At 45.1% G+C, this 144,179-nt stretch overlaps 5 protein-coding genes across 5 annotated transcripts in view; 2 read left to right on the forward strand and 3 right to left on the reverse strand.

Moving 5' to 3' along the window:
* Nucleotides 1-8,457: 8,457 nt before the first annotated feature.
* LOC149460726 (uncharacterized) lies at nt 8,458-10,710 on the forward strand. The gene has a single exon (XM_089679278.1). The coding sequence runs from the start codon at nt 8,515-8,517 to the stop codon at nt 10,165-10,167; it is 1,653 nt and encodes a 550-aa protein (XP_089535404.1). The 5' UTR covers nt 8,458-8,514; the 3' UTR covers nt 10,168-10,710.
* A 17,731-nt stretch (nt 10,711-28,441) lies between these two features.
* On the reverse strand, nt 28,442-77,832 carry LOC149460727 (uncharacterized). Its single transcript, XM_089679222.1, has 6 exons — nt 76,925-77,832; nt 64,914-66,125; nt 59,015-59,204; nt 50,824-50,945; nt 50,335-50,460; nt 28,442-30,906 (listed from the first exon to the last, which is right to left on the reverse strand). The coding sequence occupies exons 1-6, from the start codon at nt 77,807-77,809 to the stop codon at nt 29,533-29,535; spliced, it is 3,909 nt and encodes a 1,302-aa protein (XP_089535348.1). The 5' UTR covers nt 77,810-77,832; the 3' UTR covers nt 28,442-29,532.
* An 879-nt stretch (nt 77,833-78,711) lies between these two features.
* LOC149460728 (uncharacterized) lies at nt 78,712-85,723 on the reverse strand. The gene is made up of 3 exons (XM_089679223.1): nt 85,559-85,723; nt 79,023-79,226; nt 78,712-78,911 (listed from the first exon to the last, which is right to left on the reverse strand). The coding sequence occupies exons 1-3, from the start codon at nt 85,721-85,723 to the stop codon at nt 78,759-78,761; spliced, it is 522 nt and encodes a 173-aa protein (XP_089535349.1). The 3' UTR covers nt 78,712-78,758.
* A 13,482-nt stretch (nt 85,724-99,205) lies between these two features.
* Nucleotides 99,206-144,179, reverse strand: part of LOC149460729 (uncharacterized) — a 106,581-nt gene continuing 61,607 nt past the window's right edge. The window contains 1 exon segment of the mRNA XM_089679224.1: nt 99,206-101,391. Coding sequence (XP_089535350.1) covers nt 100,183-101,391 — 1,209 coding nt within the window. The 3' untranslated portion in view covers nt 99,206-100,182.
* Nucleotides 138,164-140,527, forward strand: LOC149460730 (uncharacterized). The gene has a single exon (XM_089679306.1). The coding sequence runs from the start codon at nt 138,232-138,234 to the stop codon at nt 139,123-139,125; it is 894 nt and encodes a 297-aa protein (XP_089535432.1). The 5' UTR covers nt 138,164-138,231; the 3' UTR covers nt 139,126-140,527.

Below are 144,179 nucleotides of genomic sequence, written 5' to 3' on the forward strand. Positions count from 1 at the left end.
ACGGAGATCATATCCCCCTTACGTATTATACATGGAGATCATATCCCCCCCTTATGTATTATACATGGAGATCATATCCCCCTTATGTATTATACATGGAGATCATATCCCCCCTTATGTATTATACATGGAGATCATATCCCCCCCCCTTATGTATTATACATGGAGATCATATCCCCCCCCTTATGTGTTATACATGGAGATCATATCCCCCCTTATGTATTATACATGTAGATCATATCACCCTTATGTATTATACATGGAGATCATATCCCCCCTTATGTATTATACATGGAGATCATATCCCCCCTTATGTATTATACATGGAGATCATATCCCCCCTTATGTATTATACATGGATATCATATCCCCCCCCTTATATATTATACATGGAGATCATATCCCCCTTATGTATTATACATGGAGATCATATCCCCCTTATGTATTATACATGGAGATCATATCCCCCCTTATGTATTATACATGGAGATCATATCCTCCTTATGTATTATACATGGAGATCATATCCCCCCTTATGTATTATACATGGAGATCATATCCTCCTTATGTATTATACATGGAGATCATATCCCCCCCTTATGTATTATACATGGAGATCATATCCCCCTTATGTATTATACATGGAGATCATATCCTCCTTATGTATTATACATGGAGATCATATCCCCCCTTATGTATTATACATGGAGATCATATCCCCCCTTATGTATTATACATGGAGATCATATCCCCCTTATGTATTATACATGGAGATCATATCCCTCCTTATGTATTATACATGGAGATCATATCCCCCCCTTATGTATTATACATGGAGATCATATCCCCCTTATGTATTATACATGGAGATCATATCCCCCTTATGTATTATACATGGAGATCATATCCCCCTTATGTATTATACATGGAGATCATATCCCCCTTATGTATTATACATGGAGATCATATCCCCCCTTATGTATTATACATGGAGATCATATCCCTCCTTATGTATTATACATGGAGATCATATCCTCCTTATGTATTATACATGGAGATCATATCCCCCCTTATGTATTATACATGGAGATCATATCCCTCCTTATGTATTATACATGGAGATCATATCCCCCCCTTATGTATTATACATGGAGATCATATCCCCCTTATGTATTATACATGGAGATCATATCCCCCTTATGTATTATACATGGAGATCATATCCCCCCTTATGTATTATACATGGAGATCATATCCCCCCTTATGTATTATACATGGAGATCATATCCCCCCTTATGTATTATACAGGGAGATCATATCCCCCTTATGTATTATACATGGAGATCATATCCCCCCCTTATGTATTATACATGGAGATCATATCCCCCCTTAATCTCCTCTTCTCAGTAAAGAATACATTCAGTTCCCCTAATCTTTCCTCATAGCTGATCTCCTCAATGTCTCGTATCAGTTTGGTTGCCTTTCTCTGTACTTCCTCCAGTTCCCCAATGTTCTTTTTCTGAATTGGTGTCGAAAACTGAACTGCATATTCCAGATAAGATCTTACTAATGATTTGTACAGGGGGGATGGTAATGATATCTCTCTCTCTGGAGTCTATACCTCTCCTAATACAAGAGAGGATTTTGCTCACTTTGGAACCTGCAGCTTTGCATTGCATGTCATTATTAAGCTTGTGATCTTCTAGAACCCCCAGATCCTTCTCCGCCATTGACCCCCCCAGATCCTTCTCCACCATTGACCCCCCCAGATCCTTCTCCACCATTGACCCCTACCCCTCCAGATCCTTCTCCACCATTGACCCCTACCCCTCCAGATCCTTCTCCATAATTGCCCCTCAGATCCTTTTCCACCATTGTCCGCCCCATATCCTTCTCCACCATTGACCACCCAGATTCTTTTCCACCACTGACCACTACCCCTCCAGATCCTTCTCCACAATTGCCCCCCAGATCCTTCTCCACAATTGCCCCCCAGATTCTTCTCCACCATTGACCCTCAGATCCTTTTCCACCATTGACACCCCCCAGATCCTTCTCCACCATTGACCCCTCCAGATCTTTCTCCACCATTGACCCCTCCAGATCTTTCTCCACCATTGACCCCTACCCCTCCAGATCCTTCTCCACCATTGAACCCTACCCCTCCAGATCCTTCTCCACCATTGACCCCCCTTCAGATCCTTCTCCACCATTGACCCCCCCTAGTTGTACCCCCTAGTATGTATGATGCATGCATATTCTTAGCCCCCCCCCAAGTGCAGAACCTTACATTTATCACCATTAGCCCTCATTGGCCCCATAGTCCCCCAATTACACAGAGCATTGAGGTCGGCTTGTAAGTTGGAGACATCCTGTAAGGACGTTATTCCCCGGCACAGCTTGGTGTCATCTGCAAAGACTGGAATGGGGTTTATAATCTCACACCCCATATTGTTTATATATATATTAATAAGTAAGGGTCCCAACACTGAGCCTTGGGGTACCCCACTAATAACACTGAACCTTGGGGTACCCCACTAATAATACTGAACCTTGGGGTACACCACTAATAACACTGAACCCTGGGGTACCCCACTAATAACACTGAGCCTTGGGGTACCCCACTAATAACACTGAACCTTGGGGTACCCCACTAATAACACTGAGCCTTGGGGTACCCCACTAATAACACTGAACTTTGGGGTACTCCACTAATAACACTGAACCTTGGGGTACACCACTAATAACACTGAACCCTGGGGTACCCCACTAATAATACTGACCCTTGGGGTACCCCACTAATAACACTGACCCTTGGGGTACCCCACTAATAACACTGAACCCTGGGGTACACCACTAATAACACTGACCCTTGGGGTACCCCACTAATAACACTGAACCCTCGGGTACACCACTAATAACACTGAACCATGGTTTACACCACTAATAACACTGAACCTCGGGGTACCCCACTAATAACACTGAACCTTGGGGTACCCCACTAATAACACTGAACCTTGGGGTACACCACTAACACTTAACCTTGGGGTACACCACTAATAACACTGAACCTTGGGGTACCCCACTAAAAACACTGAACCTTGGGGTACCCCACTAATAACACTGAACCTTGGGGTACCCCACTAATAACACTGAACCTCGGGGTACACCACCAATAACACTGAACCTTGGGGTACACCACTAACACTTAACCTTGGGGTACACCACTAATAACACTGAACCATGGTTTACACCACTAATAACACTGAACCTCGGGGTACCCCACTAATAACACTGAACCTTGGGGTACACCACTAATAACACTGAACCTTGGGGTACACCACTAACACTTAACCTTGGGGTACACCACTAATAACACTGAACCTTGGGGTACCCCACTAATAACACTGAACCTTTGGATACCCCACTAATAACACTGAACCTCGGGGTACCCCACTAATAACACTGAACCTCGGGGTACACCACCAATAACACTGAACCTTGGGGTACACCACTAACACTTAACCTTGGGGTACCCCACTAATAACACTGAACCTTGGGATACCCCACTAATAACACTGAACCTTGGGGTACCCCACTAATAACACTGAACCTTGGGGTACCCCACTGATTACACTGAGCCTTAGGGTACCCCACTAATAACACTGAACCTTGGGGTACCCCACTAACCCCTTCCATATCCGGCACTTTTACCCCCTTCCTGCCCAGGCCATTTTTCAGGTCTCAGCGCTCACACTTTGAATGACAATTGTGCGGTCATACAACATTGTACCCAAACTTAAATTTTATCATTTTCTTCACACAACTAGAGCTTTCTTTTGGTGGTATTTAATCACCGCTGGGGTTTTTATTTTTTGCTAAATTAACAAAAAAAAGACCAACATTTTTGAAAAAAAAACTTTTTTTTCTTTGTTTCTGTTATAAAAGTTTGCAAATAAATAATTGTTCTTCATAAATTTAGGCCGAGATGTATTCTGCTACATGTCTTTGGTGAAAATAACCCAAATTAGGATGTATTATTTAGTTTGTAGGAAAGTTATAGAGTTCACAAACTATGGTATAGATCTGAATATTGATCAATCCTGAAGTACTGACAGCCAATCTAATTTCTTGAGGTCCAAAAATGTCAGAACAGTACAGATATCCCCCAAATGTCAGGACAGTACAAATATCCCCCAAATGTCAGAACAGTACAGATATCCTCCAAATGTCAGAACAGTACAGATATCCCCCAAATGTCAGGACGGTACAGATATCCCCCAAATGTCAGGACAGTACAGATATCCCCCAAATGTCAGGACAGGACAGATATCCCCCAAATGTCAGAACAGTACAGATATCCCCCAAATGTCAGGACGGTACAGATATCCCCCAAATGTCAGGACGGTACAGATATCCCCCAAGTGTCAGGACGGTACAGATATTCCCCAAATGTCAGGACAGTACAGATATCCCCCAAATGTCAGAACAGTACAGATATCCCCCAAATGTCAGGACGGTACAGATATCCCCCAAATGTCAGGACAGTACAGATATCCCCCAAATGTCAGAACGGTACAGATATCCCCCAAATGTCAGGACGGTACAGATATCCTCCAAATGTCAGAACAGTACAGATATCCCCCAAATGTCAGAACAGTACAGATATCCCCCAAATGTCAGGACAGTACAGATATCCCCCAAATGTCAGAACAGTACAGATATCCCCCAAATGTCAGAACAGTACAGATATCCCCCAAATGTCAGGACGGTACAGATATCCCTCAAATGTCAGGACGGTACAGATATCCCTCAAATGTCAGGACGGTACAGATATCCCCCAAATGTCAGGACGGTACAGATATCCCTCAAATGTCAGGACGGTACAGATATCCCTCAAATGTCAGAATAGTACAGATATCCCCCAAATGTCAGGACGGTACAGATATCCCTCAAATGTCAGGACAGTACAGATATCCCCCAAATGTCAGGACAGTACAGATATCCCCCAAATGTCAGGACAGTACAGATATCCCCCAAATGTCAGGACGGTACAGATATCCCTCAAATGTCAGGACGGTACAGATATCCCCCAAATGACCCCTTTTTGTGAAGTAGACAATCCGACGTATTTTATAACAGTCATGGTGAGTTTTTTGAAGTTGTAATTTTTTTGTCATAATTTTTCAGAAATGAAGAAATAAAAAAAATGATTTTCACTATTTTTTTTACATCCTGTCACCAGTGCAGTACAGCATCATCATATAACTGGCATGGCGGTGATCAGGGACACTGACTGGTGACAGTATGAAAAAAAGATAATTTTCTTATAATTTTTATTTTATTATTATTTTTAAGTTTTTATTACTTTTTTTTAAGATTTTTGTTCATATTTCACTATGACCAAAGTAGTATAATGTTACCATAGTAACATTGTACTACTTTGGAGAAGTGATCAGTATTTTTTTTTTTTTCCACACAATTTTCTTATAGCAAAGAGTGACTTTGCTATAAGCAAGCATTTACTTGAATGACATCGATTCATTCAGGGTCTTTTCTTTTGTGCTTAGCAGTGATTTGGTCACGTCTAATCACATGACACAGCTGTGCTGTGATTGGCCCAGCTTGTGCATGTGATCGCTGTGACCATTCACAGCTAGACACACAGCTAGACATACAAGTATACAATGGATGGCATGAAAGGAAGCCATCCATTGTATACAACTGTCATGTGACCTGCAATGATTGGTCACAGCAGGTCACATGGTACTGGCAACTGGTACATGGCCAATGACAGATCGTGCTGCTGCACGGCTCTGCGGGCATGTAAACTGCGCATGTCTGGAAGGACTCCATATGGGACGAGGTGCTCGCCCAACCACCATCTGGCCATAGGCTGGCCAGGAACCGGCTAACAGCACTGAACCTTGGGGTCCCTACTAATAACACTGAACCTTGGGGTACCCCACTGATTACACTGAGCCTTGGGGTACCCCACTAATAACACTGAGCCTTGGGGTACCCCACTAATAACACTGAGCCTTGGGGTACCCCACTGATTACACTGAGCCTTGGGGTACCCCACTGATTACACTGAGCCTTGGGGTACCCCAATAACACTGAACATTGGGGTACCCCACTAATAACACTGAACCTTGGGGTACCCCACTAACACTGAGCCTTGGGGTACCCCACTGATTACACTGAGCCTTGGGGTACCCCACTGATTACACTGAACCTTGGGGTACACCACTAATAACACTGAGCCTTGGGGTACCCCACTAATAACACTGACCCTTGGCATCCCCCACTAATAAGAATGAACCTTGGTGTACCCCACTAATAACACAACCTTGGGGTACCCCACTAATACTGAACCTTGGGGTACCCCACTAATAACACTGAACCTTGGGGTACACCACTGACACCCCTAGACCATTCAGAGTATGAATCATTAACCACTACTCTCTGAATACAATCTTTTAGTCAGTTTTCTATCCATTTACAGACTTTACCTTACACATTAGCCGTGTGTGGGGAACTGTGTCCAAGTATATCACGTCCACCGCCACCCCCCTGTCTAAGCATACCACGTCCACCGCCACCCCCCTGTCTAAGCATACCACGTCCACCGCCACCCCTCTGTCCAGGTATATCACGTCCACCGCCACCCCTCTGTCCAAGTATACCACGTCCACCGCCACCCCTCTGTCCAAGTATACCACGTCCACCGGCACCCCTCTGTCCAAGTATACCACGTCCACCGGCACCCCTCTGTCCAAGTATACCACGTCCAACGCCACCCCTCTGTCCAAGTATACCACGTCCACCGCCACCCCTCTGTCCAAGCATACCACGCCCACCGCCACCCCTCTGGCCAAGTATACCACGCCCACCGCCACCCCTCTGTCCAAGCATACCACGTCCACCGCCACCCCTCTGTCCAAGCATACCACGCCCACCGCCACCCCTCTGTCCAAGCATACCACGTCCACCGCCATCCCTCTGTCCAAGCATACCACGCCCACCGCCACTCCTCTGTCCAAGCATACCACGTCCACCGCCACCCCTCTGTCCAAGCATACCACGTCAACCGCCACCCCTCTGTCCAAGCATACCACGTCCACCACCACCCCTCTGTCCAAGTATACCACGTCCACGTCCACCCCTCTGTCCAAGCATACCACGTCAACCGCCACCCCTCTGTCCAAGCATACCACGTCCACCACCACCCCTCTGTCCAAGCATACCACGTCCACCACCACCCCTCTGTCCAAGTATACCACGTCCACCGCCACCCCTCTTTCCAAGTATACCATGTCCACGTCCACCCCTCTGTCCAAGTATACCACGTCCACCGCCAGCCCTCTGTCCAAGTATACCACGTCCCCCACTACGCCTCTGTCCAAGTATACCACGTCCACAGCCCCCCCTGTCCAAGGATTTTCTCACCTCCAATCTAACCTGTTTCATGATGGTTTAATCCCAGCTCACCTCTACATGTTGTCTACAGTAAACATTTAAGCTTCCACTGATTACAGAATACTAATACTGTGAGTCCTGACCCTTATACTATATACTCCATGTTGTACATTACATACTCCTGACCCCTGCACTATATACTCTATGTTGTACATTACATACTCCTGACCCCTGCACTATATACTCTATGTTGTACATTACATACTCCTGACCCCTGCACTATATACTCTATGTTGTACATTACATACTCCTGACCCCTGCACTATATACTCTATGTTGTACATTACATACTCCTGACCCCTGCACTATATACTCTATGTTGTACATTACATACTCCTGACCCCTGCACTATATACTCTATGTTGTACATTACATACTCCTGACTTCTGCTCTCCCCCCTCCCCCCACTGCTATATATACACATAATATGGATTCTCTTTTGTTACACCCATTTCCTCCCAGCTGGACATTTTATATCGGATGATGTGATTGGAGCACAGACTTTTACATGGTGATAATATTGTGATCACATCCTCCAACTTTGGACCCTTAAACAGAAAGTGATAATGAGGGAGGAGTCAATACCCCAATGATGGTGGTCTTCAGGATCAGTCCAGTCTTCATCTTGGTTGTTCTCCCCCATCCTCACTCTCTGACCTCTGGTGGGGCTCAGCCCCGCTGTTCTTCATGACTAAATAATGGACTAAATAAGGAAGTGCAGTACTTCTTGTGTTGGGAAGATGGCGATGAGTGATAGAGGGGGTGCGGACCCTCGTCCTATAATCCCCTCATCACTGTCCCTCCTATAAAAGACAGTTCTGGTTGTTTCCTCACTCTCTGACTAAGGTCCATGAATAAAGAAATGACCTGGTAGGAGATCAGAGGAGCCATTTCCTAGTTCCCTTGAGGGTGGAATTGTAAGCTCCTCAGAGACCAAGCTGCCTGATGTGGGTGGAGTCCTGGTTTGGGGGAACCAATCAGCTCCTGTCTAGTAATCCTCTTTGTCTTTGTATTTTAGTCCATGGCCGGGAGATGAGGAAAACCTCCGAGGATTGTCTCACTTTGTCTCCAGACTGGAAAGTAGAAGATGAGGACATCACACAGTATAGTCCAGGAGAAAACCCGGCTCCCTCCAATGTCCATCCGGCACCACCCAGTGTAGATGGACCATCGGATTCCTCGTATCCTGAGGAACCTCAGACTGTGCGGGACCGGGCCGGCCTTCCAACAGGGAAGAGCTTCTCCTGTACTGAGTGCGGGAAATGTTTTGCAAGGAAGTCTACCCTTTACAGACATCAGAGATCTCACACAGGAGAGAAGCCACATGCCTGTCCTGAGTGTGGGAAATGTTTCTCATACAAGTCCCATCTTTACACACATCAGAGATCTCACACAGGGGAAAAGCCATATTCCTGTCTAGAGTGTGGGAAATGTTTCTCAGACAAGTCCTATTTTTACTCACATCAGAGATTGCACACGGGGGAGAAACCGTATTCCTGTCCTGAGTGCGGGAAATGTTTTTCACAAACGTCCCATCTTTACAAACATCAGAGAACTCATACGGGGGAGAAGCCGTATTCCTGTCCTGAGTGCGGGAAACGTTTTGCACAGAAGTACCATCTTTACACACATCAGAGATTGCACACGGGGGAGAAGCCGTATTTCTGTCCTGAGTGCGGGAAATGTTTTGCACAGAAGAACCATCTTTACACACATCAGAGATATCACACAGGGGAGAAGCCGTATTCCTGTCCTGAGTGCGGGAAACGTTTTGCACAGAAGTACTATCTTTACAAACATCAGAGATTGCACATGGGGGAAAAGCCATATTCCTGTCCTGAGTACGGGAAATGTTTTGCCCAAAAAACAGATCTTGTCACACATGAAAGGTTTCACACGGGTGAGAAGCCGTATTCCTGTCCTGAGTGTGGGAAATGTTTTTCAGTGAAGTCCAATCTTTACAAACATCAGAGATCTCATACGGGGGAGAAGCCGTATTTCTGTCCTGAGTGTGGGAAATGTTTTTCAAACAAGTGTGAACTTTCCATACATCAGAGATCTCACACGGGGGAGAAGCCGTATTGCTGTCCTGAATGCGGGAAATGTTTTTCACAGAAGTCCAATCTTTCCAGACATCAGATATATCACACAGGGGAGAAGCCGTATTCCTGTCCTGAGTGTGGGAAACGTTTTGCACAGAAGTACTATCTTTACACACATCAGAGATTGCACACGGGGGAAAAGCCGTATTCCTGTCCTGAGTGCGGGAAACGTTTTGCACAGAAGTACCAACTTTACACACATCAGAGATTGCACATGGGGGAAAAGCCATATTCCTGTCCTGAGTGTGGGAAATGTTTTTCAATGAAGTCCAATCTTTTCAAACATCAGAGATCTCATACGGGGGAGAAGTCGTATTTCTGTCCTGAGTGTGGGAAATGTTTTTCAAAGAAGTGTCAACTTTCCATACATCAGAGATCTCACACGGGGGAGAAGCCGTATTCCTGTCCTGAGTGCGGGAAATGTTTTTCACAGAAGTCCAATCTTTCCAGACATCAGAGATATCACACAGGGGAGAAGCCGTATTCCTGTCCTGAGTGCGGGAAATGTTTTTCAAATAAGTCCAATCTTTCCAGACATCAGAGCTCTCACACGGGAGAGAAGCCACTTTCCTGTCCTGAGTGAGGGAAATGTTCCTCACTGAAGTCCTGTCTTCCTGTACATCAGGGGTCCCACACAACCCTGGAGGTGTATTAGTGCCTTGAGTGCGGGAAATGTCTCCTAGATGAATGTTGCTGGACATCTCAGCTCTCGTGGGGAAGAAGCACACCCTGATATACACCTCAGATATACTCCATGGCTGATCTTCATCATGGAAGAAACAGTTCATAAGGAGATCTGAGGTCCCCAAAGACATGGATGAAGTGTGGGACCGGGTTGTCCATTGATGGCAGGAGAAGAATAACAATGGAGTCCTGCTCTGTGATTGGCTGAGTACATTTTGTGGTGGGAGATTTCACAAACACTGGAGGTCTATTATTGATACTTTGTGGACAAATGTTCCAAGCACTCATTAGGCCCACAGTTGTAGGTGAGGACAATATTTGCATGGTGGGGGATCACTGAAGAGGTGGGTGGTAATAAAATGTCCCAATTCTAGAAGAGTGACTGATGGTGTACACATGGAATCAATGGAATTGTGTGTATACCGGGAATGAAGGAGTGATTGGTGAATGCACATATTGGGACTTTCCCCTGTCTTTCTCCATACATGTTTCTTGTATGTTTCCCGTGATACAAATGTCTGTGTATATGATCGGCACATGATGGTCTGTCTATGACAAACGTTTCATTGATCTGATCATTTCCATGGTGATTGTGGACACATTGTGATTGGTTGATGGGGGATGGAAAGCACAGAGAGCAGGAAGTAGAGCGCCATCCTTTCTACCTTTCTCTATTCCTAGTTCAGATTTGTAGCAGAAATCCCCAACATGTAGCAATACACGGACAATTGATATCAGACAATGAGGCAGAGGAAGGCCAATCAGGAAGCTGGGGGTGGTGCAGCATAGACTGGAACAGGGTCCTCCAGGAGTGCAGCTCACACTGCGGGCAGAACTCCTCCTACTGGGACATTCAGGCTTCACACAGCTACAGCTGCACTCCCGGGACTGCCACGCCTGGACTGTATATGGGGCGGGTGTGGAGGGAGGAAGAGCAGGGATTGGCTATACTTATGTCTCTATTTATCCCTCTAATCCCACACGGCAGAGATCGGGGGATTCCTTTTTATTCCCTTTCTAGCTCCCTTCTTTTCTTTCCGCCCTCCCTTCTCCCCCTCCCTCCCTTCTTCTCCCTTCTCCCCCTCCCTCCCTTCTTCTCCCTTCTCCCCCCCCTCCCCTCTCCCCCCCCTCCCCTCTTCTCCCCCTCCCTTCTCCCCCCCCCTCCTTTTCCCCCCCTTCCTCCCCCCTCCCCCTTCTTAAGCCCTCTGCTGTATTCCTTTTTCTTTGTCTTTCTTTTATGTCCCTTTTCTACATTTGTAGGATGTATTGTGGAGATGTATAGATGTTGATGTGATCCCCGGTCTCCTCACACCAACACACATTGGAGAGCGGAACCCAGCAATGCTCTATGTACATCATCTGCAATGTCTATCCAGTCATTAACCCCTTCCATATCGGGCACTTTTACCCCTTCCTGCCCATGCCAATTTTCAGGTCTCAGCGCTCTCACACTTTGAATGACAATTGCGCGGTCATACAACATTGTACCCAAACTAAAATTTTATAATTTTCTTCACACAACTAGAGCTTTCTTTTGGTGGTATTTAATCACCGCTGGAGTTTTTATTTTTTGCTAAATTAACAAAAAAAGACCAAAAATTTTGAAAAAACACGTTTTTCTTTGTTTCTGTTATAAAAGTTTACAAATAAATAATTGTTCTTCATAAATTTAGGCCGAGATGTATTCTGCTACATGTCTTTGGTGAAAAAAAAACAAATTAGGATGTATTATTTAGTTTGTAGGAAAGTTATAGAGTTCACAAACTATGGTATAGATCTGAATATTGATCAATCCTGAAGTACTGACGGCCAATCTAATTTCTTGAGGTCCAAGAATGTCAGGACGGTACAGATATCCCCCAAATGTCAGGACGGTACAGATATCCCCCAAATGTCAGGACGGTACAGATATCCCCCAAATGTCAGAACGGTACAGATATCCCCCAAATGTCAAAACGGTACAGATATCCCCCAAATGTCAGGACGGTACAGATATCCCCCAAATGTCAGGACAGTACAGATATCCCCCAAATGTCAGGATGGGACAGATATCCCCCAAATGTCAGGATGGGACAGATATCCTCCAAATGTCAGAACAGTACAGATAATCCCCAAATGTCAGGACGGTACAGATATCCCCCAAATGTCAGGACAGTACAGATATCCCCCAAATGTCAGGATGGGACAGATATCCCCCAAATGTCAGGATGGGACAGATATCCCCCAAATGTCAGGATGGGACAGATATCCCCCAAATGTCAGAACAGTACAGATAATCTCCAAATGTCAGGGCAGTACAGGTATCCTCCAAATGTCAGGACAGTACAGATATCCCCCAAATGTCAGAACGGTACAGATATCCCCCAAATGTCAGGACGGTACAGATATACCCCAATGTCAGGACAGTACAGATATCCCCCAAATGACCCCTTTTTGCAGAGTAGACAGTCCAACGTACTTCATAAGAGGTATGGAAAGTTTTTTGAAGTTGTATTTTTTTTTTTCATAATTTTTCGGAAAATGAAAAAATTAAAAAAATAATTTTTACTATTTTTTTTTATATCCTGTCACCAGTGCAGTACAGCATCATCATATAACTGGCATGGCGGTGATCAGGGACACTGACTGGTGACAGTATGAAAATATATATATTTATTTTTTATTACATTTTTTTTTTCATATTTTATTATGACCAAAGTATGGTAACATTGTACTACTTTGGGGAAGTGATCAATATTTTTTTTTTTTTTTTTTTTTTTTTTTTTTTACACAATTTGCTTATAGCAAAGAATTACTTTGCTATAAGCAAGCATTTACCTCAATGACATCGATTCATTCAGGGGTTTTTTTTTTGTGCTTAGCTGTGATTTGGTCACAGCTAATCACATGACATGTGCATGTGACCTGCTGTGACCATTCACAGCTAGGCACTAGTATACAAGGGCATGAATGAAGCCATCCATTGTATACAACTGTCATGTGACCTGCTGTGATTGGTCACAGCAGGTCACATGGCACCGGCAACGGGGCCGATACTCAGATCTGTCATCGGCCGTGTCCGAGGTACACGGCTGGTGACAGATCGCGCTGATGCGCGGCCTGCGCATGTGCGGGAGGACGCCAAATGGCGTGCACCCGGAAAGCTAGAGCATTTTTGCGGCTGCCAAACGGCTATAGGCCGGGCGGCTAATGGTTAATGTCATCTTTTCTCCCTGTTTGTAACACCTGGCAAACGACTTGATGTTTTCTTTTTTTTATTGACATAAAACCCAATAAATATTTCTTTAAAAAAAAAAAAAGTTCACAATGATGGTAAAAATTATTGTAGGCCTAAAATATCTATCATACTAGTAAAAAAATACAATTCCAGTACCATTTGTAGACACTGTAACTTTCACATAAACCGATTCATTTACACGGATTGGGATTTTATTTTTAGCAAAGACACAGAGCAGAATACATTCTGGCCGAAATTTATGACAAAATTTTATTTTTTTTTTGCTGGACATGATTAACCCCTTGCCCTCCAGAGGATTTACCCCCCTTCCTGACCACGCCTCTTTTTGATACTCAGCACTGCACTAATTCAACTGATAATTGCGCGGTCATGCAATGCTGCACCCAAACAAAATGTACGTCCTTTTTTCACACAAATAGAGCTTTCTTTTGGTGGTATTTGATCACCTGTGTGCTTTTTATTTTTCGCATTATAAATGAAAAAAGACTGAAAATTTTGAAGAAAAACAAAATTGTTTACTTTCGGCTATAAAAAATATATAGTAATCTCAAAGTTAGTCATAAATTTAGCCCAGAATGTATTCTGCTCCATGTTTTTGGTGAAAAATCCCAATAAGTGTATATTGATTGCTTTGTGTGGAAGTTATAGCGTCTACAAACTATGGTATAGATACTGCAATTTACGCCATTTTGTTGCCATACAGCGCTGCGCTAGTTTAACGGACAATTGCGCGGTCATGCAATACGGTACATAAATGAAATGTACGTCCTTTTGAGCTATCTTTCAGTGGTATTTGACCACCTGTGCGATTTTAATTTTTGGTGCTATAAACAAAAAAAGTTTTGAAAAAAAAAAATTTTCTCATTTCCATAATAAAAATATTCAAAAATACTAAAATATTCTGCTACATGTTATTGGTTGAAAATAGTTTGAAAAGTTATAGCGTCTACAAACTTTGGTATAGATAATGGAATTTACACAGCTTTTACTTTCTGACTGCTCATCATATTTCCTGAGGTGCTAAAATACCAGGATAGTGCAAACACCCCCAAATGACCCCTTTTCAGAAAGTAGACGCCCTAAGCTATCTGCTGAGAGGCATATTGAGTCCATGGAAGATTTATTTTTTTCCACAAGTTTTTGGAAAATGACAAAAACATTTTTTTTTAACCCAAAGTTGTCATTTAAATGATATATTTCTCACACAAGCTATGGGTATATGTGGAATTACACCCCAAAATACATTCTGCTACTTCTACTGAGTATGGGGATACCACATGTGTGAGACGTTTTGGGAGCCTAGCCACATACAGGAGGCTGAAATCCAATGACCACTTTGAAAGCCTGAAGGTGCATAACGTCCTCATTTCACTTTCTCACTACCTATCACAGTTTCGAAGGCTCTTAAATGCCAGGATAGCACCAGACCCCCCCATATGACCCATTTTTGGAAAGTAGACACCCCAAGGAATTTAAAAAGAGGCATGGTGAGTATTTTGCAGTTCTAATTTTTTTTCACAAGGTTTTGAAATATAAAAAAAGAAAAGACAAAATGTTTTTGTTTTTTTTTCTTCAATTTTCAAAAACTTGTGGCAACAAACGAGATCTGCAAAATACTCACCATGCTTCTTATCAAATTCCTTGGGGTGTCTACTTTCCAAAAATGGGTCATTTGGGGGGGGAGTTTGGTGCTATCCTGGCATTTCAGGGCCTCAGAAACTGTGATAGGTAGTCAGGATGTGTCAGGAAGTCTGCAACAAGCTCACCTCCATCCATGACCTCTTTGTCTCCCGCTCCCTTAACCTCCTAACGATCACCGAAACCTGGGTCCAAGCAACAGACTCTGCCTCCCCCGCAGCTCTCTCCTATGGAGGTCTCATCTGGACCCACTCACCCAGACCCAGTGGTCAGAAAGGTGGTGGGGTTGGTTTGCTCCTGTCACCACTGAGCACCTTCCAGGTCCTCCCTAACCCTCCCTCTCTTTCCTTCGAGAGCCACTGCATCCGACTATTCTCTCCAATCTCTCTGACGATCTATCAGCCTCCTGGACCCATGCCCCGCTTTCTTGACGACTTCGCTGCCTGGCTACCCTTCTTTCTCTCCTCTGAACTACCCACTATCATTCTTGGGGATTTCAACATCCCTATCAACATCAATAACCCGACCACATCCCAACTCTTCCACATTACCTCATCTTTTGCACTAGCACAGTGCATACAGTCCTCCACTCACTCTGATGGGAACACTCTTGACCTTGTTTTCTCCCATCTTTGCACTCCCTGCAACCTCACAAACACCCCCTTTCCTCTCTCTGATCACAACCTCATCACCTTCTATGTCTCCTCGTCCTCAAACACCTATCCCTCCAAGTGGCAAACAGTTACCAGCAGAAACCTCTGGAACTGGAAACCTGCTCCCTTCCACTCTGCAACTGACTAACTTTACGACAGCATCCATCCCGTCATGCCCTGACCTGGCCACTGCTGTCTATCTGTTAGGGATCCGGATATGACCAGAAATGTGTGGGAACACAGGTGTAGTCAGGGCTGGAGAGGTGGAATGGTCAGGCAGGCTGTTTGGTACTGTTAAGCACCACCTGGCGGCGTCTCTAGCAGCCCACAGCATGGGGTTCCTCATGGCATGGGGTCTAAGTCCCAATCTGCTTATTCACCAGGGCCCCTGATGGTGGGGATGGACTTGAAGCAGACTGAGACCAGGTCGCGACCCCTGAGTACGTCCGGCAATGGTAGAGAGCGTCGTCAGAGGTGTGCGGGGAAAGGAGCCTGACGTAAAGAGGCTGGCAGACCAGGTAACAGGGACAGATCTGTGCAGGATGGATGGATCATCTGGGTAACGTAAGGCGTAGTCAGGTAGGCCAGGACAGTAACGTGCGGGCAGCGAGGTACGGGAGGAGCAGGCAGAGAATGGTCAGGGTCACAAGCCCGGTTCAGTAACTCACGGGCAGCACGGTACAGAGGATCAGGCAGAAGGATGGTCAGGCAAGCCAGGGGTTAAACAGGAGACAGTCAGCAGGGTCAGGAACAATGCAAAGGTCGGCAACAAAAGATTCACAGGATACCAAGTACAGGGGCTCATGGGAAACAAACACCAAGGCACTGATTGCAGGCCTGGTCCTGCTTAAATAGACCTCCTGCAATCAGCCTCAGGTGATGGCTTGATTGCAGGAGTGAGACCTTGGCTGCTGAAAGCACCCTCAGGTAGGAGCTGGTACTGCAGCCCACAGAGCAAGTAAGCCACAGCACCACCAGTGGTGAGTCCATTCCTGGCACTACCACAACTCACTTTCAGACGCTCTAGACTTGCTCGCACCCCCAACAACACGCAGCATTAGGCTCCAACCGCTACAACCCTGGCAGACCGACCATACCAGAAACCTCAAATGACATAGTCGTGCGCTGGAGCGACTATGGCGTAAAACCAAATCCCAACAAGCGTTCACCCGATATAAATCTGCATTCTTAACGTACACTTCCTCCCTTCCCGCTGCCAAACAAGCCTACTTTATTACCCTCAATACCTTCTCTTCCAGTCCTCTCCGGCTCTTCTCCCCTTTTAACGCTATACTTTCTCCAGCTCCACCCAGTACCTCACTTACCACCCATGAGATTGCTAACAACTTCAAAAACAAGATTGACGCAATTCTTAAGGACTTCGCCACTGCTCAGACACCCACCCCACTTAGCACTCCTTACACAATAACCCCCTCAACACTTTGCTCCCTTGACCTCACTACTACCGAAGGGGTCACTAAGATTTTCTCTGAAGCCCGCCTCAGCACCTGCCCCCTGGAACCTGTCCCCTCACAACTACTACGGTCACCCTCCTCTTCCATCCTATGCTCCCTCACTCACATCTTCAATCTTTCCCTCTCCACCGGTACCTTCCCCTCCCCTCTAAAGCATGTGCACATCACTCCCATACTTAAGAAACCCTCCCTGGACCCCACCAACCTGAACAACTTAAGACCCATCTCCCTGCTGCCATTTACCTCTAAACTCCTAGAACGCTTAGTCTACAATTGCCTAAGCTCCCACTTCTCCGACAACAACCTTCTTGACCCTTTACAGTCCGGCTTCTGCCCCCTACACTCCACCAAAACTGCCCTACTCAAACTCACCAATGACCTACTAACCACCAAAACCAATGACCACTATACTATACTCCTACTACTTGACCTCTCTGCGGCTTTTGATACGGTTGACCATCCCCTCCTCCTCAAAAAACTGCACTCTCTTGGCCTCAGAGACTCTGCTCTCTCCTGGTTCTCCTCTTATCTATCGCAGCGCTCCTTCAGTGTTACCTATAACGCTGCCTCCTCCTCCTCACTCCCTCTTTCTGTAGGGGTCCCTCAAGGTTCTGTCCTCGGACCCCTTCTCTTCTCCATCTACACCTCCTCCCTTGGCCAATTAATAAACTCCCACGGCTTCAACTACCATCTCTATGCCGACGACACACAAATCTATCTGTCTACCCCTCACCTCACCCCCTCAGTCTCCAATCGCTTCACCAGCCTACTAAGCGACATATCGGCCTGGATGTCTCTCCACTTCCTCAAACTCAACCTTTCCAAAATTGAGCTCCTAGTATTCCCCCCAGCCCGTGCCTCCTCCCCTGACTGCTCCATCAAGAGCAACAACACTATCATTAGTCCCACCCCTCACGCCAGGGTACTAGGTGTCATCCTAGAATCCAATCTGTCCTTTCAGCCCCAGGTCCAATCGCTGACAAACTCATGTAGACTTCACCTCCGCAACATCTCCAACCTCCACAACATCTCCAAGATACGCCCGTTCCTAACCTTGGAAACCACTAAGCAACTTATTCCCTCCCTTGTTATATCTCACCTTGACTATTGTAACTCCCTCCTCACTGGCCGACCTTATCACAGGCTATCCCGTCTTCAGTCTATCATGAATGCTGCTGCCAGACTCATCCACCTTACTAACCTTTCTGTATCTGCCACCCCTCTCTGCCAATCCCTCCACTGGCTTCCAATTGCCCAGTGGATAAAATCCAAAACATTAACACTGACGTATAAAGCCGTTCATAACTCTGCCCCTAACTGCATCACCGACCTTGTCTCAAACCGTACTCTCAGCTCCTTGCAAGACCTCCTACTCTCTAGCTCCCTTGTCTCCTCCTCCCATGCTCATCTCCTGGATTTCTCAAGGGCTTCACCCATCCTCTGGAACTCCCTACCCCAAACTATCAGGCTATTGTCTACTCTGCTCACTTTTAGGTGCACTCTGAAAACCCATCTCTTCAGGGAAGCCTACGCCGACCCCAGCTAATATTGGAATCCACTACTCTTCCTACCACTCCATCCCCCTCAGTTAATTACCTCTTGTACCACTATCCCCTCCCTCCTAGATTGTAAGCTCCAAGGAGCAGGGCCCTCTAATCCCTCTTGTATTGAACTGTTTTCTTATTGTACTGTCTCCCTCCATTATGTAAAGTGCTGAGCAAACTGTTGGTGCTATATAAGTCCTGTATAATAATAATGAGGAAATAAAGCTCTTTAAAAGCCTGAAGGTGCTTATTGGATTTTTGGGTCCTGTACTTGGCTAGACTGCCAAAATGTCTCTCACATGTGGTACCCCCATACTCGGGAGAAGTAGCAGAATATATTTTGGGGAGTAATTCCACATATATCCATGGCATGTGTGAGCAATAAATCATTTAAGTGACAATTTTGTGTAAAGAAAAAAAAATGTTTTTTTGTCAAACACCCTAGTGAATAAAATGGTGGGTGCTGCAATTTTTTATGTCACAATGTACTCGCGCAGCGATTTTTCAAACACATTTTTTTAATTAGTTTTTTTTTACTTTTATTGCACAAAAACACAATATATTGTCTAATTATTTGGTAAAATATAAAAGATGATGATATGCCGAGTAAATAGATACCAAACATGACATGCTTTAAAACTGTGCATGCCCCGTGCAATGGCGACAAACTGCATACATTTTTAAGACATTTAAAGACCTTTACAAGCTACCATTTTAGATTTACAGAGGAGTTCTAGTGTTAGAATTACTGCCCTTGATCTGACGTTCGTGGTGATACCTCACATGCATGGTGCAACTGCTGTTTCCACACTGGCACAGGGTCAACGCTCACGAACGTAGGTGCGCGAGTGTGCGGGGGGGGGGGGGTACTTTTTTTTTGTAAGTTATTTTGTTTTTTTTTATTATTTTTACACTGTCCCTTTAATTTTTTGAAAACCCTTTTAATGCTATCACAGGGAATGCAAATATCCCCTATAACTTCAATGGGCATTGTCATAGATTCTTTTTTGAGAAATCTGGGGTCTATCAAACTCTGGATATCTCCTCTGTCCTTACATTATCTGATCAAACCAGGATCTGTGTGATCAGATGCTTTCCCAATTTACAAATGGCGCTGTTTATATCCTATGAAACTGAAGTGATGAAATGCTCGTAGCTTCCAAATTCTTAGACTATAGAGATGATTGGCACCACTCTGGTCTCCAATCAGCTCTATCGTCTGCTGGCAGAAACACCGGCTGCATTCTCAGGTTCCCCCGATGGCACGGGACTGCCCGAGAAGGCCGTGGAAGGCAGCGTGGGAGAGGGGGGCATCATCTCCTGCTGCTTGTTAAAGAAATCCTGCAGCTAATTAGACACTAGGATTGCTTTTACATGAAAGCCGATTGCTGGCTGAAAAAAACGATACCAGGATGATGCCTGCAGCTGTAGGCATCATTCTGGTATAACCATTCAAAGTCCAGTGATATACCAGTACATCACTGATCTTTGTTGTGTATATACTGTGTGTGTATGTATATACAGTTGCAAGAAAAAGTATGTGAACCCCTTGGGATTACGTGGAGTTTTGCATGAATTGGGCATAAAATGTACTCTGAATGTCATCTAAGTCACAACAATAGAAGAACACAGTCTGTTGAACATAATACTACACAAACATTAGATGTTGCCATGGTTTAACTGCACATAACATGTAAACATTCACAGTGCAGGGAGGAAAAAGTATGTGAACCTTTGGACTTAATAACTGGTTGACCCTCCTTTGGCAGCAATAACCTCAACCAAACTTTTCCTGTAGTTGCAGATCAGACCTGCACAACGATCTGGAGTAATTTTGGACCACTCCTCTTCACAAAACTGTTTCAGTGTAGCAATATTCTTGGGATGTCTGGTGTGAATCGCTCTCTTAAGGTCATGCCACAGCATTTCAATTGGGTTAAGGTCAGGACTCTGACTGGGCCACTCCAAAAGGCGTATTCTGTGCTGTTGCAGCCATTGTTTTGTTGAATTACTTGTATGCTTTGGGTCATTGTCCTGTTGCATCACCCATCCTCTGTGGAGCTTCAGTTGGCGGACAGATGGTCGTACGGTTTCCTGCAAAATGTCTTGATAAACTCTGGAATTCATTTTCCCATCAATGACAACAATCCGTCCAGGCCCTGAGGCAGCAAAGCAGCCCCAAACCATGATGCTCCCTCCGCCATGTTTTACAGTGGGGATGAGGTTTTGATGTTGGTGTGCTGTGCCTTTTTTTCTCCACACATAGTGTTGTGTGTTCTTCCCAAACAACTCAATCTTGGTTTCATCTGTCCACAGTAAATTTTGCCAGTAGTGCTGTGGAACATCCAGGTGCTCTCTTGCAAACTTCAAACGTGCTGCAATATTCTTTTTGGACAGCAATGGCTTCCTCCGTGGTGTCCTCCCATGTACTCCATTCTTGTTTAATGTTTTCCTTATTGTAGATGTGTCAACAAAAATGTTAGCATGTGCCAGAGATTTCTGTAGGTCTTTAGCTGACACTCTGGGATTCTTCTTTACCTCATGCAACATTCTGCGCTGTGCTCTTGCAGTCATTTTTACAGGACGACCACGCCTAGGGAGAGTAGCAACAGTGCTAAACTTTCTGCATTTGTAGACAGTCTGTCTTACCGTGGACACATGAACATCAAGGCTTTTGGAGATACTTTTGTAACCCTTTCCAGTTTCATGCAAGTCAACAATTCTTGATCGTAGGTCTTCTGAGAGCTCTTTTCTGCGAGGCATGGTTCACTTCAGACAGTGCTTCTTGAAACCAGTAAACCCAAAACAGGTGTGTGTTTTTTAAGGGCAGGACAGCTGTCAGCAACACATCCAATATCATCACACTGATTGGAGTCAAGGTTGGCTTACTCCTGGCTCTAATTAGCTCTGGAAGAAGTCATTAAGCTAGGGCCTCACATACTTTTTCCTCCCTGCACTGTGAATGTTTACATGTTATGTGCAAAGAAACCATGGCAACATCTAATGTTTGTGTAATATTATGTCCAGCAGACTGTGTTCTTCTATTGTTGTGACTTAGATGACGTTCAGAGCACATTTTATGCCCAATTCATGCAAAACTCCACATAATCCCAAGGGGTTCACATACTTTTTCTTGCAACTGTATATATATATATATATGTATATGTATATATATATATATATATATATACTGCTCAAAAAATGAAAGGAAGACTTTGTAATCAGAGTCTACCATCAAGCCAATGAACCTCCTGGGGTATTGATCTGGTCAGGTAAGTAGCAGAGGGGGTTGTTCATCAGTTTCAGCTGCTTTGGTGTTAATAAAATGAACAGGGACACTAGATGGGCAAAAATGAGACAACCCCCAAAACAGACATGGTTTTACAGGTGGAGGCCACTGACATTTTTTCCCTAATCTTTTCTGACTGTTTTTCACTAGTTTTGCATTTGGCTCGGGTCAGTGTCACTACTGGTATCATGAAGCCATACCTGGACCCTACAGAGGTGGCACAGGCAATCCAACTCCTCCAGGATGGCACATCAATACATGCCATTACCAGAAGGTTTGCTGTGTCTCCCAGCACAGTCTCAAGAGCATGGAGGAGATTCCAGGAGACCGTCAGTTTCTGTAGAGCTGGACAGGGCCGTAGAAGGTCCTTAACCCATCAGCAGGACCGGTATCTGCTCCTTTGTGCAAGGAGGAACAGGATGAGCACTGCCAGAGTCCTACAAAATGACCTCCAGCAGGCCACTGGTGTGAATGTCTCTGACCAAACAATCAGAAACAGACTTCATGAGGGTGGATTGAGGGCCCAACGTCCTCTTGTGGGTCCTATGCTCACTGCCAGGCACCATAGAGCTGGATTGGCATTTGCCATTGAACCCCAGAATTGGCAGGTCCACCACTGGCACCCTGTGCTTTTCACAGATGAGAGCAGGTTCACCCTGAGCACATGTGACAGACATGAAATGGTCTGGAGAAGCCGTGAAGAAAGTTATGCTGCCCATAACATTGTTCAGCATGACTGTTTTGGTGGTGGGTCAGTGATGGTCTGGGGAGGCATATCCATGGAGGAACGTACAGACCTCTACAAGCTAGACAATGGCACCCTGAATGCTATTAGGCCATTGTCAGACCCTACGCTGGTGCAGTGGGTCCTGTTTTCCTCCTGGTGCAGTGGGTCCTGGGTTCCTCCTGGTGCAGACAATGTCTGGCCTCATCTGGGGAGAGTATGCAGGCAGTTCCTGGAGGATGAAGGAATTGATACCATTGAATGGCCACCAAACCTAAATCCAATAGAACCCCTCTGGGATGTTATGTTTTGGTTCCCCCAACTCTGCCAGGTTGCACCTCAGACTGTCCAGGAGCTCAGTGGTGCCCTGGTCCAGATCTGGGAGGAAATCCCGCAGGACACCATCCGTGGTCTCATTAGGAGCCTCCCCCAACGTTGTCAGGCATGCATACAAGCACATGGGGGCCATACAAACTACTGAGTATCATTTTGAGTTGCAATTAAATTTCAGCACAATGGACTCACCTGCTGCATAATTTTTTCACTTTGATTTTCATGGTGTCTGAATTCAGTCCTCTGTAGATCAATCACTTTCATTTCCTTCAAACGATGAGGCATCCTTACATTGACCTGTCCATATCAGTATACATATTCAGCAAGAGAGTTTTCCCCATTGAGATCTAATGGGTTTTCAAAGTGTTCCTTTCATTTTTTGAGCAGTGTGTGTGTGTGTGTGTGTATATATATATAGCCAAAAGTATTGTATTGGCCCCGCCCTCCAAATCATGTGATTCAGGTGTTTCAATCACCTCCATGGCCACAGATGTATACAATAAAGCCCCCAGGCATGCAGACTGCTTCTACAAACATTTGTGAAAGAATGGGTCGCTGTCAGGAGCTCAGTGACTCCAAGCGTGGTCCCGTGATAGGTGGTCACCTGTGCAATAAGTCCATCCGTGACATTTCCTGGCTACTAAATATTCCACACTCACTATAACAAAGTGGAAGCAACTGGGAAAAACAGCAACTCAGCCACTAAGTGGTAGGCCACGTCACATGACAGAGTGGGGTCAGCGCATGCTGAAGCGCACAGTGCGCAGAAGTCACCAACTGTCTGCAGAGTCAATAGCTAAAGACCTCCAAACTTGGTGTGGCCTTCAGATGAGCCCAACAACAGTGCGTAGAGAGCTTCATGGAATGGGTTTCCATGGCCGAGGAGCTGCATCCAACCCTTCCATCACAAAGTGCTCCAGGCCCCAACAATGCACACCCCCATATTAATATGACACGTGTACTGGTGGTCCAATCAGAACACTACAGGCCCCAGCAGTGCACACTCCCAGATTAATACAACACATGTACTGGTGGTCCAATCAGAACACTCCAGGCCCCAGCAGTGCACACCCCCAGATTTATATGACACATGTACTGGTGGTCCAATCCGAACCCTCCAGGCCCCAGCAGTATACTTCAGCCCGGAATTCTCACCAATGGAACTCTCCAGTGAAATCTCTCATCAATTACTAGTCGGATTCTCTCTATTACCTCCTGTATGTACAAAACTCCCCCAAATATCTCCCCTCCTCACCATCCACTAGAAATTGGAGGAATTGTTTCTTCTTCCTGAAATCCAGACCTAGAGAGGAATATAAAAGAACCAACAAACCCCACAAAGTCTTTTTATAGAGATTTATTCCATCAAATCCAAACTATTCTACACATATTTATTCCATGGAATATGAAGAGATTTTTCTATCAATAATCCCATCAAATCTGCGTGTTTATTGGACTTTATTCCCAGCAATAATCAATCAGGAATCCATGCCAGCAATCATCAGATCAATAGGAATGTTTCCAATATCCAGTGATCACGGTTTGATCCTCCAACATAACCAGTGCACAGAATGATAAATCTATCCCATGAAATGGATCCTATTGATTGGTTGATGTCATTTATTGATCTATTGATTCCCTTCTATGATAGAATAGATTGATTTCTCCATGTATTGATCATCCTCTCCATATATCTCTTCACCTTGTCTAACATCATACAAATCCTGAATGCTATAAATCTCAGTCCTGTCCATGAATTGTATGTGACTCGGGTCTTTATAATACCATATACTGGACTGTTACTTCATTCCCTATTTTTATATCGTCTTCTTACACCTGTCCTGATGAAGTGACACTTTGAAGCCATGAAACGCGTTGATGGTGTATTTTACATTCACTTGTCCAGTAAACACCGACCTTCTGAAGAAAACATTTCAGAGTTTCCTCCTTTACTATGGGCTCCTCTGCTGACCTCACCCTCTATTTTTCTTGGGGTGAAAGTTCTCCACCGGGATCCAAATCCTGCTTAGTATATGATGATCCGGAATTCCCCGATGACCATGGAGGGTGACCACCCATTGACTTCAGTGAGGAGACAGACATATTCTCCACAAGTCCTCAGATAGGTTGTCTGATCCCTGGATGGGTTCCCACAACCTCCCAGATGTGAGTACATGCACCGTACTTCTCCCCATCTTCTAGAACCATCTCCCACCTTCTGGTATCCATCACTACACTCAGTCCCATCTCTTCCATGGTCTTTTATCCTCTTCTCCCATCTCCTGATGGTTTGGAGGATTTCTACATATTGCTCTCATGACAGGTCTACTTTAATTGTATGCAGATGGGAGGGGGAGGAGTATACAGACAGACTCCTCCCAGTGTTGGTTTATGAGGGGGACCTATAGGGTATTCTGCCCTGTCCAATCACAATATACCCTGAGGAGCCCCCACTGTGTACAGGTACCCCCCAGACATGAGACTGTCCTCCAACCTAGTCAATTCCAGATAGATCAGATGACAAAGTCGTATCTATGAGGGTCTCTGTCATGTCATGTCTATGGGCCCCTTATTGTACTATAACCCATCCCCCTCCCCCTCCTGACCTGTGCTGGGAAATATCTGGGCTGTGATGGGTGAGGACAATACTGCTGTTATCTCCAATATTGTTCTATGGGTGGGATTTGTAGGAAGATTCTGTACAGAGGCTCATATTCATTCACAAAACTGAAGCCCAATAAACACCCATTACTATGCTTCAGTGAATTAACACAGGAGTGATTGGTACCAATCACTCACTGTGTTCATTCAGGAAGGGCTGGTAAATATGACATGCCAACCTCCCCACTCTCCATCCTGAACACCGCACTGATCTCCAACCCCAGCAGCAGCTGCAGCCAGTGTGGGGGGCAGGAGGGGAAGTCAGACAGCAGCACTGCACAGAGGGGGGCTGGCGCATCGGTAGGAGGTCCCAGCACAGGGAGGGAGTTTTAGTGATGGGGAAGTATTTTGACATTTTGATCTCCTTGTGGCTCCCCTGCAGTAGCTGAAACCAGTGGGAGGGGAGAGAAGCCAGAAGTAGGGGAGCCACAGATGGATCAGTGCTGTGGGGGGAGGGGGAATCAGTGCTGTGGGGGATAGGTGCTGTGGGGGGATCTGTGCTGTAGGGGGATGTTAGAGCTGCGGGGAGCCATCTTAGAGGACAGGCAGATGGGCTGTGGAGTGGAGGGAAGCTCAGCAGACCAGGCACTCATAGCAGAAGGGGGAAGCCATGACAGTATGTTGTAGTCACCTGACCAGCTGGCGGCAGTTCTGTAGGTCAGTAGGACATCAGTACATCCATGGCAGGGAAAGGGTTCAAGTGCCACCTAGGGGCCATTGTTCAGTAACAACGTTTTTCATCATCTCAATGGCACACCCCATTTTAGGGCTGGACATGTTGGGTATCTATTGACTTGGCCTCATCTTTTATATTTTACAAACAAATTGGTAAAATAATGTATTTGTGTTCTCAAAAATTTTATTTAGTGTATTTTGTACTGATGGAGCTAATATCATGTGACATAAAAAATCAGAACTATCACCATTGTATTCTCCAGGGCCTCTGATGTCACAGAATAGATGTTTGGGGGTTTATCTCATCTTCAGGCCCAAAATCTGCATTTTCCCATGTGTGCAAAATCATGCAGAAACAGCTCTGGCAGTGAGAGGGTTAATGTGGGCTAGATGGGATCCCTCTGCTGGGGTGACATTAGAGCTCCCCCTAGCTGCAGCCTGGTAATAACATTGCTGGGAGGTCTATTCACTGCTACATACTTCCCACCTTTATAGAAACATATTCTGCAGCACAGTGGCTCAGTGGTTAGCACTTCCTCCTAGCAGCACTAATATCATTGATTTGAATCCCAACCACTTCCCTACCTGCCTGGAGTTTGCATGTTCTCCCTGTGCCTGCACGGGTTTCCTCCGGGTACTCTGGTTTCCTCCCACATTCCAAAGATATGCTGGAAGGTAATTGGCTCCTGTCTATATTGGCCCCTAGTATGTGTATGTATGAATGTTAGGGACCTTAGACTGTAGGCTCCTCAGGGGCGGGGACTGATGGGTAATATGTAAATTAATGTCCCTATATAAGTAGCTGTAATCATCTAGGAGTCTGTTCATAAAACAATTGCACAGCAATACACCCGGTGAATGTGCCTGTCATTCCCTCTGTGTGAATGGGATGGGGGGAGTAGAGGGAGTAGGCTCTGTGCTGAGCGGGGTGAATGGTTTCCATGGAGATAAAATGGAGAATACCACATTTGGCAATAAGATGGTTCTAATTTCTATGATACTTAGCGCCATCTAAAGGCCAGAAAAGTATGGCATTTATTTATTGACTTTGGAAAATCATCCTTGCCCCTAGGTGGGTGCTGCACCCATCCCCCTCCGGGTCCAAGTGTGAGAACTCAGCGATCACGTGATTGCTGACCATGCGTTCTCACAGCCGTTCTGAGCAGAGAGTGGTGACGGTCAGTCACCGCTCTCTGCCCTGCCCCCCCCACACTCACTGGGCTGTGGAGGGGGAGGGTGCAGCTGGTCCAGACTCTGATGTCAGGATCTTTCCCCAGACTGGACTGGCTGAGTGACGTCAGCTGACAGCGGGCTTCACCTGAAAACGGGTCACAGGAGATCAGAATGAACTGCACTCCTCTGATCCACAGGAGAAGTACAGACAAAAGAGCTTTGCCTGAACTTCTCCTTCAAAGAATATGTTCCTCCAACATGTCCTATTCCTGATCTGTGCCGGATGTCCCATGTCCTGGTATGAAGACGTCTCCTCTTCTCTCTGTATTGCTTCCTTTGTGTGAGATCCCCGGTGATCCTGCCAGTCCCTCTGATTTCCTAGAGAGCTCAGTGTGGTCAGTGCTCTAGCTGTTCTGGGAGCTCAGCCTGCTCTCCTCCAATCATCAGACTTTTCCTGCCATCCCCCCTCCCTGCGCAGCCATTCACTGGGAAGGCCAGTGAACTGAAGACAAGTGATCACATGAATAGTAGTATGGAGAATGTCACTTCCTGATATCATTGCTGACTACTAGTGAAATCTGTGAATGATCACCGAGGTCACATGGTACAGGGCTATTCCCAACAGACTTGTACCATGTGAGAAGCTGTGACCAATCACAGCTCCCACAGGAGAGGAGAAATTATTGCTTTTACAGCTTTTATGGGTGTAAAAAAACATAAATAATAATATAAAAAAATAAAAATGTAAAAACTGTTTTTAAAAAAAAATTATAATTTTTGGTTATAAACTAATTTGGGTTATTTTTTTTTTACTAAAAAGATATCTGAATACATTTTGGCCGATTTATGAAGAAAGATTTTTTCTTATAAAATTTTGCAAATAAATACTTTTTTTTCAAAATTTGTGGACATTTTCATTTATATAGGATAAAAAAAAATTCCAGCGGTGAAAAAATACCACGAAAGTTTTATGGGTCTCAGAGTGCGGGAGTGTGACCTCAGGGTGCGGGAGTGTGACCTCAGGGTGCGGGAGTGTGACCTCAGGGTGCGGGAGTGTGACCTCAGAGTGCGGGAGTGTGACCTCAGAGTGCGGGAGTGTAAACTCAGGGTGCGGGAGTGTAAACTCAGGGTGCGGGAGTGTGACCTCAGGGTGCGGGAGTGTGACCTCAGGGTGCGGGAGTGTGACCTCAGTGATTAATATGGAGCCTTGTCTGATGAAGGAAACCAAGGGCTCTATTTATAGAACATTCATTGGACCAATGAGACAATCATTCCTCCACCTGTGACAACATCTGGCCTTATGTTAAGTAACACAGGGATTTCCTATGATCGCCGGCTCCATCTAGTGGCCACAATGAGGTGATTTTTCTGAAATCTCTCCATCAGTAAAACTAGCCCAATATGATATTATGGCCACTAGATGGAGCCAATGATCATAAGAAATAAAATACGGCCAAAACTCCTCCCAGCTGGAGAATGCCGGTCACATCCGTTCAACATTGTTCTCCATAGACCTCCAAGTGTTTGTGAAATCTCCCACCACAAAATGTACTCAGCCAATCACAGGACAGGACTCCATTTTTATTCTTCTCAAGCCATCAATGGCCAACCCGGTCCCACACTTCATCCATGTCTTTGGGGACCTCTGATCTCCTTATGAACTGTTTCTTCCATGATGAAGATCAGCCATGGAGTATATCTGAGGTGTATATCAGGGTGTGCTTCTTCCCCACGAGAGCTGGGATGTCCAGCAACATTCATCTAGAAGACATTTCCCGCACTCAAGGCACTAATACACCTCCAGGGCTGTGTGGGACCCCTGATGTACAGGAAGATAGGACTTCAGTGAGGAACATTTCCCTCACTCAGGACAGGAAAGTGGCTTCTCGCCCGTGTGAGATCTCTGATGTCTGGAAAGATTGGACTTCACTAAAAAACATTTCCCACACTCAGAACAGGAATATGGCTTTTCCCCTGTATGAAATCGCTGGTGTGTGTAAAGACTGGACTTCTGTGAAAAACATTTCCCACACTCAGGACAGGAATACGGCTTCTCCCCTGTGTGAGATCTCTGATGTGCGTGAAGAATATACTTGTCTGAAAAATATTTCCCGCACTCAGGACAGAAATATGGCTTCTCGCCCGTGTGAGATCTCTGATGTGTGTAAAGACTCGACTTCACTGAAAAACATTTCCCACACTCAGGACAAGAATATGGCTTTTCATCCGTGTGAGATCTCTGATGTTTATGAAGATTGGACTTCTCTGAAAAACATTTCCCGCACTCAAGACATGAATATGGTTTCTCCCCTGTGTGTGATCTCTGATGTGCGTTAAGACTAGACTTGTCTGAAAAACATTTCCCGCACTCAGGACAGGAATATGGCTTCTCTCCCGTGTGAGATCTCTGATGTGAGTAAAGACTGGACTTCGATGAAAAACATTTCCCACACTCAGGACAAGAATACGGCTTTTCCCCCGTGTGAGATCTCTGATGTCTGTAAAGATGGGACTTATTTGAAAAACATTTCTCGCACTCAGAACAGAAATACGGCTTCTCCCCAGTGTGAGATTTCTGATGTGTGTAAAGAGTAAACTTCCTTGAAAAACATTTCCCGCACTCAAGACAGGAATGTTGCTTCTCCCCTGTGTGAGATCTCTGATGTGTGTAAAGAGTGGACTTCTCTGAAAAGCATTTCCCGCACTCAGGACAGGAATAAAGCTTCTCCCCTGTGTGAGATCTCTGATGTTTATGAAGTTTGGACTTCTCTGAAAAGCATTTTCCACACTCAGAACAGGAATACGGCTTCTCCCCTGTGTGAGATCTCTGATGTGTGTAAAGATGGGACTTCGTTAAAAAACATTTCCCGCACTCAGGACAGGAATACAGCTTCTCCCCTGTGTGAGATCTTTTATGCCTATTAAGATTGGATTTACGCCGGAAACCCTTCCCACACTCAGTACAGGAGAAGCTCTTTCCTGTTGGAAGGCCGGCCTGGTCCCGCACAGTCTGAGGTTCCTCAGGATACGAGGAATCCGATGGTCCATCTACACTGGGTGGTGCCGGATGGACATTGGAGGGACCCGGGTTTTCTCCTGGACTATACTGTGTGATGTCCTCATCTTCTACTTTCCAGTCTGGAGACAAAGTGAGACAATCCTCGGAGGTTTTCCTCATCTCCCGGCCATGGACTAAAATACAAAGACAAAGAGGATTACTAGACAGGAGCTGATTGGTTCACCCAAACCAGGACTCCGCCCACATCAGGAAACTTGGTCTCTGAGGAGCTTACAATTCCACCCTCAAGGGAACTAGGAAATGGCTCCTCTGATCTCCTACCAGGTCATTTCTTTATTCATGGACCTTAGTCAGAGAGTGAGGAAACCACCAGAACTGTCTTTTATAGGAGGGACAGTGATGAGGGGATTATAGGACGAGGGTCCCCACCCCCTCTATCACTCATCGCCATCTTCCCAACACAAGAAGTACTGCACTTCCTTATTTAGTCCATGATTTAGTCATGAAGAACAGCGGGGCTGAGCCCCACCAGAGGTCAGAGAGTGAGGATGGGGGGAGAACAACCAAGATGAAGACTGGACTGATCCTGAAGACCACCATCATTGGGGTATTGACTCCTCCCTCATTATCACTTTCTGTTTAAGGGTCCAAAGTTGGAGGATGCTATCACATTATTATCACCATGTAAAAGTCTGTGCTCCAATCACATCATCCGATATAAAATGTCCAGCTGGGAGGAAATGGGTGTAACAAAAGAGAATCCATATTATCTGTATATATAGCAGTTGGGGGAGGGGGAGAGCAGAAGTCAGGACTATGGAATGTACAACATAGAGTATATAGTGCAGGGGTCAGGAGTATGTAATGTACAACATAGAGTATATAGTGCAGGGGTCAGGAGTATGTAATGTACAACAGAGTATATAGTGCAGGGGTCAGGAGAATGTAATGTACAACATAGAGTATATAGTGCAGGGGTCAGGAGTATGTAATGTACAACAGAGTATATAGTGCAGGGGTCAGGAGTATGTAATGTACAACAGAGTATATAGTGCAGGGGTCAGGAGTATGTAATGTGCAACATAGAGTATATAGTGCAGGGGTCAGAAGTATGTAATGCACAACATAGAGTATATAGTGCAGGGGTCAGGAGTATGTAATGAACAACATAGAGTATATAGTGCAGGGGTCAGGGGTATGTAATGTACAACATAGAGTATATAGCACAGGGGTCAGGAGTATGTAATGAACAACATAGAGTATATAGTGCAGGGGTCAGGAGTATGTAATGTACAACATGGAGTATACAGTTCAGGGGTCAGGAGTATGTAATGTACAACATAGAGTATATAGTGCAGGGGTCAGGAGTATGTAATGTACAAGTTATATAGTATAAGGGTCAGGACTCACAGTATTAGTATTCTGTAATCAGTGGAAGATTAAATGTTTACTGTAGACAACATGTAGAGGTGAGCTGGGATTAAACCATCATAAAACAGGTTAGATTGGAGGTGAGCAAATCCTTAGACAGAAGGGTGGCGGTGGACGTGGTATACTTGGACAGAGGGGTGTCCGTGGACGTGGTATACTTGCACAGAGGGGTGTCGGTGGACGTGGTATACTTGGACAGAGGGGTGTCCGTGGACGTGGTATACTTGCACAGAGGGGTGGCGGTGGACGTGGTATACTTGGATAGAGGGGTGTCGGTGGACGTGGTATACTTGCACAGAGGGGTGGCGCTGGACGTGATATACTTGGACAGAGGGGTGGCGGTGGACGTGGTATACTCGGACAGAGGGGTGGCGCTGGACGTGATATACTCGGACAGAGGGGTGGCGGTGGACGTGTTATACTTGGACAGAGGGGTGGCGGTGGACGTGGTATACTTGGACAGAGGGGTGTCGGTGGACGTGGTATACTTGGACAGAGGGGTGGCGGTGGACGTGTTATACTTGGACAGAGGGGTGGCGGTGGACGTGTTATACTTGGACAGAGGGGTGGCAGTGGACGTGGTATACTTGGACAGAGGGGTGGCGGTGGACGTGGTATACTTGGACAGAGGGGTGGTGGTGGTGGACGTGGTATACTTGGACAGAGGGGTGGCGGTGGACGTGGTATACTTGGACAGAGGGGTGGCGGTGGACGTGGTATACTTGGACAGAGGGGTGGCGGTGGACGTGGTATACTTGGACACAGTTCCCCACACACAGCTAATGTGTAAGGTAAAATCTATGGGCTGGAAAAATCAGAATGTAAATGGATAGAAAACTGGCTAAAAGATGGTATTCAGAGAGTAGTGGTTAATGATTCATACTCTGAATGGTCTGGGGGTGTCAGTGGTGTACCCCAAGGTTCAGTGTTATTAGTGGGAGACCACAAGGTTCAGTGTTATTAGTGGGGTACCCCAAGGTTCAGTGTTATTAATCAGTTCCAGCCCGGCCTATGGCCAGATGGTGGCCGGGCGAGCACCTCGTCCCTCCAGTTGGAAGCCAAATGGCGTCCTTCCAGGCATGCTCAGTTTGCATGCCCGCAGAGCCGTGCAGGGTGCGATCTGTCACCAGCTGTGTACCTCAGACACGGCCAATGACAGATCTGTGTACCGGCCCCGTTGTCAGTACCATGTGACCTGCTGTGACCAATCACTGCAGGTCACATGACAGTTGTATACAAATGGATGGCTTCATTTTCTTCCCAAAAAAAGAACAAAAAGTTTGCAAATAAGTATTTGTTCTTCATAAATTTAGGCCGAGATGTATTCTGCTACATGTCTTTGGTGAAAATAATCCAAATTAGTATTTATGATTTAGTCTGTAGGGAAGGTATAGAGTTCACAAACTATGGGAGATATCTGAAAATTGATCAATCCTGAAGTACCGACAGCCAATCTAATTTCTTGAGGTCCAACAGTACAGATATCCCCCAAATGTCGGAACGGTACAGATATCCCCCAAATGTCGGGATGGTACAGATATTCCCCAAATGTCGGGATGGTAAAGATATCCCCCAAATGTTGGGACGGTACAGATATCCCCCAAATGTCAGAACAGTACAGATATCCCCCAAATGTCAGAACAGTACAGATATCCCCCAAATGTCTGGACGGTACAGACATCCCCCAAATGTCAGAACAGTACAGATATCCCCCAAATATCAGCACAGTACAGATATCCCCCAAATATCAGCACAGTACAGATATCCCCCAAATGTCAGGACAGTACAGATATGTCCTCACTGTATAGTGCAGGGGTCAGGAGTATGTAATGTACAACATAGAGTATATAGTGCAGGGGTCAGGAGTATGTAATGTACAACATAGAGTATATAGTGCAGGGGTCAGGAGTATGTAATGTACAACATAGAGTATATAGTGCAGGGGTCAGGAGAATGTAATGTACAACATAGAGTATATAGTGCAGGGGTCAGGGGTATGTAATGTACAATATAAATTATACAGTGTAACGGTCAGGACTCATAATATTCAGCACTCAGTGGTGGCCTAGATGTCCACATGAGACAAGCTGCAGAGGTCCTACACTGCTGCCTCCCATCTCCTGAGACTGAATCCATTGTTTCTATGTGTTTATCAGATGATGGGGGATCTAGGTGGATCCTCCGTACTGCTCTCTCCTTTACAATAAAGTCTCCTCTTACCCGGTGATGTGAGGGGCGGCTGATTGTCCATCATGACGTCCTTGTAGAGATCCTTGTGTCCTTCTAAATACTCCCACTCCTCCATGGAGAAATAGACAGTGACACCCTGACACCTTATAGGAACCTGACACACACAATGATACAGTCACCATCCAGACACATCCCTTGTCTGTTACTGGAGAATGTCCCAGAATTCCCGGCACCGCTCACCTCTCCTGTCAGCTGATGGACCATCATGGTGGTCAGTTCCAGAATCTTCTGCTCTTTCTCCCTCTGAGGTATTAGAGAATGAGATGGAGGCACCATGGTGAGGCTCTGGGTTCTGCTCCATCCTCCTGAGATTGGCTCCCCACTAGACTTCTTCTTTACAACATAATCCTACAGATCAGGAGAAAAATAAAACAATATCAACCACCTGACATCATCTAAATGTGTGCAAAAATAAAATGGTCTATTGACCAGAATAGACAAGAGTGATGTCATGTGACCTCCCAGAATCCTCCTCACCTCTCCGGTTAGGTCTGTGTTTTATTAATAGAGATGAGAGTGATGTCATGTGACCTCCCAGAATCCTCCTCACCTCTCCGGTCAGGTCTGTGTTTTATTAATAGAGAAAAGAGTGATGTCATGTGACCTCCCAGAATCCTCCTCACCTCTCCGGTCAGGTCTGTGTTTTATTAATAAAGGTAAGAGTGATGTCATGTGACCTCCCAGAATCCTCCTCACCTCTCGGGTCAGGTCTGTGTTTTATTAATAGAGATACGAGTGATGTCATGTGACCTCCCAGAATCCTCCTCACCTCTCCGGTCAGGTCTGTGTTTTATTAATAGAGATAAGAGTGATGTCATGTGACCTCCCAGAATCCTCCTCACCTCTCCGGTCAGCAGGTAGACGATCTCCAGGGTGAGGTTTAGTATCTTCTCAGTCATGTGACTCCGGTCCTCCTCCATCCTCATTGGTGCCATCATGTGATCTATACAGGTCTCCTTGTAGACGGATAACTTTGGGAAATGAAAGTAAGAATGATTTGGATGGTATTGGTCACACAATAATAGGATGTGGATGTGAGGGGGGAATAGGAGGGTTGCTGGACATTGAAGAACTACTCCCCCCATGGGAAGACATTTTGTTTGGAATGTTTAGTGTTTACTACAATTTTGAGGTCCGGGGCCCCTTTTCTCTGTTGGGTTTGTTTGGTCTCTGAACTGGTTTTGATGAGTATTAGATCTGCAGACAAGGAATGATAAATCTGATCCTTCCTATGACTAGTTTGCTCTGAGGCAGTGCTGTGAGGTCAATGTCGGCTCATCATGCAGGGATGGTCACTTTACATCACCCGACGCCCGGGAGATGTAGTTCTGGGGGCCGGGCAAGTATTGTTTTTAATCTTTATCCCTGCTGAGGGCAAGCCACAGGGCTCTCCTTTCAGATGCCAGCCTCTGCCACCCCGGTTGTGTGAACCTCTCCTGTACCTACTATGCTTCCCCGGCTCTGCTTGCCCATCTGTGGGCCCGGGTCAGCGGGTGTCGGAGGGTAGAGGGGATGGAGGAGAGTGGACACGTTCACTTCCTTCTTGTCCTGACCCAGAAGTGATGTTATGACAGGTTTCCCGACCATCAAGGCCGGCAAAGGATGTAATGCGGTGCGATGTGCTCTACATTACATCCAATGGAGTACAGGGGAGACATTGGGGGTCTTTTAGACCCTGGATGTCTCAATAAAGAGAACCTCTCATCAAGAGTCATCTTATAGAGGACTTTGTCCCCTTAAGTAAAAATGTTTTTTTAATTGTAAACAATTAAAGTTACACCCAAGTACATAACTCCTCCCCTTAAAAATTTTTAAGGCTCCCCCACATATATGCACGCCCAAACGTAAGAGCACACGCTGGAGCGCCTACACGTGATAACATTGATTGTGATACACGTTACATATCGCCGGTCACACCAGAATGAGAGGATAATTCTAGGAGCAGACCTCCTCCGTACTCTATACTGATGACCTAGAAGGGGCTATAAATGTGTCCCCTATAGATAATACCGGGGACTAAAGGTTGTCACCATTTCAGCACACACAACTTAAGGTTTGACATGTTGGATATCTATTTACTCGCTGCAACCTCAGGTTTTATATTTTTACACATAAATGGGTCATTTATTGCTTTTTGTGCCCTGAAATCAGCTTAAGTGTATATTTTACTGAAATTTGGCATTTCCTAGACTTTGTGATATTTTGTGACATAAAAAATTAGAACTGCCGCTATTTTATTCTCTAAAGTCTCTACTTTCAGAAAATCGATATTTTGGGGGTTTTGGGTCATCTTCAGGATAAAATGATTTTTTAAATGTGCAAAAAATGAAAAAATGGCTCTGGGAGTGAAAGGGAGAAAGGATAAGCCGGACACTCCCCTTTCCTGAGGAGCAGCCAATCGGTTCTCATTACACTGCAAGGTCTCTCCCCTCCCTGCTAGTCCCCGGGTGTGGTGCTGGAGACAGGCGGGGGAGGGGAGGAGGAGATAAACAGAACAATATTACACATTTAAGTTGCTATAAAGCCCCTTTCATTTTTTAAACCCCCCAACATTCCTAAAAGAGCCTCAGATTTATATACATTTGTTGTAAATAGGAAATAACATCTTATTACCTCCTCTGCTGCCACTTCCACCAACGTCTCCTCTCTACTTTTTCCTGCCTCACCTCTCATCTGGAACCTTCTGTCTGTGCCTGACATCACTTCCTGTCTGTGCCTGACATCATTTCCTGTCTGTGCCTGACATCACTTCCTGTCTGTGCCTGACATCACTTCCTGTCTGCATTCCATAGAGACTTCCTGTGTGAGTATAGGTGAGATCCCCACCTTGTGGAGTTCAGAGGAACTGCAGCCCCGAGATCCATCCCATAATCCCCCTTCCTGTATAATATGTACCTTACAGGGATACTACGGGAGATGAAACATTACTGAATAAAGGAAGAAGAAATAAATGTAACTCTTAAGTAACCAACTGTTCAACAAACATCTCTTATTACATATAGAAAAGTCTTACAAACACAGAACACAAAATACAAATGTATAGCTAATGAGAGCGATCCCGCCAAACCTGATCCTTCTGGGGGGACAATGCAAAAATATATATCAATCCACTCATAATGACATCATCTTCTGGGAATGTCTGCACATCCATCCATTTCATACACATTTCATTGTCTCAGCAGATCCCCTGCAGCCTATTAGCACCCATTTCCCTCTCTATGTCTCGGCAAATCTCCTGCACCCTATTAGCACCCATTTCCCTTTCTATGTCTCAGCTGGCTGATTTTTACCATGTGTCCTATGTCTTCAAGCAGAGTCCTATGTCTTTCGATCCTCTTTCAGCCTTTATGGTCAGGGTTTATGGGTTTATGTATCCCAGGGATCCTATAATAATTCCCATATTACTCCCATGGATCCTTTCTGGTCTGCAGAATTGGGATGTAGCCGGGTTGTTGACATTAATAGGGATGGTAAAATCTCAGAGAATGATAGTTTGTAGTTCAGAGGAGAGAAAGTAGGGTAGCCAGGCGGAGAAATCATCAAGAAAGCGGGACACGGGTCCAGGAGGCCGATAGATCACTGCAATCCTCAGAGAAATGGGAGAAAACAGTGAGTCTGGGAAGAAGAGAAGGATAGAGAGGGAGGGTTAGGGAGGACATGGAAGGTGCTCAGTGGGAATAGAAGCAAACCAACCCCACCACCTTTCTGACCACTGGGTCTGGGTGAGTGGGTCCAGATGAGGCCTCCATAGGAAAGTGCTGCGGGGGAAGCAGAATCTGCTGCTTGGAGACAGGTGTGTAATATTATATATCTAATGACACAATGTGTAATATAATGTATATAATGATACAATGTATAATGGAATGTATATAATGATACAATGTGTAATAGGATGTATATAATGATACAATGTATAATGGAATGTATACAATGATACAATGTATAATATAATGTATATAATGATACAATGTATAATAGGATGTATATAATGATACAATGTATAATGGAATGTATATAATGATACAATGTATAATAGAATGTATATAATGATACCATTTATAATAGGATGTATATAATGATACAATGTATAATAGGATGTATATAATGATACAATGTATAATGTGATGTATATAATGATACAATGTATAACAGAATGTATATAATGATAGAATGTATATAATGATACAATGTGTAATAGAATGTATATAATGATACAATGTATAATAGAATGTATATAATGATACAATGTGTAATAGAATGTATATAATGATGCAATGTATAATAGAATGTATATAATGTATAATGTGATGTATATAATGATACAATGTATAACAGAATGTATATAATGATACAATGTGTAATCTAATGTATATAATGATACAATGTGTAATAGAATGTATATAATGATACAATGTGTAATAGAATGTATATAATGATACAATGTATAATGTGATGTATATAATGATACATTGTATAATATAATGTATATAATGATACAATGTATAATAGAATGTATATAATGATACAATGTATAATGGAATGTATATAATAATACAATGTATAATGTGATGTATATAATGATACAATGTATAATGTGATGTATATAATGATATAAAGTGTAATATAATGTATATAATGATACAATGTATAATAGAATGTATATAATGATACAATGTATAATAGGATGTATATAATGATACAATGTATAATAGGATGTATATAATGATACAATGTATAATGGGATGTATATAATGATACAATGTATAATAGGATGTATATAATGATACAATGTATAACATAATGTATATAATGATACAATGTATAATAGAATGTATATAATAATATAATGTATAATGTGATGTATATAATGATACAATGTGTAATATATATATATATATATATATATATATATATATATATATAAAATGATACAATGTATCTCTCTCTTCCATTCAGAAAGAGAAAACATGGGGTAGGCTTCATAGTGACTGATCACTGTGATAGCCAGTCAGAGGCTCCCAGCACAAAGACAGATACACAAATTAGCGGCCCCACGGAACAAATCCCAGGTCTGAGAGGTCACTAATTTGCATGCGCTCGGCATCAGGGGGTTAAACCAACACTATGAAACCAGCCATTGATTTAAAATGGTAAATTCTGCATTTGGCCTTTAGATGGCGCTAAGTATCCTAGGAATTCTCACCATCCAATAGACAAATGTGGTATTTTCCATGTGAAATGGATGGAAACCCTTCATGCAGCTCAGCATTGGTCCATTGGTCCCCCCACCCCATTCACACAGAAGGAATGGACTGTACCGGCACTTCTACCTGGGGGAGTTGTTGTTCCATTTATTAATAGACTCCTAAATGTCAGGAGACGATTATTTATTGTATTTATTATTAATACTTCCCTACCCGGCCAATTCTGACATTCCGACATGTAAAAGTCATTATTTGCTGGGAAATGACTGAGAGCCCCCAAATATTATATATAAGCAGAGACCCTGGAGAGTAACATGGTTGCTGTTACAATATTTGTCGCTCCATATTTCTGCAGCTTTTTTTATGTACATTTTTAGAAAAGAAACTTTACCTAATCTTAGTGCAGCAAACACAATATAATACCGTTTTGGGGGTAAAAAATGATGTTGTGCCGAGTAAATAGATACCTAACATGTCACGCTTTAAAATTGCAAACACCAGTGGAACGGCACCAAACTACGGGGCCTAAATACCCCCCATAGGTGTCACTCAGGTTACCAGTGTAGAGTTACACAGGAGGTCTGATGCCGGAATTATCGCTCTCACTCTGACATTTCCAGCCATACCTGTGTGGATACACGTGTGGTGAGAACACCGTTTACAATGCGTTGAGGACTTCCATGTGTTAGCATTTGTGTGCAAACACAGGGGGGGGTGCTTTCATTTTTTTAATTATTTCTTTTAATTTTTTTTTATTTTTACTCTTCCCCAATTTATTTATTACTTTTATTGCTATCAGACAGGTTCTCTTTACTGAGACATCTGGGGTCTACTGGACCCCAGATCCCAATCTGACCTTAAAAACATCCGATCAAACCAAGATCAGTTCATTCTGATGCTTTCACAAGCTGGAACTGGCTTGTTTACATCTGAGTGACTCTGGAAGTGACACAATCCTCGTTCCTTCTACATCCACGGGGGATCCTTTATCCAGATTACAGCTCACCTCCTCATAGATGGTTAATAGGTTGGTCTGACAAGAACGATCTTTTCCCATAAATCCATGCTGGTTACTACTAATGATACTATGTTCATCAGCAAATTCCTGGATATGGTCCCTTATCATCCCTCCAATAGTTTACAAACTATTGATGTTAGGCTGACTGGCTTGGGGTTTCCAGATATGTATCTCGGCCCTTTCTGGAATACTGGAACCACGTTAGATTTTCACCAATCTGCTGCCACCATTCCGGTCAGTAAGCTTTCCTAAATATGAGGAATGACTGTCTATCAATGACCTGGCTACATTCTTTGAGGACTCTCAGATGCAAGCCATCTGGTCCTGGTGATTCATTCACATTTAATTTTTTTTTAGACCTTCTAGTCTTTTGTAAGGGACCACTACACTGACCAGAGATAAAAGGGAATCCTTCAATTGGTCACAAAATGTAAGGGACCACTACACTGACTACTGATATAAGGGGGTCCTTCCGCCATTGGTCACCCATGTAAGGGACCACTACATTGACCACTGATATAAGGGGGTCCTTCTCCCATTGGTCACCAATGTAAGGGACCACTACACGGACCACTGATATAAGGGGGTCCTTCTCCCATTGGTCACCAATGTAAGGGGCCACTACACTGACCACTGATATAAGGGGATCCTTCTCCCATTGGTCACCAATGTAAGGGACCACTACACAGACCACTAATACAAGGGGCTCTTTCTCCCATTGTCACCAATGTAAGGGACCACTACACTGACCACTGATATAAGGGGTCCTTCTCCCATTGGTCACCAATGTAAGGGACCGCTGCACTGACTACTGATATAAGGGGTCCTTCTCCCATCGGTCACCAATGTGAGGGACCGCTACACTAACCACTGATATAAGGGGGTCCTTCTCCCATTGGTCACCAATGTAAGGGACCACTACACTGACCACTGATATAAGGGATTCTCCTCCCATTGGTCACCAATGTAAGGGACCACTACACTGACCACTGATATAAGGGGATCCTTCTCCCATTTGGTCACCAATGTAATGGACCACTACACCGACCACTGATATAAGGGATCCTTCTCCCATTGGTCATCAATGTAATGGACCAATACATTGACCACTGATATAAGGGGGTCCTTCTCCCATTGGTCACCAATGTAAGGGACCACTACACTGACCACTGATATAAGGAGGTCCTTCTCCCATTGGTCACTAATGTAAGGGACCACTACACTGACCACTGATATAAGGAGGTCCTTCTCCCATTGGTCACCAATGTAATGGACCAATACATTGACCACTGATATAAGGGGGATCCTTCTCCCATTTTCCAAAAAAGATTTTTATTAGAAGAAAGCAGGCATAACAATACATATACAGACGTGAATCCAAAATCGGACAGATTACTGTATGTCGCCTCCCGTGTCGCAGACAGGTCAAAGCATAACAGGCAATACAAAACAGAACATTGTCAAACATTTAGTCAGCATAATATTACAATCCAGGAATTGTACCACAAATAAGAAATGAGTTAGGAGAAATATTGTCGTTTGACCATTGAGCAGAATTTTCTGTCAGGGAAGTGTGTGATATCGAATATGAACAGCATCTATGAAAACCTTCGATCCGTTTCACGTGTCCAAGAATTGGAAATGTAAGTATTATGGAGCGTAATACGTCTGTTTGAGGTTCAGCATTCTGTATTGGATATGGTACAAAGATAAGAGTAGAATACAGGTGAGAGCTAAAGATCAGGTAGAAAGAGGGTTAGTCAGTAATTAGAGTAACTTGGTGATAACGTAAGTATATAGAAAGGGAGAAAGAAGAAAGAGAGAGAGAGAGAGAGAAAAAAAAGGAAGGGGGGGGAGAGGTAGGGAAGGGCTTATGGTATGATAAAACGGAAAAAAGGAGTATATTCTTGTGGGTAGGTGGCTTTTAACATGTGAGACGCGTCACAATAGAAATATCAGTTTATAGTTGAATCCATGGTGTGAATCAAGACAGTCAACCGGGTAATATGCGGATACAAGTCCCAAAGGAGCAAGCCTTGGTAAAGGACAAAAGGTATATCTAAGCATAGATCGTGTCAGGGACCATCGCGACGCATGGGTCTACACATGCGTAGGTGTCTGTCAAGACATGCAGGCAGCAGGGCACTAGGACCCAGGCACACCCGTAGTCTATGAAAATACTGGGCAGGCACTAGGACCTAGGCTGCGCCTCTCAGGTGCAGGGCGGGCTACTTAAACCAACCTTGTACAGACACTTGTTGCCGAATGGTCTTTGCGTATCCTGTTGCCTGTGTTGTGAGTACTCTGATCTGGATTGTCTGACCTTGTTGCCTTCTCCTGTCCTGACCCCTTGACTTGCCTGACTCTGCTCCTGGATGCTCCCTTATAGATCTGATCTTCTGGTATTGACCCTGCGTGTGACCCGACTATCCCTTGCCTACCGTCTTGTACCGCACTGACCCGCTAGTTACCGACACGGCCTGTTTGACTCTGATCTTGCTCATCCATCCCTCAGGGATCCCCGGGCTCCCTCACATCAGACTCTTAACCCACAGGAGCCTCTGGCAGACTCCTCTACCTCTGGTAGAGATACTCGGTAGCTGCGACCTGGTCCTGGGGCGCTCCAAGTCCATCCCCACCATCAGGGGCCCTGGTGAACAAGTGTTTCGGTACTTAGACTCCGCACTCTGGGGAGGCTCTATCAGGGGACTGATAGAGGTGCTGTCAGGTGGTGCGTTACAGATCGAGAGGTATCTCAGAAAAGAGAACATTCCCCAGTGTCAGAATATGTGTAGACCAGCAATGGGCAAACTACGGCCCGCGGGCCGTATACGGCCCGGCGGACCTTTTAATCCGGCCCGCGGAGCGTGATATAAAAAAAAAAACAGCCAGGGCAGGCAAACATTGGCTGTCAGGATGTGTGTAGGCGGGGCAGCGTGACGAACGTGAGGGGAGGGGAGCTAGGCTCCTCTCACAGTCCGCCCTGAAGACCGGAACGACGCGAGAACACGGCGAGAGGAACACGCGGAGCAAAGGTAAGTGAATTGACACAGGGGGGACTTGACTTACTACTTGGGGGGGAATAGTACTGTGGAGGATGAAATACTATATGAGGGATGAATTAATATGGGGAATGAATTACTATAGGGGGGATGAATTACTATACGGGGGATGAATTACTATATGGGGGATGAATTACTATATGGGGGATTAATTACTATATGGGGGATGAATTACTATGGGGGATGAATTACTATATGGGGGATTAATTACTATGGGGGATGAATTACTATATGGGGGATGAATTACTATGGGGGATGAATTACTATATGGGGGATGAATTACTATATGGGGGATGAATTACTATATGGGGGATTAATTACTATATGGGGGATGAATTACTATGGGGGATGAATTACTATATGGGGGATTAATTACTATGGGGGATGAATTACTATATGGGGGATGAATTACTATGGGGGATGAATTACTATGGGGGATGAATTACTATATGGGGGATTAATTACTATGGGGGATGAATTACTATATGGGGGATGAATTACTATGGGGGATGAATTACTATATGGGGGATGAATTACTATATGGGGGATGAATTACTATATGGGGGATTAATTACTATATGGGGGATGAATTACTATGGGGGATGAATTACTATATGGGGGATTAATTACTATGGGGGATGAATTACTATATGGGGGATGAATTACTATGGGGGATGAATTACTATATGGGGGATGAATTACTATATGGGGGATGAATTACTATATGGGGGATTAATTACTATATGGGGGATGAATTACTATGGGGGATGAATTACTATATGGGGGATTAATTACTATGGGGGATGAATTACTATATGGGGGATGAATTACTATGGGGGATGAATTACTATGGGGGATGAATTACTATATGGGGGATGAATTACTATATGGGGGATGAATTACTATATGGGGGATGAATTACTATAAAGGGGATTAATTACTATGCTTACTATGGGGGAATATTCATTCATCTACTCTTGGTCCGGCTCCCGGGTCCAATATATGAACCCATTGCGGCCCTCAAGTCAAAATGTTTGCCCACCCCTGGTGTAGACAATCATTGCTGCATTAATAGGTGGTAGGAAAGGGTGGTTTTAAAATGCTTCCAACAGGCCCAAGTTCCCCTGAATCTCTTGGGATGTTCCTTAGCAACAGAGATCAGTTCCTCCATTTCCTCAGTTCTATTGATCCTCGCAAACCATTCACGGATAGTGGGAATATTTGTCGAGCACCAGTGGACTGGGACACATTGTTTTGCGGCATTGACCATGTGCATGGCGACTGATTTACGATATGTCCGGGATGGGAGTGAGGAGTGATGCAGTAGAAATTGTGCAGGGTGAGCTCCAGGCTATACGTAGTTACTCGTGTGATTGTCGATTGAACTCTCCCCCAAAATGGCTGCAGCATAGGGCAGTCCCACCAAATGTGCATGAGTGTACCCTTAGCCAGGTGGCATCTCCAACAAGAGTCCAAGATAGTGGGATCGAACTGGTGAAGCAGGGATGGAACTCTGTACCATCTAGAGCAGTGGTTCTCAACCTTTCTAATGCCGCGACCCCTTAATACAGTTCCTCATGTTGTGGTGACCCCCAACCATAAAATTATTTTCGTTGCTACTTCATAACTGTAATTTTGCAGTGGGAGGACTAGCGCCCCATCACTGATGTCAGTGGGAGGAATAGTGCCCCATCATTGGTATCAGTGGGAGGAATAGTGTCCCATCATTGGCGTTAGTGGGAGGAATAGTGCCCCATCATTGGTGTCAGTGGGAGGAATAGTGCCCCATCATTAGTATCAGCGGGAGGAATAGTGTCCCATCATTGGTATCAGTGGGAGGAATAGTGCCTCATCATTGGTGTCAGTGGGAGGAATAGTGCCCCATCATTGGCGTTAGTGGGAGGAATAGTGCCCCATCATTGGTGTCAGTGGGAGGAATAGTGCCCCATCATTAGTATCAGCGGGAGGAATAGTGTCCCATCATTGGTATCAGTGGGAGGAATAGTGTCCCATCATTGGTATCAGTGGGAGGAATAGTGTCCCATCATTGGTATCAGTGGGAGGAATAGTGTCCCATCATTGGTATCAGTGGGAGGAATAGTGCCCCATCATTGGTATCAGTGGGAGGAATAGTGCCCCATCATTGGCATCAGTGGGAGGAATAGTGCCCCATCATTGGCATCAGTGGGAGGAATAGTGCCCCATCATTGGCATCAGTGGGAGGAATAGTGCCCCATCATTGGCATCAGTGGGAGGAATAGTGCCCCATCATTGGCGTCAGTGGGAGGAATAGTGCCCCATCATTGGCGTCAGTGGGAGGAATAGTGCCCCATCATTGGCGTCAGTGGGAGGAATAGTGCCCCATCATTGGCGTCAGTGGGAGGAATAGTGTCCCATCATTGGCGTCAGTGGGAGGAATAGTGCCCCATCATTGGTGTCAGTGGGAGGAATAGTGCCCCATCATTGGCGTCAGTGGGAGGAATAGTGCCCCATCATTGGCATCAGTGGGAGGAATAGTGCCCCATCATTGGCATCAGTGGGAGGAATAGTGCCTCATCATTGGTATCAGTGGGAGGAATAGTGCCCCATCATTGGTGTCAGTGGGAGGAATAGTGCTCCATCATTGGTGTCAGTGGGAGGAATAGTGCTCCATCATTGGTGTCAGTGGGAGGAATAGTGTACAATCATTGGCGTCAGTGGGAGGAATAGTGCCCAATCATTGGCGTCAGTGGGAGGAATAGTGCCCCATCATTGGTGTCAGTGGGAGGAATAGTGCCCCATCATTGGTGTCAGTGGGAGGAATAGTGCCCCATCGTGGGTGCCAGTGGGAGGAATAGTGCCCCATTGTGGGTGTCATTGGGAGGAATAGTGCCTCATCATTGGTGTCAGTGGGGGGAGGAATAGTGCCCCATCGTTGGTGTCAGTGGGGGGAGGAATAGTGCCCCATCGTTGGTGTCAGTGGGGGGAGGAATAGTGCCCCATCGTTGGTGTCAGTGGGGGGAGGAATAGTGCCCCATCGTTGGTGTCAGTGGGGGGAGGAATAGTGCCCCATCGTTGGTGTCAGTAGGGGGAGGAATAGTGCCCCATCGTTGGTGTCAGTGGGGGGAGGAATAGTGCCCCATCGTTGGTGTCAGTGGGGGGAGGAATAGTGCCCCATCGTTGGTATTAGTGACACAAATGATGGGGCACTATCCCTCCCACTGACACCAATGATACTTACCTTGCTGACCCCTGCTCCAGCCTGGGCTCGCTCTCTCCCTCTCCCATCTACAGGCAGCATACCTGGCTGCAGCAGCAAAATTTGCACTTACCTGTCAGCTGTCTTCCTTCTCTGGCCTCTCTCTTCACTCGCTCCTGCAGCTCCCTCGATCTTCTTTGATCTACGCGCGCTGCCGCTCGGCTCCTCCTCTCCAAGCTCCATCTCCTCGCCAGTGATTGGCCGCCTGTGTGCCTCTCCTGAGCTACAGTTCCGGTGGCCAATCAGCGGCGAGGAGGCGGTGACAGGGGCAGCATATCATCCCACCCACACATCGCCGGAGACAGGAGCGGTGTCTCGGTTCCTAAGACCATCGGAAATATGTGTTTTCCGATGGTCTTAGGCGACCCCTGTGAAATGGTCATTCGACCCCCAAAGGGTTCGCGACCCCCAGGTTGAGAACCGCTGATCTAGAGTATAGTTTGCTTTCCTGTGTGGAAACACATATGGAGCCCTTGTGAATAAGTGCGTAAATATGATCCCAGTCTTCCGGCGTTAGTTGGAGTTGTAGGTCAGAATAAGTATAAATCAGCACACATATATATATAAAATCCTCAAAAATCCCTTAAAGTCATATCAATATCCTTCCCCTGAAGTACTAATAAAATATATATTCATTGACTTAAACCCAAAAACCCACAATTATAGTGAAAAGATCAAAACCCAAAGAGATTACCCAAAAAATAAAAAATATCAAATATATATAAAAGAAAAAATAAATAAAGTCCCAATATGCAAAGTGTCCAAATAATGTGTCCAAACAAAGATCAATTTCTTGATAGGAAGACGCTTCCTACTCCACTGAAGAAGATGCAAATCAATCACAGGTACTCTTCAAATACCCTAAAACAAACAGATTCCAGCTTGTAATCAACCACATATGTACAGAGTGTCCTTAGATTGGTATCCTCTTGTTCCTCAGGACCTCACAAACAGACCAGGAATCAGTATGTGAATTATAATCATATATAAAATTTATTGTAGCCACTTACATATAAAAGCGATAAGATCAGCAAGACAGCATCCAACTCCTCATGCCCAGTATACGATCCCCTTTCCATGTGTAGAGGGTCTCCCGATCACCAGGTAATTCCCCCTTGCTACTCCTATCCAGCACTATCACTTTGTAGCTCTGGGGGATACCTGAAGTGCACCGTTACTCTCCAGACCTCCAACACACAGGGATTCCAGAATCCAAAATGGCTGCCACAGCACTTCCGGGAACGTCACGTGCCCTGGACGCGTTTCGTCTCTTCCGGACTTTGTCAACAAGGATACGGACATAAGGTTCCAGTTCTTTAAGTACCCACTCCTAACCTGGCGGAAATACCTCAGCGGCCATCTTACAAAGTGGAAAATTGAGATGAATGACTACCACAGCTGATATACCATGCTAGATAGTCATCCCCACCCCATAGCTCTCATCCCTAAGTTAACCTCAAGCCATACTTCAGTCCCAAGGATAATTAAACCACCTGCAGCCATTTTGGAAACTGAAAGAACAATTTTAAATAACCATAAGGTCGGGGGTAACACCACCCCTTCACCATTGATTACAAAAATCTACAAATAATAAAATCATTCACAAAAATTAAAAATATTAAAGAATATAAGAAGTACATGCTAAAAATCTAAATTAAAATAAAAATAAAATAATAAAGATTAATTTAGATTTTTAGCATGTACTTCTTATATTCTTTAATATTTTTAATTTTTGTGAATGATTTTATTATTTGTAGATTTTTGTAATCAATGGTGAAGGGGTGGTGTTACCCCCGACCCTATGGTTATTTAAAATTGTTCTTTCAGTTTCCAAAATGGCTGCAGGTGGTTTAATTATCCTTGGGACTGAAGTATGGCTTGAGGTTAACTTAGGGATGAGAGCTATGGGGTGGGGATGACTATCTAGCATGGTATATCAGCTGTGGTAGTCATTCATCTCAATTTTCCACTTTGTAAGATGGCCGCTGAGGTGTTTCCGCCAGGTTAGGAGTGGGTACTTAAAGAACTGGAACCTTATGTCCGTATCCTTGTTGACAAAGTCCGGAAGAGACGAAACGCGTCCAGGGCACGTGACGTTCCCGGAAGTGCTGCGGCAGCCATTTTGGATTCTGGAATCCCTGTGTGTTGGAGGTCTGGAGAGTAACGGTGCACTTCAGGTGTCCCCCAGAGCTACAAAGTGATAGTGCTGGATAGGAGTAGCAAGGGGGAATTACCTGGTGATCGGGAGACCCTCTACACATGGAAAGGGGATCGCATACTGGGCATGAGGAGTTGGATGCTGTCTTGCTGATCTTATTGTTTTTATATGTAAGTGGCTACAATAAATTTTATATATGATTATAATTCACATACTGATTCCTGGTCTGTTTGTGAGGTCCTGAGGAACAAGAGGATACCAATCTAAGGACACTCTGTACATATGTGGTGGATTACAAGCTGGAATCTGTTTGTTTTAGGGTATTTGAAGAGTACCTGTGATTGATTTGCATCTTCTTCAGTGGAGTACGAAGCGTCTTCCTATCAAGAAATTGATCTTTGTTTGGACACATTATTTGGACACTTTGCATATTGGGACTTTATTTATTTTTTCTTTTATATATATTTGATATTTTTTATTTTTTGGGTAATCTCTTTTAGTTGTAGGTCAGAGCTCCAGGCTATACAGGCTTTCCTAGACTGAACCTCAATAGTGTTTTCAAGATAAGAATATAGCTGAGATATAACATGTCTCTTGGGAGAGTCTGTAAAACAGAGTTTTTCAAATGGGGTAAGACGTCTAGTATATTGGTTTATGTGCGAAGAACTATGAACGAAATGGTGTATTTGTCTGTACATCCATGGCGTCAAGGTCAGGAGTGGCCACTTGTTAAGAATGATGTCTCTAGAAAGAAACATCCCATCTTTAAAGAGTTGGTGTATACACAGATTATTTGGGTGGCTGGATCCTGCAAGAAAAGTAGGTGACAAACCCGAGGGGAAGTCCGGGTTCATAGTAATGGACGAGAGTGGGCCCGGGGTAGAAGAAAAGTCAGATGTCTTAATTATCTGATGGTAACAGGCTAAAGTGGGGCCTATAAGAGGGTCTCCCGTGAACTCAACGGGGAGGTGTGATCTTTTCGTCCAAGGAGACGAGGCAAGTGGGGTCTTCGAGAAAGCAGCCTCCAAGTTGACCCACGCTTTTCGACTATGATTCGTAGACCAATCTACTATTCTAGCCATTTGGCATGCTCTATGGTAGCGGGCAATATCTGGTAGCCCAATACCTCCACTGAATTTAGGCATAGTGAGTTGGTCAAAACTGATTCTTGGACGTTTGTTACACCATAGGAACGAGGTGCATAAGGTTTTAAAAGACTTAAAAAAGGAATTAGGCAGTTTAATTGGAATTGTTTGCAATAGGTATAGAATTCTAGGAAGCACATTCAACGGTTCATCCCAAGTCCGCAGGTCTTTAGTGATATTGCGGAGGATGGGCAAGAAGTTCTGGTCAAGAAGATCTGTAAGAATGGCCGGTAGTTGGATTCCTAGGTACATGAATGCTTCAGACTGCCAGGTAAAGGGAAAATTAAGTTTTGTCTGACAAAGCAAATCTCGTGGTAAGGAAATATTTAGAGCTTGAGATTTACTGAAGTTGATTTTAAAATTGACTAGATACTGAAACAGCTTGAAGTCATGTAGTAGGTTAGGCAATGTAATATGTGAGTCTGTTAAGAAAAGTAAAATGTAAGCAAAGGCAGCGATTTTGTGTGTTTTGCCATTAATTGCAATCCCTTTAATGCTCTCATTTTGTTTAATGCATTGCAGAAACGGTTCAAGAGTGATGATAAATAGGAGGGGGGATAATGGGCATCCTTGTCTCATTCCATTTCGTAATGAAAAAGCATCTGAGAGGAGACCATTCACTCTCACTCTAGCCGTTGGCGTCGTGTATAGGGACATGATGAATTTCAAGAAGCGGGGAGGAAGCCTGAGACCAGATAGAACAGCCTCCATATAATCCCATGCTAGTCTGTCAAAGGCCTTCTCCGCATCTACAGAGAGGAAGAAGCCAGATTGTCTCTTCTGTATCAGCCAATGGTGTATGTTTATAGCCCTGATGGTGTTGTCTCTAGCCTCTCTGCCAGGGACGAAACCCACTTGATCAGTGGAAATAATAGTGTCAATAATGCTCAGTAGACGATTTGCCAAAATCTTTGCAAAAATCTTAAGGTCGACATTGTCATGGAAATTTTGTATTTATAGGTTGAACTTTAAATATATGAGTGTTATTCATATGTCTCTCGTGTGGCTTAATTAAAGCTCTGAAGGCTGCAATTGGGCCATGCGCATGTACAATGTATGTATTACAGTACTCAGCTTGGTAATGGACGAGATGGCAGATCTGCGCTTATAGACCGGCGTGTATTCCACCACGGCATTCAATGCGAATGCCGCCGGCGGTAGGGCCTGTATCCACATATCAGCAGCATAGTACCACATGGACTTCGTACCGCAAGGCGCCAAGCAGTGCGAACTCCGTGTGTAGGCTCATGTATATCTTACAAGCCATTACCGACCTGAAACTGTATCTGGATGGATGTGTTTTAATAAAGATCATATCGGGCCCATTCAGATACAGACTGGCACTGTTTAATCTAGGGGATGCTTGTACAGGGAATTTACATACCACTAGGAGCTAATAGGATTGGAAGTTTGCTCTCCTCAGAGAGTTCATGGGGGGGGGAGGACTGGTGTAAAGGGGGAAGGTTGCTTCCCTCAGAGAGCTCATGGAGGGAAGGGAGGACTGGTGATAGATAAGAGGAAAGGCTACGCTCCAATCGGAATGTACATCCTGTGTATAGGCACTCCCCATGCATTGTTCTGTGGGAGGGGATTGACCTGACTCATGTGGGGGGTGTGTGTGTGTGTGTAATAAAACCGGGGGCTGAGTCTGAAGCCAGCCTCTATGTGAATTCCAACAGCAACCTGAGAGTGTCGTATGATCATTCCCGGGTAATCATTCAGTAGGGAAATCGGGCGGTAGTTTGCCGGCGATGTCTGGTCTTTATTGTCTTTCGGTATCAATGTAATGTTGGCTTCAGAGAGGGCATGCATTGACCTGGTGTATCTAGCAAATTGAAGGCATTTAGAAATGGGTGTGCTAGGATATCTATGAAGGATTTGTAGTATGTGGTTATGAGACCATCTGGTCCCGGACTTTTGCCCGGCCTCAGTTGAGCAATGGCCTGTTGTAGCTCTGTCAAATTCAAAGCCCCATCCAAATCTGTCGCTTGTGACTGAGAAATAGTTTTAGGAAGATATTGGGCCAGAAAAGTCTGGATGTCCTTACGTGGTCTATCATCTCCTGTCGGTTTAGGTGGTAGGGGGAGGTTATAAAGCTCGGTGTAATATCGCTCAAATTCAGCTGCGATATCTGCAGATGTTCTAAGTGGATGACCTTGTTTCGAGTAAAGTCTATGAATGGTGTGTAACGCTTTTTTAGCTTGCAAGGCCCGTGCCAGAGTCCTGCCGCTTTTATTGCCATGTTCGTAGAAGAGTTTCTGGGCTAAAATAAAATTGCGTCTAGTTCTCTTTTCCACTAAATCTCGCAGTTTCTTTCATGCCTGGTCAAGTTCTGCCACAAAGGCTACAGCTTTCGAGCGCTTATGTGTACCTTCCAAGTCCCTAACTTTTAGCAGTAAGGAATTGAAAGAAGCCTGGGCTATCCATTTACGGGAGGCCGAAATAGAAAGCAGGAGTCCACGGATCACACATTTGTGTGCTTCCCATTGAATGCGCGGAGACGTTTCCATAGACATGTTCTCTTTAAAATAATTGGTCAGAGAATCCCGTATTTGACGGGTAACGTCGGAGTCAGTAAGGAGAAAGGGATCTAATCTCCATGTTTTGGACGCGTAAGGAGCGTCGGGAAGTTGAATAGTCATCATGATTGGGAGATGGTCAGAGAGAATCATTGGTTCTATAGAGGCTGACTTCAGCGTATGTAAATCTTTTTGTGGGGGAAAGAGATAGTCGATTCTAGAATGACGTTTGTGAGGAGCTGAACAAAAAGTGTAATCTTTATCGGAGGGGTGTAGGGTACGCCAGGTATCATGTAGGAGTAGGTAATTTAATTCTGCTTTTATCTGCTTAAGTGTTTGGAAGGGTTTTGATGAGAAGCCTGTCGAGGTGTCATCTAGGGGGTTCAAAGCCACATTGAAGTCACCTCCAAGAATCCACTTGAAAGGAAACAAGAATTCTGGAGATTTTATGAAAAAAACTCACTTGTGCAGTATTGGGACTATATATGTTGGCTAAAGTAATCGGTTTGTCATATAAAGTGCCCTTAAGGAAGAGGAACGTTCCCTCTGGATCCTCGAGAGATTCAGCGATCCTGAGCGGAAGCGTCTTGGAGATTAAAATAGATACACCCTTCGCTTTTACCTCTGTATTGACTGAATGATATGCTGTTGGGTAGTAAAAATTGGAGAATTTAGGAATATGATCCGCACGAAAGTGAGTTTCTTGAATGAAGAGCACATCTGCATGGAGATGTTTCATATAATTCAGAAGTTGTGAGCGTCTTTTAGATATATTTAGGCCTCTTGCATTCAGAGATGTCATGGAAAGCATACGGTGCGCATGTCGGGGTGTGTGATTGGTAGACATTGTCAAGTATTAGAGAAATTTAAGTGCTTAAGACTCCTAATCCATAGACAGAGGAAGCAAAAAAAAAAAAAGGGGGGGGGAAGTGGGTGTGAGGCGAAGGGGAAGACAGAAAAATAGGAGTGAGGTTAGGAAAAAGATGAGATGTAGAGTCAGAAAGTCAGGAATTAGGAAAGTTAGAGAGTGTTAATGGTGTACGCTCAAGAATGGGCGTGCAAGGCGAGAAATATCCTTAACACTACTCTAGGAGAGCAAAATTTGGTGACTAAGTAGTCCAGCTACACAGTCCTGTGTCGCATACCTGAGTTATCAATACGATAAATTACGTATTTGGTATAATTGTATAAGTAAAATCGGAAATGTGTCGGACCCAGAGGTGGATGCAGTGAGGGAGGACAAAACAATCCTAGCAAGATCGTCAGGGATCTATCAGATGTCGTATGGGTAATAAGAGTGTGAGGGAAAGGAACCAATACAAGATGGCGGAGATACACGGAGGCGAACATATGTCAGCGAATTGTAAGGAGAGATATTCACGTCAGAGTGGGGTGCATCTCAAAAGGTAGTATAAAGGAAAGGATGTGTTATCAGTAGTGTTATGGGTCAGCAAGTGCATATAGCTATAGGGGTGTTATATCTGGCGTGGTAGTAGTAATATATCTATAAGGATGTAGCACCTTCCTGGGAAGACAGTGTGGTATTGTTATGTAGTAGAACGTAACACAGGTATAAGGCAAAAAAATAAATGAGTGTACTTGTGAGCTACTATGGTGTTTGTCTAAACTATTACCATTAAGTAATTTGACAAACAAAACACAATATATGAAACACCTGTAGTTTGCTGGCACTCACATATCCCACATATCATATCCCCCTGATGAAGTCACGTGACCCGGTGACGTAACGCGTAGGGGAGGGGTTCTGACATCACGACGTTGTCTTGGACACAGCACAGCACGGCAAGCATAGCAGAAACTGCAGGACAGGCTGAAACTGCCCTACTCTGAAGCCTATGCTAAAAAGTCTGTATGGAACTTGCAGCAGCAAATAAAGCCTTAATTTTAAAAGGATAAAGCACTATGCAGGTTTTGTTTCTTCATACAATCATCCTGTGATATATTGGAGAGAAATCAGTATAGGAGGAAGGAGACCTTTGGAAGAAAAAGCGAAATATCCATCCAGTCATCAAATCCTGATCAGCAGCAGGCATAATCACTCCAGAGATTCCAGGTGGATTAAGATCGAGCATAATCATCCCATTTGCCATCAGGAATATCCTAAGCAGGAGGATCATCCCAGCAGTCCTATAAGGACAAAAAGCTAGTTTTGCCTTTTTATAAGGCAAAACCTGAGGTGAGCGCATAATAAAATCACACTGCACGTGGATTATGGGATTGCACCATCATAATTTAAATTGAAAGAGGACTGTCTATGAGCACTTTTTCATATATATTGTTTTTATCACTATCACTATTTACTATTGTCACCAGCACTGTATGCGGTATTTGTTTATGATGTTATAAGCAGAAGATAATTGTATTTTATACACTAGATATAAGTATATATCTCATTTTATTATTTTTTCATATATATTTTTTTTTTTTTTACTTTAGATTGTCATTTGAAATAGTGAATATTGTAATTATTTATACACAGGAGCGCGGCACAATTTATATATTTAATTTTCTCACAGGTATAAGGCAAACATACAATAATGGCAATAGGGAAATTGAGAACATGAATGATAGATTGCATTCTACGATCATACAGAAATCCTGTAATGCAATCAAGGAGAAACAATTGCAAGTAAAACTCATTCCTACTATGTCGGGTCAAACAGAAAATATCAGGCCAGCAGGTACTCATGCGGTGCAAACAAAGATATATAGGACCCCAGTGAGTGAAAGTGCAGGTCGAGGTCTGACCGCATAACAGAACCTCGTTCCTACAGTCTCAATCAAAGGGGTTCAGTAGTCCCAACTAAGACTCGATACGCTATACAACAGGTCACTTCCACGATTGTAGGTTAACCTACACGCACAAGGGGTTGGGAGCAATCACTGAACAAGTGTCGTAGAACTGTGGCCCATTGAAAGCGCATTCCTAAGAGAATCAGATACATATAAATAAGACAACCTTAAAAGAACAGCAAACCTGCAATTAACCGAAGGTTATGAAGGTCACCTGCCTTAGATAGAATTCAACACTTCGTCCAATTAACCGAAGGTTATGAAGGTCACCTGCCTTAGATAGAATTCAACACTTCGTCCAAGGTCAGTGAGTAAATAAGCCAGCGAAGTAGTCTACACCAGATTTGGGAGTAATACAGAGGCAAATTAAGTATACAGGGAGGGGTAGAAAATGCCCAATGGGGGATGTTGTAATGGGAAAACTGGTATTAATACATTGCGTCTGATATATCAAGCTATGCCACCCAAATCATAGAATGCTCACGGTTATTGTGGGAAGCTGTCCCACTAATAAGGGGTCTCTGCGTGGTCATAGGTGCTCAAAAAGCTCATGGTGAACCGTTATGTGTAGTATAAGTGTCAGGGATGCGGGTGTGACCAGAAGTGTGTGGACTGACACAGGGAAATGCAGGCTTCAGATATAGTAAATAATATAATTTATTAAGACTAACAATACAAACGCAGTGCAAAACTAAACAGAAACACAGTGCAAACAAACTGAACCAAACCTCCAACAGATAACAAACATACAATACAAGAGTAGTCAGACAGGCCGGGTCGGTAGCAAACGGGCAAACGGAATACCAGGAGCAGGCGGGAGAGTGGTCAGGACTAGCCGAGGTCAGTACAGGCAGAGTTCAAGCAGAGTCAGGACAGAAGTAACAGGATCAGGAAACCAGGGCCAAGCAAACAGTACAACAAGGCACTGACTGCAGGTCTGGCCATCCCTTAAATACACCACCTGCAATCAGCCCCAGGTGGTGGCTAATTGCCGGAGTGAGCCTCTGGTTGTTGAGAGCAACTGCTGGCCAGTCCTGGTACTGCAACCCACAAGGCAGCAGTACCAGGACTGGCCAGTATAGAGTCCAATAGAGTCCCACCACTATTGGCGAGTCCATTCCTGACAATAAGACTCGGGATTTTGCGTGGCAGCCCAGTACTGACCCTCAAGCACAGTGCCAGAAACCAGCAAATGAAAATATGAAGCTCATACGGAAGAAGCTAATGGGGTAATGGGGTATACACTGTATGCTTTAACCACTTCCTGTCCGGACACTTTTACCCCCCTCCTGTCCAGGGCAATTTTTAGCTTTCAGCGCTATCACACTTTGAATGACAATTGCGCGGTCATGCAATACTGTACCCATATGAATTTTTTACCATTTTTTTGAGACAGATAAAGCTTTATTTTGGTGGTATTTATTCACTGGGATTTTTATTTTTTTTACTATGTAAATGAAAAAGTCCAAAAATTTTGAAAAAAAGTGTTTTTTTAAATAAAATTTTGCAAATAAATAATATTTCATCATAAATCTTGGCCAAAATTTATTCTGTTATTTTTTTAGTAAAAAAAAAAAATCCAAATTAGTTTATAACCAAAAATTATAATTTTTAAACATTTTTTTTACATTTTTATTTTATTTTTTTTATATTATTATTATTATTTTTTATTTATTTTTTTTACATACTGTCACCCTAGCAGTACAGTGTCACCATGGTGACACTGTACTACTTGTGGAGGGTGATGAAGATTTTTTTTTTTTTTTTTACACTGATTGCTTTTACACCCATATAGGATGTAAAAGCAATCATTTCTCTTTCTCTCTGTCTGCATTCTTGCAGTCATTGAGAATTACTGAGTGAGCTGTGAGTGGTCACAGCTTGTCACATGGTACAAGGCTGTTGTGAATAGCCTTGTACCATGTGACCTCGATGATCATTCACAGATTTCACAAGTAGTAAGCAATGATGTCACAAGTGACATCTTGCTTACTACTTTGCATGTGATCACTGATTCGCCAATCAGTGATCACATGATCGGGACCTCGTACAGAGGTCCCATCCGACGATCGGTGTTTCAACTGTGTCCACAGCAAGCATTGGATCGCGGTGGTGCGCGCTCCCAGGGAGAGCGCACAGCTAGAAAAGGCGGGTGCCGTTTATGAACGGCAACCCGCCCCTGGACTGCCACCGCCCTGCCGTTTATAAACAGCAGGCGGACGGCAAGAGGTTAAGTGAATCATGTAGGAAGACCTCAATAGATTACCCTGTCACAGATGCAAGATAGTGGTCATGGGAATGTTCTCATACAGGGGTACTATCATTTGTAAGTACCAAGCTTCAACGATACGGGTCAACCTGGCGGTGAATTGGCAGCCTACGTCATGAAGACCGAGGCTAAAAAAGATTCTCGGCTCACTTACGGCTATCAGGAAGGTGTATTAGGCCGCCACGAACTAGAAAACCAAATGTTAAAGTTGGTAATGTTATGGGCTAGAGCTCTAGGGATGCCAGTACTTTGCAGCTCGATTATAGCAAAAATTGATACGGTCGCAGTATCTATTTGCAACGGCACTAAACCCATATAATAAACTTGCAAGGAGTGTAAGGAGAGAGACCCTATAATACACACCCCCGCATTTCCCACCCCATGGCGGGAGTTACTCTATTCGAGGTGCCTTAAGATCCCTATTTCAGATAGAGGCCGTGAGACATGAATGTTTAAGTGTGCGAATAACCAAACAAATAAAGGGATGGCAATGCAGAAATATGAAAAAGCAGGGGAGCATAGCAAAGTCAGTCATGACGTGGCTTATGGTGGTGTTATGATCCGCCAGGTGGTACCTCTGGCAGCCCACGGGACAGGATCACCCAGAGCGTGAAGTCTAAGTCCCGGTCTGCGTATTCACCAGGGCCCCTGATGGTGGGGATGGACTTGAAGCAGACCAGGACCAGGTCACGACCTCTGAGCACTCCCACCCATGGCAGAGGGGACAACAGGGGATGGATACAGGAGGAGAGCCTGATGTGAAGAGACCGACAGGACCAGGCGGGATGGATGGATGGATCACAGTCAGACAGACCAGTCGTTACCATGGGAGCAGCAAGGTACAGAATTGGCAGGCAAAGGATAGTCGGGTCACACGCAGGGTCAATACCAGGGTGGTCAGTCCGCAGAGAGGTCAGATAAGCAAGGGGTCAGGATAGGAGAAGGCAGCGTAGTCAGGGCAATCCGGGTCACACCAGGAACAGAACTCAGGGTACAGGAACACAGGTAGCAGGAAAGACCTTGCGGCAATTTGTGACAGCGCAGGGCATCTTTAAATACCGCTCCCTGCGCTGTCATTGGTTGCCCAGCGTGTACTCGCGGCGCCTACTGCGCATGCGCGAATCTACTTCAGCCGTGGCCGGCCGGGACCTAGTGCCCGTATCCCGGCGCGAGCCACCGCGACTGCGCATGTGCCGGGACAGACGCCGCGGCAGACCCTGACAGGTGGGCTGGTGAGGGTGGAAGACTGTCCCCGGTGATGAGTCTACTTCGGACAGGAGAGGACGAGAGGCGTAGAGACGGTCTGCGTCTTCTTGCTCCTCCAGGATGTCCAGCCGATTGAGCTTCCATTGGACTTTCTTCTGGCGAGGGAGGCAAGTGAGGATTACTTGACCAGTTAGGTATGTCTATAATAGGAATGTCAAGAGTTTCACAAAACGGTGCAATATCAATTTCAGAAGGGCTGAACGTCCCATATGTGTTGCTGAGAGACCAAAAGGAAATCTCCAGCAGTAAGCAATCCCTCTGGAACGGAGTAGCTCCAACAGAGGGCGCAAATCCTTTCTGTGTTGCAAAGTGAGATGAGAGAGGTCCTGAAAAAGCTTGATTTCTGCTCCATTATATAACACGTGATTGCGACCTCTTGCTCTGTGTAATATTTCTTCTTTCACCACTTGAGCTCCAGAGGATTTACCCCCCTTAATGACCACGCCTCTTTTTGCTACTCGGCGCTGCACTAATTCAACTGATAATTGCGCGGTCATGCAATGCTGCACCCAAACGAAATTTACATCCTTTTTTCACACAAATAGAGCTTTCTTTCGGTGTTATTTGATCATCTGTGCGCTTTTTATTTTTCACGCTATAAACAAAAAAAGGCCAAAAATTTTGAAGAAAAACAATATTTTTTATTTTCAGCTAAAAAAAATATATAGTAAACTCAAAGTTGGTTATAAATTTAGGCCAAAATGTATTCTGCTCCATGTTTTTGGTAAAAAAAAATCCCAATAAGTGTATATTGATTGCTTTGTGTGGAAGTTATAGCGTCTACAAACTATGGTATAGATACTGCAATTTACGCCATTTTTCTGCTATACAGCGCTGCGCTAGTTTAACTGACAATTGCGCGGTCATGCAATATGGTACATAAATTTAATTTACAATCTTTTTTTTCCTAACAAATTGAGCTTTCTTTTGGTGGTATTTGATCGCCTGTGCAATTTTTATTTTTTGCGCTATAAAAAAAAAGGCTGACAATTTTGAGGAAAAAAAACAATATTTTGGACTTTTTGCTATAAAACGTCCAGTAAAAAAAAATGTAAAAATCAAATTTAGTCATAAATTTCTGCCAACATGCATTCTGCGACATGTCTTTGCTAAAAAAAATCCCAATACGTGTAAATTAATTGGTTTACGTGAAAGTTATAGCGTTTACAAATGGCGGGAAAGATACTGGGATTTTTAGGTTTTTTTTATACTAATAATGGTGGCGATCAGCGAATTGTGGCGGCGATCAGGGACTTATGGCAGCGACCAGCGACTTATGGTGGGACTGCGGCGGACATTCTGACATTGGGGGGTACTGACGGGGTCACTGACATCCCCAAAAACACTAATACAGTGATCAGTGCAAAAAAAAAAAACACTGACACTGTACTAATGGCACTGAGGAGGAAGGGGTTAACATTATTTTGCAGGGAAGGGTTATAGGAGTGAGGGAAGTGTTTTACAAGGGGGCGGGGGGGTGTGCTGCACGGGACAAGGCTGATCGAGAAAGAGAAACTGTTCTTTCTCGATCAGCTCATCCTCGAGCTGACAGGGAAGTGACAGACAGCACAGCTACTGCAGCTGTGCTCTCTGTCACTGTTTGCCGCCGATCGCCGGGACCCAGCGACTGACATCTGCGGCGGTGATCCGCAGGACAAATAGGGTGGCTGCGCGCCACGCGCGCGCCCCCTATTTGTTTACAAAACACACGTTTTAAAACGTGGTTTTGCCTGCGAGTGCCGCCCTGCCGCCGTATATGTACAGTGGCTGGGCGGCATGTAGTTAAGTTGAAAGTCGACTAAGCAGCATATTATATCTCTTGGTGGATCAGCGTCTCTGCCTCTCGGACGCAGTGCCCTATGGATGCGTTCCAGCTCAATTGGAGATTCTAGCGGTCTCTCTAAAAGGTCATTGAAGATGGCCAGTACCATTTGGGTGAGATGGCCGGACTCAATCGCTTCAGGGACACCACGCACCCTGAGATTATGTCTCCGTCCCCTGTTGTCAAGATTTTCAATATGACGGTCAATCTCTTAAGTGCATAGTGTGCGTATCCACCAGTTTGTGCATATTGTGAATGGCAAGTTCCTGAATGGATACTTTATCCTCTACCGCTTCAAGCCTTTGGGCCACTGCCTGCATGTCAAAATGTAACTCAGCGATTGCAGCAGTGAGGGTCTCCTTAATATCTGATGCTACTGCTTTCAAATCCCCTAGAGCAGTGGTTCTCAACCTTCCGAACGCCGTGACCCTTTAATACAGTTCCTCATGTTGTGGTGACCCCCAACCATAAAATTATTTACCCAGTAATTATAATTCATGAGTGTCGTTTTACCTCCAATACTGCTGCTTTCAACACAGTAGCTGCTTTTAACAGAGTAGCTGCTTTCAACACAGCAGCTGCTTTCTACACAGTAGCTGCTCTTTACACATCGGAAATATTTGTTTTCTGATGGTCTTAGGGGACCCCTGTGAAAGGGTCATTCGACCCCCATAGGGGTCGCGACCCACAGGTTGAGAACCACTGCCCTATAGTGATAAGGGAGGTTTCAGGATGGCCAGCAGCAGAAGTCGCGGTCAAATTTTTGCTGTGAGAGCGAGACACTCCGGGAGGCTGATGTGAGGGAGAGGCTGCGGCGTTGGACTCAGAATGTTCCGGGGTCTGAGACCGGAATAATTCCGGGATGCTACGACTGGTAGGGCCACTCGGCCGGCGAGGCGATCTGGACCGTGGAGTGGTTATTCTCTTATCTGTTTTCCCCATCTCAGCTGCGTCCCTCCTTCTTTGTATTACGTGTATCCGCCTCCGTGTATCAGGGCTGTAGTAATTAGGTCCTTATTTGTCTGGGCGCAGGGTAGGCCCCCCCTTAGTTGTAAACTTATAAACTAACAAATACAGGTTGTAGAGGGTACTGGGGATCAGATGCCTGCGTCTGAGATTCAGAGGATGATACTAGGTGCAGAAGTGAAGAATGTGTAGGCTCCTTTTGTGAGATATCAACTGTATCCGAGTCCCTCAGACCCTGCAAGGGGGGAGGAAGAGGGGGGGGCTGCAACCAGCACTGCTCCGTCTCCCAGGCGTCTGCTTTGGGGTACTGTGCAGCTGCAGGCCCAATGGGGGCCTCTGGCTTATAAATGTCCCCAGGGCCTTTATATCAGGCCTTGTCTCTGGGTCCAGGTGGGGGAAGCCCAGTAGGCTGTGCAGGCATTCCGGGGACCGGGTGAGGGAGGTATGGTGCGCGTGCTCACCTTCCTCCTCCCCGGGCTGCACTCACCCTGCTGCTGGGTCCCGGATCGGGGCGGCACGAGTCCCGTGGCTGCAAAAGGCCGCAAGGTGGCAACTCTCCAATGCCGCGGAGGGGGACGAAAATGACCCCACACCCCTCCGCTGTGTCACCGCTGTCTCAGCAGGACCTCCGCACCGCCGATCACGGCTGCTGTTCCCCGGATGGCTGCAGATGGTAAGCGACTAGGCCGGAGCTCCGGATTAAGCAGCCGGCCCGGTCGCCATCTTGGACACGCCCCCGATCCTTCTCCCATTGATCACCAATGTAAGGGACCACTAAACTGACCACTGATATAAGGAGGTCCTTCTCCCATTGATCACCAATGTAATGGACCACTACATTGACCACTGATATAAGCGGGCCCTTCTCCCATTGGTCACCAATGTAAGGGACCACTACACTGACCACTGATATAAGGGGGTCCTTCTCCCATTGGTCACCAATGTAAGGGACCACTACACTGACCACTGATATAAGGGGTCCTTCTCCCATTTGTCACCAATGTAAGGGACCACTGCACTGACCACTGATATAAGGGGGTCCTTCTCCCATTGGTCACCAATGTAAGGGACCACTACACTGACCACTGATATAAAGGGTCCTTCTCCCATTTGTCACCAATGTAAGGGACCACTACACTGACCATTGATATAAGGAGGTCCTTCTCCCATTGATCACCAATGTAATGGACCACTACATTGACCACTGATATAAGGGGGTCCTTCTCCCATTGGTCACCAATGTAAGGGACCGCTACACTGATATAAGGGGGTCCTTCTTCCATTGGTCACCAATGTAAGGGACAAATACAATGACCACTTGGGATGATCTCTGGGTTTAGTTGTCGGAGAGTAGGGATGAGACGACAGTACAAACCAAACTTTGCCTGTTCCGGTCCCGTGTTTTGCAGGAGCCAATCATCACATATAGAAGAGACATTTCTACCACTTCTATATATAACAGCTTCCCGCTGTCACTGGTGCCTGAGGAAGACATGGATGGGTACAGCGGCCACACCCCCAGGAATCAGTGATGTCATTGGGAATCCCTGCCATGTAAGGAAAGGGGTGGGGATAGCAGTGACATCACTGACCAAATATGGTCACTGGTCACATTTGGGTAATAAGGTCCCACCATCCCTGTCCCTTCACTTATGTAGATGATGACAGTTTAGGGAGCTGTCATTGGGCTGGTGCTATTGTTGGGTACTTTATACCCCATACTCATTCACATGGGGGAACGGTAAATGGGGGCCCCTTGTTATTAAAGGGGGTTTCCAGAATCCAATATGACCCCCACCCACAGATCCCCACAGCCACCAGCCAAGGTGACAAGGTGCTATGCCTGGGGGAATCCCCCCTGGTAAGGTGACCCCCATGTTGTGGGCACGTGGCCTGGTATGGATCAGGAGGGGGGGCACACTACAGCCCCCCTCTGCACTCTGTATGTTGGGCTGTATATGATATACTGCTGACCCCCGCACTCTGCGCCGTTATTGAAGGGTGTGAGGTATCACCGAGGAGCAATGTTCTATATTGAAGTTTGCCGTCATTGCACCGACACACACAATAGTTTTTGTTCAATAAATGTTTTATTATAATTTTACATTTAACAAGATTGAAGCATAAAAATCAGGAAATAGTAAAGGAAGGAATCCGATTGGTCAGGAAGATCCCTTGTCTGGAATGTGGGGGCGGAGTCATTATTATTGGTGTACAATACAATACACTACGTGTTCCATTTTTAGCAACGTCATCCATCTCCACGCGTTTCGTGGTGCAGCGCTCACTTCTTCAGGAGAAATGATTCCTGCTGATCAGAGTATACACCAATAATAAAACAAATGGCGGCAGGACCATCACTGGCTGCATGGAAAGTGGTATCAGGTAAGTCTTCCCAGGATTTCTGTGCTGGGCTAGCTCCCTTGTTTATGGCGGTCGGTGGACATGATGGTGCTCAGGTCTATGACGCTTCCTGCCTACCATGGTAAGTCAGCCCCCCTCTGTGTTTTCACTGGATGCCCCCATGTCTGCCCCTCCCCCCATGTGTACGCAGATTGCACAGAAAACATTGGAAGATTTGATTGATGTGATTTTCTGGCGTTCCTCTTTATAAAGTCCCATCACCATTCTGTCTGTATGAGAGATTTTATCTCCTGTCCATTCCTTCTCTGTGAATGGGGCTAAAACACCGATGTCATTAGGAGATTTGCTGAGCCGGGGGAATGTTCTCCATCATTACAGAGCATTTCACACTCCATTTATATTCTTCTCCTGATATCAATGGCCAACCCGGTCCCACACTTCATCCATGTCTTTGGGGACCTCTGATCTCCTTATGAACTGTTTCTTCCATGATGAAGATCAGCCATGGAGTATATCTGAGGTGTACATCAGGGTGTGCTTCTTCCCCACATGAGAGCTGGGATGTCCAGCAACATTCATCTAGAAGACATTTCCCGCACTCAAGGCACTAATACACCTCCAGCGTTGTGTGGGACCCCTGAGGTACAGGAAGACAGGACTTAAGAGAGGAACATTTCCCTCACTCAGGACAGGAGAGAGGCTTCTGCCCCGTGTGAGATCTCTGATGTCTGGAAAGATGGGACTTGTGTGAAAAGCATTTCCTGCACTCAGGACAGGAATACGGCTTCTCCCCCGTGTGAGATCTCTGATGTGTGTAAAGATTGGACTGCACTGAAAAACATTTCCCGCACTCAGGACAGGAATACGGCTTCTCCCCTGTGTGAGATCTCTGATGTTTCTGCAGACTGGACTTTTCTGAAAAACATTTCCCACACTCAGGACAGGAATATGGCTTCTCCCCTGTGTGAGATCTCTGATGTATGTGAAGACTGGACTTTTCTGAAAAACATTTCCCACACTCAGAACAAGCATACGGCTTCTCCCCTGTGTGAGATTTCTGGTGCTTATAAAGAACAGACTTCTCTGAAAAACATTTCCCACACTCAGGACAGGAATATGGCTTCTCCCCTGTGTGAGATCTCTGATGTGTGTGCAGACTGGACTTCTCTGAAAAACATTTCCCGCACTCAGGACAAGAATACGGCTTCTCCCCTGTGTGAGATCTCTGATGTGTGTGAAGATGGGACTTCTGTGAAAAACATTTCCTGCACTCAGGACAGGAATACAGCTTCTCCCCAATGTGAGATTTCTGGTGTCTGTAAAGATAGGACTTCACTGAAAAACATTTCCCACACTCAGGACAGGAATATGGCTTCTCCGTTGTGTGAGTCTTTTTATGACGATTAACAAGGAATTTAGAATGAAAACATTTCTCGCACTCAGGACAGGAATACGGCTTCTCCCCCATGTGAAATCTCTGATGTGTGTAAAGACTGGACTTCACTGAAAAACATTTCCCGCACTCAGGACAGGAATATGGATTCTCCCCCGTGTGAGATCTTTTATGCATATTAAGACGGGATTCAAAACGGAAACCCTTCCCGCACTCAGGACAGGAGAAGCTCTTTCCTGTTGGAAGGCCGGCCCGATCCCGCACAGTCTGAGATTCCTCAGGATATGAGGAATCCGATGGTCCATCTACACTGGGTGGTGCCGGATGGACATTGGAGGGAGCCGGGTTTTCTCCTGGACTATACTGTGTGATGTCCTCATCTTCTACTTTCCAGTCTGGAGACAAAGTGAGACAATCCTCGGAGGTTTTCCTCATCTCCCGGCCATGGACTAAAATACAAAGACAAAGAGGATTACTAGACAGGAGCTGATTGGTTCCCCCAAACCAGGACTCCGCCCACATCAGGCACCTTGGTCTCTGAGGAGCTTACAATTCCACCCTCAAGGGAACTAGGAAATGGCTCCTCTGATCTCCTACCAGGTCATTTCTTTATTCATGGACCTTAGTCAGAGAGTGAGGAAACAACCAGAACTGTCTTTTATAGGAGGGACAGTGATGGGGGGTGTAGCAAACTTGCTCATCAGAGATGGATGCGGAGTTCCCCTTTTTTTATTAGAAGTATTCCTCAATCCTTTATTCCCTACCACCTCCCTTCCTGAGAGGCACAGGGACAGATGTGTGTGTGTGTTAAAAGTTGCTGGCAGGCTGGAGCAGCAGGGGGCCAAGCGCTACAAAGCCCCCCATAGAGACAGCAGACTCTCTGTCCCAAGGCCTGTGTAAACTGTAAAGATAAGGTAGTTTTTTCCCCGGACTTGAAAGAAGTTGGAACCTCATAAACCCTACCAGCCAGGTGACAGAAGTTAAATGAACATTCCTCAGGTCAGCTGCCACCTACAGTATGTTTCATATCATGGATTATGAAGCTGTCAGTTTTAATGCAAAGTCAATCCGACGATCCCACCCAAAACAGGGTATTGGCCAGTTACTCAGAGCCACCCCCCTTGCTGGGGGACTTTAAAAAACACAGGCTGTAGGCCTGAGTGAAGCTAAACACATCTCACAATTTTAACATTGTAACAGCAAGAGATCAAAGACCCTTCGCTCTGCAACTTGGATCTGCTTACCTTAAGTCTGAACATGGCAAGTAACTTAACCTTTTAACTTCTCCCTGTTATCTCTTTGCTGTGCTGGGCTGATTTCTATGTATATATAAATATATATCTTAGTTACATCTTTTTTCTGTAAATATTTTATTGCACCTGTTTGATTCTTTTAGTAATAAATCTTTCTTTCTGAGAGTGTTAAACTGTTTCTAAAGCGCTTAATTGCAATTTACGAATCCCTGCCTTCTGAAGAGACACTACTGTGTTTGTTTAATCCTCTGCCCAATCGGCCTGCGGTGACCATATTGGACAGGCGACTTTTCAACCATCACAGTGTACATTGGATAAAGAGTTTCCCCTTTCTCTGTACAAAAAGGGGTGGTGGCAGTGAAGGGTTAGTTGCGTAATTAACCCGACCCAGTAACAAGCGCATTCAGGCTGCCGATTGCGTTCCATTAGCTGGACAATCGTGCAGGGCGCAGCTGAGTGTGGCATTGTTACGCACGTCACCTAGCAGTTTTAGATCGGCCGGTCCTTTGGTCACGAGTTTGGTGAGAAGGTCTGGGGTCTGACGCCGCGGGCGTGACGTATTGTTGGTCACGGTCGTGCGATTGTCGCATGCTGAGGGTGGCGATGGTGCGTCCATGACAGGGGGATTATAGGACGAGGGTCCCCACCCCCTCTATCACTCATCGCCATCTTCCCAACACAAGAAGTACTGCACTTCCTTATTTAGTCCATGATTTAGTCATGAAGAACAGCGGGGCTGAGCCCCACCAGAGGTCAGAGAGTGAGGATGGGGGGAGAACAACCAAGATGAAGACTGGACTGATCCTGAAGACCACCATCATTGGGGTATTGACTCCTCTCTCATTATCACTTTCTGTTTAAGGGTCCAAAGTTGGAGGATGTTATCACATTATTATCACCATGTAAAAGTCTGTGCTCCAATCACATCCTCCGATATAAAATGTCCAGCTGGTAGGAAATGGGTGTAACAAAAGAGAATCCATATTATGTGTATATATAACAGTGGGGGGAGGGGGAGAGCAGAAGTCAGGAGTATGTAATGTACAACAGAGTATATAGTGCAGGGGTCAGGAGTATGTAATATACAACACAGAGTATATAGTGCAGGGGTCAGGAGTATGTAATGTACAACATAGAGTATATAGTGCAGGGGTCAGGAGTATGTAATGTACAACATAGAGTCTATAGTGCAGGGGTCAGGAGTATGTAATGTACAATATAAATTATACAGTGTAAGGGTCAGGACTCATAATATTGGTATTCAGTAATCAGTGGAAGCTTAAATGTTTACTGTAGACAAGTTGCAGAGATCCCACACCGCTGCCTCCCATCTCCTGAGACCGCACTCAGTGACTTGGGTCTGAGACACTACAGACATATCCCTCCACCCGGCACAGCCAGCAGACCACAAAGTAACCCTTAGAGAATCGCTCCGTCAGAGATCTTACTAGACTCAGGCATGGGGAAGGAGACCGTAGACACATACAGTATGTCAGGTGATAAGGTCTAGTAATGCCTGTGCTGAAAATCAACATTTTGCTGCCAGCTGAACCCCAGAACCTCCATAAATCCAGTCTAGATACATAAATTGTGTCTGCAGCACAGAGAAGGAAGATTATCCGAGAGAAATCCAGGAATACAGGACGGGGAACACAGCTCAGGAAAGTGACCAGGGGATTACAGGCTGATATCACTTAGTCCCCGCCCTACTCTGGACCAATCAGTGAGCAGTATGGGTGGAGGAATGGATTTAGTGTTCATGACCCACCTGTGCTGATCTCTGTAGGAGTGTCCTCCTCTATAAATGTCCCCGTTATTCCATCCTCCTCCATAGACTGCTGATCATCCCTCACATACGCCTCTTCTTCTGCTTTAACCTCAAATTCTATATCGATTGGATCTCCACTCTAAATCAAGAAAATGAGAGAAAATATCATCTGTAAGATATAAGGTCACATAAACAAACCACATATTGTCTCTATGAGTCCATGTTCTAGATGCTCCATCCCACCAACCTTGTAATGACGAGGAATGGTGTGACCTTCCTTTGTGGAATCCCGGGAATACAGAGGACAGGGACATCTCTCTGGTGGGTTCCTGTAGCTGGATGACTCCACCATGGTGTCCTGGTACAGATCTTTGTGTTCTTTTAGAAGCTCTGACTCCTCCATCCCCCCATCCTCATCCTCCTCCTCTTTTATCTCTTCTTTAACCTCAACTTTAGGATCTCTCAGGTTTCCACTCTGAATATATAATAAAAATGACATCAATGGTAACAATGCAGATAATGTACAGATCCTAATGATACTATCAGTGATTGTTCCTCATCTACCTGATGATGGTGAGGGATGGTGTGACCTTCCTGTGTGGAATCCCGGGAATACAGAGGACGGGGACATCTCTCTGGTGGGTTCCCATGACTGGATCCATCTGTAGGAAACACACACACTGACTGAATCCATTGTTTCTATGTGTTTATCAGATGATGGGGGATCTAGGTGGATCCTCCGTACTGCTCTCTCCTTTACAATAAAGTCTCCTCTTACCCGGTGATGTGAGGGGCGGCTGATTGTCCATCATGACGTCCTTGTAGAGATCCTTGTGTCCTTCTAAATACTCCCACTCCTCCATGGAGAAATAGACAGTGACACCCTGACACCTTATAGGAACCTGACACACACAATGATACAGTCACCATCCAGACACATCCCTTGTCTGTTACTGGAGAATGTCCCAGAATTCCCGGCACCGCTCACCTCTCCTGTCAGCAGCTCAGTGATCTCTCTGGTGACTTCTAGAATCTTCTTTCTCTCTTCTATCAGGGAAGGAGGTGGAGGCAATGTGATGTCATATGATCTCCAGACTTCTCCAGATGTGCTGGTGCCAAGTTTCCTCCCCCCAGGGTCACTGCAGGTGTGGAGAAAAGCTGTGTAAGAGGATATGGAGGAGAGATGAGGAGGAGATCCAGGAATCAGGAGAAAGGTCAAGGCAAGCAACAGACGAGCGCATCCAAGAGACCAAGCCGGGGTCACTACACAGAAAATCAATCCAAGGAAACAACAGGCAGGACGAGGAATAGCAAGAAGGAGCTGAGAGACAAATGAGAATATTGCTCAGCCAATGGGAGATGATCTCAGCATGACTTCCATCATGAAGGAGATGAGGGGGAGGGGAGGAAGTCACTGAAGGTGACCATAGATCCATGGAAATTCAGCTGGTTCAGCAGGGATCGCTCACATTTCCATCCATGTGTGGCCACTGCCGGATAAAAGCCACTCCCCCAGTGGCTGCAGCCAATAGCTTCAGTGCTGATCTGTGTATTCTGAGAGCGGAGGAGTCCCCCCATTGTCAGAATACAAGAGTGCAGCGGGGAGGATTCCCCCATCCACCTCCAATGTGTGGATGGGGGAATCCGTTCAGTGTGTTCACTCATCCCGCTGGCTGAACAATAAAACTGAACCATGTAGGCCAGCTTTGGGAGCAAATATATTATCATCAACTCCTCCCCCTGAAGGGGTTCATCTACGTATTACCTCCTCTGCTGCCAGATCCAGGAATGTGGACTCTCTACTTCCTCCTAATTCACCTCTCCCCTAGAATGCCTGTCTGTACCTGACATCACTTCCTGTCTTCCATAGAGACTTCCTGTCTGGGTAGAAGTGAGATCCCCACCTTGTGGAGCTCAGAGGAACTGCAGCCCCGAGAAGCGTCTGGTAGTGTGACCCCGGCCTTGTGCTGGGTGTGTATGGACTGCAGATCCGTATAGAGGGGTCACCTCCACTCCCACCAAGGAGGACAGAAATATATGACTGCTCGGGGGAGGGATTTTGGCCCCTTTGATTCTGCAGTAAAATTGATTGCAGATTTAATCCTTTAGAACATCTGGTATATGATACAAAGCCCCCCAGCCCAGAGTAAAGGGTGGAAATGGCTCCTGACCCCCAGATTTGGGCCATGATATCATCACTATCTCCTTCCCTTCCCTTATATTGAGGATGATAGGTCAGGGAGTCGTCATTCAGTGAGTTGTGTAGTCACATTTGGTCATCAGATTTGTTTTTTTGGTGGTCATTAGACTTTATGCTAGACATTGATCTACATCATGGGACTTTTTTAAACTCTTTTTACAATCTATATTTTTTTGTGATTGAGTAGGATCCCTCCCCCTTTTCCTTCAGTGCTGATCTGTGTATCATGCTCACATAAGGGTCTGGTATGGAATGTTGGCAGGACCTTCTGGAACATAGCGCAGATACTCTTTGTAAGGTGACCATAGACATGGAGGACACCAGCAATGGTTGGGATGTAACATCCCCTGTAAAGGTTGAATGATGTGACAGACATTCCTGGAATTCAATGTTCAGTATTACAGATACAGTGTTCTCTTCATTTAGTGGTCAGTAGAAGACAAATGGTCAGAATTTATAAATCTGAATTGTTGGCTCTGGAGTGGAGCCTGAAGATTGGAGAGATGAACACCTAGATGGCAATAATGATCTGACATCCCTGTAGACATAGATACACATGAATGATCTTTCACCTCGCTGGCCAAAAGGAGTTGAGCACCGACATGGGTCAGGCACCACCCTGTGAGGATGTACCAGAGCTAACCAGGAAAGCCAGTAAGAACCCATGGGTTATCTGGTACTAGAGATGGCCATTCTGGGGGAGGGTGCCATGACAGAATGGACACTTGCAGTCACTGAAAAAAAAAAGAGACAGAGTGGGAGGCTGCAAAGAACAGAGCAGCTATCTCTGTGTCCGTCCCTGTGGTAAGGGAATCCCCAAGAGTCTCCAGGAAGTACTTTAGCCTTACCAAGAACATACTAGAGATGTGGAAGGGTTCTTTCAGGACTTTGAACACCAATGCAAGATGCTGGAAGTACCTCCTATGAACTGCACCTGCCATGTAGTGGGGCTGCTAGATGAAGGGGCCGCTGAGGCCTGAGGCCTGTCGCATGATGGATCCCCTAAAGAAATGCAGCTATGAGTAAATAAAAAGGGCAGGGATGGAAGCGGTATCACATAGTCTTATTGGGCCCAGTTTCAGACTACCCCTCACCTCCCAGAGACCTCTTTCAAAATGTTCATGCATAAGCTGTCTTTAGAGTGTCACTGATCACTGACAGGGGAGAAAGGGACCTCCCCGAGGAAATTATTCACATGATCCAGAAGGAGCAGTTCCTGTTCATGTCCCCCTGAGCTCCAACAGTGAGTATGTGAAAGGAAACCCATCACCCTAGAGGAAGCAGCGGACTTAGCAGATGAGGCCCTCATGATTAATCCTCAATGAAAGAAGACAGCTGCTGAGATACCCCGAGTTGCCAGGATTCCCAGCCCCACATTTGTGCCCTCTATGCCTCCCCACTGCTGGATGACAATATAGAGAGACTCTGCTTTGGCTGCCCTAAGAAACCTCTCCCAAGTCGGTGCACTGTGGATATGTACCAAGCTTCTGAGGAAATGCCACTCCTACCCCAGCCCTCTGGGTCACCCTTGGACTGCACACACTACAGATGTGGACAACCCAGGCATCTCCAGGCAACACTTGCCCTGATCCCAGTGTAGTTCTGGTGGCAGGAGGAGAGAGCCTTTCAACATCTCAAAGTGAATGGATGCCTCCAAGAACAACCAGCACCCTTCTAGGAGTCTACGGAGTCCAGCCATTTACCCCAAGCTACCCTGAGATAAGACAGCAGCAGTTACAGGAGGTCTGCATAGATGGATGAAAAGTAATTGGTTTCGTGATACAGGCACCTTACTGACCATCGATGATCGCTGTCTGGTGAATCAGATTGGATGGATTTTCTATTGAACTAGTGGGGGAGGGTACCATGAGACATCACCCAAAGGCCTTTTTTCTTCTGGATTATGAACTTTGTTCTGCTGGGGTAATGGCAGGACTTCCTGCTGACATTCTCCTAGGGAATGACCTGAGAGAACTTAATTGTCAGTTTCTAGGGAGTGTGATCTAGAGCCACTCTCTGGAAGTAGAGCAAAAATCTAAGACAGGCTTGATGCAAATTCTTCAAGGATCTACCCGGTTAATTATGTAAAGGCTCAGGTCAATCCCACCAATGCCCCAAGGTTTAGAGGAGGATCTCTTGGTTTGCAAAACAGGTGGAGACATAAAGGAAGAGCACCCCATCCCAGATGCTGTAGATGGAGACAGCGGGGTCACAAACAAACTAATTGTCCCAAGAGTTGTAGAGAGATGTCTGACTCCACAGCTGCAGTTTGGTGGAGTGGTAATGTAAGTGGATCAAACTATCCTCCCAGCACTTCAAATGTGTCCCTAAGCCAAACGCTTCCATACCCCAATGTGATTTCCTGCTGGAATGAGTTTTAACAACCACGTGGACCTCAGTTTAAAAGGTTAACTCCTTGTCTGACTGGATCCCTGCCCTGTGCTTGACTCAACCCACTTGTCTGCCCAGTTGCCTGTCCTGTGCTGGACACAACCACTTGTCTGCCCAGATTCCTGCCCTGTCTGCTGGAGTTGATCTGTCAGGAATGGACTTGCCAATAATGGTGGGACTCACCTGCCTTGTGGGCTGCAGTACCAGGGCTGGCCAGCGGGTGCTCTCAGCAATCAGAGACTCACCCCTGCAATCAGCCAAACACCTGAAGCTGATTGCAGGGGTTGTATTTAAGGAATGGCCAGACTCACAGTCAGGGCCTTGGTGTGTGGTTTTCCATGGGCCCCTGTATCTTGTATCCTGTCTGACTTGTTGCCGACCCTGCCTGATCCTGACCTCTGCTGACTTCTCCTGCTTGATCCCTGGCTTGTGACCCTGACCATTCTCTGCCTGACCCTCTGCACCGCGCTGCCCGTGAGTTACTGAACCCAGCTTGTGACCCCGACCACTCTCCCGCCTGTTCCTGGTACTCCGTTTGCCCGTTTGCTACTGACCCGGCCTGCCTGACTACTCTTTGTATTGTATGTATTGTTATCGGTGGGTGGTTTGGTTTGTTTGCACTGGGTTTATGTTTAGTTTTGCACTGCATTTTGTATTGTTAGTCTTATTATATTGTTTATACCATATCTGAAGCCTGCGTTTCCCTGTGTCAGTCCACACACCTCTGGTTATACCTGGAGCCCTGACATGATCCTTGCTACATCCTACCCTGGTCTGCCTGGATCCCTGCCTTATGTGCTGGACTTAAACCCTGCTATGCTGTACTCTGGTCTGTCTGGATCCCTGCCCTGTGGGCTGGGTACATTCCCCTTGCCATACGGTCTGGTGGCCTGGTGTACTTGTTCTCCATTTTGCTTGGCCATCCTACTTGGACTATCTGTTTAGTATTACATTGTTACCAGGTAGACTATTTTTGGATAAGGGTGTGTGGCCCTATGCACCAATTAATACATATAAAATGTCACCTTTATTAGGATTGTTACAACAAATTTATATACTGAACTATATTTCATTCAAAACATTATGAACTGGAATGCACTGCACTACAATCTCATAACTGAATTCATTACAATTATTAGCCAGTAGACCCATCCCATGCATCCAAATGGTTGTGAGCACCAAGCCAAGTTAGATTACATACTATTTTTGGATGACACTGTTGTGGCTAAAACAATTGTGGTTTGATCATATACCTATCAGGAAGGATGCATATACTCCACTGAAGAAATGAAGTTCCCCCAGGAAAGATCTCAATAGGTTATATGATCTATCTCACTACAGATATGTAATACGGATACACTCATCCAGGGGCCTCAATACCAGCCTCTAATGGACAAGCCCCATACATCACCATATCCAGTCAAAAATACCTCAGTATCTTGAGGAATGCAAAGAATGAACTAACATGCGTAGTGCAAACCACTAAAAGGGGAGTAATTACCATGTGCATTCAAAACGTTCTCCCAAACGACCTCCCCAAAAAAGGAAAGAATTCTACGTTTTGCTCCAACTACAGAGCTTCATCAGGAGTATGGAGAATTAAAATCAGATCAGGTAGTGGTAAGAAACTGTACTCAATATCACAGCAAGAAATGGCACCTATTGTTTGTTTTACCCCTATATATAGAAGTATTGGCCATAAAAATGGCTGCCACGTGCGTGACGTTGTGACATCACATCATTTGTCATCACGCATGCGCGTTAAACTTCCGTACATGCCTAGTTCATCATAGGTCACCATCTTGAGGATGAAAAACAACATTACAATAATCTGGGAGGCAATATATTCTGCTTTTCCACTCCACAAATGTCCCATGGACACACCATTAATGCCTCACTAGTTGAGAACCTTGTTTATAGTTCATACAAATATATAGCATTTTATGGGGTCAATTCAAACAAAACACCAGAGTCCCTCATCAGTCCTAATAAAGGTTCCATTTTCTATGTATTATTGGCTGATTGGTGCGTAGGGACACGTACCCTCGCCCAGTATAGAGTTGCTGGTTGCCATATATGATGATTTATAATTAAGGCTTAGTAAAATAATTGAACCCGGTGGACTATTTTGTTGTGCCGTGTCTTGTTACCCGTACTGTGCCTCCACATTCCTCAGTAATCCCCCGTATGTCGGGTTTTGTGTGCCCCGCCTCCGTGTGCTCTCTCTCTGCACTCCTAGTTTATCACATATATGAATGATTATTTGTTGATCATTTATCATTCAGCTCTATATGGGGTTTCCCATTATGTGTGACTCAGGTCTGGTGTCTTAGATATATTTAGACTTTTCATTTATTTGTTGTTTTGCACAATTGAATGCATTGATTATTTGTTAAAGGGACAGCGCACCTAATCACGTAAATAATTTGCAGTGTTTGTGTATTTGAACCCTTCTTGGTGTGCAGCTTCTCATGTGATAGGATTCATATTTACCTTCTTCTTTATACACGAAGCGTGAGGTACAGACCTGTATTTGTGATGCCAAGGAAAGCAGATTCCTCCATAATCACACTGGAATAGGAGGATAGGGGCCCCTAGAGGTAGCAGTGATACCCTAGATGTGATCAGAGCCCCAAAAGGAGACATTGACCCCACCTCTCTGCCCTCTAGTAGGCATAAGGCCAGTGGGACTGATGATAGAGTGATCCTGGTCAGCTGAGGGGGCCCTGTGCACTGGTTACCCCAGGTGATCACCCACCCAGCCTGTCAGTGCTCACCGCAGCCCCCATCAGGAAGGAGTATGCATGTGTTGCCCCCAGGTACCTCTTGTGGCCAGTCATTGTGTCTACCAGTAGGAGCCATCCAGGCTGCAACCATGTACATCTGGGGTGTCTGTGAGGGAGAACACTGCCAGCTGCTTACAGCACTGAGACTCTCCATGAATACTCTGCATGCATTGCTGAGCCACCCAACATGGACACAGGCAGTGCCTCACTTCTGACGTCCACCCGCCACACTGCACATGCACAGACGAGGATCAACACTTAGAGTGGGGGGGAGAGAAAGAACACTGACTCCTCCCAGTTGATGCCAAAAGTCCCCTGGGCCACCCTGAACACAACTCCCACTATATAGACCTCCAGCAGTCCAGAAGGCACCGAAACAATGCAAGAGTGTAGCTCCAACTAGTGTCCATAATGTAGTAATAGTACCGCAGTGCCTCGTTATTGCCACTAGATGGAGCTGATGATCATAGGAAACCACTATATGAAATGAAATACGGCCAATATTCATCATGACTAGGTAAATGTGTGTCATATTCATTCCACAATTACAAAAACAGACCTCTAAGTGTTTGTGAAATCTCCCACCACAAAATGTACTCAACCAATCACAGGTCAGGACTCCATTTTTATTCTTCTGCTGCTATCAATGGCCGACCCGGTCCCACACTTCATCCATGTCTTTGGGGACCTCTGATCTCCTTATGAATTGTTTCTTCCATGATGAAGATCAACCATGGAGTATAGATGAGGTGTATATCAGGGTGTGCTTCTTCCCCACATGAGAGTTGGGATGTCCAGCAACATTCATCTAGAAGACATTTCCCGCACTCAAGGCACTAATACACCTCCAGAGTTGTGTGGGACCCCTGATGTACAGGAAGACAGGACTTCAGTGAGGAACATTTCCCTCACTCAGGACAGGAAAGTGGCTTCTCTCTCATGTGCAATCTCTGATGTTTGGAAAGGCTGCATTTCACTGAGAAACATTTCCCACACACAGAACAGGAATACGGCTTCTCCCCAGTGTGAGATCTCTGATGTTTGTCAAGACTGGACTTCTCTGAAAAACATTTCCCGCACTCAGGACAGGAATATGGTTTTTCCCCTGTGTGAGACCTCTGATGTGTGTAAAGATGAGACTTCTGTGAAAAACATTTCCCACACTCAGGACAGCAATAAGGCTTCTCCCCCGTGTGAGATCTCTGATGATTGACAAAATATGTTTTTGTTGCAAAACATTTTCCACACTCAGGACAGGAAAGTGGCTTCTCCCCCGTGTGAGATCTCTGATGCCTGTACAAACTAGACATCTGTGAAAAACATTTCCCGCACTCAAGACAGGAAAGTGGTTTCTCCCCTTTGTGTGATCTCTGATGTCTGTAAAAATTGGACGTCTGTGAAAAACATTTCCCGCACTCAGGACAGGAATATGGTTTTTCTCCTGTGTGAGATCTTTTATGCCTATTTAGATGGGATTTAAAATGGAAACCCTTCCCGCACTCAGGACAGGAGAAGCTCATCTCTGTTGGAAGGCCAGCCCGGTCCCGCACAGTCTGAGGTTCCTCAGGATACGAGGAATCCGATGGTCCATCTATACTGGGTGGGGCTGGACGGACATTGGAGGGAGCTGGGTTTTCTCCTGGACTATACTGTGTGATGTCCTCATCTTCTACTTTCCAGTCTGGAGACAAAGTGAGACAATCCTCGGAGGTTTTCCTCATCTCCCGGCCATGGACTAAAAGACAAAGAGGATTACTAGACAGGAGCTGATTGGTTCCCCCAAACCAGGACTCCACCCACATCAGGCAGCTTGGTCTCTGAGGAGCTTACAATTCTACCCTCAAGGGAACTAGGAAATGGCTCCTCTGATCTTCTACCAGGTCATTTCTTTATTCATGGACCTTAGTCAGAGAGTGAGGAAACAACCAGAACTGTCTTTTATAGGAGGGACAGTGATGAGGGGATTATAGGACGAGGGTCCCCACCCCCTCTATCATTCATCGCCATCTTCCCAACACAAGAAGTACTGCACTTCCTTATTTAGTCCATGATTTAGTCATAAAGAACAGTGGGACTGAGCCCCACCAGAGGTCAGAGAGTGAGGATGGGGGGAGAACAACCAAGATGAAGACTGGACTGACCCTGAAGTCAGGAGTATGTAATGTACAACATAGAGTATATAGTGCAGGGGTCAGGAGTATGTAATGTACAATATAAATTATACAGCGTGAGGGTCAGGACACATAATATTGGTATTCAGGAATCAGTGGAAGCTTAAATGTTTACTGTAGACAAGTTGCAGAGATCCCACACCGCTGCCTCCCATCTCCTGAGACTGCACTCAGTGACTTGGGTCTGAGACTATACAGACATATCCCTCCACCCGGCACAGCCAGCAGACCACAGAGCAAGGAACCCTGGGAGAATTGTTCTGTCAGAGATCTTACTAGACCCGGGAATGGTAATGAATACCCAAAGCACATGTCCCAGGTGCCTAGGTCTAGTAATGCCTGTGCTGAAAATCAATATTTTGCTGCCAGCTGAACCCCAGAATCTCCATAAATCCAGTCTAGATACATAAATTGTGTCTGCAGCACAGAGAAGGAAGATTATCCGAGAGAAATCCAGGAATACAGGACGGGGAACACAGCTCAGGAAAGTGACCAGGGGATTACAGGCTGATATCACCCAGTCCCCGTCCTACTCTGGACCAATCAGTGAGCAGTATGGGTGGAGGAATGGATTTAGTGTTCATGACCCACCTGTGCTGATCTCTGTAGGAGTGTCCTCCTCTATAAATGTCCCCGTTATTCCATCCTCCTCCATAGACTGCTGATCATCCCTCACATACGCCTCTTCTTCTTCTGCTTTCACCTCAACTTTTATATCTCTCAGATCTTCACCCTAAACCAAGAAAATGAGAAATTTCACCAAAAATATAAAAAAATCAGCTCACATGAAAAATTCACATATTTTCTCCTCAAATTCATGTTTTAGATGCTCCATCCCACCAACCTTGTAACAATGAGGGATGGTGTGACCTTCCTGTGTGTAATCCCGGGAATACAGAGGATGGGGACATCTCTCTGGTGGGTTCCTGGTATTAGGTGGCTCCATCATATCCTTGTGTCCTGAAAACTCCTCCATCACTCCATACTCCTCATCCTCCTCTTTATACTCTTCTTTAACATCAATATTATCATCCCCGAGGATTCCACTCTGAAAGATATAATAAAAATGCCATCAATGGTAACAATGCAGATAATGTACAGATCCTAATGATACTATCAGTGATTGTTCCTCATCTACCTGATGATGGTGAGGGATGGTGTGACCTTCCTGTGTGGAATCCCGGGAATACAGAGGACGGGGACATCTCTCTGGTGGGTTCCCATGACTGGATCCATCTGTAGGAAACACACACACTGACTGAATCCATTGTTTCTATGTGTTTATCAGATGATGGGGGATCTAGGTGGATCCTCCGTACTGCTCTCTCCTTTACAATAAAGTCTCCTCTTACCCGGTGATGTGAGGGGCGGCTGATTGTCCATCATGACGTCCTTGTAGAGATCCTTGTGTCCTTCTAAATACTCCCACTCCTCCATGGAGAAATAGACAGTGACACCCTGACACCTTATAGGAACCTGACACACACAATGATACAGTCACCATCCAGACACATCCCTTGTCTGTTACTGGAGAATGTCCCAGAATTCCCGGCACCGCTCACCTCTCCTGTCAGCAGCTCCATCATCTTCTTGGTGACTTCTAGAATCTTCTGCATGTTGTGTCTCTCAGGGTTTAGGGAGTCACATGGAGGCACTGTGATGGTCATATGATCACCTGACTTCAGAGGAGGAAATCTCTGTATTGAGGAACCAATAGGAATATCATGTTAGACTCCCAGAATCCTCCTCACCTCTCCGGTCAGGTCTGTGATTTATTAATAGGGATAAGAGTGATGTCATGTGACCTCCCAGAATCCTCCTCACCTCTCCGGTCAGGTCTGTGTTTTATTAATAGAGATAAGAGTGATGTCATGTGACCTCCCAGAATCCTCCTCACCTCTCCGGTCAGGTCTGTGTTTTATTAATAGAGATGAGAGAGATGTCATGTGACCTCCCAGAATCCTCCTCACCTCTCCGGTCAGGTCTGTGTTTTATTAATAAAGAGTGATGTCATGTGACCTCCCAGAATCCTCCTCACCTCTCCGGTCAGGTCTGTGTTTTATTCATAGAGATAAGAGTGATATCATGTGACCTCCCAGAATCCTCCTCACCTCTCTGGTCAGGTCTGTGTTTTATTAATAGAGATAACAGTGATGTCATGTGACCTCCCAGAATCCTCCTCACCTCTCTGGTCAGGTCTGTGTTTTATTAATAGAGATACGAGTGATGTCATGTGACCTCCCAGAATCCTCCTCACCTCTCCGGTCAGCAGGTAGATGATCTCCAGGGTGAGGTTTAGTATCTTCTCAGTCATGTGACTCCGGTCCTCCTCCATCCTCATTGGTGCCATCATGTGATCTATACAGGTCTCCTTGTAGACGGATAACTTTGGGAAATGAAAGTAAGAATGATTTGGATGGTATTGGTCACACAATAATAGGATGTGGATGTGAGGGGGGAATAGGAGGGTTGCTGGACATTGAAGAACTACTCCCCCCATGGGAAGACAGTTGGTCTGGACTGTTTAGGGTTTACTAAATTTTCAAGGTCCTGAGACCCTCTTGACCTGCTGCATCAGAAATCCCTATTTCTATGTTGGGTTTGTTTGGTCTCTGAAATGGTTTTGATTAGTTTTAGATCTGCAGACAAGGAATGATAAATACGATCCTTCCTATGACTTGTTTGCTCTGAAGCAGTGCTGTGAGGTCAATGTTGGGTCATCATGATGTCCAGGAAGAGGAACTTGATGACTTTTGGATAGAATTGCTGGAAATCAGGATAATTGGCAGAACTACGGCTGCAAGGTTCCAATCTCCGGAAGCCTGCTGACTGACAGGAGTGATGTCACTGTCACTCTCTGCAGTAAGAGAAGGGATTGGGTAGCAGGAGGATGCAACTGGTGGAGTAGAGAGCTGTGGGGGAGGAGTCTGTTCTCATCTCTTCTATGTTTGGGAAGGAGGAGGACAGCGGGGGGAAGGGTTTAATCTCTTAGTTGCCAAGTATTCTGAAATTTCCAGGACATTGTACAGAGGGGCAGTGGCTTTTTCTGGCTCTGAATTCCAGCACCGGGCACTGCCAGATTATGTGGTATGGGAAGGTATTGGACTGTCCGCCCATTAACCTCTTGCCGACCGCGCATAGCCGAATGACGGCTTCACCGCGGCCGGCCAGTTCTGAGTGGACGTCATATGACGTCCTCCCAGAACGCGCTCTCCTGCGCGCCCCAGGGGGCGCGCACCCGGCGATCTCCGTGATCGCTGTGTCCTACGGACACAGCTGATCACGTGATGTGGTGAAAGGCCGATCCCACCGGCCTTTTACCACATGATCAGCGGTGTCCAATGACACGCTGATCACAGGGAAATGCAAGTGCCGGTTCTCGGCTGCACTTTCCTCACGCTGTCAGATCATGAGGAAAGTACTGCCGAGAACAGGCAGTTGTCAGAGCGGGGATCGGCACCGATCATCAGGGCACTGATGATCAGTGCCCTGATGATCGGTGCCCAGCAGTGACACCCGCAAGTTCCGCCCAGCAGTGCGCCCACTAGCCCCGCCCACCCGTTCCCAGCAGTGCCCCCACCTGTGCCCAGCAGTGCCCCCACCTGTGCCCAGCAGTGCCCCCACCTGTGCCACTCTGCAGTGCCACCTACCTGTGCCCAGAAGTGCCACCTACATGTGCCCAGCAGTGCCACCCACCTGTGCCCACCCACCTGTGCCCACCAGTGCCACCCACCTGTGCCACCCACCAGTGCTGCCCACCAGTGCTGCCAGTCAGTGCCACCAATCAGTGCCCAGGGGTTGTGCCAGTCAGTGCCGCCAGTCAGTGCCCAGAAGTGATGCCAGTCAGTGCCGTCTATCAGTACCCATCATCAGTGTCACCTATCAGTGCCGCCTATCAGTGCTGCATATCAGTGCCGCCTATCCGTGACCCCTAATTAGTGCTGTCTATCAGTGCCGCCTATCCGTGCCACCTCATTAGTACTGCCTATCAGTGCCCTTTAGTGCTGCCTATCAGTGTCCATCAGTGCTGCCTATCAGTGCCCATCAGTGCCGCCTCATCAACGCAAATCAGTGAAGGAGAAAAAATACCTGTTTGAAAAATTTTATAAAAGATACAAATAAACTTTTTTTTTTTTTCAAATTTTTTGCACATTTTTAATTTATAGCGCAAAAAGTAAAGCGCCCAGTGGCGATTAAATACCACCAAAAGAAAGCTCTATTTGTGAGAAAAAAATGATCAAAATTTCATATGGGTACAATGTTGCATGACCGCGCAATTGTCAATCAAAGTGCGGCAGTGCTGAAAGCTGAAAATTGGCCTGGTAAGGAAGGGGGTATAAGTGCCTGGTAGGCAAGTGGTTAAGCAATACTATGCATACAGACCTCCCCAAGGACCAAGTGTCCTTCTTTGTTCTATTTTGTGTCTTGACCAGTGAGATGGAGAGGTGAAGACTCCCTACATGTGCTGGGAGGAGTTCTTTAAGGAGGTCAGAAAAGTAAGTGAAGGTGGGGTGGGAGGACCATCAGAGACCAAGAGTTCCTATGAGCCCTAAAGCCCCCTCTTACCTCAGAGCCTTGCAGCCTGAATACCCCTCAGAGGCCCCCACAGTCCTTCAGCCCCACTAACCTCTCAGAGTTGTTCAGCCCTATTACCTCCTAACAGACTCCCAAAGTTCTTCAGCTACTCCTCCTCCTCAGAGGTCCCAGAGTCCTTCAGATGCAGGAAACCCTCAGAGGATCCAGAGTTCTTTAGTCCCACTACCTCCTCAGAGACCCCTCAGCTCCTCTATTTCCCTCAGACCCCTCAGTATTTCCCTCCCTCTGACACCAATGATGGAACATATTCTTCATGGCCGGCTGGGGAATGTTTTCTTCCTCCTGAGCAGCAATGTAAGGGACTCTATGCTCCATACTCCTGACCCCGGCACTCCATCATTGTGTTGGCTGCATAGTGTAATGATTGCCCATTGGCTGCCTGTGTAGTGTCATCATTGCCCTTTGTAGGCCATGTATGGTCAGGATGGTCCTTGTCTTGTCTATTTATTGTCAGTGCTGTTTGTTTAGAGGACCATATTACTAGAATTTATCTCCACAATGAGGAGAATGTTCCGGCCCCGGAAGTGGGGGAATGTTCTGCCCTGAAGGGGTTCATCTGGGTTCCCACACTATATATGTGTGTATCATCATCTGCTGGAGATAAAAGACGTCACAGTGACTATGGAGGAAGAGGACGGACGTGACTATGGAGGAAGAGGATGGATATGATATGGAGGAAGAGGACGGACGTGACTATGGAGGAAGAGGACGGATATGGAGGAAGAGGACGGACATGACTATGGAGGAAGAGGACGGACATGACTATGGAGGAAGAGGACGGACTTGACGGGGGGTTACTGGGTCTAAATAGGAAATAACATCTTATTACCTCCTCTGCTGCCACTTCTGGTAACGTCTCTTCTCTACTTCAAAACCACCTGGAACATCCTGCCTGACATCACTTCCTGTCTGTACCTGACATCACTTCCTGTCTATCTTCCATAGAGACTTTCTGTCTGGGTAGAAGTGAGATCACCGCCTTCTGGAACTCAGAGAAACTGCAGCCCCGAGAAACATCTGTAGGGCTCCGTTCACACCTATGCAATTTGCTTTTTGTTCTTTTTGCAGTACTTTTTGCAGTTCATTTTGCATTTTTTATGAGTTTCTAATACGTTTGTAAGGGAGAATGTCATCAGCACAACGAGGATCACCAATATGGGGCCAAAAGTTTTAATGAACGATCACATAGTTACTGCAAGGCAATGTTTCGGAGTCTCGCAGGACCCCTTCATCAGGCATGTGACGGAGGGGTCCTGTGAGACTCCAAAACATTGCCTTGCTGTAACTATGTGATCATTCATTAAAACTTTTGGCCCCATATTGGTGATCCTCGTTGTGCTGATGACATTCTCCCTTGCTGATTCTGTTCGGTTCCAGCCGACGGTCGCTGCAGCACCCACTTATACACACCGCCATTTTTAACACAGGAACATGTGCGTTTGGATTGTACACTTGCATGTTGATATGTTTGTGACGTGTTTTTACCGCGTTTTGTTCAGCTTTTTTTTTTCAAAGTGCATTTTTTTTTTGGGCAGAATAAAAATGCAAAAACACACTACCATGGTTTTCAGCAGATTCTCCATTGAACTCTATTGTAGCAAAAATGCTGCTTTTTGCTTTTAAAAAAGTCCCTAACCCTTTCCATAAACACAACTAAAAAAAGCCTAGATGTGAACATGGCCCATAGGAAACCATGTTAAGTGGACTGTTGTGCGTTTCTGAAAACAAAAAGTACTAAAAAACGCATTGGTGTGAATGGAGCCTGAATAATCATTCCTGTAAAATATCTACCTTACACGGCTACCAGGGAAATTCATATATAACACAAGATAAGGAAGAACTCATCATTCTAGTTCTTATGGAACCAACACTTTAACAAAGATATTTTATTACATATAGAAGACAAATTAAAACAGGTTCCCTCTGAAATCAAATCTTTTTGGTGAAGAAAATGTAAAAACATTCTTTAAAGTATAAAAATAAATATCAATCCACTCATAATGAAGATGTTAGACATAAAGGACAAGGATGTAATGGTCACAGAGGAATGGTGGTGGAGATCTCTCAAAGTAAGAACACTTCCTTGAATGGTTCTATAAATAAAGAATGAATCCTGGAGGGAATAAAGCTGTAAAGCAATAAATAATATATAAACTGGGCCATCCACTTCATCCATACAGACATTGTGATTGAAGATCTTCTAGATCACATAGAAGGAGGACTCATCCATGATTTCATACATTTGTTTGGAAGGATAGAACAATCCTCAGAAGGGAACATGTAGGATGACAGGAAAGGCTCCTGACTGGTGAGATCCTCCAAACATAATGATGACATCCATGAACTGGAGCGAGCTCGTTGGGGTGATAAAGCCAATCTGGAAACACTGTGTAGACGTTCTCCAAGAACTCAGCACACTCCAGGTGTGGAGAAAGTTTCCAGGTGGGTTTAGCCTGTCATTTATCATAGATACAAACACACTGTAACCGGGATGGATCACTCTGCCATTTGCTTTCTTTTTTAGTCTGCTGGCATAGCTGTGTCCAAATTCGATAGATCTTTACCTACCGCTGTGCTTTTTTTCTCCTTTTGAGACCGACACCCCGTCCTACAGCCATAATACTACATTACAGTGTGGATGAGAAGAATACTCTCCATGGTGCAATGATAGAAATTGACCAGAATTCCTGGACACCATAACACCAATCATATGAATGTGGAACTCTTTGGCGTAATCCTCTTTGGATATACTGCAAAATGTTCTGCAATGTCTTCTCTTCTCACCTTGGAACTCCTATCTGAAGATATCCACCTGTAAACTTGTACACAAAGGGCATTTACTCTGTCAAAGATCTGCTGAACAACACTTGCATAAGAACGTTTCAGGATCCCAGCCTCACTTATTTTCTGGACCAGAAAGACTTCTACAAATTCCTCAGAATTAGACATATGCTACCTCACCTGCACTGCTGTGAGAACACTCAGCCCATGGGCCTCATAACACTCTTCAACAGCTCTACACCTTCCAGCTCCCATCTCTCTACCTTCTACCACCTACTCCAAAAACAAACTCATACAACCAAACTCCCAACGATGGGATTCTGGAAATAGGAACTCTAATTCTCTATCTTTTGAAAAAAAACAATATTTTCTCATTTCTGTTATAAAAAATATTCAATAAACTCAACTTTCATCATAAATTTAGGCCAAAACATATTTTGCTATATATCTTTGGTAAAAGAAAAATCCCAATAACTGCATATTAATTGGTTTGTGTGAAAGTTATATCATCTACAAACTATGGTATAGAAACTGGAATTTACACAGCTTTTACTGACTGCCTAAGGTGCTAAAATACCAGGGCAGTACAAACACCTCCAAATTACCCCTTTTTTTAAATAAGACACCCTAAGCTATCTGCTGAGAGGCATGTTGAGTCCATGGAAGATTTATTTTTTTTCCACAAGTTTTTTTTTACATAAAATTGTCACTTAAATGACATATTGCTCACACAAGCCATGGGTATATGTGGAATTACACCCCAAAATACATTCTGCTACTTCTACTGAGTATGGGGATACCACATGTGAAAGGCTTTTTGTGAGCCTAGCCACATACAGGAGCCTGAAATCCAATGACCACTTTGACAGCCTGAAGGTGCATAACTTCCTCATTTCACTTCCTCACTACCTATCACAGTTTTGGAGGCCCTGAAATCCAGGATAGCAGCAAACCCCCCTAAATCACAGGTCTGATATACATGTCTGACTCCATGCCTGTTCAGCTTGCTGGGGAGAAATTGTTTGAATGCAAGGTGACCAGAAAAATTAATGAGGGATTTTTGCTGGGGAGTATAGACATCTGCACATTTTTGGTTAAGGTGAATAACAAGGGGACAAATTTTGTGGAGCCGGTCAAATTCAGGGTCACCCCAAGGACAACAGAGTGTATTGTCATTGAAATGCATAAATCACATATTCTCATATCTATACCTGGCCATATCAGCAGAGAACACGGGCATATGATGAATTGGGTCTGTGGACCAATACAACTGCAATAACGTTTTCTTAGTAATGCCCATGTTGAGGGTTAGGCCCCAAAAACCATAAATTCAGAAACCGTGATAGGTTTCCATACAAATAGTCAGGCAAGGTTTGTATTTGGGTTGGTGGTGATAAACTGTTGTGCATATAAATATGAATGGGGGAAGTACGGGTGCTGCAGAATTTGTGGGCTGCACATCCAGAAGGATACTAGGGGCTCTATGGGCCTGTGTGCAAATTCTTGGTGGCTGCAGGACACTACTTGTACTCACCACCGCACCAGCTTATATTGCACTTATGGGACTTGCCACATCACCAAGTGATACTGCAGTGCTGGTATGTGAAAGACCAGGATGTACTAGGCTGTTGGTGCTCACCAGTTCACCGAAAGGTAGAGCGGCACTAGTACTGGCACTCTGCTGCACATCAGAGTCATCATGTAATTGTAACACCTCAGCAACCTGGGAACGGGGTCGGGTATGCCTGACCTTAGCAGGGACCTCTTCTCCATTGTCTGAGCGATCTGTCAGGGTGCCACTGCTGCAGGTTCATATTCTGAGGTGGATTGTGTCAGTGAGTCTTCCCCTTCACTCTCACCTGACATGCTCAGAATCCTGTAGGCCTCTTTACTAGTGTACCTTTCATTGGACATTTTGGCCACTAAATTTATAGGTACCTAGTGCGACTCCTGGGAAAAAGAGCACCTGGCTGTCAGGGACTGCTTGAACTGCTACAAAAAAAATCCTACTGACACAGCTGATCACGTGATGTGGTAAAAGGCCAATCACAGCGCCTTTTACCACCTGATCAGCGGTGTCCAATGACACGCTGATCAGAGGGAAATGCAAGTGCCTGTTCTCGGCTGCACTTTCCTCACGCTGTCAGATCGTGAGGATAGTACTGCCGAGAACCGGCAGTTGTCAGAGCGGGGATCGGCACCGATCATCAGGGCACTGATGATCAGTGCCCTGATGATCGGTGCCCAGCAGTGCCACCCGCAAGTTCTGCCCACCTGTGCCCAGCAGTGCGCCCACTAGCTCCGCCCCCCTGTGCCCAGCAGATCACCCACCTGTGCCCAGCAGTGCACCCACCTGTGCCACTCTGCAATGTCACACACCTGTGCCCAGAAGTGCCACCCACCTGTGCCCACCAGTGCCACCCACCTGTGCCCACCAGTGCCACCCACCTGTGCCCACCCACCAGTGCTGCCCACCAGTGCCACCCACCAGTGAAGCCCAGCAGTGCTGCCAGTCAGTGCCCAGCGGTTGCGCCAGTCAGTGCCGCCAGTCAGTGCCCAGCAGTGATGCCAGTCAGTGCCGTCTATCAGTACCCATCATCAGTGTCACCTATCAGTGCCGCCTATCAGTGCTGCATATTAGTGCCGCCTATCCGTGACACCTCATTAGTGCTGTCTATCAGTCCCGCCTATCCATGCCACCTCATTAGTACTGCCTATCAGTGCCCTTTAGTGCTGCCTATCAGTGCCCATCAGTGCTGCCTCATCAACGCACATCAGTGAAGGAGAAAAATTACCTGTTTGAAAAATTTTATAATAGAAACAAAGAAACTTTTTTTTTTTTTTCAAATTTTTGGCAATTTTTTATTTATAGCGCAAAAAGTAAAGCGCCCAGTGGCGATTAAATACCACCAAAAGAAAGCTCTATTTGTGAGAAAAAAATGATCAAAATTTAATATGGGTACAATGTTGCATGACCACGCAATTGTCAATCAAAGTGCGGCAGCGCTGAAAGCTGAAAATTGGCCTGGTAAATAAGGGGGTATAAGTGCCTGGTAGGCAAGTGGTTAAGGAAGGAAGGCAGCAAATGTTGTACATGCTGGTTACAGTGCATTTCTCTCTGAAATTCTGAGGAAAATGGGTCGTTCCAGACATTGTCCAGAAGAACAGCGTACCTTGATTAAAAAATTGATTGGAGAGGGGAAAACATATAAAGAAATGCAGAAAATGATAGGCTAAAATGATGACAAATGCTTTAAAATGGCAACCAAAACCTGAAAGACGTGGAAGAGGGGGAAAAACTACCATTGGAATGGATAGAAGAATAGCCAAAATGGCACGGACTCAGCCAACAATCAGCTCCAGGAAGATGAAAGAAGGTGTGACGTTCCCTGTGAGGACTGTTACAATTAGAAGACGCCGATGTGAAGCCAAGCTATCTGCAAGAAGTCCCCGCAAAGTCCCACTGTTGGAAAAAAGACGTGCTGAAGAGGTTACAATTTGCCAAAGAGCACATTGACTGGCCTAAAGAGAAATGGTACAACATTTTGTGGACTGATGAAAGTAAGATTGTTCTTTTTGGGTCTAGTGGCCAGAGACAGTTTGTTAGACGACCCCCAAACACTGAATTCAAGCCAAAGTACACTGTGAAGACAGTGAAGCATGGTGGTGCAAGTATCATGATATGGGGATGTTTCTCATACTACGGTGTTGGGCCTATTTATCGCATACCAGGGATCATGGATCAGTTTGAATACATCAGAATACTTGAAGAGGTCATGCTGCCTTATGCTGAAGAGGAAATACCCTTGAAATGGGTGTTCCAACAAGACAACGACCCCAAACATACCAGTAAACGTGCAGCATCTTGGTTCCAGACCAACAAGATGGACATTATGGAGTGGCCAGCCCAATCCCCGGATCTTCATCCAATAGAAAACTTGTGGGGTGACATCAAAAATGCCGTTTCTGAGGCAAAACCAAGAAATAGAGAAGAACTGTGGAATGTGGTCCAATCATCCTGGGCTGGAATACCTGATCACAGGGGCCAGAAGTTGGGTGACTCCATGCAACACAGATGTACAGCAGTTCTCAGAAACAGTGCGACTACAACCAAATATTCATGAAGTCATTCAAAGGAAAGCAAAATCTTCAAACATTTCTCAGTTTATATAGTGAATGTTTGAGTTTGTAAAGAAGAATACAAACACTGCAATTTTTTTGAACCGTCTAATATTCACTTTTCTTCAATTTTTTTAGGAACAACACAAATTTGCTATATTTTTCTTCATGTTGTGATTTGAAATAGAATGTGTCGTGTTCCCAATGCATTTGTGTGGATGGAAATAAAAGCTATTAGAAGGATTTTGAGCTTTATTAATTTTTTTCAACACACTGCTATTATTCCGAACACAACTGTATATATATATATATATATATATATATATATATATACACATCATTTTGCACAGGGAGTCCACCCTGTAGAAGTATTTCTGCTATAGGGCGGACTTAAAGCGGTTAAGGAAAGTGTGGCGCTGTATTTATATTTATTGACATTTATGCACATTTATATGAATATGTTTAGGTTTGGGCAGCATTTTTTCAGTTTAATTCACTGTTAAGTTGGTTTATTGATTGTTGATCACCTTTTTTAGCTGCTTGTGGGAATATTTTGTATTATTTGTGCTCCTCTTCACTAGTGTATCTTTCCAGTTCCTGTGTTTACAAATATGGACACAGAATGATCTCCGATTCGGTATAGGTGATCAGCAGGTCCAGGCCAGAAATCATTGGCCTGGACCAGGGGCAGACTGACAACTCATGGGGCCCCCGGGCAATAGGGGATCATGGGGATCATGGGGCCCCTGTGTCCTTGCCCAAACTCAAAAAAGCCTATGAAAAAGGTACCAGGGGCATCTCATGGGGCCCCCTACTGACCCTGGGCCCTCGGGCAGTGCCAGAGTTTCCAAATGGTCAGTCTGCCCCTGCCCTGGACCTGGTAATCGGCTTGTGCTGTACCGAATGACAGCACAGTCAGGACAGTGGGCTTGTGCATACATGTACTGTATGTGATCTGGCAAAACGGGACTGCCCTGCCGCAGTATAAGTTTGGTGGTCGGTCCTGAACTTGGTAAAGTCAGTTTGTTTGCCGATGATCTTTTGCTTACTTTGGTCCAACCCAACACCTATCTGCCAGTCCTATTTTCTATACGCCATACATTTCCCTTTCCAATGCAGCGTTTGCCTCTTTAAAACAGAATTATAGTTACCTTGGCCCACCTCCTACCTGGATTATTTGGGCATTCATCTCACTCGCTTGTACAACACACTCCATGAGACCAAAAACATCCCACTTTCAAATATTTGAGAGTCCTACTTCTGTCCAAGACTCATCTTCACCTCTCCTGGATAGGGAGGATCAACACTGTAAAAAATGACAATTTTACTAAAACTCCTTTACTTATTCTGTACTCATCCCCACCCCCACCGATCCCCATCTCCTCCTATACTTTTTAAAATCAGGTCTTGTGATTCTACTGAGCAGCCAAAGGGCTTCGAATCTCAAGACATGCTATGTTTATACATAAGGAACAAGGAGGTTTGGGTGTTTCAGCTTTTACTAAATATTTCTTGGTGCCCAGATTACCCCACTAACCTCCCTTTACACTCACAACAAGCTCCTTATGGGTTTACTTAGAAGCATTGCTCTGTTCTCAAACTTCTCACCATTCACTGCCAGGAAAGCCTCCAAAATCCAGACCTACGTCTATCAGCCTCTTGATGGGTCACACACTCTGTGCCTTGAACTCTATTAACTATTCCAGCAACTTAATATCACTTCACTTGCCTCTCCTTCCTCTTTTGGGTGATCCAATATTTCCTCAGGGTTTAGAGTCTCATCACATTTCACAGGTGGACTTCCCACAACTTCCATTACATCTACTTTTTTAAGTGCCGGTTGCTCTGTATACACCCAGAAGGAAATTTAGAAAAACTACCAAGCCCCACCCACTTAACATTTTTGTTTCCTCCAAATTAAACACTGGATGACTACCATAATTACTAACACAGATCTTTGGACTCAACTCTCCTTGTTTGAACAGATCTGCCAACGTACTCTCTTGCCCCCAAACTTATCTCAATTATCTATTCACAACTGAACAATCTTAACAGTCCTAGAGTCCCGGCCCCCCCAGGCCACTTGTTGGGAGGTAACGTTGAATATGAGTTAACTTTAGACCTGCATTGTAGGGGAGTAGTGCAGACTTACAGGAACTAGTAGTGCTGTTTTGTCTACTCTGCCCTTCATCCACTGGGCCCACAATAGATGGCTTGATTTACCCCAGTACTACAGCTGTACCACCCCATTATCCCCCCATCTTGTGAATATCATTGGTGGGGTTAGGGTATGATCAGGTCTACACTTATATATCCTGTCACAGTATAGGGGCCCGGCCAATTATCAATTCCTGCTTACTGATTCGGAGTGTAACGGTATGATTTCTCTGCCAACCCAGATATTAATCCCCAGATATTAATTCCTTGTTCCTAATCCCTCCTGGCCATAGGAAGAGCCTCCTCCAATTAGTATTCACTCCTGTGTGCCAAAGGCCCCTAGCTGTAATTAAGGCTCCCCTTTCACAAAAGGTCCAAAATTCAATTAGTGTATACATCCCTAATTAGTGCCTTACTTTTGTATTAATGTATTTTCCCCACTGTTACACTGTTTACAGCTGAAGATTAAATTATTGTGTCCATCCTGTTCAACCAGTCGTTTGCCTAATTCTAAAATCCTCCCCACTAATTAGTGCCTTACTTTTGTATTAATGTATTTCCCCCTCAGTTACACTGTTTACAGCTGCAAATCCAATTATCCTGCTTCAGTGTCCAGCCCCTCCGACCAGTCTTTTCTGTTTACAGCTACAAATTAAATTACTGTAGTTCCATTCCTGTCCATTCTCTTCATTGTCACCTGCTAATGCCCCCCCAACTCTCATCCTGCTCAGGGGGTTTAAGAGGCCAGTACTGGTCTCTCTTGGGAGCCATTCTGCTGGGCAACCACTGAGGGGTCCAGCTGCACTCTAGTGGCCCCCTGGCTCTGCCTGAGCCCCATTGGAGGAAGGGGGACCCCAGAAGCTACATCAGCCCTGCCTGAGACGCTATCAGCTTTGCCAGAGACTACCACATCAGCTCTGCCTGAGACCACCGCATCAGCTTTGCGTGAGTGTATGCTCCCCTTGTACTATCTGACTGCTTATGAACTGCCTCTTGGATTACAAATTGCTGCCTTTAAATTTGCCCAAAATACTTGGATTACAAGTATTTTGGACTCTCTCTCCCTGCACTACTCCCCATTGAGTGACTGTTGTCTGTTTTAATAAAGCTTTAAGTGTTTGCCGTCTGCCTTGTGTGTTCTGTCCCGCTTACGCTTCCATCACAATCTTCTCTGTAAAAGGTTGGAGACATTTATTCTGTGTTTGAAGGAAATAGTGACTGTTGACAACACGTCACCCTTTTGTTTATCTGATGATTGTATTTTGATGAGACTAATGTGCCGGTTTTCAACATGTTTAACTGTCAAGAGAACCAGAGAGCACACAGAGACAGATTGCATGGAACCAATGTGCGGGCTTTTATTGGGGAGGTTTTTGGGGCACAGACAACAGTTCCGTTAGTCCACAGATCCACACCAGACACAGCAACACAGTAAAGTTCTTGGGATGTGGAACAACAGGAGTATGGTAATCCACAGGGTTCAGTAAGGCAAGGGCAGGGTGGTTTTGTGGGACTTCGGGTTCCTGGGGAGAATTGGGCTCAGTCCTTTGGGCAGCACGGGGTTAGTCCACTTACTGGATGCGGGGAGCCAAACACAGAGGGTTACAGTCCACACCGGCAACACAGGGTTAATCCACACAGGCAGCTCCAGGCAGGGAACATCTCCAGCCCGCAGGCTCACAGGGAACAAGAGGTAAGTCCAGGTGGGGAAGATCTCTAGCCTGCAGGCTCACAGGGAACAAGAGGTAAGTCCAGGCAGGGAAGAGGTTCATGGCAGCGGAGAGTTCACCCCACACTGGAGAGGATCCAGTAGCAGACCGGTCAGCCAGGGAGATGAGGAGGAGGACGGGGAATGGTCAGATGAGAGAAGCTGTCGCTCAGCACAGCCTTCTCTCACACACACGCAGCCAGGAGAACACAAGGGGGGGTTTCTTGCTCTCTCTTAAGTAGAGAGCTGGGCAACTTGCTGTTGCAGTGGTAACCCGATACTTCCTGTCTGGTTACCATGGCAACGGGTCCTGTTTCCCAGGTCTCCAGACCCGCCCAGGGAACATGGCCTTGGCATGGAGCCTGGGAAGATGTGCATGAGGGGGAAGGGAGGAGGGGGCTTGATTGTGGATTCCCTCAGCAGGGGGCCAGACTGCCAGGGACAGGGGGGTGAGGGGCTGCCTGTGTTAGAGACAAGGAGGACTAGAAGTCCCAGCATGGACGGGACAGAAGAGTGAGGGGCTGCTGAGGAGTGGGGGGTGGCAGGCAGCAAACCTGGAGGATGGTGAAGGAAGGACCAGCTCCGTGACAACCCCTCCCCCCTCCATTCTACAAGTGCCACCAGGGGAACCTCAACAGGTTCCGTAGAGGCACTTGTGGACTGCATTTACTGGGGGTCTTGCTGATGGGACAGTCCATCTGCATTGTGGTGCTGGCTTCCCCGTCGGCATTGGATAGTGAAATTGGCCATTATCCCCAGAGACCCGATTCAGCCAGGTGAGGGGGTTATGGTCTGTGAGGATGGTGAACTCCCGGCCATACAAATAGGGTTGAAGTTTCTTCAATGCCCACACTATGGCCAGGCACTCCTTCTCTATAGTGGCATAGGCCACCTCCCGGTTTAATAGTTTCCTGCTAGGGAAGGCCACAGGGTGCTTCTCCCCCTCCTCATTTACCTGGCTGAGGACAGCCCCCAGCCCATAAGTGGAGGTGTCCGTCTGCACAAGGAACCTTCGCTGGTAGTTGGGCGCTGCTAGGATGGGGTCATGGGAAAGGGCCTCCTTCAGCCAATCAAATGCGGTCTGGCAGGCCGGGGTCCAGGTTACCATCCAGGGCATGGCCTTCTTGGTGAGATCTGTGAGGGGCTTCGCAATCGTGCTGAAATGAGGAACAAATTTGTGTAATAGTTAGCAGTGCCTAGAAATGCCATAACCTGTTTCTTGGTCTGGGGGGTGGGCCATTCCCTAATGGCTTCTATTTTAGCCGGTTCTGGGTGCAGTTTACCCCCTCCCACCCAGTGCCCTAAATATTGCACCTCCGCCATCCCCATCTGGCACTTGTCTGGTCAAATTGTGAGGTTGGCCCCTGCAATTCGGTCCAGGACAAAGCCCACATTCTGGAGGTGGTCTTCCCATGTTTCGCTAAAGATGGCGATGTCATCCAGGTAGGTGCAGGCAAAGTCATGACAGCCCCGCAGCAGCTGGTCCACCGTGCGCTGGAAGGTGGCAGGAGCATTCTTCATGCCAAAAGGCATGTTAAGAAACTCAAACAGGCCGAAGGGGGTGATGAAGGCAGAGCACTCCTGATCCTCTGCAGATAAGGGGATATGCCAGTAGCCCTTGCTCAAGTCCAGAGTAGTGACATAGCGGGCTCCAGCCAGCCGGTCCAGAAGGTCATCGATATAGGGCATCGGGTAGGCGTCACTAACCGTGTGGTCATTGAGGCATTGGTAGTTGACACAAAAGCAGATGCTACCATCTTTCTTGGGGGCAAGAACAACAGGAGATGCCCAGGGGCTCTGGGAGGGCTGAATAGTTCCCAGATCCAGCATTTCATTCAGTTCCTGTCTCATAGTGTTCTTAACGGCTTCAGGGACACAGTATGGGGCTTGTTGGAGGGGCCGGGTTCCCAGGGTCTCTACATGGTGAGTGGTGATAGTGGTCTTTGCAGGCCGGGCCAAAAAAGCGGAACTGCACTGGCCCAGGACAGCATTCATGACCCCCTGTTGCCCCGGGTTCAGCTGCAGACTCAGGTGCAGCTGGTGCACGTCAGTTGGATGGCACGCTGTTTCCAGGAGGTCCGGTACGGCCTCTTCCTCCTCCTCAGAGGGTATTGGACAGACCATTTTCTGCCGTCTCCCCCGATCATCTAGTCCGAGAATATAGTTTGTGTCATTCACTTTCCTAATGACACGGAAGGGTCCCTCCCATGTGGTTTGCAATTTGTTCTGGGGATTTGGGACAATCATGAGGACCTGTTGGTTCTCAGTAAACTCCCGGGTGCGTGCCGTGCGGTCATACCATGTCTTTTGCCGGGCCTGGGCTGCTTGGAGATGGTCAGCTGCAAGGCCAGCTAGTTGTCCCATCTTTTCATGCAGTTCCAAGACATAAGGCACCACAGGGACCCCGGTATCTGGTAGTTGACCCTCCCAGTATTCCTTCAATAGGGTCAGGGGGCCGTGGATTTTCCGCCTATACAGCAGTTCAAAGGGGGAAAATCCAGTAGATTCCTGGGGCACCTCCCGGTAGGCAAAGAGGAGGTGGGGCAGGTATCTTTCCCAGTCTGGCTCTAGGTCTACAAAGGCCCGTAGCATGGCCTTCAAGGTCCCGTTGAAGTGTTCACACAGTCCATTGGTCTGGGGGTGATAGGGGGTTGTCTGGATGGCCCGCAGACACAGGTCTGCCAGAGGGATTGAACAAGGCCTGACATGAACTGAGTCCCCTGATCTGACAGGATTTCAGCAGGGAAGCCCACTCGTGTGAAGACGGTAACCATGGCTTCTGCAAATTTGGGAGCTGTGATGCTGGACAGGGCGACTGCTTCGGGATAACGAGTAGCATAGTCCACGATGGTCAGGATGTACCGCTTTCTGGATTTGCTGGGGCGAGCTAAGGGGCCCAGATTGTCAATAGCTACTTGTCCTCAATGATGGGTAGGGGCTGTAGAGGGGCCCGCAGGCCACCTGTTCTTCCATGTTGCTGGCAGGTATCGCAGGTACGGCAGTAGCGAGCTACTGATTGGGACATCCCAGGCCAATAGAAGGCCTGGGCCAACCTCTTTTTGGTCCGTAGCTTCCCCTGATGCCCAGCCATGGGTATATCGTGGGCAAGGTGTAGCAGTTGGGTCCAGAATTGTTGGGGAACTATCAGCTGTTTAGCCATGGTCTGGGGTCCCCCTTCGGCGTCGGTCTCCACCACTCGGTACAGCAACCCATTTTCCTGCACTATTCTTTTGCCAGTTCCCGGACCAGTCAGCCCTACTTGGGCCCAGAAGCTTGTCAGAGTAGGGTCGGTGGCTAAGTCCCTTTGAAACTTGTCCCGGTCCCATGTTACCCCAGTATTGTCAGCAGTCAAAGTTGAATCACTCACCACGGGCAGCGGGGTCCGTCCACATGCTGGGGTGCCTCCTTCCTCTCAGCGTTTTCCCAGCAGGCCTGATGTCATGTGATGGCTCTCACAAAGTGACATTGAAGATAGCCCACATCATTCCCAGAAGCACATCTGCAGGCAGTCCTCCCATTACACCCACGTTGCAGCATTTAGGCCCCAAGCCATAGTCCAGATTGACAGTAGCAAGAGGGATGAAGCGTTTGGTGCCCCCTGCTAGTTGAATCACTATCCCAGGGCCAGGCTGCACAGCATCAGGGTGCACCACTCGGTGGTCCACAATGGTGAGGAAGGCCCCTGAGTTTCAGAAGCCCATCGTCTTTTGTCCATCCACAGTGACCTCTTGCAAGTATTTTCCTTTAAAGCTCTGGGTAGGGGCCCCCACCGGCTGTAGGCCAAAGACTCCTGGGGGGGTGCCCTTGTCTGCGGGAGTGAGATCCCAGTCTGAAGGGGGTGTTTGAAAGTTCTCAGGAGCTTGGTACAGATCCACAGAATTTACTGGCCGGGGCAAGCTAGGCCCAAGAGTCTTTTTCTTGGCGGGGCAGCTGGCCTTGTAGTGACCAATCTGTCCACAGCCAAAACACCGCCTATCTAAGGTCGGTCTGGGGCACTGTTGCAAGGTGGCTGAACGGGGTGGGAGGTGCTGTAGCGCTGGCACTGTTTGTGGGGGCATCCGGCGATGGGGAGGCGTGTAGAGCACTGGCGTAGGATTGGGCATCCTGGCCGCTTGGGGTGTCTCGGCAGCAGGCTTCTTCCATTGTAGGTTAATGAGGAGCGCCTCATCCGCTAAGGCTGCAGCTTCTTCCAGGGTGGCAAGTTTCTGTTCACACACCCACTGTCGGAGCTGAGGGGGGGCACTTGAAAAGGAATAGTTCCTTCAGGATGGCCTGGATGATCTGCTCAGGGGAGGTTGCTTTCTCTCCTTCCTGCCACCGGTGGCAGGCTACTGACAACTTGTGCGCAAACATTTTGAAGGAGGCCTCTGGGAGGCGGGGTGTAGTCCGGAACTGGGCCTGATATGACTCCGATGAGACCGCATAGTAGTCCAGTATGGCCCTTTTTATCTCCTCATAGTTCCACCTCTGGAGGGGGTCCATCATTCGGCAGGCCTCAGTAGCCCCTCCATCAAGCAGCCCTACCACATGGCGAGTCCAGTCTGTGGGTGGGACCTCCAATAGTTCACACTGGTATTCAAAGTCCTGGAATAACCCATCCACATCTCCGGTGTGCTCTTGGTAGGGCTTAAAGTCCTTCCTGGATATTCTCTGGGCCTCCCGTGACACAGGGACTGCCACAGGAGCAGCTGCTTGTTTCTTGGACAAAGGTCCTAAAACAGTTACAAACATTACTAGCCTAACACTTTCCCAGGAACCCTTGGTACATCTTATGGCATTTGAAGCCCCCCGAGGCCTCACAAGTTCCCAATTTATGTTGGCTATAAATGTTCTACTAGCAGCAAACCAAAGCTTGGAAACAAGAGCTTGGCCCCTCTCATGGAAGTCTATCTTCACATAGATGTCATCCAAGGAAGATGCCTTATAAGCAATTCTTAGAAATCTGGGCCCCGTGGATACATTACATTCGCCCCTCCATGTCCCTGGACACCGGCATTGAGGCCCCAGGTTTCTGGTAAGGGGGTCCCCGATGTCCTTCCTCTGTTCTCCTTTTTGTCTTAGAACCTTATTCTATTTCCTTCCCTCTTCCTTTTCTCTCGGCCCCCTGACCTGGGAGGCCTTGGTTACTGGGTATCTTGCCTATCCTCTGTGCAGGACCCGACTCTCACACCCAGTCCAAGAGTGTCTCCCAAATTATGGCTAACTCAAGATTTCCCCTCCCCCTCATTTTATTCTCTTCTTCTTCCCTAATTATCCTCTTGTTGTCATTCTTACAATGTGTATCGTTACTGTAAACCCGATCTTGTAACACGCCGCGCTCATTGATCTTTATATCCATCACTTGTATTCTCTTGTATGATTTACGGATGCACGCTGGAATTGTTTTCATGGGTTGGTTACTTCTGAACATTTGTACGAGTTGCACAATGTATCCTACAAAACTTTAATAATAAAAACTTACTGCAAGTGAAAGTTGGACAAATGTGAGGAGCATTTGCCCCGCCCAGATACAGTCTGGCCATCATTTATTTTACACAATGATTTCCTATGATGGTCAGCTCCATCTAGTGGCCTCAATGCAGTATTTTCCTGAAATCCCTCTGTGATATGGGGGTTTGTTAGCTCCTGTGGTAGATGTTTGTAAGTGAGTCCACGTCAGTCAAGACTTGCGGTTTATCGGCACGGCAGCCCACTTTTATTAAGAAGGAAAATGAAAGTCTTTACACCATAAGGTTTCCCACGCAGGGGATTTTCCAGCTTTGTCAATACATCAGATAACTGAAAATGCTAGCTCACCTGGCTACACTTCAGCAGCACCACTGATCTTTACACTGGTCCCCCAGACTAGGACTTCTTCAGGATTACTCAGCCTTGGTTACAGCACCTCACTACACAGGTCCACTCCTGGCCCCTAAATAGGGTTCCCCAGCCCCCCTCAAGCTTGATCATTTCTCCATTGACTTCTGGACTCCCTCCACCCCCTGGACTCACAAGCTACTTCAGGTCCCCCAGACGCTGTCCCGACTTTCCCAGTCCTTGGGCAAGGAATCCCACCTCACAAAGGATGCAGTCTCCAGCACGAACCCCCAGCTCTCCTGACAGGGTCCTGTCTCCAAATGTCAGAAGACCTGGCCTATAACGATCCTGCCCACCTATGTACTCACACAGGCTGCAGGCATCTAGCAAAGCCTGGACATGGGACTGAAGGTCTTGTCCCCGCCAAGAATCTCTGGAACCTTCAAGCTCCAGGTCCTGACCCGGAACTACCAAATCCATTGAAAATCTAGAACACAGTTTTCTCTGCTCACAAAATACATGTTGGAGCTTCTCAAACAGCAGCCAGGAGGAACCTGTGTCATTTTCACAGTGGCAGGACCTCACACTTCCACACCTCCAAGTGTTTGTGAGAGCTTCTGCTAGAACATTGACTCTATTTTTATTCTTCTCTTATCAATGGCTGACCCGGTCCCACACTTCATCCATGTCTTTGGGGACCTCTGATCTCCTTATGAACTGTTTCTTCCATGATGAAGATCAGCCATGGAGTATATCTGAGGTGTATATCAGGGTGTGCTTCTTCCTCACATGAAAGCTGGGATGTCCAGCAACATTCATCTAGAAGACATTTCCCACACTCAAGGCACTAATACACCTCCAGGGTTGTGTGGGATCCCTGATGTACAGGAAGACAGGACTTCAGTGAAGAACATTTCCCTCACTCAGGACAGGAAAGTGGTTTCTCCCCTTTGTGAAATCTCTGATGTCTGTCAAGATGGTACTTCTGCGAAAAGCATTTTCCACACTCAGGACAGGAATATGGCCTCTCCCCTGTGTGAGATCTCTGATGTTTGTAAATATTGGACTTCACTGAAAAACATTTCCCACACTCATGACAGGAATATGGCTTCTCCCCTGTGTGAGATCTCTGATGTCTGTAAAGGCTAGACTTCCTTGAAAAACATTTCCCACACTCAGGGCAGGAATATGGCTTCTCACCCGTGTGCAATTGCTGATGTGTGTAAAGATGGGACTTCCTTGAAAAACATTTTCCGCACTCAGGACAGGAAAGTGGCTTCTCCCCTGTGTGTGATCTCTGATGTCTGTAAAGACTGGACTTCTCTGAAAACGATGTCGCACACTCAGGACAGGAATACGGCTTTTCACCTGCATGAGACCTCTGATGTCTGACAAGCTTTGATTTTTCTGCAAAACATTTCCCACACTCAGGACAGGAATATGGCCTCTCCCCCGTGTGCAATCTCTGATGTCTGTGATAAACGGTCTTGTCTGAAAAACATTCCCCACACTCAGTACAGCAGTACGGTTTTTCCCCAGTGTGAAGCCTTAGATGTGTGACAAGATGTGATTTTTGAAAAAAATATTTCTCACACTCAGGACAGGAATATGGCTTCTCCGCCGTGTGCTGTGTTGTATGATGTATCTGTAGGTGGGATTTTTGTGAAAAACATTTCCCGCACTCAGAACAGGAAAACGGCTTCTCCCCTGTGTGAGATCTTTTATGCACATTAAGACGTGATTTATAACGGAAACCCTTCCCGCACTCAGGACAGGAGAAGTTCATCTCTGTTGGAAGGCCAGCCCGGTCCCGCACAGTCTGAGGTTCCTCAGGATACAAGGAATCCGATGGTCCATCTATACTGGGTGGTGCCAGATGGACATTGGAGGGAGCTGGGTTTTCTCCTGGACTCCTGTCCTCATCTTCTACTTTCCAGTCTGGAGACAAAGTGAGACAATCCTCGGAGGTTTTCCTCATCTCCCGGCCATGGACTAAAAGACAAAGACAAAGAGGATTACTAGACAGGAGCTGATTGGTTCCCCCAAACCAGGACTCCGCCCACATCAGGCAGCTTGGTCTCTGAGGAGCTTTACAATTCCACCCTCAAGGGAACTAGGAAATGGCTCCTCTGATCTCCTACCAGGTCATTTTTTTATTCATGGACCTTAGTCAGAGAGTGAGGAAACAACCAGAACTGTCTTTTATAGGAGGGACAGTGATGAGGGGATTATAGGACGAGGGTCCCCACCCCCTCTATCACTCATCGCCATCTTCCCAACACAAGAAGTACTGCACTTCCTTATTTAGTTCATGATTTAGTCATGAAGAACAGCAGGGCTGAGCCCCACCAGAGGTCAGAGAGTGAGGATGGGGGGAGAACAACCAAGATGAAGACTGGACCGATCCTGAAGACCACCATCATTGGGGTATTGACTCCTCCCTCATTATCACTTTCTGTTTAAGGGTCCAAAGTTGGAGGATGTTATCACATTATTATCACCATGTAAAAGTCTGTGCTCCAATCACATCATCCGATATAAAATGTCCAGCTGGTAGGAAATAAGTGCAAAATAAGTAAGACCTACAGTATGTACTATACAACTTATTATATAGGATTCAAAAGTTAGGACAATATAGTATCAGAATATGTAATGTAGAACAGGTCCAGGGGTCAGGAGTAAGTAATATGCAATAAAAATTATGTAATGGTCAGTACTCATATATATATATATATATATACACAGTATATACACTACATTGCCTCAAGTATTGGGCCGCCTGCCTTCTCACACACATGACCTTTAATGGCCTCCCAGTCTTAGTCCGTGGGGTTCAATATTGAGTTGGCCCCGCCCTTTGCAGGAATAACAGCTTCCACTCTTCTGGGAAGGCCGTCCACAAGGTTTAGGAGGGTGTCTATGGGAAGGTTGGACCATTCTTCCAGAAGCACATTTGTGAGGCCAGGAACTGATGTCGGGGGAGGAGGCCTGGCTCGCAGTCTCCTCTCTAATTCATCCCAAAGGTGTTCTATGGGGTTGAGGTCAGGACTCTGTGCAGGCCAGTCAAGTTCCTTCACATCTTTATGGACCTTGCTTTGTACACTGGTGCGCAGTCATGTTGGAACCGGAAGGGGCCATCCCCAAACTCTTCCCACAAAGTTGGGAGCATGAAATTGTCCAAAATGTCACCTTAAGAGTTGCCATCATTGGAACTAGGGAGACAAGACCAACCCCTGAAAAACAACCCCACACCATAATCCCCCCTCCACCAAACTTTACACTTGGCACAATGCAGTCAGGCAAGTACCGTTCTCCTGGCAACCGCCAAACCCAGACACGTCCATTGGATTGCCAGACAGAGAAGCATGATTGGTCACTCCAGAGAACTCATCTCCACTGCTCGAGAGTCCAGTGGCAGCGTGCTTTACACCATGGCATCTGACGCTTTGCATTGCACTTGGTGATGGAAGGCTTGGATGCAGCTGCTCGGCCATGGAAACCCATTCCATGAAGCTTTCTACGCACTGTTGTGCTCATCTGAAGGCCACACCAAGTTTGGAGGTCTTTAGCTATTGACTCTGCAGACAGTTGGCGACTTCTGCGCACTGTGCGCTTCAGCATGCGCTGACCCCGCTCTGTCATGTGACGTGGCCTACCACTTGGTGGCTGAGTTGCTGTTCTCGGTTGCTTCCACTTTGTTATAATTCCACTAACAGTTGAGTGTGGAATATTTAGTAGCCAGAAAATTTCATGGATGGACTTCTTGCACAGGTGGCCACCTATCACGGGACCACGCTTGGAGTCACTGAGCTCCTGAGAGCGACCCATTCTTTCACCAATGTTTGTAGATTTAGTCAGAACAAGTAACCGTGCAAGAATTGTTCTGTCAGAGATCTTGCTAGACCAGGGCATGGGAAAGAAGGTCCAAGACTCAAATGCCAAGTTCCAAGTCAAGCAACGTCTATGGTGACATCAACATTTTGCTGCCAGCTGAACCCCAGAACCTCCATAAATCCAGTCTAGATACATAAATTGTGTCTGCAGCACAGAGAAGGAAGATTATCTGAGAGAAATCCAGGAATACAGGACGGGGAACACAGCTCAGGAAAGTGACCAGGGGATTACAGGCTGATATCACCCAGTCCCCGCCCTACTCTGGACCAATCAGTGAGCAGTATGGGTGGAGGAATGGATTTAGTGTTCATGACCCACCTGTGCTGATCTCTGTAGGAGTGTCCTCCTCTATAAATGTCCCCGTTATTCCATCCTCCTCCATAGACTGCTGATCATCCCTCACATACGCCTCTTCTTCTTCTGCTTTCACCTCAAATTCTATATCGATTGGATCTCCACTCTAAATCAAGGAAATGAGAGAAAATATCATCTGTAATTTTTAAGCTCACATAAACATCCACACATTGTCTCTACAAGTCCATGTTCTAGATGCTCCATCCCACCAACCTTGTAATACTGAGGGATGGTGTGACCTTCCTGTGTGGAATCCCGGGAATACAGAGGACGGGGACATCTCTCTGGTGGGTTCCTGGTATTAGGTGGCTCCATCATATTCTTGTGTCCTTCTGAAAACTCCTCCATCACTCCATACTCCTCATCCTCCTCTTTATACTCTTCTTTAACATCAATATTATCATCCCCGAGGATTCCACTCTGAAAGATATAATAAAACATTCATTGTAACAAACATGCTGTGTATAAATCACAACTACCAATAATTGTCATCATCTACCTGATGATGGTGAGGGATGGTGTGACCTTCCTGTGTTGAATCCTGGGAATACAGAGGACGGGGACATCTCTCTGGTGGATTCCTGTAGCTGGATGACTCCACCATGGTGTCCTGGTACAGATCTTTGTGTTTTTTTAGAAGCTCTGACTCCTCCATCCCCCCATCCTCATCCTCCTCCTCTTTTATCTCTTCTTTAACCTCAATTTTAGGATCTCTCAGGTTTCCACTCTGAATATATAATAAAAATGCCATCAATGGTAACAATGCAGATAATGTACAGATCCTAATGATACTATCAGTGATTGTTCCTCATCTACCTGATGATGGTGAGGGATGGTGTGACCTTCCTGTGTGGAATCCCGGGAATACAGAGGACGGGGACATCTCTCTGGTGGGTTCCCATGACTGGATCCATCTGTAGGAAACACACACACTGACTGAATCCATTGTTTCTATGTGTTTATCAGATGATGGGGGATCTAGGTGGATCCTCCGTACTGCTCTCTCCTTTACAATAAAGTCTCCTCTTACCCGGTGATGTGAGGGGCGGCTGATTGTCCATCATGACGTCCTTGTAGAGATCCTTGTGTCCTTCTAAATACTCCCACTCCTCCATGGAGAAATAGACAGTGACACCCTGACACCTTATAGGAACCTGACACACACAATGATACAGTCACCATCCAGACACATCCCTTGTCTGTTACTGGAGAATGTCCCAGAATTCCCGGCACCGCTCACCTCTCCTGTCAGCAGCTCAGTGATCTCTCTGGTGACTTCTAGAATCTTCTTCTTCTTTCTCTCTTCTATCAGGGAGGGAGGTGGAGGCAATGTGATGTCATATGATCTCCAGACTTCACAGGAGGAAAACTCTACATCTGAACACAAATAGTCACATCAAATGATATTCCCAGAATCCTCCTCACCTCTCCATTCAGGTCTCCATTTTATTAAACTCTCACTTCAGAATGAAATATATAGCGCATCCAAGAGACCAAGCCGGGGTCACTACACAGAAAATCAATCCAAGGAAACAACAGGCAGGACGAGGAATAGCAAGAAGGAGCTGAGAGACAAATGAGAATATTGCTCAGCCAATGGGAGATGATCTCAGCATGACTTCCATCATGAAGGAGATGAGGGGGAGGGGAGGAAGTCACTGAAGGTGACCATAGATCCATGGAAATTCAGCTGGTTCAGCAGGGATCGCTCACATTTCCATCCATGTGTGGCCACTGCCGGATAAAAGCCACTCCCCCAGCGGCTGCAGCCAATAGCTTCAGTGCTGATCTGTGTATTCTGAGAGCGGAGGAGTCCCCCCATTGTCAGAATACAAGATTGCAGCGGGGAGGATTCCCCCATCCACCTCCAATGTGTGGATGGGGGAATCACTTCAGTTTTTATGGTCATCCCGCTGGCTGAACGATAAAACTGAACCATGTAGGCCAGCTTTGGGGGCAAATATATTATCATCAACTCCTCCCCCTGAAGGGGTTCATCTACTTATTACCTCCTCTACTACCAAATCCAACAATGTCTCCTCTCTGCTTCCTCCTGATTCACCTCTCCCCTGGAACTTCCTGTGTGTACCTGACATCACTTCCTGTCTGTCTTCCATAGAGACTTCCTGTCTGGGTAGAAGTGAGATCTCCACCTTGTGGAGCTCAGAGGAACTGCAGCCCCGAGAAGCGTCTGGTAGTGTGACCCCGGCCTTGTGCTGGGTGTGTATGGACTGTAGATCCTTATAGAGGGGTCACCTCCACTCCCACCAAGGGGGACAGAAAAATATGACTGCTCGGGGGAGGTATTTTGGCCCCTTTGATTTTGCAGTAACATTGATTGCAGATTTAGTCCTGTAGAACATCTGGTATATGGATACAAAGCCCCCCAGCGGGGAGTAAAGGGTGGAAATGGTTGGTGACCCCCAGATTTGGGCAATGATGTCATCACTATAAATTGATAAAACCCGCGCTATGTGTAACAACTCCAAACCTACAAAAACCTTCTATGAAAATATATTTAGTGTTGCGCTCTCAACCTTCAATCAATATATAATAATTTATATCTTTATAAAAAAAAAATTTTTGCGCAATTATTAAGAATGACGTGTATACATAAACATAAATTGTAATATACTTATACTCGGAGTTTTCTAAATCAACTCAGATAAACCATGTGCATAGAACAGTGATGAACAAACAAAAATAAATTAAATAAATAAAATATAAAAATATAGTATATATAATATATATAATATATATATAGAATTAATGTCCCAAAAAGTGACTTAGTGCTGAAAAAATCTTCAATTAATATCGGTGACACTTGTGAATCCTCCCTCAAGTGAAGATATGCGCTCACCTCATAGGAAGCCTGCAATTAGGCTATATAAGCTTGCGGTTCACCTCCTTTGGAACCTGCTTGTTAAGAACTCCTGTTATAAGATATCCATGGTATGCGACATATGCTATGGAATGAATCTCTTCTCCAGAGGGTGCTATACCTCTATATTTTCATCTCCATGCGGTTCTCCACATATAAAAAAGATCTCGACATGGTGCTTTATCGTTTAAAAGCTTGACTTTTATTTGCTTTAAGGTATGGCACTCACATGTGTGCGGATAGTGGTAGTACAGATACGATCCCAGACTGCCGCTGGCTGCCGGAGCTGTGTGCTCGTGATCCGGTGAACGGACTGACTCCCTCCGAGTGACGTTAACAGTCCCACCCCTACGCGTTACGCCACTGGTCACGTGGCTTCATCAGGGGGATTTGATTGGTCCGTCACTCGCAAGTTGCCGGCTTATAAAGCACGGCTCCGCCATTTTATTGACTATCTAATGGGGGCAGCCATTTTCCTGGAGATAAATAGGACGCTATCATCCATTGCTACATATGATTCCAGTAACACTGTAATCATCCCGGAGGGGTACATAGCATCACAGCCCCGCAGTCAGCACGGATATATCTAATCTTTTCCAACAAAATGAGTACATCACTATATGGAATATGCAAATATGATCAAAATACAAAACATATAAAATTACATTACAAATTACCAAAATGCAATAATTTAATCCATGGTACAAAACAATTAATTGTTAAAATAATTAAAATAAAAAATATATAAAATAAAAAATATATATAAAAATAAAATAAAATAAAAATAATGATTAAAAAATATATATATAAGTGTGCTTCTGATAACCTGTAATGACACTAAACTAAGCACTAATTGGAGACTAGTTTAATGAGGTGTATAAGGAATACAAGGTGGAAGATAATCAGAGCAGGATGACGCCCTAATCCTACTCCGATATACCTCCACCACACCCCATCAAACTACTAAATATTAATATAGGACTAAATATATAATATTGAATCTGGCGTATATTGCACAATCTAAATGTCACTGATGAAACATGATAAATCAAAATTTTTGTTTAGTCCTCCTGGCGCTAAACTGCCCAACTCATAAATCCAAAATGATTCTTTTTTACTTATTTCACGTACTAAATTATCCCCCCTCCAGTGTGAATAGTGTTTAGTGATACCCCAAAATTCTATTTTGTCTATATCTTGATTATGGTGTGTTTTGAAATGTACTGATAGATGATGGTATTTAAATCCAATATCTATATTGTGTACGTGTTCTTGCATGCGTTCTTTCAGACTTCTCTTTGTACGACCTATATATAGATAATTGCAGGGACATTTTAAGGCATACACTACACCTGTACTGTCACAAGAAATGAATTGATCTATTTTATATTGTTTACCGTTCCTTGGATTTGTAAATGACTCTCTGGGGTTTATTTACTAAAGCTGGAGAGTCCAAAATCAGACGCCCTTCTGCATAGAAACCAATCAGCTTCCAGGTTTCATTGCCAAAGCTTCATTGAACAAGCTGAGGTTAGAAGCTGATTGGTTTCTATGCAGAAGGGAGTCTGATTTTGGACTCTCCAGCTTTAGTAAATAAACCCCTCTATGTCTTGGATTCGAATGTGTTTTTCTACAACTGTAGCACCGACCACATTTATAAAACCCAGTTCCACTAAAGAAACTTAAAGTATTTTTCAGAGTTTGGGGGGGTTCTAACACATTTTTGACTACTCGGTCACGGATATTAGGTGCTCTTTTATAAATAAACCTGGGTTGTTCTTTAACAATATTCTTCAAGGTTTTATCAAGTTGAAGAATATTCCAATGTTTATTTATAATTTTCTGGACATCTCTATATTGTCTACTATATGGTAATACTATAGATAATTCTTGTTCTCTAACCTTTGGTTTCTTCTTCCCCTCTAACAGTGTTGTTCTGTCTATAAGTTCTATTTTACCTCTTTCATCCAATATCGTTTCTTTCTTATAACCCTTGTCTACAAATCTTTGAACCAGTATTTGACTTTGTTCTCTGTAATCTTCAATATTAGTGCAATTGCGTCGTAACCTGTAAAATTGTCCCCTTGGTACATTTTTGATCCATGGTCTATAGTGGCAGCTGTTGACCGGGATATATGAATTGCGATCAGTTTTTTTTAAATGATTTTTTGTTATTATCCCTTCATATGTGTTCACTAAAGTGAGATCTAGAAAATGTATTTCCTTCTCATTGATGTTCCAACTCAATACAATATTTTTGATGTTCAAATTTAGATTTTGGTAATAATCCATCAATGATAGTGTATCACCTTTCCACAATATTAGGATATCATCAATGAATCTGCCATATACAACTATATTGCTATTTATATTGGAGAATACTACTTCATCCTCCCATTTTGCCATATACAGATTGGCAATACTGGGTGCAAAACGGGCGCCCATGGCAACTCCCCTTATCTGCAAGTAGTATTCTCCCTTATACCAAAAATAGTTATGGCTGAGACAAAATCTGATGCATTTAATCAGAAATTTGATTTGTTTCTTAGAGAGAGTAGAATATTTGTTCAAAGCCCAAGTTGCTGCCTCTATTGCTCCGGCATGGTCAATTATAGTATACAATGAAGAGACGTCTGCTGTACTTAGAATTAGATTATTCTTCTTTTCCACTGTTTGAACAATATTAATCACATGTGTAGTGTCTTTTATATACGCTTTTGTCTTCTCTACTAGGGGTTGAAGAAATTGATCTATATACTGTCCAATCCTAGATAGTAGCCCATCTATACCATTAACTATGGGTCTCATGGGGGGATCCTCTAAACTTTTATGTATTTTTGGTATTGAGTACAGAACTGGTATCTTGCTAACTGAGGGCACCAAATAATTTGCTTCCTTATCATCCAAAATATTTCTTTGTTTTCCATATAGTACTAATTTACTTAATTCTGTTTTATATATCTTAGTGGGGTTGTTAGTTAATTTACAATAAGTATCAGTGTCACCTAACATTTTACTCATGGACATTTCATAAGAATCTTTCGATAATAACACTATTCCCCCCCCCCCCCTTGTCTGCTGGTCTCACCACTATGTTGTTTCTGTCTTGCAGAGATTTTATTCCTCTATTTATATCAAATTCTCCTTTAAATGTTTTGATCTTTAGTTCTTCTATATCTTCTATCACCATTTTCTTAAAATTATTTATATATAGGTTGTCTTGATTTTTGGGATTGAATAATGATTTATTTTTCAACGTACTATGTTGTATATTCCCAACACTCTGATTATTGGTCTCAATAGGATTCTGTATGAAATATTTTTTTAAATTTAATTTTCTTATAAATTTTTGCACGCTTACATAAGTTTCAAACTTGTTCAATTTATTAGTTGGTGCAAACTTCAGACCTCTATCCAATGTTTTAATCTCATCACTATTTAATGGTATACCGCTTAAATTATATATACCTTCCCCTATGGGTCTCTTCTCCTTTTCTTGTTTCCTTTTTCTTCCTCCTCTTTTTCCCCTCTTTCTGATCTTTCTATATTGTGTGTGGGATTGTAATCCCATCCTAAAAAAGGGTTGGGAATGGAGTTGTCCTGTTGGTGTTGTTCTAATGGTGAGTAACTATTGTGAACTGGAACATTGTACATTTGGTTGTATGGTGGGGGGTGACCTTGTGATTTGTAATTTGGGGATTTATAATAGTTGGGTCTATATCCTTGTGTGTATCTAGGTGGGTGTCCATATGGTCTCCTGTATCCCCCTCCTATATATCCTGGATTGTAATAGGGTCTATATCCTGGATGAGGGAATCTCTGAGGTTCCCTAATCTGGGATTGATAATGATCGTATTGCCTCCAATTGTTAGCATATTGAGATGGTCCCATCTCTTTTTTAGATGCGGGGGTTTTTTTATGGTTATGAATTGGAGCTGTGTTTTTTGGTGTGACAAATCCTATAGTTTTTTTGACTGGAGATCCAGCTCCTACCATAGGTTTAGTGGGTGTATTATCTACTGATGATGTACCTGTATTATTATCTTTGCTTTGCCATTTAAACACCTGTTTTGAGTTGTAATCTTGTACCACTCTTTGATATTTCCATTTCTTTTTTCCTTTATTTTCTTGATCTTTATTTTTAACACTCCTATTTAAATCACTCATATATTTACCAAAATCAGAGTGATCTTTAAAAGTTTCTATCTTTGTTACTATCTTTGTTATAAGTAAAAAAGAATTATTTTGGATTTATGAGTTGGGCAGTTTAGCGCCAGGAGGACTAAACAAAAATTTTGATTTATCATGTTTCATCAGTGACATTTAGATTGTGTAATATACGCCAGATTCAATATTATATATTTAGTCCTATATTAATATTTAGTAGTTTGATGGGGTGTGGTGGAGGTATATCGGAGTAGGATTAGGGCGTCATCCTGCTCTGATTATCTTCCACCTTGTATTCCTTATACACCTCATTAAACTAGTCTCCAATTAGTGCTTAGTTTAGTGTCATTACAGGTTATCAGAAGCACACTTATATATATATTTTTTAATCATTATTTTTATTTTATTTTATTTTTATATATATTTTTTATTTTATATATTTTTTATTTTAATTATTTTAACAATTAATTGTTTTGTACCATGGATTAAATTATTGCATTTTGGTAATTTGTAATGTAATTTTATATGTTTTGTATTTTGATCATATTTGCATATTCCATATAGTGATGTACTCATTTTGTTGGAAAAGATTAGATATATCCGTGCTGACTGCGGGGCTGTGATGCTATGTACCCCTCCGGGATGATTACAGTGTTACTGGAATCATATGTAGCAATGGATGATAGCGTCCTATTTATCTCCAGGAAAATGGCTGCCCCCATTAGATAGTCAATAAAATGGCGGAGCCGTGCTTTATAAGCCGGCAACTTGCGAGTGACGGACCAATCAAATCCCCCTGATGAAGCCACGTGACCAGTGGCGTAACGCGTAGGGGTGGGACTGTTAACGTCACTCGGAGGGAGTCAGTCCGTTCACCGGATCACGAGCACACAGCTCCGGCAGCCAGCGGCAGTCTGGGATCGTATCTGTACTACCACTATCCGCACACATGTGAGTGCCATACCTTAAAGCAAATAAAAGTCAAGCTTTTAAACGATAAAGCACCATGTCGAGATCTTTTTTATATGTGGAGAACCGCATGGAGATGAAAATATAGAGGTATAGCACCCTCTGGAGAAGAGATTCATTCCATAGCATATGTCGCATACCATGGATATCTTATAACAGGAGTTCTTAACAAGCAGGTTCCAAAGGAGGTGAACCGCAAGCTTATATAGCCTAATTGCAGGCTTCCTATGAGGTGAGCGCATATCTTCACTTGAGGGAGGATTCACAAGTGTCACCGATATTAATTGAAGATTTTTTCAGCACTAAGTCACTTTTTGGGACATTAATTCTATATATATATTATATATATTATATATACTATATTTTTATATTTTATTTATTTAATTTATTTTTGTTTGTTCATCACTGTTCTATGCACATGGTTTATCTGAGTTGATTTAGAAAACTCCGAGTATAAGTATATTACAATTTATGTTTATGTATACACGTCATTCTTAATAATTGCGCAAAAATTTTTTTTTTATAAAGATATAAATTATTATATATTGATTGAAGGTTGAGAGCGCAACACTAAATATATTTTCATTTTGCGTTTTGCCACATTGGTAGTTATGTGCTAGAGGTTTGCGATCCAATACTAGAAATTTTTGTCTGGCTCGCAAGATTTATCATATATTCTACAAAAACCTTCTAGCGGACTGCTGCTGTAACAAAGGGAAGGATTCCCTGTCATCTAGAAGAGCATTATGTGTCACAGCGCTGTCCTATTGTGTGTGCACAGAAATCATCACAAATACACTACAAATATGTGGAGACATTCAGAGATAAAGAGCTCGGGGCTCCAAATCCTATTCTCTGCACATCCACTGCTTCCACTTTACACCCACTTCATTGGTCTTATGGGGTTTATCAATAAATGAAGGAAACTGAACCATGTGCAAATCCATCCACAACATAAAGTGCTTTGTGCTCAAGATGCTGCTCCCTGCAGATCCACTGCTTCCACTTTACACCCACTTCATGAATGTAGCGCCCCCTCCTGGTCAGGTCTAGGATGTGTAGAGTCAGGTAAAGCATAGCTGTGTTTCTCTGCTCACCAGAGAGGCTGTCAGGTAAATTCAGTCGGGTATTCTGCTTTACAGAGAGCTGTGATTGATTAGTCAGGTCTGCTCATGCTGCTCTGGTTCTGTTGGAGTTTGTCTGAGTTCTGCCTGCCTTCAGGAAGCTATGAGAGTCTTCCAGAACATGGGAATTGGCTAGACAAATGACCAGCATGAATATGGATACAGTCCTGACCAATTGCAGGGGAGGGTGGCCCCATTGCATGCTGGGAGTGGTATTTATACTCTGAGAGCACATGGGTTCAGTGTCTTTCCTCGGAGAGGATTGCACCCGTCAGGCTGGAGGCAGGCTGCCTCGCCTGGCACTTGCTGTTATGTGGCCTCGGGTGGGTGACCTGAGGGCCTGAAGTTAGAGAGAGTGACCCTGATTCTACAGTAAGCTGACTGAGGGGAGCTGTCTGCCAAAGCTCTGTCTGGTATCACTGGAGAGAGTGGCTTGGAAGATTGGAAGGAGGCAACCATTCTGTCCTTGGACCTGTGAGTGCAAACTCTGAGAGATCTGGGGGGCTCTGTGTGCTTGTTACCCCTCTGGTGCTTGATAGTCAGCCTGGGTCTGAGAAAGGGAGCCCTGCCTAGTGTTCTGCAGAGCTTGTCCAAGTATTGCTACTGCTAATGGGACTTCGCTCTCCTACAACTACTTGCTGCTATTTGTTACTGAGAAGTCTGCTATCTACTGTCAGCCGAGACTTCACAAGTGTTCTACTAAGAGATCAGCTATATGTCCTCAGTGTGAAGAGTTCTGATTCTGGAGGATCCGACTACATTCCCCATCCCTATCCCCAGTTCTACAATAAACTCCAAACACAAAACATCCCCTAGACTGGTCATTGGAGACAACGGGCAGAAGTGTGTGTGTTTGCCTTGCTGTGGGGCAAAGCAAAGGGAAACCAGGGGCAACATTCGGCTCCTTCTGAGGTAGTGCTACATGAAGTTGGTGTAAAGAGGAAGCAGTAGATCTGCAGGGAACTGCATCTTGAGCACAAAGCACTTTGCTGTATATGAATTTGCACATTGTTCAGTATTCTTAATTTACTGGCAAACACCACAAGATCAATGAAGTAGGTGTAAAGTGGAAGCAGTAGATCCACAGAGAATAATATTTTGAGTAGGGATGAGGTAACGGTTCGAGTCAAACATAAGTTTGACTCGTACATTAGCCATTTCAGTTTTCACCATTATGCAGGAAGTTTGCCTACGTGCCCAAACAATGTAAAACATGCTTTGTGATTGGCCAAAGCATTGCACCTGACCACAGGTCAGGTGCAATGCTTTGGCCAATAACAGCTGAGTTCTCAGGAAGAGCCATGATTGGCCAAAGTGCTGGCCGTATTATTGAACCACAACATGCAGAAGAGGTGGTGGAGTGGATAAGTCAGTCATCCTCATCCTCTGTCACCCAGGATCACACTATTTTACCTTCCACCACAGCTGCCAAAGTGTCCTGTTCCTCCGGCTCCTTGTCCACCACAGCTGCTCCTTCCGTAGCCCCACCATCATGCATGGAGGAGTCACCAGAATGATTTGATCATAGTGTCAGTCCCATGCTGCTGGAGGATGTGCAGCAATCTGAATGCTGTGATGTTGGGTCCCAGGATGAGGAAAGGAGTGACGTGAGCCTAGAGAGAGGGGGCGCCAGTGAGGGAAAAGAAATTGTCAGTCCTGTTCCCCCAGCCGCAGCACACTGCCAAGTTGGCTCCATTGATGAGGAGGAAGGGGATGATGAGGTCACTGACCATACTTGGGTGCCTGAGAGAACAGAGGAGGACAGTGAGGAGGAGGCAGAACTCCAACAAGGCAGGATGTCCTCCAGGGACAGGCATTAGGGCAGGCAACCAATGGCATCACACGACAGAGCTCCATAGGTGGGGGGCGCTGCTGACTCCTGGCTGACTTCCAAAAGTTCTCTGGTGTGGGCTTTCTTCAACACATGTGCAGCATTGCTGTTTGCAGTCTTTGACTGAAGCAGACCAAGCGTGGCCAAAACACCAGCCACTTGGGCACCACATGATTGACAAGACATATGATGAGCTGCCATGCAGCCCGCTGGTAACAGTACCTGAAAGAACCACATCCGAAAAAAGTGCAGACTTCTCCTTGCTCCTCATCTGGGATCTCTACTGTAAAACGTCAGGTCTTCTCAACAGCCTCCACTGAGAGGAGTGATGGTACAGCAGTGGGTGGCCCATCTGACAGCAGGACACCACCTGTTGATTTCAGCAGGAAAATTTTACTACCCCATTTGCTGAACCGTGAAAAAATAGACTGTCCCACCCATCCACATTCTATCCTGGCCAAATTGCTGCATTACAACTGCTGCCTTTCCATCTGGTGGACTCTTCCCCCTTCTGTAAATTTGCAGAATGTGCTGTATCACGGCAACAGGTTCCGAAGGCCATTCCAGCTCTGTACCATCATGTAGAAGGTAATGTTTTGGCCTTGTTGGACAAGGCGGTCAGCAGCAAGGTCCACATTACTGACACGTGGTCCAGCATCACAGTCAGGGATGTTACATATCCGTCACGGCACACTCGGTAACTTTGCTAGCAGCTGGGAAGGATGCAGGACAGGGTTCAGTTCTGGAGCTCATAAGACTTGAAGCTGCTTAACCCAAGGCTTTTTAGCAAGTACTTATCTACCTAAACTTCTTTCTGTTATGTCTTTGCTGTGCTGTTGTTCTCTGTATATTTATATATATTGGTTACATCTTTTTTCTGTAAATATTTTTATTGCACCCTTTTGACCCTTTTAGTAATACATCTTACTTTCTGAAAGTGTTGAACTGTTTCTAAAGCTCGTTAATGCAACTTACAAATTCCTGCTGCTGAAGAGCGCTACTATGTGTGTTTAACCCTCTATCCAACCTGTCTGCAGTGACAGTGGTATACAGACGATTATCCAATCATCCTAGTGTATTGCTGATATTGCTGAGTTTCCTCTTTCTCTGTACAAAAAGGAGGTGGTGGCAGTGTGAAGGGTTAATTGCATAATTAACCTGACTCAGTAACAATTGCGCTCAGGCTACTGGTACATCGATTTGGGGTCCAGTGAGCTGGAAAATCATTGTGCATGGTGCAGCTGGGTGTGGCATTGTTAGGCACGTGACATCACAGTTTTAGATTGGCTAGTCCTTCGGTCAAGAGTTTGGTGAGAAGGGCGGGGGTCTGACGTCGCGATCGTCACAATAATGTGCATCAGTATCAGGAGAATTAACACCAAAGCTATAAGAATGTGTGCCTCAATGAGGTATCTCCTTTTTGAGAAACAGAGAGGCCATTAACTCAGAAACTGCTCTCTGAAGTGTCCGATCCAACCCAGACAAACACAAAAGAATTTTGCACATTCAAGAGAGGACCCTATAACAACATAAAGTTAAAGGAAAAGAAAACTCTTGATGTTCTTTGTTTCTTTTTTTCCCTTTTTTATTGTTTTTTTGGTTTGGTTTGTTTTAGGGAGAAGCCTCTAAATTGGAGCAATAAAATGCAGTCAGGTTTATCTAAATTCTAAAAGTTTTTCAATCAATTTTTTTTTACTCTCTCCATTTTTGTGTACCTAACCTGCAAATATACTGTTGCTTACTAGTATGGACTTGTCTATTGTTAAGTAACTGCTGCAATTTTTGCAATGTTTTTGTGTTTTAATGCAGTTACCAATAGTTTTCCAAGGCGACTATATATACAGTATATATTATTATTTTGTTTTCACCTTTTCTCATTTTTAATTTTTTTTGTATGAATACAGATTCATTGCTCTTCACCATCCTAAAGTAAAAGTCGTAGTTGGAGGAACATTAAATCTGTACCTTTTTTTATTTTGTTTATGCTTTTGCTTTTACTACTCTTTCCTCTCTTTTTCCTTGTTTCATATAACTTTTTAGATAAATGAGCTGTGAATTATAAGGCTGTGGCATTCGTGCCGACTCAGCTTCAAGAGTCCGACGGGGATCCACAGGCTTATAATTGCTTCCTGCAGACATCCCTCAATCTGCCTATGGCTTCACCCCGAGCTCTGCGAGTGGGTGGGAAGAACCCAGGGACTGAGACCTGACAATAGCATGCAGCATCGGCCATCCCCACCTTCAGGGGCTCTGGTAAATACCGGCTGTTGCTCAGACTCTGCATCCTGTGGGGATCTCACTTTGCTTGCCCACATTAAGACCCCTATGCTTAACCATTAGCCGCCCGGCCAATGGCTGTTTGGCGGCTTCAAAAGTGCATCGGCATTCCGGGTGCACGCCATTTGGCGTCCTCCCGCACATGTGCAGTTTGCGCTAATGCAGAGCCTCGCAGCGGCGCGATCTGTCACTAGCCGTGTACCTCGGACACGGCCGATGACAGATCTGAGTACCGGCCCCCGTTGCTGGTACCATGTGACCTGCTGTGACCAATCACAGCAGGTCACATGACAGTTGTATACAATGGATGGCTTCATTCATGCCATCCATTGTATACTAGTGCCTAGCTGTGAATGGTCACAGCAGGTTACATGCACATGTCATGTGATTAGCTGTGACAAAATCACAGCTAAGCACAAAAAAAAAAAAGCTGAATGAATCGATTTCATTCTGGTAAATGCTTGCTTATAGCAAAGTAATTCTTTGCTATAAGCAAATTGTGTAAAAAAAAAAAAAGAAGAAAATACTGATCACTTCCCCAAAGTAGTACGGTGTTACTATGGTAACATTGTACTACTTTGGTCATAGTAAAATATGAAAAAAAATCTTAAAAAAAAATAAAACAAATGTAATAAAAAATTAAAAATAATAAAAAAAAATATATATATATATATTTTTTTCATACTGTCACCAGTCAGTGTCCCTGTTCACCGCCATGCCAGTTATATGATGACGCTGTACTGCACTGGTGACAGTATGTAAAAAAAAAATAGTGAAAATAATTTTTTTAATTTTTTAATTTTCCGAAAAAGTATGACAAAAAAAAATACAACTTCAAAAAACTCGCCATTCCTCTTATGAAGTACGTCGGACTGTCTACTCTGCAAAAAGGGGTCATTTGGGGGATATCTGTACTGTTCTGACATTCTTGGACCTCAAGAAATTAGATTGGCTGTCAGTACTTCAGGACTGATCAATTTTCAGATCTATACCATAGTTTGTGAACTCTATAACTTTCCTACAAACTAAATAATACATCCTAATTTGGGTTATTTTCACCAAAGACATGTAGCAGAATACATCTCGGCCTAAATTTATGAAGAACAATTATTTATTTGTAAACTTTTATAACAGAAACAAAGAAAAACGTGTTTTTTTTTCAAAATGTTTGGTCTTTTTTTGTTAATTTAGCAAAAAATAAAAACCCCAGCGGTGATTAAATACCACCAAAAGAAAGCTCTAGTTGTGTGACGAAAATGATAAAATTTTAGTTTGGGTACAATGTTGTATGACCGCGCAATTGTCATTCAAAGTGTGAGAGCGCTGAAACCTGAAAACTGGCCTGGGCAGGAAGGTGTAAAATTGCCCGGTATTGAAACGGTTAACAACCTTAAAGGCCAAACAGCTGCTCCACGCTTGATTTCCCCCAATAACATTTTCCTGCTTTTTTTTGCATCCATGTATGGTTGTCTGGAGGCCTGCCCTACCACCACCTGAAGAAAAAAAACCACCACGTCATCTCTTGAGACAAGGGTGCGAAAGGTAGACCTTCCTCAACTATGTTTCACCATGCTGAATAGTGCCATTTCACGGTATGATCCAATCTTTGCAAACATCGCACAGTGTTTCCAAGGACTAAAGATACCAGGATCTCGCCATCGATGTTGGAGTTCCATCCTTCCAAGGCAGAGGGGTGAGGAAGCATCGCAGCACAGGCATTCATGGTCCGAATGTGAGGTCTCGGAGGCACCAGGACTTCTTTGTTTACTACAGATAAGGAGTTCCGTCGTGATCAAGAAAGAAGAGGAGGCTGCAGTGGTGGTGGGGGTTGGGCCTTCTGGGTGGTCATGGGTGGGTATAAAATCATTGAAGGAGGACATACGTTCTCCAATAAACTTTAGGGGGAAATGTGATAGTGTCAGGGATCCCGGCGCCTCAGCGGTGCGCGCATGCTCAGAGCGCCGACTCGTCCAATCCAGCGAGCACTGAATCCTAGGCGATTCCGGAGGCGGCCGCGCATGCGCACTAGCGATCGCGGCCGCACCAATGAGAGCACAGGGCGGCCTATTTAAATCTGCCCTGTGCATCTCCAAATCGCCTTCTGGTCTTGTCCTGTGTTCCTGATTACTCCTGTGTTCCTGATACCTTGTTGCCGACCCAAGCCTGTCCTGATACTGCTGCCTTCTCCTGCTCTGACCCCTGGCTACGTCCTGACTATTCTCTACCTGCTCCTGATTGCTTGATCTCCCGTTACTGAACCCGGCTTGTGACCTGTTATTCTTCTGCCTGCCGCTCTGCACTGTCTGCTCCGCTGTTACTGACCCGGCCCGTCTGACCACACATACCTCTTCACGTCTGGCTCTCACCTGCTCTACGCCATTGGCGTCCGCCTCTACCACAGCGGGTGTTCCTCGGGGGTCGCGACCTGGTCTCAGGCTGCTTCAAGTCCATCCCCACCATCAGGGGCTCTGGTGAACCAGCAGGCTGGGGCTTAGACTCCGCGCCCTGGGGGATTCTGGCCAGTGGGCTGCTAGAGGCTACCGCCAGTCAGTCGCTGACAGATATTTTGGGCCTACAATCATTTTTAATATTATTGTGAACTTCTGATAGGGGTCTCAATTCCTGTAACTTATTTACCATCTGTTGCATCACCTCAACAAACCCCCCCTTAGGTTTACTGTAGAGATTTATGACAGGAAGTCCATCCAACTGAATAAGTCCTGGATAAGCCCCGGAGCTGTCATTTCTAACACCTCCTAGGGAGTATTGACATAGACTTTCCTGTGGGAACTGGTTTTCAAAGGATTTATGCTTCCTGCACATTGGCCTATCCTAAATTACAGTTGGCCAATGTCTTTCACAAATCACAGAGCCCCCCCTTTGAACAGAAATGGACTGGAACCTATTGAAGGGTGGGACTACCTGGAAGGAAGGGGGGAGGGGGTATAAAGTATGGTATTGATCACATTTCTATCTCTTTATACCTTTGTCCCTTTCGGAGCCCAGACCTCACAACATCAGGATGTCTGTGTAATGTATCAGCATTGATCTATTTCTTTTTCTATAACTTTATTTCCTATAGTCATCTCTCTCTATACTGATAATATAGTGTAACATCAATTGTTTTATTTTGTAATATCATATCTTTTGTTTGATTCGATTAGTAACTACTTTTCCTATGAGATCTTTATTTTTTGCACAGTTGTTATCCTTTGCTATTAACATTATTGGTAACAGCCAGATGAGGATTGGCTAAATTCATGTATAGGCAAAAGGTTGTAATCACTTATTACATTGATAATCATAGATAGAACCAAGTAAATAAGTGTGGTAACAAAACAGCCAAAACAGTTGGCAGATTGCATGCAGATTGTAAGGTAGCAGATCTGCCAGACAAAGATCTGTGTGTGTGTGGTGTCATAGCAGACCAGTCTGTGGATAAACTGTTGGGTGGTGGCAGGCTACCGTTTGTGGTGTGTCTGGTGTGGGGGGGTGTGGACACTGGAAGAGTGATTAACACCGGGGTTCTAGCATGTAGGATAGCTGGAGGAATCCTGGAAGGGTGTGCCAATTGCTAGGCTACTCTTCAACCCTTAGAGTTCACAAGATTGTAGGTTAGATTTGTTTCTGCCTGTGTGTGTGGTCAGCCAGCTGGATTGGAAGGGAGTCTCCCTCTAGTGGTGGCCAGAGGTAGTGCGGGCTGTGAAAGTATATCGCCGGTCTTATATATGTATATTCAAAGTAAGTCAAGTCCCCCTTATTCCCTCTTTACATGGCCGGTTTTATATATTCAAAGTCAAGTCCCCCTTATTCCCTCTTTACATGGCCGGTTTTATATATTCAAAGTCAAGTCCCCCTTATTCCCTCTTACCCCAAGTCACGGCCGAACGTGCGCGCCTCGGTTAGCTAGTCGCTGTGAGTGTGGCATGCGGCAGGATCCGTGACAGTATTATTTTACTGATAGAGTAGTAGATGCTTGGAGTAAAGTTCCAGTAGAGGTAGTGAGCCTGTGACAAATCACAGAGATCATCACAAAAGTACACAATGAATGGCTATGAATGAAAGCCATTCATTGTGTACAACTGTCATGTGATCACTGTGATTGGTCATAGCAATCACATGGTACTGGGCTGGCCTGGTACAATGATCTGTCATCTGGTGGACACAGCAGGTGAGATATCAAGATACAGCAGAGCCGCTATACTTGGAGGACTTCATATGATGTCCACCAAGGATGGGAGAGATCCCGCTCAGCTGTCATTCTGCTATAGGCCTGGGGGGAAGCAATTCATTACAGAGGACACTGTACAGGTTCTATATGTAGTCTGGGGGTCCCTGTGGAAGTTCATGTGTGGACATTTCTACCTATGATAAATGACAGGCTAAACCCACCTGGAGACTTTCTCCACACCTGGAGTGTGCTGAGTTCTTGGAGAACGTCTACACAGTGTTTCTAGATTGGCTTTATCACCCCAACGAGCTCGCTCCAGTTCATGGATGTCATCATTATGTTTGGAGGATCTCACCAGTCAGGAGCCTTTCCTGTCATCCTACATGTTCCCTTCTGAGGATTGTTCTATCCCTGTACTTTATGTTTAACATTTTCATTATGAGAAGATTAATATATATTTTTATAATTTAAAGCAGGGCTTAAAATTTCAAGTCTAGACCTACTAGCCAGGCAAAAACCTTACTCTCCACCATTTGCCCCACCCAACCTTGCTCAGGTCCGCCTTCAATCCCACACCTGGCCCGTCCCCCAACCCTGCCCCTAGCTCTGCCCCCAACCACACCCCCTTAAAGCTTTTGAAATTATATTTTTCTTTTGAATAAATAGTCCAAAATATAAAAAACTGCAATTATTACAAAGCTTATTATGTCAATTTAAATATAACAGCAATAGCTTAATAGCAATAGAGTGCAATCAAAATATCAAGTTTTACAGCTTTAAACCTGTAGTGAACATTTTGTATTTTTTTGTTTATCTCCTGCAGCTTTAAAAAGAGACTTTAGTAACTAAAGTTTCTTTTAAAAGATGCAAATTTAGTTAATGTCATTTACCTTAAGCTGGCGGGTGTAATGATGTGCACCATTGGCGGGTCTCTCCTTCACATGTCCCCCACGCCAGTGTAGAGCGGGCCTCTCCTCGTGTCCCCCAAGGCAGTGTAGAGCGGGCCTCTCCTCGTGTCCCCCAAGGCGGTGTAAAGCAGGCCTCGTGTCCCCCAAGGTGGTGTAGAGCGGGCCTCATGTTCCCCAAGTCGGTGTAGAGCAGGCCTTGTGTCCCCCAAGGCAGTGTAGAGTGGGCCTCGTGTCCCCCAAGGCGGTGTAGAGCGGGCCTCGTGTCCCCCCAAGGCGGTGTAGAGTGGGCCTTGTGTTCCAAAAGGCGGTGGAGAGCGGGCCTCATGTCCCCAAGGCAGTGGAGAGTGGGCCTTGTGTCCCCAAAGGTGGTGGAGAGTGGGCCTTGTGTCCCCAAAGGTGGTGGAGAGTGGGCCTTGTGTCCCCAAGGCAGTGGAGAGTGGGCCTTGTGTCCCCAAAGGTGGTGGAGAATGGGCCTTGTGTCCCCCAAGGTGGTGAGAGCTGGCCTCTCCTCGTGTCCCCCGCGGCGGTGGAGAGCGGGTGTCTCCTCTCAACGGAGGAGAGCAGACCTCTCCTGCACCTGTCCCCTCAGCAGCACTGCCAGTGTAATGGCGGTGCTGAAGAAGAAGTCGGAAGTTGGAAACCGGGAGTTGGAAACCGGAACTCGGCTTAACAATGAGGCTTGGAGCTCCATCTGTGCTCGCCACACAAGGATTTCCCTTCGTATTTGGCAAGCGGGCGAGCGGCTTTTTCAAGCCCTGCTTTAAAGAATAATTTTACATTTTCTTTACCAAAAAGATTGATTTCAGAGGGAATCTGTTTTAATGTATTTTCTATATGTAATAAAATATCTTTGTTAAATCATTGGCTACATAAGAGCTAGACTTATATTTTCTTCCTTATCTTGTGTTATATTTGAATTTCCCTGGTATCCGTGTAAGGTACATATTTTACAGGAGTGATAATTCAGGCTCCATTCACACCAATGCGTTGTTTAGTGCTTTTTGTTTTCAGAAACACACTCCAGTCCATTAAATATGGTTTCCTATAGGACATGTTCATATTTAGGCTTTTTTCAGCTGCTGTGTTTTTGGAAAGGGTCAGGGACTTTTTAAAAAGCAAAATGCAGCATTTTTGCTACAACAGAGTTCAATGGAGAATTTGCTGAAATGCATGGTTGTGCATTTTAGCATTTTTATTCTGCCCAGCAAATAAAAAAAATTGACTTTGGAAGAAAAAAACTGAACAAAACACAAAATGCGCCAAAAAGGTATCACAAACGTATCAAAATGCAAGTGTACAATCCAAACGCACATGTTCCTGCATTAAAAATGGCTGTGTGTATAAGTGGGTGCTGCAGCGACTGCCGGTTGGAACCAAACAGAATCAGCGAGGGAGAATGTCACCAGCACATCGAGGATCACCAATATGGGGCCAAAGGTTTTAACAAATGATCACATAGTTACAGCAAGGCAATGTTTTGGAGACTCGTCACATGCCTGATGAAGGGGTCCTGCGAGACTCTGAAACATTGCCTTGCTGTAACTATGTGATCGTTCATTAAAACTTTTAGACCCATATTGGTGATCCTCGGTGTGCTGGAGACATTCTCCCTTACAAACGTATCAAAAACACATAAAAAACGCAAAATGAACTGCGAAAAGCACTGCAAAAAGAACAAAAAGCAAATTACAAATGTGTGAACAGAGCCTTACAGATAGTGCAGCGCTTAGCAATATAAATCTCCTCTTAATGAAAAGGAAATATAAAAATCAGATTAATAACAAAAATTATGATAGTCACAAATTAAAAATCACACATCAGATGGTGCAATAAGATGATCCAATCACTCCAATGATCCGGAGGGCATGCAGTACACCCATACATCCCTATGGAGCTGTGGATTATGTTGGAGCATGTGAGTTGTTAATCGTTTACCATATTAAAAGCACACAATTTGAAGGCATATTACGTTTTGAGAATTTCTTTCTGTGTTCATATCATCCGGTTTAGAGGTTTATCCTGCTGAGACCAAGAGCCAGTTTATCCTATACTTACCTTACCAGATGAGAGGTCCATAGCACAGCAACTGGTGATATCTGCCAAATGGTGGATCAAGTCAAGGCCTGGACTGAGCGAAGCTATAAGGGAGGACCAGCATGACTGGGGCGTGCAGACGAGGCGGAGAGTGTAATTTGGGTGGGAGTCTAAGCAAGAGAAAAGGGGGTGGGGGTGGTTACTTACTTGATTGGAGTACGCATTATTGTGGGGTGGTCTTGCAGGATTTGAAAAGGGAGGTTGGGTCTTGTCGGAGTCAGTCGGAGCTTGTGCCATCACGGAGGTGGTTTCTCCCACCCTCGAGTTGGTTTTTTGTATTCTGTTTGTTGTGTTGGTTATAGTTTTGTCCTTGTGTTTGTCCTGGAGTTGGTTTTGATGTTTGGTTAGTTGTTCGTGGTGTTTGTTTTATGTGGGTTCATTGTGTTTGTTCAGTGTTCAGGACAGCTGTTGTGTCCCGAAGTGTTTGTTCGTTTTGTCATGGCAGCCGGCAAGGGTCGATGGGTCTTTGCAGGGGGTGTTGGAGTGACAAGTTGGTGAATTATGGGTTGGACCCATCGTAGGTATGGGTGTCCCTTCCCAATAAAAGGTCATGTTGGTAATATGGGAGTTCATTGCCTGTATCTGGGCTAAGTAACGGTAGTATTGTCCCCGAGGTGGTGTAGTAGCGGCTGGGGGCCTTTCATTGGGTGTCAGATACAGCCGAGTTTGTGATGGGAGTAATGGTGCCTTCGAAGACCTTGGACCCGGTTTGGGATCTTACTGTCAGGTATCAATTAAGTTACTGTAAGAAATTTTATCTTTGAGTTATGGTAAATAAATGGCTGCTATGGCCGGTTTTACACCAGAAAGAGAGTTGCGTGTTTATTTGGGTGGGGAAGGTTTTTGAAGGGTGGTGGTGGTTTTATGGAGTAGGTAAGTATTAGCCTCGGGAATTCTGCAAGTCCAACAGTCAAGATCCTGAGTGATCTTAAAGGCGTGTAGGTCCCTCTGGGCCGCAGAGCGGAGGTGAGGGGGCAATTTAGCCACAGGAGGATTGTCACTCACCATCACTTGAAGTGTGTTGTGTGATCACTTACATTTTCTGCATGGAGTGGAGCACCATTATCCTATACACAGACTCTTTTCACTTGTAATACGAATTTAATACCCACTATCCACATTAGTGAGTGGGATTGGGGACACGTCCCATTTTATGATCTTATTCATTCCATCTTATGATCTAGTGATTGGATCATCTTATTGCACCATCTGATGTGTGATTTTTAATTTGTGACTATCATAATTATTGTTATTAATCTGATTTTTATATTTCCTTTTCATTAAGAGGAGATTTATATTGCTAAGCGCTGCACTATTTTTATTATTGATCATCTACTGTTGGGTATCAGGTTGAGTGTTAGCTGCTTTCTGACTTTGTAGCGATCCCATTAAGCGTGGGAGGATTTTTGTTTTTAGAGCCTTACAGATGTTTCTCGGGGCTGCAGTTCCTCTGAGCTCCACAAGGTGGGGATCATACTTCTAACCAGACAGGAAGTCTCTATGGAAGACAGACAGGAAGTGATGTCAGGTACAGACAGGAAGTGATGTCAGGTACAGACAGGAAGTCTCTATGGAAGACAGACAGGAAGTGATGTCAGGTAAAGACAAGAAGTGATGTCAGGCAGGAAGTTCCAAGTGGTTTTGACAGTAGAGAAGAGACGTTACCAGAAGTGGCAGCAGAGGAGGTAATAAGATGTTATTTCCTATTGACACCCAGTAACCCCCCCGTCATGTCCGTCCTCTTCCTCCATAGTCACGTCCGTCCTCTTCCTCCATAGTCACGTCCGTCCTCTTCCTCCATAGTCACGTCCGTCCTCTTCCTCCATAGTCACGTCCGTCCTCTTCCTCCATAGTCACGTCCGTCCTCTTCCTCCATAGTCACGTCCGTCCTCTTCCTCCATAGTCACTGTGACGTCTTTTATCTCCAGCAGATGATGATACACACATATATAGTGTGGGAACCCAGATTAACCCCTTCAGGGGCAGAACATTTCCCCCACTTCCGGGGCCGGAACATTCTCCTCATTGTGGAGATAAATTCTAGTAATATGGTCCTCTAAACAAACAGCACTGACAATAAATAGACAAGACAAGGACCATCCTGACCATACATGGCCTACAAAGGGCAATGATGACACTACACAGGCAGCCAATGGGCAATCATTACACTATGCAGCCAACACAATGATGGAGTGCCGGGGTCAGGAGTATGGAGCATAGAGCCCCTTACATTGCTGCTCAGGAGGAAGGAAACATTCCCCAGCCGGCCATGAAGAATATGTTCCATCATTGGTGTCAGAGGGAGGGAAATACTGAGGGGTCTGAGGGAAGTAGAGGGGCTGAAAAGCTGTGAGGGTTTAGTAAAGCTGAAAGACTTTAGGGCCTCTGAAGGGCGAATCTGGGACCTTTTAGGGGGTAGTCAGGCTGCAGGGCTTGAGGGGAATAGGGGACTGGAGGGCTCAGGGGACTCAGAGGGGAGGGGAGGTCTCTGGGTCTGTGGTGCCCCCCCACCTGTACTTTTTTTTCATATCTTACAGAACCGGCAATCTTAACCATCTTATTGTCTCACTGGTCATGTGATATGTTCTGGAATATCAAGTAACATAGAGAAGGACATTCCTTCACTCAGTGAGCACTTGTTCTTAGAGGAGTCCTGATTCAGCTGCAAACCAGTTCAGAAACAAAACAAACCCAACAGAGAAAAGGGAATTTCTGATCCTACACGCCAAGAGGGTTCCAGGTCCTTTAAGATGTAACAAACACTAAACAGTCCAAACTAAATGTCTTCCCATGGGGGGAGTAGTCCTTACATGTCCAGCAACCCTCCTATTCCCCCCTCACATCCACATCCAATTATTGTGTGACCAATACCATCCAAATCATTCTTACTTTCATTTCCCAAAGTTATCCGTCTACAAGGAGACCTGTATAGATCACATGATGGCACCAATGAGGATGGAGGAGGACCAGAGTCACATGACTGAGAAGATACTAAACCTCACCCTGGAGATCATCTACCTGCTGACCGGAGAGGTGAGGAGGATTCTGGGAGGTCACATGACATCACTCTTATCTCTATTAATAAAACACAGACCTGACCGGAGAGGTGAGGAGGATTCTGGGAGGTCACATGACATCACTCCTATCTCTATTAATAAAACACAGACCTGACCGGAGAGGTGAGGAGGATTCTGGGAGGTCACATGACATTACTCTTATCTCTATTAAAAAATCACAGACCTGACCGGAGAGGTGAGGAGGATTCTGGGAGGTCACATGACATCACTCTTATCTCTATTAAAAAATCACAGACCTGACTGGAGAGGTGAGGAGGATTCTGGGAGTCTAACATGATATTCCTATTGGTTCCTCAATACAGAGATTTCCTCTTCTGAAGTCAGGTGATCATATGACCATCACAGTGCCTCCATGTGACTCCCTAAACCTTGAGAGACACAACATGCAGAAGATTCTAGAAGTCACCAAGAAGATGATGGAGCTGCTGACAGGAGAGGTGAGCGGTGCCGGGAATTCTGGGACATTCTCCAGTAACAGACAAGGGATGTGTCTGGATGGTGACTGTATCATTGTGTGTGTCAGGTTCCTATAAGGTGTCAGGGTGTCACTGTCTATTTCTCCATGGAGGAGTGGGAGTATTTAGAAGGACACAAGGATCTCTACAAGGACGTCATGATGGACAATCAGCCGCCCCTCACATCACCGGGTAAGAGGAGACTTTATTGTAAAGGAGAGAGCAGTACGGAGGATCCACCTAGATCCCCCATCATCTGATAAACACATAGAAACAATGGATTCAGTCAGTGTGTGTTTTTCCTACAGATGGATCCAGTCATGGGAACCCACCAGAGAGATGTCCCCGTCCTCTGTATCCCCGGGATTCCACACAGGAAGGTCACACCATCCCTCACCATCATCAGGTAGATGATGACAATTATTGGTAGTTGTGATTTATACACAGCATGTTTGTTACAATGAATGTTTTATTATATCTTTCAGAGTGGAATCCTCGGGGATGATAATATTGATGTTAAAGAAGAGTATAAAGAGGAGGATGAGGAGTATGGAGTGATGGAGGAGTTTTCAGAAGGACACAAGGATATGATGGAGCCACCTAATACCAGGAACCCACCAGAGAGATGTCCCCGTCCTCTGTATTCCCGGGATTCCACACAGGAAGATCACACCATCCCTCACTATTACAAGGTTGGTGGCATGGAGCATCTAGAACATGGATTCATAGAGACAATGTGTGGAGTTTTTTTTTAATTCAACCTTACATTTTACAGATGATATTCTCTCTCATTTTCTTGATTTAGAGTGGAGATCCAATCGATATAGAATTTGAGGTGAAAGCAGAAGAAGAAGAGGCGTATGTGAGGGATGATCAGCAGTCTATGGAGGAGGATGGAATAACGGGGACATTTATAGAGGAGGACACTCCTACAGAGATCAGCACAGGTGGGTCATGAACACTAAATCCATTCCTCCACCCATACTGCTCACTGATTGGTCCAGAGTAGGGCGGGGACTGGGTGATATCAGCCTGTAATCCCCTGGTCACTTTCCTGAGCTGTGTTCCCCGTCCTGTATTCCTGGATTTCTCTCGGATAATCTTCCTTCTCTGTGCTGCAGACACAATTTATGTATCTAGACTGGATTTATGGAGGTTCTGGGGCTCAGCTGGCAGCAAAATGTTGATTTTTACTATAAGCATTGCATAATGTAGGCACCCAGGACATGTGACTGGGGTCTCCTGCCTTGTGCCTTGTGATGGGAGTGACTTTTGGGGGTGGGGGGACCTCTGTATCATCTCCCCAAATCATTATGTTTAACCCACCCTGTGCCTGTTGTGAATGTCCCAGTATTGTGCATTTGTGTGTTGTCCTTTGTCTAGGCCACATGGCTGTCCATTGTTTGTTTGCCAAGTGCTCCCCCCCATGGTGCTGTGCCTTGCTGGCCAGCCTACTATTATGGGATGTACTGTTTCTGTATTGGTGTGGGGGTTGGTCAATGTCCTTTGCCATGTGTTTCATCCCATTGTTCTGTGTCTTGGTGGGATGGGGAGGGGTGATGATGTATTTCCTGTTCCTGGTTGTGTTTCCCCGCCCTCTGTATATATCCTGTGTTTTGTATTAAAATAAAACGAGTTGGCTTCGTGTATTAAGAAGAGCTGGGTGCAGTCTTTTTCCTGAGGGATTTCAAGGGTGTGGTCCGTGGATGGTGTTCGGACAGGGGAAGCTGCAGTATAACGGAATATACCCAAGTGCGGTCGGGTACCGGTTCCGTTACATGCCTGACTCCTCCAGGGGACCTTCTCTTTTATCTGCTGGCTGTGCCGGGTGGAGGGATATGTCTGTAGTGTCTCAGACCCAAGTCACTGAGTGCAGTCTCAGGAGATGGGAGGCAGCGGTGTGGGACCTACATAGTTACATAGTTAGTCTGGCTGAAAAAAGACAGTCCATCTAGTTGTACCATTAAAAATAAAAGTTATAATCCGACACCCACAGTTGATCCACCAGAAGGCAAAATCCCAGCAAATCACGATCCAATCTGCTCCTGAAGGGGAAAAAATTACTTTCTGACCCCCCGAGAGGCAATCGGATATTCCCTGGATCAACTTTCCCTATAAATGTTATATCCAGTTATATTCTGTGTATCCAAGAAAGAATCCAGGACTTTCCTACAGCAATCCCCCCTTATGTATTGTACATGGAGATCATATCCCCCCCTTATGTATTATACATGGAGATCATATCCCCCCTTATGTATTATACATGGAGATCATATCCCCCCTTATGTATTATACATGGAGATCATATCCCCCCTTATGTATTATACATGGAGATCATATCCCCCTTATGTATTATACATGGAGATCATATCCCCCCCTTATGTATTATACATGGAGATCATATCCCCCTTATGTATTATACATGGTGATCATATCCCCCTTATGTATTATACATGGAGATCATATCCCCCCTTATGTATTATACATGGAGATCATATCCCCCTTATGTATTATACATGGAGATCATATCCCCCCTTATGTACTATACATGGAGATCATATCCCCCTTATGTATCATACATGATGATCATATCCCCCCTTATGTATTATACATGATGATCATATCCCCCCTTATGTATTATACATGGAGATCATATCTCCCCTTATGTATTATACATGGAGATCATATCCCCCTTATGTATCATACATGGTGATCATATCCCCCTTATGTATTATACATGGAGATCATATCCCCCTTATGTATTATACATGGAGATCATATCCCCCCTTATGTATTATACATGGAGATCATATCCCCTTATGTATTATACATGGAGATCATATCCCCCTTATGTATTATACATGGAGGTCATATCCACCCTTATGTATTATACATGGAGACCATATCCCCCCTTATGTATTATACATGGAGATCATATCCCCCCTTATGTACTATACATGGAGACCATATCCCCCCTTATGTATTGTACATGGAGATCATATCCCCCCTCATGTATTATACATGGAGATCATATCCCCCCCTTATGTATTATACATGGAGATCATATCCCCCTTATGTATTATACATGGAGATCATATCCCCCCTTATGTATTATACATGGAGATCATATCCCCCCTTATGTATTATACATGGAGACCATATCCCCCCTCATGTATTATACATGGAGATCTTATCCCCCTTATGTATTATACATGGAGATCATATCCCCCCTTATGTATTATACATGGAGATCTTATCCCCCTTATGTATTATACATGGAGATCATATCCCCCCTTATGTATTATACATGGAGATCATATCCCCCCCTTATGTATTATACATGGAGATCATATCCCCCCTTATGTATTATACATGGAGATCATATCCCCCCTTATGTATTATACATGGAGATCATATCCCCCTTATGTATTATAGATGGAGATCATATCCCCCCCTTATGTATTATATATGGAGATCTTATCCCCCTTATGTATTATACATGGAGATCATATCCCCCCTTATGTATTATACATGGAGATCATATCCCCCTTATGTATCATACATGGTGATCATATCCCCCTTATGTATTATACATGGAGATCATATCCCCCCTTATGTATTATACATGGAGATCATATCCCCTTATGTATTATACATGGAGATCATATCCCCCTTATGTATTATACATGGAGGTCATATCCACCCTTATGTATTATACATGGAGACCATATCCCCCCTTATGTATTATACATGGAGATCATATCCCCCCTTATGTACTATACATGGAGACCATATCCCCCCTTATGTATTGTACATGGAGATCATATCCCCCCTCATGTATTATACATGGAGATCATATCCCCCCCTTATGTATTATACATGGAGATCATATCCCCCTTATGTATTATACATGGAGATCATATCCCCCCTTATGTATTATACATGGAGATCATATCCCCCCTTATGTATTATACATGGAGACCATATCCCCCCTTATGTATTATACATGGAGATCATATCCCCCCTTATGTACTATACATGGAGATCATATCCCCCCTTATGTACTATACATGGTGATCATATCCCCCCTTATGTATTATACATGGTGATCATATCCCCCCTTATGTATTATACATGGAGATCATATCCCCCTTATGTATTATACATGGAGATCATATCCCCCCTTATGTATTATACATGGAGATCATATCCCCCCTCATGTATTATACATGGAGATCATATCCCCCCTCATGTATTATACATGGAGATCTTATCCCCCTTATGTATTATACATGGAGATCATATCCCCCCTTATGTATTATACATGGAGATCTTATCCCCCTTATGTATTATACATGGAGATCATATCCCCCCTTATGTATTATACATGGAGATCATATCCCCCCCTTATGTATTATACATGGAGATCATATCCCCCTTATGTATTATACATGGAGATCATATCCCCCCTTATGTATTATACATGGAGATCATATCCCCCTTATGTATTATACATGGAGACCATATCCTCCCTTATGTATTATACATGGAGATCATATCCCCCCTTATGTACTATACATGGAGATCATATCCCCCCTTATGTACTATACATGGTGATCATATCCCCCCTTATGTATTATACATGGTGATCATATCCCCCCTTATGTATTATACATGGAGATCATATCCCCCTTATGTATTATACATGGAGATCATATCCCCCCTTATGTATTATACATGGAGATCATATCCCCCCTCATGTATTATACATGGAGATCATATCCCCCCTCATGTATTATACATGGAGATCTTATCCCCCTTATGTATTATACATGGAGATCATATCCCCCCTTATGTATTATACATGGAGATCTTATCCCCCTTATGTATTATACATGGAGATCATATCCCCCCTTATGTATTATACATGGAGATCATATCCCCCCCTTATGTATTATACATGGAGATCATATCCCCCCTTATGTATTATACATGGAGATCATATCCCCCCTTATGTATTATACATGGAGATCATATCCCCCTTATGTATTATAGATGGAGATCATATCCCCCCCTTATGTATTATATATGGAGATCTTATCCCCCTTATGTATTATACATGGAGATCATATCCCCCCTTATGTATTATACATGGAGATCATATCCCCCTTATGTATTATAGATGGAGATCATATCCCCCCCCTTATGTATTATACATGGAGATCATATCCCCCTTATGTATTATACATGGAGATCATATCCCCCCTTATGTATTATACATGGAGATCATATCCCCCCCTTATGTATTATACATGGAGATCATATCCCCCCTTATGTATTATACATGGAGATCATATCCCCCCCTTATGTATTATACATGGAGATCATATCCCCCCTTAATCTCCTCTTCTCAGTAGAGAATACATTCAGTTCCTCTAATCTCTCCTCATAGCTGATCTCCTCCATGCCTCGTATCAGTTTAGTTGCCCTTCTCTGTACTTTCTCCAGTTCCCCAATGTTCTTTTTGTGAATTAGAGCCCAAAACTGAACTGCATATTCCAGATGAGGTCTTACTAATAATTTGTACCGGGGGGGGGGGGGTGATATCTCTCTCTCTGGAGCTTATACCTCTCCTAATACAAGAGAGGATTTTGCTCGTTTTAGAACATGCAGCTTTGCATTGCATGCCATTATTAACTTGTAATCTACTAGAACCCCCAGATTCTTCTCCACCATGGACCCCCAGATCCTTCTCCACCACTGACCCCTACCCCTCCAGATTCTTCTCCACAATTGCCCCCCAGATCCTTTTCCACCATTGACCCTCCAAGATCCTTCTCCACCATTGACCCCCCTCTGATCTTTCTCCACCATTGTCCCCCAGATCCTTCTCCACCATTGTCCCCCAGATCCTTCTCCACCATTTTCCCCCAGATCCTTCTCCACCATTGTCTCCTCCAGATCTTTCTCCACCCTTGACCCCCCAGATCCTTCCCCACCATTGACCCCCCAGATCCTTCTCCACAATTGTCCCCCACAGTTGTACCCTCCTAGTATGTTTGATGCATTCATATTCTTAGCCCCCAAGTGAAGAACCCTACATTTATCAACATTAACCCTCATTGGCCCCATAGTCCCCCAATTACACAGAGCATTGAGGTCGGCTTGTAAGTTGGAGACATCCTGTAAGGACGTTATTCCCCGGCACAGCTTGGTGTCATCTGCAGACTGGAATGGGATTTATAATCTCACACCCCATATTGTTTATATATATATTAATAAGTAAGGGTCCCAACACTGAACCTTGGGGTACCCCACTAATAACACTGAACCCTGGGGTACCCCACTAATAACACTGAACCTTGGGGTACCCCACTAATAACATTAAACCTTGAGATACCCCACTAACACTGAATCTTGGGGTACCCCACTAATCACAATGAACCTTGGGGTACACCACTGAAGACACTGAACCTTGGGGTACCCCTCTGACACCCCTAGACCATTCAGAGTATGAATCATTAACCACTACTCTCTGAATACCATCTTTTAGCCAGTTTTCTATCCATTTACATACAGATTTTTCCAGCCCGTAGAGTTTACCTTACACATTAGCCGTGTGTGGGGAACTGTGTCCAAGTATACCACGTCCACCGCCACCCCTCTGTCCAAGTATACCACGTCCACCGCCACCCCTCTGTCCAAGTATACCACGTCCACCACCACCCCTCTGTCCAAGTATACCACGTCAACCACCACCCCTCTGTCCAAGTATACCACATCCACCGCCACCCCTCTGTCCAAGTATACCACGTCCACCGCCACCCCTCTGTCCAAGTATACCACATCCACCACCACCCCTCTGTCCAAGTATACCACGTCCAGCGCCACCCCTCTGTCCAAGTATACCACGTCCACCACCACCCCTCTGTCCAAGTATACCACGTCCACCTCCACCTCTCTGTCCAAGTATACCACATCCACCACCACCCCTCTGTCCAAGTATACCACGTCCACCGCCACCCCTCTGTCCAAGTATACCACGTCCACCGCCACCCCTCTGTCCAAGTATACCACGTCCACCGCCACCCCTCTGTCCAAGTATACCACGTCCACCGCCACCCCTCTGTCCAAGTATACCACGTCCACCGCCACCCCTCTGTCCAAGTATACCACATCCACCGCCACCCCTCTGTCCAAGTATACCACGTCCACCACCACCCCTCTGTCCAAGTATACCATGTCCAACCCACCCCCCTGTCCAAGTATACCACATCTACCGCCACCCCTCTGTCCGAGTATACCATGTCCACCGCCACCCCTCTGTCCAAGTATACCACGTCCACCGCCACCCCTCTGTCCAAGTATACCATGTCCACCGCCACCCCTCTGTCCAAGTATACCACGTCCACCGCCACCCCTCTGTCCAAGTATACCACAGCCACCCCTCTGTCCAAGTATACCACGCCCACCCCCACCCCTCTGTCCAATTATACCACATCTACCACAACCCCTCTGTCCGAGTATACCATGTCCACCGCCACCCCTCTGTCCAAGTATACCACAGCCACCCCTCTGTCCAAGTATACCACATCCACTGCCACCCCTCTGTCCTAGTATACCACATCCACCGCCACCGCTCTGTCCAAGCATACCGTGTCCACTGACACCCCTCTGTCCAAGTATACCACGTCCACCGCCACCCCTCTGTCCAAGTATACCACGTCCACCGCCACCCCTCTGTCCAAGTATACCACGTCCACTGCCACCTCTCTTTCCAAGTATACCATGTCCACAGCCATCCCTTTGTCCAAGTATACCACGTCCACAGCCACCCCTCTGTCCAGGTATACCACGTCCACCGCCACCCCTCTGTCCAAGTATACAATGTCCACAGCCACCCCTCTGTCCAAGTATAGCACGTCCACTGCCATCCCTCTGTCCAAGGATTTGCTCACCTCCAATCTAACCTGTTTTATGATGGTTTAATCCCAGCTCACCTCTACATGTTGTCTACAGTAAACATTTAAGCTTCCACTGATTACAGAATACTAATACTGTGAGTCCTGAACCTTATACTATATAACTTGTACATTACATACTCCTGACCCCTGCACTATGTACTCTATGTTGTACATTACATACTCCTGACCCCTGCACTATATAATCTGTTGTACATTACATACTCCTGACCCCTGCACTATATACTCTATGTTGTACATTACATACTCCTGACCCCTGCACTATATACTCTATGTTGTACATTACATACTCCTGACCCCTGCACTATATACTCTATGTTGTACATTACATACTCCTGACCCCTGCACTATATACTCTATGTTGTACATTACATACTCCTGACCCCTGCACTATATACTCTATGTTGTACATTACAGACTCCTGACCCCTGCACTATATACTCTATGTTGTACATTACATACTCCTGACCCCTGCACTATATACTCTTTGTTGTACATTACATTCTCCTGACCCCTGCACTATATACTCTGTTGTACATTACATACTCCTGACCCCTGCACTATATACTCTGTTGTACAATACATCCTCCTGACCCCTGCACTATATACTCTATGTTGTACATTGCATCCTCCTGACCCCTGCACTATATACTCTGTGTTGTACATTGCATCCTCCTGACCCCTGCACTATATACTCTATGTCGTACATTACATACTCCTGACCCCTGCAGTATATACTGTGTTGTACATTACATTCTCCTGACCCCTGCACTGTATACTCTTAGTTGTACATTACATACTCCAGACTTCTGCTCTTCCCCCTCCCCCCACTGCTATATTTACACATAATATGGATTCTCTTTTGTTACACCCATTTCCTCCCAGCTGGACATTTTATATCGGATGATGTGATTGGAGACAGACTTTTACATGGTGATAATATTGTGATAACATCCTCCAACTTTGGACCCTTAAACAGAAAGTGATAATGAGGGAGGAGTCAATACCCCAATGATGGTGGTCTTCAGGATCAGTCCAGTCTTCATCTTGGTTGTTCTCCCCCCATCCTCACTCTCTGACCTCTGGTGGGGCTCAGCCCCGCTGTTCTTCATGACTAAATCATGGACTAAATAAGGAAGTGCAGTACTTCTTGTGTTGGGAAGATGGCGATGAGTGATAGAGGGGGTGGGGACCCTCGTCCTATAATCCCCTTGTAGCAAACTTGCTCATCAGAGTTGGACGCGGAGTTCCCCTTTTTTATTAGGAGTATGCCTCAATCCTTTATTTTCCCCCTCCCTTCCTGATAGTCACAGTGACACATGGTGAGGTGGTATGGGTCAACCGCAGGTTAAGGCATCCTTAGTTCGGTGCCGAGCAGTCTGTGAAAGTGTAGGCTTCCTCACCTAAGTCATGATAAGGCCAGTGTTCCTCAGATAATTGGGAAGCACTGACCCAAGAACCCGTGTAGGCTCACACATCATAAAACAGATAAGGCAGCTTCTCCCAAGAATTGAGAAGGAAAAGAGATTGTAACCTCATAAAACCTAACAGTTAAAGGTGACAGAATGAAATGAACATTCCTCCAGTCAGGTTTTTCCCTATGTTTCATGTCATGGATTGGTTCTAATTCAGAGTTCGCCGACTGACCCCTCCCAAAACAGCGTATTGGCCAGTATTCAGAGCCACCCCCCCCCCCTGCAGGGGGACTTTAAAAGACAGGCTGGCAAGCCTAAAGAGTTAAGCTAAAGTGATCTCCTAATTTTAACATCGTAAAAGCAGGAGATCAAAGACCCTTTCCGCTCTGCAAGTTGGATCTGCTTACCTTAAGGCTGAACATGGCAAGTAACTTAACCTTTTAACTTCTCCCTGTTATCTCTTTGCTGTGCTGGGCTGTTTTCTATGTATATATAAATATATATCTCAGTTACATCTTTTTTCTGTAAATATTTTATTGCACCTGTTTGACTCTTTTAGTAATAAATCTTTCTTTTTGAAAGTGTTAAACTGTTTCTAAAGCGCTTAATTGCAATTTACGAATCCCTGCCTTCTGAAGAGACGCTACTGTGTTTGTTAAATCCTCTGTCCAATCGGCCTGCAGTGACCGTATTGGACAGGAGACTTTCAACCATTACAGTGTATATTGGATAAAGAGTTTCCCCTTTCTCTGTACAAAAAGGGGTGGTGGCAGTGAAGGGTTAGTTGCGTAATTAACCTGACCCAGTAACAAGCGCATTCAGGCTGCCGGTGCGTCGATTGTGTTCCATTAGCTGGACAATCGTTGTGCAGGGCGCAGCTGAGTGCGGCATTGTTACGCGTGTTACATCGCGGTTTTAGATCGGCCGGTCCTTTGGTCACGAGTTTGGTGAGAAGGTCTGGGGTCTGACGCCGCGGGCGTGACGTATTATTGTTGGCCACGGTTGTGCGATTGTCGCATGTTGAAGGTGGCGAACGGGTGACCGTGACAACCCTCATCACTGTCTCTCCTATAAAAGACAGTTCTGGTTGTTTCCTCACTCTCTGACTAAGGTCCATGAATAAAGAAATGACCTGGTAGGAGATCAGAGGAGCCATTTCCTAGTTCCCTTGAGAGTGGAATTGTAAGCTCCTCAGAGACCAAGCTGCCTGATGTGGGCGGAGTTCTGGTTTGGGGGAACCAATCAGCTCCTGTCTAGTAATCCTCTTTGTCTTTGTATTTTAGTCCATGGCCGGGAGATGAGGAAAACCTCCGAGGATTGTCTCACTTTGCCTCCAGACTGGAAAGTAGAAGATGAGGACATCACAGAGTCTAGTCCAGGAGAAAACCCGGCTCCCTCCAATGTCCATCCGGCACCACCCAGTGTAGATGGACCATCGGATTCCTCGTATCCTGAGGAACCTCAGACTGTGCGGGACCGGGCCGACCTTACAACAGGGAAGAGCTTCTCCTGTACTGAGTGCGGGAAGAGGTTCCGTTCTACATACCATCTTAATAGGCATAAAAGGTCTCACACGGGAGAGAAACCTTATTCCTGTACTGAGTGCGGGAAATGTTTTTCAGTGAAGTCCAGTCTTCACACACATCAGAAATTGCACAAAGGGGAGAGTCCGTATTCCTGTTCTAAGTGCAGGAAATGTTTTTCAAAGAAGTCCAATCTTCACACACATCAGAGATCTCACACAGGGGAGAAGCCATATTCCTGCCCTGAGTGCGGGAAATGTTTTTCAAAGAAGTCCAATCTTTACAGACATCAGAAATCTCACACGGGGGAGAAGTCACATTCCTGTCCTGAGTGCGGGAAGGGTTTCCATCATAAATCAGAACTTCATGTGCATGAAAGATCTCACACGGGGGAAAAGCCGTATTCCTGTCCTGAGTGTGGGAAATGTTTTTCAGTGAAGTCCAATCTTTACACACATCAGAGATCTCACACGGGGGAGAAGCCGTATTCCTGTCCTGAGTGTGGGAAATTTTTTTCATTGAAGTCCAGTCTTTATAGACATCAGAGATCTCACACGGGGGAGAAACTATTTTTCTGTTCTGAGTGTGGGAAATGTTTTTCAGAGAAGTCCAAACTTCATAGTCATCAGAGATCTCACACGGGGCAAAAGTCGTATTCCTGTCCTTAGTGCAGAAAATGCTTTTCAGTAAAGTCTCATCTTTACAGACATCATAGATCTCACACAGGCGAAAAGCCACATTCCTGCCCTGAGTGCGGGAAATGTTTTTCAGTGAAGTCCCTTCTTCACACACATCAGAGATCTCATACAGGTGAGAAGCCGTATTCCTGTCCTGAGTGCAGGAAATGTTTTTCACATATGTCCACTCTTTACAGACATCAGAGATCTCACACGGGGCAGAAGCCATATTCCTGTCCTGAGTGTGGGAAATGTTTTGCGTGGAAGTCCATTCTTCATACACATCAGAGATCTCACACAGGGGAGAAGCTATATTCTTGTACTGAGTGTGGGAAATGTATTTCAGTGAAGTCCAATCTTTACACACATCAGAGATCTCACACTGGGGTGAAGCCGTATTCCTGTCCTGAGTGAGGGAAATGTTCCTCACTGACATCCTGTCTTCCTGTACATCAGGGGTCCCACACAACCCTGGAGGTGTATTAGTGCCTTGAGTGTGGGAAATGTCTTCTAGATGAATGTTGCTGGACATCCCAGCTCTCATGTGGGGAAGAAGCACACCCTGATATACACCTCAGATATACTCCATGGCTGATCTTCATCATGGAAGAAACAGTTCATAAGGAGATCAGAGGTCCCCAAAGACATGGATGAAGTGTGGGACCGGGTCGGCCATTGATGGCAGGAGAAGAAGTTTTCAATGTATTTTCCATCAATGGAAGACATTCCAGCAGCTCAGATGTGATCCTAATAACATTGGTTCCCCCATTCACACAGGAGGAATGGACATGAACTCTCACTGAGGGAATTGCTATACAAACATTCTATGAATAGACCCCCAAATGTCAGGAGACGTTTCTATAAAGACGGGAAGTATGGAGCAGAGAAATGAAGAGACCTCCCAGCAATGTTATTACCAGGCTGCAGCTAGGGGGAGCTCTAATTTCACCCCAGCAGAGTGATCCCATCTAGCCCACATTAACCCTCTCACTGCCAGAGCTGTTTCTGCATGATTTTGCACACATAGGAAAATGCAGATTTTGGTCCTGAAGATGAGATAAACCCCCAAACATCTATTCTGTGACATCAGAGGCCCTGGAGAATAAAATGGTGGTGATTGTTAAGGTGTTCCCCGTACACAGATTCCCCTTCATATCCGCCTTTATTTCCTCCTTTCCCCCATTTTCTATGTTGGGATCTTTTCTACAATACTTTGTTATAATAATGGAACACGTTGTGTATTGTATTGTACACCAATAATAATGACTCCGCCCCCACATTCCAGACAAGGGATCTTCCTGACCAATCGGATTCCTTCCTTTACTATTTCCTGATTTTTATGCTTCAATCTTGTTAAATGTAAAATTATAATAAAACATTTATTGAACAAAAACTATTGTGTGTGTCGCTGCAATGAGGGCAAACTTCAATATAGAACATTGCTCCTCGGTGACACCTCACACCCTTCAATAACTGCGCAGAGTGCGGGGGTCAGCAGTATATCATATACAGCCCACCATACAGAGTGCAGAGGAGGGCTGTAGTGTGCCCCCCCTCCTGATCCATACCAGGCCACGTGCCCACAACATGGGGGTCACCTTACCAGGGGGGATTATCCCAGGCATAGCACCTTGGCTGGTGGCTGTGGGGATCTTTTGGTGGGAACATATTGGATTCTGTAAACCCCCTTTAATAACAAGGGGCCCCCATATACCGTCCCCCCATGTGAATGAGTATGGGGTATATAGTACCCGACAATAGCACCAGCCCAATGACAGCTCCCTGAACTGTCAACATCTACATAAGTGAAGGGACAGGGATGGTGGGACCTTATTACCCAAATGTGACCAGTGACCATATTTGGTCAGTGATGTCACTGCTATCCCCGCCCCCTTCCTTACATGGCAGGGATTCCCAATGACATCACTGATTCCTGGGGGTTTGGCCGCTGTACCCCTCCATGTCTTCCTCAGGCACCAGTGACAGCGGGAAGCTGTTATATATAGAAGTGGTAGAAATGTCTCTTCTACATGTGATGATCGGCTCCTGCAAAACACGGGACCGGAACAGGCAAAGTTTGGTTTGTACTGTCGCCTCATCCCTACTCTCCGACAACTAAAACCTAGTGGTCTGGTGTGCACTGCTGGGGAATGGAGAGTTCTGATTGGACCACCAGTACCTGTGTCATAATAATCTGGGGGTGTGCACTGCTCAGGCCTAGAGTGTTCTGATTGGACCACCAGTGCCTGTGTCATATTTGGGGGTGTGCACTGCTGGGGAATGGAGAGTTCTGATTGGACCACCATATTAATCTGGGGGCCGTGCGTTCCATCAGTGGAATGATTCTGGAAGGATGAGCTCCAGCTATGTATATGAGTGAGGTCCAGGGGTGGTTATCATGCTTCCATGCCTAAATGCTGAGCATGCCCAGTGCACTCCCTTCCCTAACAACACTGAGCTCAGCCGCTGCTCCTATAGAAGAAAGCACACGTGTATGTGCGACATTTGAACACGGGAATGTGATCACTCCTGTGTTGCTGGATATAATATAGACAGTGTGGGCATTTGCCATCCGGAATGGCCTACAGGTATTCCGGCTACATGAAGTTATAAAACTGCACAGTGTATGTCATCTACGTGGACCCCTTGTCTGCTCAGAATATTCTACCCAAAAAGCAAGTGCATCTCTAACCCCTTCCTGATACAGCATATACTCGGCCACAAGAAACTGGGTCATAACCACCTGCCCTCCGGAACATTTTATCCCCTTCCTGACCAGGCCATTTTTTGCAATACAGCACTGCGCTACATTAACTGGTAATTGTGCAGTAATGCAATGCAGTACCCAAACAACATTCATATCATTTTTTTCCCCACAAATAAAGCTTTCTTTTGGTGGTATTTGATCACCACTGGGTTTTTTTTTTTTGCAATATAAACAAAAAATACCCCAAATTTTGAAATGATATTTTCTACTTTCTGTTATTTAAAAAAAATCCAATAAATTTTAATGTAGTCATAAATTAAGGTTAAAGTGTGTTCTGCTACATGTCTTTGATAAAAAAAAATCCTAATAAGTGCAGCTTTTACTGTCTGACTGCCAGGTGATCAAATGTCAGGCAGTATAAACACCCTCCAAATAACCCATTTTTGGAAAGTAGAAACCCAAAAGAATTTGCTGAGAGGCATGCTGAGTCCAGGGAAGATTTTATTTTTGTCACAATTTTTTTTTTTTATAAATGACTTTTTTTTTTTTACACAAAATTGTCATTTTAATAAGATTTTTCTCACCCATGCCATGGGTATATGTAAAATTACACCCCAATGCATATTCTGATCCTTCTTCTGAGTATGGGGATACAATATGTGAGAGATTTTTTGGTGGCCTAGCTGCGCACGTGGCCAAAAACCAATGACCATCTTCAGGTTTTCACAAGCTGAAATGTCCTCATTTCACTTCCTCGCTACCTATCACAGTTTTAGAGGCCTTGAAATACCAGGGTAGGAGAAGCAATTCCCACAAATAACTACATTTTGGAAAGTAGATACCACAAGGTATTTGCTGAGAGGCATGGAGAGTTCATGGGTGGTTTCATTTTACTTTTTGCCACAAGTGTTTAGTAAATAAAACAGTAAAACATTTTTTTCCTTTTTTTTTTTTTTTTTTACACAAAGTTGTCAATTTGTGGAGATATTTCTCACACATGCCATGGGTATATGCAGAATTAAACACCAAAACACATTCATCTACTTCTCCCGAGTATGGTGATACCACAACTGAGAGATAGTTGGCAGCCTAGCTATGTACAGGCCCCCAAAAATGTGAGACCCTCACCGTGCCACATCCTAATCTGCATGTGTATTGTTTGGAACCAAAAGTTACCAAGTTATAGATTCTACTGAAACACCACGCGTCACTATGTAACATTGCAATTTTTTTTATTTCCACAAAAATTTTATTATTCACAATAAAAGCAAGTACATGTGTGTTATATTGGTCAACACCCAACCGAGATGGAGCCTGGAACTAGGCCTAATGATAACTATATATCAATTATTGTATACAGATTGTAAAGGTATAATTGGCCTGTAGTTCACATGTCCTCAGGAGATCCATACTCAGAAATTGATGCATTTTGCTAATTTTTCTCACTTCTCCAGGACTGATTTAGGTAGGTGTTGCCATACACAGTATAATATACAGTGGGGCAAAAAAGTATTTAGTCAGCCACCAATTGTGCAAGTTCTCCCACTTACAAAGATGAGAGAGGCCTGTAATTGGCATCATAGGTAGACTTCAACTACGAGAGACAAAATGAGAAAACAAATCCAGACAATCACATTGGCTGATTTGGAAAGAATTTATTTGCAAATTATGGTGGAAAATAAGTATTTGGTGAATATGAAAAGTTCATCTCAATACTTTGTTATATATCCTTTGTTGGCAATGACAGAGGTCAGACGTTTCCTGTAAGTCTTCACAAGGTTGGCACACACTGTTGCTGGTATGTTGGCCCATCCTCCATGCAGATCTCCTCTAGAGCAGTGATGTTTTGGGGCTGTCGCTGGGCAACACGGACTTTCAACTCCCTCCAAAGGTTTTCTATGGGGTTGAGATCTGGAGACTGGCTAGGTCACTCCAGGACCTTGAAATGCTTCTTACGAAGCCACTCCTTCGTTGCCTGGGTGGTATGTTTGGGATCATTGTCATGTTGGAAGACCCAGCCACGTTTCATCTTCAATGCCCTTGCTGATGGAAGGAGGTTTGCACTCAAAATCTCACGATACATGGCCCCATTCATTCTGTCCTGTACATGGATCAGTCGTCCTGGTCCCTTTGTGGAGAAACAGCCCCAAAGCATGATGTTGCCACCCCCATGCTTCACAGTAGGTATGGTGTTCTTTGGATGCAACTCAGCATTCTCTCTCCTCCAAACACGACGAGTTGTGTTTCTACCAAACAGTTCTATTTTGGTTTCATCTGACCATATGACATTCTCCCAATCCTCTACTGGATCATCCAAATGCTCTCTAGCAAACTTCAG

Source organism: Staurois parvus, unplaced genomic scaffold (assembly GCF_062004578.1).
Source record: "Staurois parvus isolate SC_StPar_1 unplaced genomic scaffold, SC_StPar_1.0 ptg000221l, whole genome shotgun sequence".
NCBI classification, from domain to species: domain Eukaryota; kingdom Metazoa; phylum Chordata; class Amphibia; order Anura; family Ranidae; genus Staurois; species Staurois parvus.

Coding starts and splice junctions, on each gene's coding strand:
- LOC149460730 (XM_089679306.1), top strand. CDS start 138,232: ATGAGGAAAACCTCCGAGGATTGTCTCACTTTGCCTCCAGACTGGAAA.
- LOC149460726 (XM_089679278.1), top strand. CDS start 8,515: ATGAGGAAAACCTCCGAGGATTGTCTCACTTTGTCTCCAGACTGGAAA.
- LOC149460728 (XM_089679223.1), bottom strand. CDS start 85,723: ATGTCTAATTCTGAGGAATTTGTAGAAGTCTTTCTGGTCCAGAAAATA. Junction 79,227..85,558: donor CTTCAGATAGGAGTTCCAAG/GTGAGAAGAGAA, acceptor TATATCTTTCAG/AGTGGAATCCTCGGGGATGA. Junction 78,912..79,022: donor CCATCCCTCATTGTTACAAG/GTTGGTGGGATG, acceptor TTCTTGGTTTAG/GGTGAAGATCTGAGAGATAT.
- LOC149460727 (XM_089679222.1), bottom strand. CDS start 77,809: ATGTGGGTGGAGTCCTGGTTTGGGGGAACCAATCAGCTCCTGTCTAGT. Junction 66,126..76,924: donor GAGAGAAGCCACTTTCCTGT/CCTGAGTGAGGG, acceptor TGCCTGATGTGG/GCGGAGTCCTGGTTTGGGGG. Junction 50,946..59,014: donor TCACCAGCCCACCTGTCAGG/GTCTGCCGCGGC, acceptor TCCTCTCTGTAG/ATGCGGAGAAGGCCTTTGAC.